This window comes from Micropterus salmoides, unplaced genomic scaffold (genome assembly GCF_014851395.1).
Source record: "Micropterus salmoides isolate LMB-PRFRI ecotype aquatic unplaced genomic scaffold, ASM1485139v1 Ms_hic_scaffold_16, whole genome shotgun sequence".
Taxonomy (NCBI): domain Eukaryota; kingdom Metazoa; phylum Chordata; class Actinopteri; order Centrarchiformes; family Centrarchidae; genus Micropterus; species Micropterus salmoides.
Genome location: NW_024040707.1, coordinates 4,388,311 through 4,532,489, shown reverse-complemented (window position 1 = coordinate 4,532,489; position 144,179 = coordinate 4,388,311). Strand labels below are relative to the sequence as shown.

The window sequence follows — 144,179 nt, the reverse complement described above, 5'->3', positions numbered from 1 at the left end:
AATGGCTCATTTCATGATGTACTCTACTTGTATAACAAGGTTCTTGCACCGTTTTTTTAAATCAAATTCAGTACTTTTTAAGACTGTTTAGACCTCAACTAATTTAAGACCAAGAAAAAAAACGTCAAAACAATTTGTTTGATAGAAAGAGACAATTCCTGTAACAGTTTACTTACTTTGCATATTCCCGAATCAGGGAACATAGCGGCACACACGCTACAATATGTCATCCTTTGATATAAATGAGTTGTGCCTGCTCTGCTCACTGTGTCTCTGGCGGTGACACTAAACTGCTCAAAGCCAACTGCCGAGAGTCAGAACTTACAGGTCTGCTACGTGCTAACAATGCGTCCATTAGCATAGCTCCACAAGTACCCACTACGTACCGCAGGGGCATTTTAGAACTTGTGGTATTCAACGGTTTTCACTACTATGGTTCCTAACATGAACATAACCACCTCTGAAACCCATCTTCCTTCAACCACTTTTCATTAAACTTGCATCTCCCCAACTGACAACAACAAAATATGAAAAGCAAGCCAGACGTCAACCCCTGCAGCTAATGTAAACGTACCATAAAACTTATATTAATGGCGGGGTTTTGCATTGTCTAATACTAAGTTTATCAAACAAATACACGCTGATTAGCCTAGATGTTTTACGGTAGGCCACTGTGTGTGACAATTTTCCCACCAGCGTTAAACACACCATTGGCAAATTTAATACCTAGCAAATCGAAAGCCAATCGTCTGCTTTTAACAGCCAAAGTGGTAATCATATTTCAGCCAATCGTATGGTTCCACTGATGTAAGGGTCTGTTTTACTTCTACAGCGCACGCGTGGAAGAGGTGACACATGCGTAGTAGAGGTATACTTATTACTTGTTTTTATTTGGGGGCAAAGTTGCAAACTTTTTAGCGATTTTTATCAGATTTTACTGCTGATTCTAGTCATGTAGTTTTTATGTCCTGGTGACCAGTAAAAGTGCAGTTCTGGCTCTCTCCACATTCATTCAGATAGGAGACTGGTCTTGTTAGTCCAAAATAGCTGCCCGGAGGTGTTGGCATGACTTGCCTATAAGGACTTTGGTGCACGGGCTTCTAAAATAAACATATCATGTTGAGAAAAGTGTTTTTCCAGGTCAGTTATTTCAGGGTTTCCATTTAGTGACATAGTTTTCTTCACATTTTGTGTAAGCAACGGCCTTTTTTTCTCAAATAAATATCTTATTTGAGAATTAAAGTCTTGAGAGGTAAAAGCAGAGGCACAGAAATGTTAAATCACTGAACTGAACAGCTGAACTAGCAAATAAATACTGTTGTCACAATAGAGCTTTAGCAATATCAGCAATGCGAGTGATGCATGGATGGATGCATGTGTGGAAATGCGAGCCAACGCATGGATGTCAGTCGTTGGAAGAGAGAACACATGTGCCAGCTTTTATAACTTGGAAGGTCCGCATGAAATAGTCAGCTGAAGACTCTCCCATGTCTACCCATGTCCCATGTCATGTAACTGCCTGCTGAGGTTGGCCAGGACAGCCTCCAAGACAGTGGGAGGGGCGTCATAATGGTCTGCTTGTAATTCCTATTTTTTTAATATTGTATACCTTTATGTTAGTGTGTCTCATTGATGGAAACAAGTATAGGACTTAATTAATCTCTCACTGACAGTGTCTGACGCGTTGTATTTTATAAATATATTACAATAAACTAAAAAAATCCATAAAATCAAAACAATAAAAATAATCTAGTAAATTGCAGTCCTTTAAAAAAACCAAGTGGGCTTTTGAATGCATTGCCAACAAGCTTAAAACAAGTGACATTTTGGAGATGCATGATTCCTACGAGACAGTGATGACATGTTTCTATCTTGTTATAGTAGTAAAGTGTAAGTGAAGTGAAGTGGAAAGGTAGAGAGACTCACCTGCAACATAAAGTCATGTGTTCAACTCCCAACACAGCCTAAATACTGATGCTTGCACTTACTGTGTACAAGTTGATGAAGCCGGTCGACCCAGTGCTCGGTGTGATTTGCATCTTTTCGGGATGGGCTCTGTTAAGAGAGGGAGGGGATGAGGGGGTCACACTGAGCGGTAATACATGAGAGATAGAAAATGCAGAAGAGATTAATGCAATTTAATTAAAGTGCCACACTTCAACGAACAGGCAGAAGATGAGGTGGTGTTAATTGTTCAATGAAATAGCACTCGACTGCTCAACTAGAACGGTGATGGAAATATGTGTTGTATAAAATCAATTACTGTACATTACAAACATATTAAAATATTAACCATGCATATTAATACACTTCTCAGAGTAGCACAACACACATCAAAAGCAGGACAAACTACTGCCTCTTAAATGACCATAAGGTTTAAACAATAAATAAAAAATAAAAAAAAGACAAAAGTGAAATTTTTGTGTAAAGATCAGTGTTACTGAAATGTAAACAGATGTTTTTCAGGCAAGAAACATGGAATAATGTTGGAAGAAAGTTTTGGAAAGTGTTACACTATTACAAGAGACACACAATCGTATTGAATCCCCAGCAAGCGTTTAAATACAGTGATATTCTCTGAAAACACAATGTAGAAATATGATGAAGCTCCAAAGATGCTTACTTTACAATTTCATTTAAACAATGTAGCGCTGCAACTAACTATTATTTTTATTATCCTCAACTAATCTATTGATATTTTAGTCTATAAAATGAGGCCAAGGTGACGTCAAGGTGCTTTTTTTGTCCAACCAATAGTATAAAATTTAAAAGACGTTCCTCACAATTAAGAAGTTGCAACCAGAGAATTTGTTTGATAATTTTACTTGGAAAATGACTGAAACGATTAATTGATTATCAATGCAGTCATTTTTATACCAATTAATTAATCGACTAATCATTTCAGCAAGAAAAAAAACATCAGACATCACATCTAGTGATGCGTCAGTCGCTTTTGAAGTGCCATGCCTTTGGTGTGAGAGACCTGGTTTGATTCCCACTGTGACACATCTACCAATGTGTCCCTGAGCAAGAATCTTAACCCCTAGTTGCTCCAGAGGCGTGTGACCTCTTACACACACTCACCGGCCTCTTTATTAGGGACACCTTGCTAGTACCAGGCTCGACCCGCTTTAGCCTTCAGAACTGCCTTAATTCTTTGTGGCATACTTTCAAACAAGGAGTTGGAAAAATTCCTCTAACACTTTGGTCCATCTAGACATGATAGCATCACGCAGTTGCTGCAGATTTGCCTGAAAATCCCAGCAGATCAGCAGTTTCTTAAATTCTCAGACTAGCCCGTCAACAACCACGCCATGTACAAAGTCACTTAAATCCCCTTTCTTCCCCATTCTGATGCTCAGTTTGAACTTCAGCAATTTGTCTTGACCATGTCTATGTGCCTAAATGCACTGAGTTGCTGCCATGTGATTGGCTGATCAGCTATTTGTCTTAACAAGCAACTGAACAGGTGCACCTAATAAAGTGAGTGTATATAGAAATTGTAAGTCACTTTGGATAAAAGCTTCAGCTAAATGTAATGGATTTCATTTTCATTAGCAGTAGGATAGTTATTCTTGACATGTCAAACTTTTTTATTATCTTGATTAAGATAAGACTCAGTGTTCTGTTTCAAAGAACGCTGAGTGATTAAACGCACTGCTTCGAGTGGGAATGATAAAGTCCCCTCTTGTGATACCTCTGGTTAAACTGAGAGCCTGCTCTCTGCACAACAAATGTCTTCAGCGGAGGTGGAGCAATGCCGAGTAATATCTTATAAACTAGACAAAGGTTACTATATTTGATCAAGTTTTCCCAGAATCATAGTCTGTCTATGTGTATTTTTGTAATTTGACAGCTGTGAAAACTATTGGGCTTCTGATCTTAAACGTTGATAGTGCGAGTTTCCAGTGGCTGTACTGTAGATGTTTTAGCCTGTGCTGAGCTTGTCAAACAATGTGTAAAATACGAGAGAAGTTTCGAGTCTAACAAATCTAAAGTTACTTAAATTAACTCTTTTGCATATACTTTTTAAATGAGATCAATCCAGACACCCAGATTGTACTGAGACACAACTTGAAAATTTTGCCCATTATTTTCCGTCATTGTTACTCATGTGACTTTAATGACCACGGCTAAAGACTGTGCAAGCCATGCTTCTGCCTTCGCTTCACTGTTTTCTCTTTCATTTCAGTCTCTTTCCTCTACATGAAAACATAATCAGCTATGTTGCTTTCGTCAGAGAACAGACAAACCACAGCCATCTGGTTATGTTCAGATAAGCCCTGTAGATGTGGAGTTGTGTCTTTGTGTGGTTCACAGCCTAGACCACACACATTTAGTTTGCAGGTACAGCCTACACATCTTTAGAACATTTAACAGCTCTCAAATAAAAACCTCCAATCCCCAGCAAGGCCTCGGAGGAATTAAGAGGAGAAATGTTTATTATTCACACCATGCTTTGGGTTTTCTCACATGAATTATGGTGTACAGTAAACAAGCAATATGTACACAAAGGAGCAGCTTCTGAATACTGAGCTGTATCTCCTTTCCATTCGTCAAATGAATCCATGATTAAACCATCTCTTCCCTTTCATGTGCATCTTTTCTTCATGAAGTGTAGTAAAGTGGAAGAATCAATAAGGGCTGGCAGCTTTTAGCTGAATTCACCTTGTTGCTGTGTGTCACAGAGGACAGACTCACTGAGATTCACTGAGTGCATATATAAATATGCCACGAATACAGCGGGAAAAGTACATACATATACAAGAAGTATTTCAATAGTTAGGCAGCAATCTTACTTTGCACAGAGAAGCAAACCCCTGCATGGACAATTTAGCCTTTAACCAGTTAAAGTGAGCTGTTATTGCTTCAGTTTATTGATCTCAGAAATGCTATGATAGACTCTTAGAGGTATGAGTGCTCGAACTTTATAAAATATTATAAATCCGATTTTAATATCCTGTTACGCTAAAGAAGCAGCTTGTCCTCTACAGGTTGCGAGAGTAATTGCTGCCTAAAACTTCATTGTAGGGAGCCATTTTTTTTGTCATCCAAATTGGCATTCACGTCCCGTGAGATGGAAGGTTTGAAACAGTAAAAATCCCGATGGTTTCTTCAAGCAGCCCTGTCTCATGTTTGTGTAAGCCTGATTAAATGATCAGAAGTCTCCCCCATTCTTTTAGAGATAGACAGTAAATTTTCTGGTAGCCTAAGGGTTTAGGATGCTAATCATATAATCGCAAAGGTTGGAGTCCAGCTGGGGATCTTTGTTGCATGACCCCTCATTTCCATTACATTGCACTTTCATTCACCTTCCCTTGCTGGAGCAACTGTGTAAAAGCAGTGTTTGTAGCCACCGTGATGTCACCCATTGGTTTGTGGACTACCTTTCTCTAGCCTTAAGTTTGGCATGTTGGCCGTCGCTATCTTGGTTTTCTTGGAACCAGAAGTGACAGCATTGGGACGAGAGGTTGGATCTGGGGAGGGATACATACTGCTATACCTGACAGGTCGCAATCACAAGGTAGCCACATCAGTGGAGTCACTCCCTGCTGGATATCAGAAAGAATGCAGGTTGAAGGCACTTCCACATTGGTTTCACTTGTCAGACGTGGATGTTCCCACTATCCATTTCAAATGAACACAATGAGTTCAGGACTGACATGTTGTATTTTATGAATATATTAAAAGGATAAAATCTATTTAAAAATACCTAATTACAAAACCTGATGTTTTGAAACCTATTCTGTTTCAGTATTTGTTATGCTTTCAACTTGTCTTGTCATCATTTTTGCAGCACACAACAGTTCAATGCAATCTTGATTTCCTTCTGAAACAACTGGACTTTAAAATGCATTAAAACAAGCCTAAAAGAAGTCAGTTTGAAGATGCATAATAGACAGCGATGACCTGTAGGTTCCTACGTTGGTCGGGGAAACTGGGAAAAACAAAGAAACCCTTAAGCAAAGCAGTTAACAACAGCATGCTGGACTGCAAGCCGCTGCTTCTACAATAGTCATAACAGGCATTACTCTATATGCAAAGCATGATTACAGCTGTACTGCAGAACACATATACACACATTTCTCCTTAGCTAATAACATGGACAGCTTCAGTAAGCACACACACACACACTAACATACAGCATACATTAATATAGTTCTTTTGTCAGTTACAAACACACAGTAATACGCCAGTAATGAGCTGCAGTATGTATTCATCCACAAAAGCAGTAAGGTTGACCTGCCCGCTGTCAACACAAAAGCAGTACGATGCATCTATATTTACATGCATGTAACTAAAACATCCACATACACCTTGATTTATTCTGCTCCTGAATCACCTGTTGGAGCAAGTTTTCTTAAAAACTCATTCTGCTGTGATTCTGTCATATTTACGCTTCCAAATATCTTCACAAGCACAGACAAGATCTGCGTGAATATACATTACACACACACACCCTCCCACACACACACATTAATGAGCCTTCGTATGTAAAGCATGTTTATTCACCCTGGGGATGCTGCTTTGCGTTTATGAATGCAGACCGCCGTTGCGTGACCTACAACGATTTCCTGCCTGCTATCAACATACACACAACCCACAGAAGGCCTAAAAACACACATGCTGTACATACCTACAGTACGCGCTGTTGTTAAGGCTAAAGATTTCACAACTAGTCAAAGCTTTACAGCAGACTCCATTAGGGCAAATTACCTCAACGAGACTAAATAAATTTAGTCAGAAAACCAGACTTTAAAAGAAAGTTACCCATATTGATGCAGACTACTTCTTTTAACAATTTAGGTGAACACTGCACACCCAACATACTGGTTGTAGTTGTCCGTTGCACGAAATTACATGCATGGGTAACTGTGATAAATATGATAGACCTCAAAAACTGTATCTATAATAATATACTATATAATATAATTAGAAACTGATATCTGGTCTTTGCAAATTACTTTATTGAAAAGCCGGTGCACAATATTCACTATTTAGCCTATGTTATATTTTTTCTCTTCTTTAGTGAGTTGTGTGTTATTTTTCAGAAGGTCTTTGTTCCAGTGTCCCTGCCACAATATTTCTCATTAATCAACAGCACACCCTAGTGGCACGAGGCATGATGTGGCTCAACGTAAAAACCTGTTGAGCCTCCTCTGATCTCAGCTTTGTGTCTTATGGTGTCCTTCATTTTATTTCACTGCGATTTTGTCTGATTTAGTTCAAATCATGTGTAAAGTGTTCCTTTGGTTCTTGCTCTTTTAAGCACTGAGCATCCTAAAAAGATTTTTTTTTAAAGGATCAGTGCTTGAATGAATGATTTGCCTCTTTTATGATGACATCATTGTCTAATCCCTCTCTCTTTAGCTCCTGCAGATGTGTGTGTGTGTGTGTGTGTGTGTGTTTACATTCAAATGAAAATGAAGAGGTCATTTTCAGATTATTCATTCTCAGTTTGTATTTTATTAAAAAACAGTATGTGGTGCTGACTGAATGAGTGTTTATGTTAGCGGGTTGTCTGTGAATACATTAGCACCATAGCTGACAGTGTGACACACACACGGTGGAATGCATGCAGTCATTCAGACGCACACACACTGAGTCACAGCGGTGTATCTTCGGGGCTACAGATTGTGCGAACTCACAATTACCTGGGTCTTTGTCTTTTCTTTTTTTTTTTTACAAATGAGAAACAGACTTAGGGAGTGGACGAAATGAAGAAGAGGGAGACAAAGGGGGGGGGGGGGGGGACAAGCGTCGTGGGTGGGTTAGAAATAGGTTTGATTATTAATGAGGTATTAATCCCTCTCTCTCCCTCACACACACACACACACACACACACACACAGAGCAGTATTCTCCACAGGTGCAGGGAAAGCTGCCGGTTCCATGGTCAAAAAACAACAGCCTGAGGCTGTTAACAGGTGTGTGTGTGTGTGTGTGTGTGTGTGTGTGTGTGTGTACCTTTGTGCACCCCATCTTCCCCACCAGGAGCTGCAGCTGTGTGCCGAGTGGCGGTGAGAGCGTATATGTGTGTGTTAATGTGTGTGTGTTGGGAAGGCATGGGGCATTGGGCACTGGAGGGGGGATGGGGCTGCCTTGGGATAACGTTATCCCTGCTGTGTGTGTGTGTGTGTGTGTGTGTGTGTGTGTGTGTGTGTGTGTGTATCCTTGGGACGGGCCCACTGTGGCTGGATCACCACACAACGCCACGAGTATGGTTGCCAAGGTAACCCCATCAGCCCAAGCAACCGTGGCAACTGGTAGCTAAGTAACAGAAGCCCAGGAACAAAATGGAGGGGGGGGGGTTAGTTACCTCTGAAGGGGTGAAATTGTGTGTGTGTTTGGGGGAAGGGAGGCGTGTTATTAAACTTGGGAATTGTCCTCGAAATTACAGCATAACTGGTAACAATACCATTTTTAATTTTTAATTTTTTGGGTTTTTTTGTCCAAAGCGATGTACAAATGGGGTACAAGCCAAGCCACAGCAGGTTCGAGGGGAAGCCCTCGACAGCAAGTGCCTCAACATCCTTGTTCCACCTGACACTACGCTGCATGAAGTAACACAGAAGCGTATCGAAAATAGAGAGAGATAGGCAGGGCTGGGCGATGTGGCCCAAAATGTTATCCCAATAAAAAATTTCATATCAGTGGATATTGATAATTATCCCGATAAATATCAAGTCATTATTTCTTTCAAGTTTAAAGGCTGATTTCTGCTCCTGCGTCAAAGTCAAAGAAACCAGACAGATTCTTTATAGTCAGAATGTGATAAACACATGCAAAACAGTGGATCACTTAACAAATCTGAGGTAGAACATTTATTAACAATTATGATAAAATCTTTTTTCAACAAATATGCATGAGTAAAATTAAGTAAAATCTTTTTTCAGTCGTTTTTCCTGAAAAGAAAAAGTAAGTGCTAATTTTTTTGTGATTCAAATGAATTAAATCAAACATTTATTGAACATTTGTTAAATTGTTATTGAGGAAAATTACATCGCGATAATTATCATTATTGTTTTATTACTACTACAGTGTGGTCCCATTATGAAGGGCCCTTCTAAAAATTCTTATTTCTGGGGACACATTATTCAGTTTTATGAATGTTGTCCGAAATACCACCTAATTACAAAACCTATTGTTTTGAAAAGGTTGAAACCTATTCTGTTCATAATTTTAAAAAGATTATTTGTTATTCTTTATACTTCTTGCCGTTATTGTTGCATCATTCTTCATTGATGTCCACTAAGTAATAGGCAAACAACACAAGGTTTACAGTTCAATGCAATCTTTTCTTTTTTACAATCAACTATGACTGCAGTAAATTTGTTCCCACATATGCAAAAAATGTGCCGAAACCGCTTACATTTACCCAATTCTAACTCCTCACCTTTAAATTTAAAGAAACACTTATAGATTGTTGTGTGAAATGCAAATTCTAGACTCTTACATGAAACATGAAATACGCTTATTTGACAAGCAGATTTTTTTTTTTCATAAAATTAAACTGTAGGATGTTAAAAAATCTTCATTAACAGGGCAAGGACAATTGAAAGTGCATGTTCTGATGTGCAAGGAAAGTAGTAAGTAATTAAAAAAAATAAATAACTAAGGGTAATCTTAAGTAGGTGATTATTTGACTACATAAAATATCTCAATACACTGACTTACTATCACTTACTTAAGACCAGATGAGTAAGAGGCAGCAGCATTAAGTTTTAAACAACTGAACGCACTTAGCAACGGCCAGGAAAGAACAACACCAACACTACAGCAGTGCAGCAAAACAGATGAGCTGAAAAACTATTAGTGAAAAGCTGTCCTCTATACTAGGAGGCTGATAAGGAAATGAGGAACAGTTATACAGACAGATATATCCTGTGTTCTCCAGAGAAGGGAAACTCACTGAAGGCAACTTTACTTCCAGAATACAAAAAGAGAATAGCATTCAATCTGCCTGAATTTGCAATTCCACTAACCTATCTTAATTTGATTTTAGGAAAATGGGGTTCTCCTGTTTCTGCTGCATACAGCATCCATCTTGGACTGCTTTTGTACAACGCCATTTAGTTCTCTCTCTTTGTGCATCTATATCCACAAATAATTTAGGTAGGAGCCCCTTTTCTCCAGGGCTGAGGCAGCGCTGGAGTGTGTCGGGCCCAGATAACAACTTCTCTGTCTGGTCTGGCCAACAGCTGGGTGGCCCCTTGGTCCTTTAGAGAGGCGGTTTTCTCACAGTTTTAGGCAGGAAGACATTAATTACCATCGGCAGAAAGAGAGAGAAACCACTTTCTCAGTAAATCCACATGAGGAAGAACCAAATGAGTCGAGAGAAGGCTACGCTTATCAACAAAACACACACATACCACACACTTCCCACAGCCTCCATGAACTTGACATTGCTACTTCCTTCCTCTGTACAGGCAGATGCTGTTCCTCTCCTTTACAGCAGAGGGGGGTCTAAATCACACACCTCCAACTACTAAGGAAAATTCGGATGCTGGTATTCTGTCGGCATAGGTATTAATCTGTGATTTTCAAGTACTGATCATGTACTACTGACCCACCCGCAATTAACCTGGAATTAACATATTGCATGTTAATAAAATCACTAATGTCACTCCATCCCTCCCCTCATGGACCACATGCTTCCTAGAGTGCTGCATGTTTTACATTAAATTTAACATTTAACATTATCAAAATCGAAGTACAAAACATCATCTACATACCAGACAGTTGCAGGTCAGGACATCCATAAATATTTTGCAGGGGTTAACATCATTTTGGCCATTTGTGTAGTATATTTGCTCAGGGGTTGCAGTCATTGGAGTCCATTCGTTTTTACCTAAGGGCTGGTCTTTATATAAGTCAAATGCCACATGACATCACCTAAAAAAAAAACAATGTCTATATGGTTTATAATATTCAATCAGACCTTGCATTGCCCAGGTCTGACATGTTTAACTTGCAGGAATGTCCTTATAAACAAGGTACATGGTAGATTTATTTGTCACATTACACACAACAAATTGTGTGAAAGTGACATTGAGTTTGTAACTCACTTCTGCTTCGTAGCAGACAATATACAGTAATACAAAAGCAATTATTAAAATGGTAAACAGAAATAAACTATATTCAACACACCTGCAAGCATCAAAATCAAGTTTTAATTGCTAAAGTTGATATTATTCTTTCACAAAAGCGCCACACAATGACACATATGTCTGCAAAATAGTACATTTTAGCCAGCAGTTAGTTGTGTTATGCTAACATTAGCTATGTTTTAAAAATAATGCTAGCTTAGCTAATATTTGCTATCAGTGTTCCTCTAAATCTTCATTTAACTTATAAGCTTGTAGAATCGCCCAAGCCAAAACTGTTCAACTAACTGGCTACCATGTGAATATTTGTATGAACTATTCTATATGTATAAATTATAACTTTCCTATAATCTGTTTACTGAACTTCGCTGAGGTAACGTCAGCTAACATTACCTGCGGCCCAGCAAGCAATAGCCGTCATTTCACCGTCTGGGTTTACTTTAGACCTGATTTAGTCCGGCTATGAGTAACCCACTTCTAGGCGCAATAACTTTACATGTGGTTACGTGACGTTTTTGCCAAAATAACTTGCAAGGTGTATGATATTCCATCATGTAAGCAAGGTCTACAGTGATTACAAGTTTTTTTGTTTCATTTCATTCACATGTTTTACGAGCAGCCTGTGGATAGACACAATTTAGCTCGTAGACAGACCGGCTATTTGTAGCCCACTGTTAGTCAAAATGGTCAAAAATTATTATGGCAGCACGTGAGATGGTTGATATCCCATTATTTTTGCAACATCAATAATATCTACAAGATATTAAGAGTCATTAAATTGACATGGTCTATCTGTAGCCTCGATTTAGCTCTTATTTGGACAGGCTACGTGTAGTCTGCTTTTAGCCTACCCGGTGAAATAGAGGCAATCAGTGGTATAATATCAACGGCTTGGCTGCAGCCATGTTTCAGACCAAACAGGTTACATGTAGTTTTCACCAATGCAGCTGTGGAGGTGCGTGATATAATTTCATCAAATGCAGGTAAACGTTTGAAAAATGCCATTAATATTTTCAACCGCTACATGGCAGCTGTAGCCCTACTGAGACATGACTGTTGGCAACGCGAGACTTGATAGTTAGTAGACATCAGACATCAGAGTTGCCAGATCTCGCGATAAACATACGAGGGACACGTTACGACGACTTCGGCCTTTCAGCGAGCAACGGGCGACAGTTTACTGCAAACACTGGAAGCGTAAAAGGCATATACTTTGGTCTTGTAAGTATCTGTGTCTTTGTTTGACATACTTTCATTATTTATCTACATTAATTGTTAACGTGTAGGAACCGTGACATTTCAGCGGGAAGTGTAGAGTAAGGCACGTTGTGGTTAGCTTAACATGCTGCATGCAAGTGTAACTTAACGTTACTCCATGATACCCACGGGTTTCCACGTGCCCTTAAAAACTCTTACATTATATAAAACGTGTCCTGTTCAAGTATCTATATATTTTCCATAGAGATAAATGGGTCAGTAATAAATAAGGGCTTTTAAATTAAAAAGAAATTTTTTTTATAAATGACTTAAAACAGTGAATATACTCACTTATAATGTTTACTTGTATTCATATTCTTACATATTCAACAGTTATTGATTCCCATTTGGATGTAGCAACCCATTTATTTTCTCATTATTTATGTTTTTATCACTACATGTTTTTAAAATTGTTTGTATTTTCATATAAACTGTTTTGTATTTATAATAATATTTTATCAATAATTCCTTTATATTTTCATCATGTTGTATTATCTTAAGTTGTCTATATTGTAATCCTTTTTCTTAATAAAATCTTTATTTAATTTGTTTGTACAGATTACCATTTATGAGAACCTGTTATGTTTGAGTAAAAAAAATCCTTTAGCCACTATTCTGTTGTCGTAGATATGTAGTCATTCAAAAGCTGTGTATTTGGTCTATTCTTGGGCTATGGTTAGACGTCTACCAAACTTTCACTGACATCCAAATTCAGCCCTGTTTTAGCCTAGACGTCTTATTTTAACAATTTTTCACTAGATGCATATGTTGCAGTATTCAATGTATGTGCCAATTACGAGATGATGAGCTTCAATGTATCATACAGTACCATACAAATCATTTCCCATCTCTGGGAGTTTGTTTTAAAACCATGATTTCAGGCAACAAAAGGAATAAATAGCCTAAATCCATTGGCATCAAGACATGAAATAAAAACCACCACACTGAGGTGTAGCCAAGATTTACAAATAATGCCCTGAGGTGACATTACATTTGTTCTTTTAGCTGAAGCTTTTATCCAAAGAGACTTACAATTCCTATACATGTCAGAGGTTGCTCGTGTCTTGCTCAGGGACACAATGGTGGATGTGTTGCAGTGGGATTCAAACCCTCTCTCACACCAAAGGCATGTGTCTTATCTGCTGTACCATATAATTTCCCACATTATTCATAGTTTATCTAATATTTAACTTGTAGCTTTATTGGCATAATAAGTGACATCATTCATCTGCAAATGTGTGTAAAGGCTCTCAGTCATCCAGGTCATAGTTGTAGGTTATAGGTCATCTGCAAATGTGTTGATGAATCATTCCTCAACCAGAAAGCCTAAATGAATGGAAAGATGAGGGCTCTTTCCAACCAAGAGTCAGCTGTAAAGTCTACTCCACCTCCAGAGGACCGGCCACTGTCAGCATCCGCAGAAGATGTGAGGAGAGTCCTGCTGAGAGTGAATATGAGTAAATCAGCTGGGCCTGATAACATCCTTGGTTTAGTTGATGTTATAACTGACATCTTCAGCATCTCACGGCCTAAGGAGAGGGTTCCCACCAGCTTCAGACAGCCACCATCATCTGCCTACATAAACATTCTGCGGTGTCTCGTCTGAACGACAACCGCCCTGTGGCTCTCTCCCCGATTCTGATGAAGTGCTTTGAGAAACTGGTTCAACAGCAAATAAAGAAGAACAACCAGCCAGCCTGGACCCTCGCCAGTTTGCTGTGGATTTCATCTCAGCATTCAACACAATCTCCCCCATGAAACTGATCGGCAAACTCAAAATCCAGGCTTGACAAACAGACCCCAAACATTTCGTATTTGTGGACAGCTCCTTCCTGTTCACCAACGACTGCGTCCCCCGGCCAGGTTTCAAACAACAATGAGACTTCACATCAGGAGGAAATCTTACAACCCTGTTGTAATATGACAAATAAATGTACCATGTGCCTCCTTGTATTCTCTACAAATCAACCGGTCTATTGTCATTCTATTTAAAACTAAACAGATTATTGGTGACATTACAGTAAAAACTGCCTGGTTTATCTCCACTCACAGAGCTTACACTGTTAGTGATGCATGTCCAGATCCCAAGTCTGAGATTAGAGTCTTGCTCCTCTGGTTTCAAGCTGTGGGAAAAAGACATTCAGGGGCAAAGATAATAAAACCATGTATATCCAACCTGATTTAGGTCGACCGGTGGATTAGAAGTAATGTGTGAACAAAAAGGGAGATACGGAACATGTAAACCAATACAAGGACACACTGTGTATACTCACAGAAATATGAAACTATTAACAATACTAGTGTTGAAGAGAATAAAAGTCAAGTGTGAAGTGAGAAGTTACGCAAAACAACCAAGCAAACATTGATTTGGGGATTAGCAGACATCTGGGTTCTTATTGGGTTAAAGGAGAGAAGGTTTCTGCAAAGTTTTCTCAGGAACCTGTGTTTTAAAAGACACTAAATGACGCAGGTCCTACTAAACCCAGATTCTAATAAACAATTGTTATAGCCTACATTTTTCAACTATATTCAGCCCAACGTTAACCTAGATGCCTAGATGTGTTTTGATATGCAAACTCCAAAATGAATGCTTACTGTCAAGGTACAGAGAAAGTACGCTTAATTAAAACTTTAACTCGACTTCTCTCCCTCGACTTTAATAATGTCAGGGGAGTCAGAGATTGTGAGTGATAAACACTTTTCTTGCAACAACCTCTTCTGTCATGCTTCCACTGGCTCAGTTCATGAAAAACAACAAAATATGTTACCATAATTATGCAGATGACTTTTTACATAAGCTTATCACCAGAGGACTAGGTAGGTAGGTAAATTTATTTTGTCACAATACAACAGGTTATAGAGTGAAATTGAGTTTGAAACTCATTTCTTCTATGTAGCAGATATATACTAATAAATTATAAATAAATTATAAAAATGGTAAACAGAATAAAATATATTCAATGGAGCAGTGCTGAGGATGAATTTGAGTTTATATATAAGAACAAACAAAAAAAATCCCCCTCTCAGCCCTTGCGGGGTGGTATGTGTCATCCTCAAGCCCGGGTCGTCTACCAGAGGCCTGGGAGTTTGAGGGTTCTGTCAGTATCTTAGCTGTTCCTAAGACTGCACTCTTCTGGACAGAGACCTCTGATGTTTTACCTGGAATCTCTCCCCCACAGCCCCCAGTGCTCCGATCACCACTGGCACCACTGTTGCTCTTACTTTCCACATCTTTTCTAGCTGCTCTTTCAGCCCTTGGTATTTCTGAAGCTTCTCGTGTTCCTTCTTCTTGATGTTGCTGTCTCTTGGGATCGCCACATCTATCACTGCAGCCTTCTTCTGCTGTTTGTCGATCAACACGATGTCTGGTTGGTTCGCCATCACCAGTTTGTCAGTCTGGATCTTGAAGTCCCGCAGGATCTTAGCTCAGTCATTCTCAACTACCTTAGTAGGTGTCTTCCATTTTGACCTTGGGACTTCCAGCTCATACTCATGGCAGATGTTCCTGTACACTATGACAGCTACCTGGTTATGGCGTTCCATGTACGCACTTCCTGCCTGCATCTTACACCCTGCTGTTATGTGCTTTACTGTCTCAGGGGCCTCCCTGCACAGTCGGCACCTGGGGTCCAGCATGGTGTGGTAGACCCAAGTCTCTATTGATCTTGTACTGAGTTTACTTCACTTCTCTCTGCAGATCGCTGCTACAATGGCTGAAAATGAATGCCGTGCAGCGGCTGGTCTCACCATGAAGGTTCTTCATCTGCCTTGTCCTCACCCTCGGGTTTCTGCTGCCTGAGGTATTCACTAAGCCCTTCATCTTTGGGGGCCATCTTCCTGATGCACTCCTGGATCTTCGTCGTTTCATCCTGGACAGTGGTCTTACACTCACTAGCCCTCGGCCGCCTTTGCTACACTTGGTGTACAGTCTCAGGGTGCTGGATTTGGGATGAAACCCTCCATGCATTGTGAGGAGTTTTCTTGTCTTGATGTCAGTGTCTATCTCCTCCTTTGGCCAGTTTATTATACCAGGATGTGCCTGAATGAAAAACAAAATGGAGGAATTGTTTTTGGCACCATGGAAGTATGATTAAAAATCAGCACTTTCAACACACAATTGCATTGATTTTTAAAATACTGCTGTTGGTTTATCCTTGCGACCCTGTACGCAGGATAGGCGGTTGACGATGGATGGATGGATGGATGCTGTTCCATATATCTGGAAATAACTCCCAGAAAACTGCAGGTCTGCTGCAACTCTGAGTCCTCATGACTGAAGAATTTCCTTTTTGCCTTTTATTAAATCACATTTGATGCCTTTTGATTAATATCTTACACGGAACTGTAACTTTTACAGCCTTGTTTCATCTTGTTTTTATTTTCTATTTAACTGATTTTAAATGCATTTAAAACTGCTTTTTGTACGTCACTTTTATGTTTATGTTAAGCACATTGCATTGCCTTGTTGTTACCTTGCCTTCTCAGGTGTTGACAGTGACTGATGGGATGTGGAGAGCCAGGTGGTGGCAGCTGACTTCATGACTGGATGTCCAGCCTCAACGGTGAGGAAAAAAGGAAAAGGTCTGATATTCCACGCTGTTCCAAAAAGTTGCAAGTGCATAGATTAAAAGACAATTAGGGCATTTTAAACAGTTTTTAAGGGATGTTTCTATGACTCATAATACTACTAATACTTTACTACTTTAGGTTGTAAAACACGCCCAGGCACAGTCCTCTATCTTCCATGGGGGAAAATGTATTCCCTTGACCCCTAACCTCTGATGAACTTCACTGACAACACAAGACACATCAATCTACCATCTCTGGGTTTTGTCTTTCTGCACCTTGACTGAACACATACACAAACACACCTAGATAGAAGCACATCATTTTTAGGCAAAATCTTAAGAAAGGCCACTGGCCACAGCCTCTCACTTTCTCTCAGGTGAAAAATAATACATTATAGTAAATGTGCTGATCGTGGGAACACCTTTAGGAACACATGCGCATATAATGTACATTGAGAGCTTTTAGGAATGTACATCCTGTGTGTTGTCAGCTTGGGGGCACGATGAGAAGTAAACATGTGAAGAACACCCTTGTATCGTTTGACAGCTGTGAGCTATTGGGAGTTAGTTCCCATAAACTTCCTCTTCTCTCTGTAGGCCCAACGGTAAAACACACACACACACACGCTTATCAGGCAATCTCTTCAATCCCTTCTTTTTCCAAACAGACTCTTACCCCCCAAAAGCATGTTGGCTATTCCAGGAAAACAGACACTATGCACACACACACACAATGGGGTTGAAGACAGGATACACTTCTCATTTTTGTACATACTTTATTGTCACATGTTGCAAAATTCATCCTCTGCATTTAATCCATCCCTCAAGGGAGCAGTGGGGGGACCAACTCAGATCTTTACCAGTGTCTGGTCAATAACACTGACAGGAGAACCTAACCTAACCTAACAGAAAGGCCGGGGCTGCCGGAGTTTGAACCCGCAACCCTTCTTGCTATGAGGTGGCACAGTGCTATCCACTGGAACACTGTGCCACCAGAGGTCATATTATGCTTTTTGGCTTTTTCCCTCTCCTTTATTGAGTTTATACCTTTTTTGTGCATGTAATAGGTTTGCAGAGTGAAAAAGCCCAAAAAGTCCAGCCCAAAGGGAGTTCCAGTCTCCCACAGAAAACTCTGCTCTGAACTACCTGAAAACAGCTCGTTTGTAGTCCAGCCGTTCTAAATGCGCCTCATACTCTGACACGCCCCCAAAAAACACCGGTGGAAAAACAGTGAGCTGCAGCACACAGCTCTCCAATCCCTTCCAAACACTAGCTACCCTCCAGGCAGTCAGTGGACAGAAAGTTGTTCCTGTGATGTAGAGACAGAGCTCTGTAAAAACTTTATGGATGAAAGATAATTTTGTTGCTAAGCTGGTATGGAGAACATGTACAGGGCCCTGTTCCAGAAAGCAGGCTTAACAAACTCCGAGTTTATCCCTGAGCTCTGGGTTGATTGAGCCTGAGTTGGGAAACTCTGAATTTTAGATTTCAGAACAGCTGATCAGAATTAGTTCAATCAACTCTTGAGTATGTTGAGCCTGATGGAAGCGCGTGCCTGGGGATGAAAAAAAAAAGCCATCATGAATGGAGATCCGATACTACGATTCACCATGGCAACGGATAAATAAAGGCAGAGCCTCCATTTTAATCAGGTGGAGCTAGAAATATGAACACGTGACAACACGGACCATTATAGGCTATTCATGTTAAAACACAGGAGTGGAGGAAGGATCAATATGTTAACAATAGTACTTTTTAAACAGCTTTGCTCATTCATCATTTACCAGAATAATTTCCTTAATGAATGATAAAGTGCTGGACTTCCTACAGCCCATTACATTCGATTTTACATAGGAAGGCTATATTTATTAAGCTGTATATATAATTCCCTGATTATGAAAATAGCATATAGATCAAATATAACACATAGTTTACTCATGAACCTGTCATTGTAAAGTCACAGTCACACCCAGTAGGTTAGCCTTTTTTTTTTTTTTGCAGTGGAAAATGTATCTATGGGTTCAAACTATTTTATTTATATATATAGTATTTTATTACTGCTGTCAAAACACATTCAGAATAGGCTATGTGCAGCTAATAATGAAAAGCTCACTTTAAACTACATTTAGGCCTATTTGTTTTAGCTGCACCACAGTCATCCTCACTCAGAAATAGTCACATTATCTCCAACATGATAACTACGAACGTTCCAGTCAGTGTGACTACAATATAAAGGATTACTGTTCATTGATCAGTTTTGTAGGTTACAGATTAGTTTAAACAGTGATGAGGCCTACTGCAGTAAAGTAGCCCACAGTAAGTGTTTGTAGTGCAACTGTCCACAGTCACAAAAGACGGACATAGATTTTATTTTGTGCTGAGGATAAATCAACGATGTGCGGGGATCTGTCCTTACATCGATGACAGATTCATCATAAGAGTGGTCATGTTCAAGATTGTGTTTGGATGAAAAACTAATAGTCTTAATTTATGTAATAGATTTTAAAGATGTAAATGCGTTCAGATTTGTGCTTTGATATTGACAGCATGAATGAGGAAATGAAACGGTGTGTCAGACAGCCGCCTCAGGCTCCGCAGGATCTGCTGAATCTGAATATGGGCCTAATATGACCTCTTAAAATTATTACCTGTGCCTTTAATTTAATTTTAGATTACTTTGACTACATCTCACATATAAGTGGATACAGATTTCCACAGATTGACACTTGGCAGAAAAACAGAAAACTATTTGCTGTGCATCACTGTGAACTAGTTTACAGAGCAACTGCTGACAGAAGAGACAAGAGTTGGACAGATTAAGGGTATCAAAGCTAACTGGATGTCAGGATAATTTACCATTATACCACACCAAAGCAGTATCACACAGAACGATTGGCAGCCATGTGCGAATCATAATATTAATGACATTTAACACCCACCACGGATCACAAACTGGCACAAAATACAGAGTACAGCTGATAGGATTCTTATTCATTTTTTGGTATTTGGTGAATACAAATCCATCCAAGAGGTCCAAACAAATGTCAAGCTGCTGGTGTTGCTAGAGAAGGGAAAAGTCAGGAGAAGTTATTACGATTCACCATATTGGGGGGGCCATGACTGACTTGCATTGCCATCCTTAGAGCCATGCCACCAGCTTGGCTTAAAAAAACAAACATAAGCAGATAAACAATAGTCCATTTCTATATTTGTAGTATAGTATAGATGTCAGCAGCTAAATTTATGAAACTGAAATTCAGTTTTTATTAAAAGACTTTTGATTTCCACAACCAGATTTTCCCATCCATTCAAACTCAGACTCTATGTCCTCACTAACTTCAGAGACAGTATGATTGTATTGTGCACTAAAATACTATAAATTCCCTTTTGTGTTACAGCAGTGGAGGTTGCTGCTCCAGCTACTACTCCTGAATGCTCTAAATATTATTTATTTCAATGGCACTTCTGTAATATTAGCCTAAAAAGTGTGTAGATGAGAGCATGCAGAAACATGCCGAGTCACATGATGACAGGAAGGAGAGGCAGCACGAACGGTAAGAGAGAAAGAGGAGGGGGGTGGCAAACTAGAGGATAAGGGTGAAAGAATGTGGAGGTAACGATGACAGAGAACAGAGGAGAATACCTGAGAGTTTAGTTTCTTTTGTGTGCCTAAAGTTTCATGATTACTAGAAACATGTCAACATGAGAAAGACATTTTTCAGAAGAAGGCAAGAAGACAGTACAGGTTTGTATAGCTGAAGAGCCAACGTTTATCTGGCTGAGTAGTATTTTACTGCACAGCCTTTCCACAAAAACAAAATCCCCCTTTTCAGTTATGTTCTGCTCCAATCCTCAGTCTTACTTGTGCAAAGATAAAGAGTGGCTGAGCATGGATTAAAACCAAAAATGGGAAGGTGAGGTGAACAGGTATTATTCAAGATTGAAAACAAGCAGACATGCTTTTAGAGTGATCCCAAAACCCTCTAGGCTACCCGGTTATTGGCAGAAAGATGAGACATACTTGCTCATAGCTGTTTATGTGCGCTTGGAACTGCAAGAGACAAGACATTAGATGATGATTAGATGATTAGTGTGTCAGAGATACACCGGCCAGACCAGGGGGATCTTAGATCTGGTGGTGTTTACCATAACTTTGCAATTGTGGGGGGCTTGGAGACATGTTTCAGGAAGAAAACAGTGCTGTGTTCGTTTATGGCCGGATGAGGAAATGAGGAAGCCATATGTTCAAGCTACCACGGACAAAAAAACATGGACACCTCCAGTAGGTGAAGGGTTTGCATGTTTCTTTCCTTATGAGATTTATACTTAGACTTCCTCAGCGGGGTGCAGCCCAAAAACACATCAACACAACACAAGAGAACAAATACATCAGTAAACAGAGGTAACAATAATCTATAAAATATAAAATAAATAAATCTTCCTAGTATTTAAGTCATTTTGCATTTTTAAAGCATGCAGTTTTTCCTGTGTGGGCAGCCAGATTGATTCGGCATCAGGCCCAGAGCTTAAGAGACTTTGCGAGAGCTTTAGAGAGTACTCCACACCTCCTGACAAGAAAATCCAAATTAAACAGATGATTTTTGTTTCCACCTGGGTAGTAGGGAACCTGAGTTCTGACACATTCTTGCAAATAAAGGTGCAGCATTACAGGTGGGTGAAGTTTAGATCATGGGAAGACGTGAGAGGAGTGAGGAAACACCGACAGATGTATATTAATTATCACTAACTTATTACAAACATTCAAGGATTTTTTTCTGTTAGCTGTTGATGATACTGTTGCAGAACGCTGTTGTAGTGTGTTCAGACTGGGTCGGGACTGCTTCCATGAACTGACATGGGAATCCAATGAGTGGGAGTTTCCTTCTGATGCACCTCTCTGGTTTACTGATAAACCATTTACTAGGTACAAGGTAAATTCAATCGTCATATTACAACAGGGTTGTAAAATGAAATGCAGGGAAGAAGCTACTTTGATGTCTGGTGGTGCGACACCAGACACTTCTGTATCTCTTTCCAGATGGCAGCAGGATAAACAGGTTGTGGCTGGATGGCTTCTGTCTTTAGCATCCTTTGGGCTCTGCGCAGGCAACTTCAGCACACCTATATCACTGATGCATCGTTTGTTGGGTACCAATGATCTTATAAGCAGTTTTAATCACCTGCTGCAGAGCCCTCCTCTCCTGGACCGTGCACATCACATGCCAGTTGATGGTGCACTCCTACGCCGCCATCATTGAGTCAATCTTCACTTCCTCCATCACCATCTGGTACGCTGCTGCCACTGGCTGACAAAGGCAGGCTACAGCGTATCATTCGCTCTGCAGAGAAGGTGATTGGCTGCAATATCCATCCCTTCAGGACCTGTACGCCTGCAGGAATCTGATTCATGCAGGAAAGATTGCATCTTATCCTTCCCACCCCGGTCACAAACTGTTTCAGACACTCCCCTCAGGCAGTAGGCTGCAGTCCATCAGGACCCAAACCTCTCACCACAAGAACAGCTACTTCCCATCAGCAGCTGGCCTTATTAACAAAGACCGATATTTTGCATTTCACTGCACAAATGGCCATATTGCACATATTCACATCTATTTATGTCAACTGTATGTTTGTCTACATGTAGCACCTTATTACCATAGCAAATTCATGTGTAAAATACTGCATGGCAATAAAGCTCTTTCTGATTCGGAGGATGCTTTCTATTGCTCCTCTGCAAAAGAATTTGGCATAGGAAATACAGCCGTTCCTGAGCTTCCTTCACCAGCATGGCGAGTGAGATGACCATATCAAGTTCTCTGTGAAGCTGATTCCCAGAAAACTGTTCACCTGTTCCACCTCGGCTCTTCTGATGTAGATAGGAGTGTGTCTTTACCTCCTTCTCAGACAAGTTTAAATTATTTCATTTAGCAGACGCTGCTTTTGAAACAAAGCGAATGAGGTGCAGTAAAAGCCACGGTAGATCGGGGGAGAAGCCTCCGAGAATAGGATATCTGCTGAGCATATTCCTGAGAGTCGGTCAGTCAGACTACTTTTGGAAGCGCTTTACTGTCATAGAGGTGTAGAAAATATCCCCAAGGGGCCAATATCTCTCAATTAAGTGCTGAGCTAATTACAGTGTGTGGTAAAGTAAGAGGAATGACGAGGACCAGAAGACACAGGTACAACTGAGACGATCAGTCTTCTAAAATCTGTTTTTTTATGTATCAGTGTGTGATATTTATCGCAATCAAGGCGAAATTTCATCGCTCATTTTATCCACCTTTCATCTATTAGTGCTGATAATTAAGATTTTGTTTAATTAATTAAAAAAAATTTATGTATAACCTTATCTGGAAAAGGTAAACATGCTCTTTCATACGTATCTGACTGTGTACGGTATTTATCTTTCTGTCTGTGTGTGAATGTCTGTACGAATGTGAATATTCTTTCAATTCAAAATCAATTCATTTACAACAGGACTGAACTTGATAAAACAGGTCTGGGTGAGGTTCACTCTCTTCCCCACAGGGCTCACTAATCTTAATGACAGACAAGGAAAAAGTAACACTGAAACGTCCGACTTCATTCACACCTCGCTCCTCAAATAACACTTCCCCTGCTTTACGACAGAAAAAGAAACCTACTGGCAGGAGTGTTGCTGTATTCCAACATAAATCAAAGTGACTGTTTTGTTTTTAAATCATGTTTATTGGTAGATTTGAGTATAAATGTCTGGCAGTAAATAAAATTAGCTTTCATGTTTAGCTTTACTCACTGCGAGGTCGCCACACACAGACACACAGAATTGCATAATACATACCACATACTGCCCTGCAGCTATAGCCTGACATGACACACACACACACACACACACACACACACACACACACACACACACACACACACACACACTCTCAGCTGAAACACTCCATGCTGGCCTTGGCTCTCTCCATCTCATGTAGGAAGTTGTAAAACTGCGGGAGCGTCAACTCTGGAAGAGACGAGGAAGGAAAACAGGAAACAGGAAACAGTTAGTAGATAAACAGACTGAGACTATCAAATGTCAGATAATTGTGAAAAATGTTAATCAGTGTTTCCCAAAGCCCAACGTTAAGTCCTCAAATATCTAATTTTGTCCATAACTCAAAAATATTCAGTTAAAGGTTCAGTGTGTAAGATTTAGTGGCATCTAGTGGTGAGGGTTGTGAACTGCAACCATCTGTCCAGTCTACCACTGCCCCCTAACGTTTCAAAGAGCGTAGGACAGCCACCGTGGCTGACACGGCACAAAAGGTGTCTCTTCTGAGACAGCAGAGAGTGGCCAGTCTTTAGGTATATCTATTAAGAAATTAGATTTATTTAATTATTCAGTAAAACCATGTGTTATTACGACTTGGCCACTGACAGATAACATAGAAAATGTAATCCAAGAGTGTGAAACACTGTCACTGTTTCTACACCACAGTCCATTATAAACCACACATTAGATAAAGTTTATACAAACACTGACGAGTGAAACCCATTAATTCTCTCTGTGATTATGGACCCTCTCCAAAACTGCCCGCCATCAATAACATCTGGCCCGCTGCCAGATTACAGTGCTTTGATAGCGGCAAAAAATATAAATAAATAAATACTTTGATAGTGGTGCTTTGATAGTCATGGCAGCAACAGTTACTCACATAATCACTTCCTCTTTAGTGGTTTTGCCTAGAAAAGAAAAGCGCGAGAAGCTTGTTTACTGTAATGTAGTATTTGGAGTTGAACTGAGCTTTTTCTTTGAAAAATTCTGAACGACATTAAGAGTCTGTAGCTGCTTGACACACCTCTGAAAGAGCTGTCAAGAAACGTGATTCCCCTAAATATCCTCTGCCTGGAGATACTAAGGAAATGAAAAAGCGTCTGTAGGTTGATGGATGTGGATCAAACACCGAAACAAAAACAGTGCAGCACATGCCGTGATGTGAGAAACAGTCGCTGCAGAATCCATTTGTTGAAGAGAGAAAAAAAAAAAGATACCCTGAGGTAGGATTGAACACTCAACCCTTGGGTTGCAAGTCCTGCACCTTACCAACAAAGATAAGCAAACAACATGTCAATAAAGGTCAATATTATGGTTTATATTCTCATCCACGATCTAATGGCTGAAAATATCTCTCCGATGCAAAACTTATTTGCAGACCCCTACATACATATTCAACATAGTGATGAGTGTCTACACTGCCTGAATTCTACCAGAAGCAGAACAAGAAGAACGCTGTGAAACGCGCTCTGTAGCGCTGTTTGTCCATTTTCAGCTACTGTAGAAACATGACGATGGGGGACCTGCGTTTATGTATGCATTCTAAGGTAATAAAAACATGATGGTTTATTATGTAAGGTCTTTACACACCACTGAAAACAAAGTTATGTATCTTATATTGCATTTTTGTCAATAGATCCTCAGAAATATTACACACTGAACCTTAAAGTGTCAGAGGAGAAAATAAACCAGAAAATATTCACATTTAAGAAGCTGAAATCAGAGAATTTTGACTTTTGACCTTATAAAAATGACTCAAAACCGATAAACCAATTATCAAAAAAGTTGCCAATTAATTTAACAGTTGACAATAAGGATGCACTGAAATGAAAATTATTGGCCGGAGCCGAAACTGAATATAATGGAAAAAACTGCCAAATACCAAATACTGAACAAGTACATTCAATTTTTTCCATTTATTTTGCACTCTTTTACCATTGCATAAATTAAATAGTCAAAATGTGCTTTTTACTCAGTGTTTCCCACAGGATTTGGAGACACTATGGGGGGGGGGGGGTCCGATAAAGTAAATTACATATGTCCATTTACTATTAATGTACACATGTAATATGTTTTATCCTTTCTGTGAATATAATCAAATTAATCTTATTTCCATACTGTATAGACAACTTATTTTGAAAACCGGACGTAGTCACACGTGTATCCTCGCACCGACCCAGTTTGATAAATAATGTTGTATGTGGTTCTCATATGATGTAACATGAAGACTTCACAGCCTCTCTTCAGGTAGGACTCTCCTACTGCAACACTTGTCTTTGTAAAGAGAGAAACTGACAGGATAAAGTCACTAACCTGCCCGTCAGCTCGCTCTGGGCCGTTTCAGTGGATTTACCATAAAAGCTTGAACATAACATAACTTTAACATAATTGTTCAGTAATATTTATTCAGTCTTTTGATGTATTTGGCCGAACTCGAAAGTTTTTTTTAGCTATTTTCGGCCGATTAATTTCGGTGGCCAAACATCTCGTGCCAGTCTATTAAAATTTTAATTATTAAATGAATTATTAAACACCAGTTGTATTTAGCCATTCATATATTTTGGTTTTTATCTGCTCAGGTTTGGATATATTGTTGAGTTTCCTGTTTATAAACAACCTAGGATGCATGTGCAACAGCAGGGGAAAAAAACTCTGCCACGTGATATCTTATATTTGGACATTTTTAGTGCAACTTGTTGGCTGTAACAAATTTTTACAGCATGCCTCATGTTGAGAGACATCAGATTTAGTAAAACCCCTGTGGCGCATGTTCAAGTGAGAAACAGCATCTACCCACAGTAAAAACGCTAATGGGGATTACACAAAGTTAGCTCTTGCAGGTGGTGAGAAATGAACTGCGGGTGGGTCCCAGACTATCACTATCAATGGGTAGCACAGTTAAGTGCCCACAAGCGTTAGCAGCAGTAACATTAGCATTAAGGCAAGAAAGTAGCATATATGATATCTTTGCTGTTAAAAGCACAGATGTCTGGTTTTCATGTGTGAAATATACCACTATATATACAAAGTATGCCAGGTGTCTGTTTGTGGAAACTCACTCAGAGAAAACTGCAGGATATAATATTTAGTATTATTTTTCTGCTGCAGGGGATCATGAAAAAAAGAGACTCTGTATGTGATGCATTTTCTATCCAAGGCCCTCAGTCTGCAGCTGTCACAAAGTCGCACGTTAAAAAAAACTCCAACCGTGCATCAAACAGCAACATCAGCAAAGCATTGATTACAGAGTCTAGTTTACCACAAATTACTTTTGGGACATGTGCAGTTTTAGCACAAAAAACAACTCCTCGTGTTCATCTCCTCTAGAGCTCTCAGTCATTCTGTTTGTTTTTTCTTCCCAGCATGTGCGGTACAGCATCCAGGGCTCAGCAATAAAAAAAAAAATTCAACTGGCCCCACCGGGTAAGTGGGTTTGAAACTTAGCTGCCCCAAGACAATTTTTTACTTTCCCTCCCTCCAAAAGTTGGAATTTACCAGCAAATTTTATAGCAAAATAATTTAGAATTTAAAAAACATACTAACAGACTCAAACATAATGTACTCTCTCTCCTGCTGACAGCCATTTAATAAAAAAATGTACACAGAGCAGCAGATACAAGTCGCCCCTATCCTGATTGACAGGTTGCCAAGGTAGCCACTTCTCGATCATAAGGTAACCCCGCCCTAAATCCTCCCCCTACTTTATCGTCCATTTCCTCTAAATAGGACGATAATTTACTAAATGAACATGATGCTGTGTTGAAGAAGACTTGAAACTAGCGACTGAGACCATAAACTCATTAGTTAAGTGTTCACTGAGGTAATAAATCAGGTGAGAAGCCTCATTTTCTCATTATTTCTGATGCAATCGGACTTCTTTTTGCAACCAGCGGACTCGCCCCCTGCTGGCCGTTAGAGAGAATGCAGGTTTAAGTTCCGTCTGCACGGTTGCCGCTCGATTGAAATGAAAGAAATAACATTTGACAACCACTCGTCACGTCAACTCTGGATTGGACAATGGTGCAACAACTGCAGGATTTTGTTGTTGTGTTTTTTTAAAGAGGTGGTATTATGCGTTTTGCTTTTTTCCCCTCTCCTTTATTGAGTTATTTACCTTTTTTGCGCATGTAATAGGTTTGCAAAGTGAAAAAGCTCTCCTCTCCCTTCCAAACACTAGCTACCCTCCAGGCAGTCAGTGGACATAAAGTTGTTACTGTGATGTAGAGACAGAGCTCAGTTAAAACTCACCACTCTTGTTGAAACTCTTGTTCCAGTCTATGTTGCCAAGCTGGTGGGCAACATGTACAGCTGAACCAAAGCCGTGTTTCTGAACTGCGCATGTGCAACTCCCAACAAAGATCATTTAGAGACAAGATGTATCCCTCCATAGCTAAAAAGAAGCTTTCAACACAGGGTGAAAAGAGGAGCTGCAGCAATGTGCAGTATGACAAAAAAATATGGTGTTTTTTGAAGATTAAACCATGTAAACCTGTTCTGGTACAACTTCTAAATAAAAATGAGCCACCTCTTTAATGTTTAATGTTTTTGCACTGGCACAATCGGGTCAGTGAGTTGCTAGTTCAAATGTCCTGTGTCCCGAAATTACTTTTTACTGGCCCCGGGCCATCGGGCCGCATGACGCTGCTTGGAAACCCGTCTATTTGTCTGCTGAATGTCAAAGTAAATTATAGTTTCCATCCCAGTGGGTCAAGCTAGAATCCACTGCTTCTGCAATCTGGTCATTCCTGCTGATTATAAATATATATCTGCTTATGTTAAGCCACACACAAGAAGATTTCAGTGCCACAAATCTGTTTCTAAGAACCTAATTTATGTGACATCTCCGGCCCCCAGTGTAGAACTCCTAAGAGTGAACACCTCAGTTTCAACTAGGGCTGGGCAATAAAACAATAATTTAATTTTCCTCAATAACAATACAACAAATTTTAAATATATCATCAATAAATGTTTTAATTAATTCATTTGAATCAAGGACTAATTAGCACCTAATTTTTCTATTAAGATATTAATTTTGTTGAGGAAAAGGGACTGAAAAAAGATTTACTCATCACATTTGTTTTGAATGTTCTACCTAAGATTTGTGAAGTGATCCAAGTGTTTGTCTGGTTTCTTCAATTTTCACTCAGGAGCAAAAATCAGCCTTTAAACTTGAAAGAAATAAAGACTTGACATTTATCGTGATAATTATCAATATCGAATGTTTTTATCGTGATAACATTTTTGGCCATATCGCCCAGCCCTAGTTTCAACACAGAATAAATGAAGCATTTGTAGTCAACACATCTACAGTACTTCTTCATTTTTGCTGCTTCACTCGTCTGGATGTGACAGCCTGAGATCCAGTTAGGCAGGAGCTTCTTGCCAAATAAAATAAATCATGTGAACACAATTCAACTGTTTGTGTCAGTACAAGCAAAAAATCACTCACCCATGTAGACGTTTTCAGTGGAATTCCCCTTTCTGACCACCAGTTTCAACTGTAAGAGGACAAAGTGTTCAACAAAACAAGTTGAAAGAAGTGTGTAACTGTATATATGTGTGTGTGTGTGTGTGTGTGGTCAGTCGAAAACAGGGTTAATGGAGTTTTCCCACCTGCAGAAAGATGTTTCCCACTTTCTGTACTTCGCTTGTGCCGACAGTCACTGCGGGGGTCAGAAAACACACCATGATGTTTAGATTCATACAAAGAAAGATAGCTATCCTCAACCGAAAGGAGAAAATAGTATAAATTACTGTTAGTAAATATTATAACATTAAATTCAAAGTATGCATTACATCACAGGCTACAGACTACTAATATAGCTTACCGTTCATTATATCATTGTGCAAGTTACTGTGTTATTCTCTGATTTGTTAATGCTAACAACAGGCGCTGATGGTACAGCGGATAAGACACATGTCTTTGAGAGACCCGGGTTCGAATCCACTGTGAGACATCAATGTGTCCCTGAGCAAGACACTTAACCTTGTAAGTCGCTTTGGATAAAAAGCGTCAGCTAAATGAAGAAATTAAATGACTAGCTTACTAACTTGTCATAATCCTAAACATTCATGCAGAACAAGTTCAACATTTCAAAAGTTTGCGGATTGGGGCTTCACTTTGTGTTGTAAAGCTTAGTGGGTGTGTTTAGGGGTGTGACATTTAAGACAAGATATTTTAACAGTAACATTTTGAATAAATATTTGATGCTGAAATATATAAGTGGGGGGGGGGGGTCCTCCCCCAGAAGACTTTGAGCATTCAACACTTAATTTCTGCCCTAATTTAAAGGTGAAAATGTCTCTATATGAAGAGAAATAAAATGAAGGTGACAATTCAAAATATAAAAATATAACGGAATAAAATTTAGTAAGCAGCAGCTTGTTGTTTTAGGTTTAAGTTACTTTTCTGGACAATGCGCATTTTTTTCTTCTATATTTCACAGTCCATTGTTTCATTTGTTATTTAACATTTCTCGTTGCGGTTTTTCAGAACGTTTTTAACAAAAGCTTTAAAAAAGTGATGGAGACATTGTGATTCTGACCTGTCCCCAGCGTCCTCAGTGTAAATCACACCTATCTGTCAATACTTTAAAATGTCCCGCTCCATCCAGGCTGCGATTTGTTCGGTTCACCAAAACTGACATTGACGAGCTACTTTCTGCACACGGCTGCTTGAAAGGCACCCGAGCTTCTCCCTCGTCTCTCTCCGCCGAAAGAGATTAGCAGGTAGGCGAGAACAGGAACTGGTGAGCGTAACGCAGCGCACAGTGAACCTGATATGGAGAGGGCAGAGGAGAGTACCGCCAGCTTGGGAGAAGTCCCGGTACGCGAGAAAAAGTCCTGGTACGCCAAAGAGTAAAATGTTGAGGTGCCGGTACTGCGTACTGCCCCTCTTCAAGCACTATATAATATACACAACGCATTCTGCCAGGGACTTCTTTTGTCCTTTCCCATTTCTCTCCCTTAACTTCCTGTCATCTCTGTATTGTTGGTTGTCAAATAAATGACACCAACTTACACACACACACACACACACACACACACACAAAACTTTTCAAATGACTGTGTGTAAAGTGAGTCATAGTGACAAACCCACAGGGATTTATCATTAACTCTGCTCTTGCCAAACTTCTTAGCTCGTCATTTATGTTTTAAGACACATTTACAGTGCAGTTCAACCTCATCACACACAAACCTCACTGTTCACTACTTGTTCCATTCACCAAATAGACACAAACACAACTCCAATGGGATGATAGTGTTGGTCTGTGTCTCCTCGATGTGTTAATAGGCAGCTACTTGCTAAAACATTCACCATTACAACTTTATGGGACCAGTGTCGCATCTCCATCAGCCTGTTTTTAAGTTCATCTGCCCCCTGATTTGACTAATGCAGCTTTAAAACCCACCGCTTTTTACCTGGGTGATGTAGGCCTACAGACTATAGATTAGTTTTTAGTTATGCTATTGTGACAGATAGGAAACATTACATTGTCCTTATTTGAGAGGTTGCATTACCTGAGAGATATTTTTCTGAACACATCTGACTGTTCAAGTAAAACACACCATGAATGTATCTTCCTGTTTGATTGTCACCTCTGCATTACTAATGGCTGTTTCTCAAAAATGCATTGTGTGTAAATGACTCTTTTTATGCACTAAAGCCCTACGAGGCAAATTTGTCATTTGTGATAATGGGCAATTTAAATAAAATGGACTTGACTCGACTTTATGGTCCATTTGAATACCAACCTGTGAGACAAGCAGTGGCCCGTATCGGCTCTCAGACTAGTCAAGTCTCCACAGATGCCCGACTGGATACAGCCAACTCATTGGCAGCATGCAGAGACACAGTCTCTTTGCCTGGCTGAAGGTGTTTTGCATGTCAATAACAGTACAGTCAACTAAACAACAGTGAAGTGCAGACACTCCCTGTCCACCCCACTCACAAACTGAAGCACAGCGTCAGCTCAACAATAGCATAACATATTGCTAATCGTTAAGTGAATTAGCATTTCTAATACACTCGAGCCTTAAATAGTCATTAGGCTGCGTGATTCAAGAAAGAGGCCTGATAGAGACCCATCAGCTGTACACTGTGTTTAAATGAGACTAAAACCAAGCTATGCTAATGACTATGCTAGACTGGAGCCTCTGTGTTCATGAGTATGTACTGGAGAGTTTGAGAGGAGAGACAACTAGTGTGTTCAGAAATAGACTTAAAGTGAACCTATAATTTTGTCAAGAGCTAAATGTCTGGTTTTGTTCGTCTTACCTCCAAACTTCCACTCCATGTCCACCAACTGGTTGACCATCAGAGTCTGTCCGACAGCGTGCCTGGACAGCGCTGCGTAGTGCTCCCCCCACTGCGAAATACGGTTATAAATGTCAGAAAGACTCACAAACGGCTTCTGGTATTATCGGAAGGTGATTTTAAAGCACAGAAACAACTGCTGGATTAGAGACAAATTCATCAATGAGGAGGTGCTGAAATGGCCCTAGACATCCTCAAACGTAAAAGTAAAAAGTAATATTTAAGTATTTTCTGGTGTGCATCTAAAATTTGAAATAAATATATAATATCAAGAATTTATAGAAAGTTACCTGCTGTGAAAAGTGAGCTGCCTTGTCTTCGTTTAGTCCTGTGGAATCAACAGATAAAGCAGGTTTGGTTTCACGTGTTGTGAAAGTGAGTAGACTAAACAGCTGTACTTGACCCCTGTTTTCAAATTGACCCTGTTAATGATCGACTCGGCGGTGAAGGATTTGATTGAGTACCTAACGTCACCAGGTCTTCTTTGATCTGCGCCGCTGTCAGGTTTTTCTTCAGGGCTCCTGAGGAGAAAACAGCCGAATCACTGTAACTGAGACAGAAACTTTATAGCGAAACTTTCATGAGTATCAAGTTGATTATTGTGGGAAAATGCAAAACTAGTGCATTCCTGTATACCTTGAGAGGAGATAGTATAGAAAGCAGGGTTGCACGGCTAATAAAGAAAAGGAATAATTTCACCCTTATTAACTATTAAAACCCAGTTATATTAGTTATATTATTCAATGGCAAGACTACTGCTAACACCTGAGTTTGAGAACAGAAAACCTTAGAGACAAAGAGTGAGATAGATCCCATTGTTTGCACAAACCTACAACTATCTCAAAATGATTCAAGGAAGGTTAAATCAACTGGAAGACCAGTATCTTCATATCCAGTATCTTCAACCAAGTCCAGTTGATTTAACCTTCTTTGGATAACTATGATCTGAATCACTGAGAATCTTAGCATTAAGAGAATAGTTCAGCATTTTGGGGGAATCCGCTTTTTTGCTTTCTTGCCAAGAGTTAGATGAGAAGATCGATAACACTCTCATGTTTGTATGCTAAATATACAATTACAGCCAGCGTGTAGTTAGCTTAACTTAGAATAAAAACTCTAAGCAGGAAACCACTAGATGGGTCCTGACTACAGGTAAAAAAAACTGGCCTCACAGCAAGAGTTGTAAAAGTTGTACTACACCCACAACTTGCAGTATTATGGTTTTACCGGGGATTCTGTGTCACAACATAAGAGAATCAGCTACATATTTAGTGTACTGACAGAACTGACTAACTGGGACAAAAAAAAATTCAAATTGGTCCCTTTTTGAGTGAGCGACAGAGCTGCATCTTAATCGTTGCGCCCCGTCAAAGTAGGTCTACTAAAGTGCTTGTTTTTGCAACCGACAGGCTCAGATTGTTATTATAAATGTCTGTAGACATCTTGTCAAAGCCACCAGATGCCCCTGATAAAAAAAAAGCAATTTTATCTCTAGAATACAGGAGTTGCTGATCTACCACTGCTTCGGTGGGTAACTTCGTTTGCGTCTTTGTGCGACTTAAAAATCACACAATAGCACAAACTAACCAACAGAGACAGCGGTAGACCAGAAAGGAAAAATTACTATTTTTGTCAATGGAGTCTGGTGGCTTTGATGAGAGCGATATGGCGAGTGTTTCTGCTTAAATAAAAAGGATCTCACTCTTAAACAAAAGGTCTGTCTCTGTAGGAATCCTTTCCATAATGTAAGGGGCAAAAACAAGAACTGTAGTGGATGTACTTCGACGGGGCGCAGTTGCCCACAAGGATTACGTTACAGCCCTGTTTCACAATGTTTGTCCAAATTAGTCACAGAGATATAAAAACACGGGGAAATTATATTATTATTATTATAATTATATACCTTATTTATCCTTTAAGCCAAAAAAAGCAATAAGCAAATCTACCAAAATGTTGATGTATACTTTTTGTTCGAGGACAGGGCAGAAATCTCTTAAAAATACTTTTGCTTTCTCCACCTACAATACTGAATCTGAGAGATTCATGTGAGCTCTCTGGGGGTTTACAAACTGTATTCTGGATAATGTGGGAAATCACCAACTGAAGCAGAAGTGGATGAAGCAGCAGAGGAACAGAGGGGACATCCACAACAAAATTCCCACCACATTTCCTCAATCTAATAATACAATAAATTATGTTTTATTATTATTATTGTTTGTCTTGGTCTCAAGGAACAAACTGTTCAGTTAATGGATGTGTGTGTTTCCCACCTTGTGGCACCAGGAGGACGCTCTTCATCAGGTTCCTCAGAGGACCGGCACTCATCCCATGTTCCCCTGCAAACTCACTGAGCCGCTGCATGAACTTCTCCGTCTAAACACACACAAATGCATGCATTAATTTGCACACACACACAATAGGACAGGCAGTGTTTTACCTCGGTTCAGTTATCAAGGCTAATCAAGTCTCGAGTCCAAAGTCTCATTAACATTAAAATTGTGTATGCGTGTGCGTGCGCGTGCTCACCTCTTTAGGCTCCAGCAAAAACTGGAACAGAATCTCAATCAGACGAGGAAACTGCTGCACAAAATTAAATAAAAAGTCTTGGTTAATGTTTGAAGAAACGTTCAGCTGTGTTCGGTTCGTTGGAGGAAAACACACATTGATCAGATTTTTATATCTAGTTTTATCAACAACTCACACAATCCTTTGTCCATTACAGCGAATTGATTTTCTGCATAAATGTTTTTACTGAAGTATTTTCATTGTATTGTTTTCTTGAGAGTTTTTTTTTTGGGACCTATAGAATAATAAAATTACAACTCCCCTCTGGGCACAGAGACTAGACTTATTCCTCCTGAATGACAATTGCACAATGCACATCCTTCTACACTCATTAGCACTGATATATCTTTAAGTCCTTTGTTTTGTTTTACATCCACCTTTGCATAGTATATATCTGTAAATTGTATTTCTTTGTGTTTTGTTTTTAGAGCAACTTTAGTGCATTTGTCTAGCATTGATGGGGAAAACCAATAAAATGTGTTTATACTCACACAGCTGGCATCAGATTCAGGCTTCAGGACATTTTTAACATTTCTGTCTATTATTTTGGTAATATTCAAAGAATAAGTGTCAGTTTCTGGACTGGGACTGCAATTTACATCTACTCTCATTGTCATTTTAGATGTTAATCTTAATCATATTGTCAATTCACCGTGTAGCGTTCACAGCTTCAGACGTATATTGATATACCGGCCAGTATTATATTATTACAGATTATTTTGTATTGGTGTGCACGTTGGCTGATAAGTAACAAAAAAACTGCAGTACAGGAATGTCAAAGTAGTTTTTTGATGTAATTTAGAAACAGAGAGCACTGACCATTTGATTTTTAGGCTGTTAAATGTCCTACTCAGCATGCACACAATTCAGTAAACTAAGTAGAAGATCTGAGTGATACTTTTCAAGATGTACCAACATATTGTTTTAAGATTTTTTTTATCTCCCAAATATTATTTTCAGCATCAGTCTCAATCAAATCAAGTCTAGTATGGGTTAGGCCAGTGGTTCTTAAACTTTTTCACAATAACAAGGACCCCTAAACTGACACAGATTAGACCACGGAGCCCCATTTGATTTGAAGAGTTTTGCTTTCAGATGTGTTATTACAGTGAAATAAATTATTTCCCTCTATGCTGAGAATCCCTGGAAGCCTCTAAGACCCCTGGGGGTCCCCTAACCCCACTTTTTGAGAACCACTGGTAATGGTTTTGGTAAATTTTGATAGACAGTTTAACAGCTGACTGGACATAAAACATACCACAATTAAAGTTTACAGTAAATTAACCTCACTCTATTTAAACATTCAAATACAGCCCAGATCTGCTTCTGTGGCTCCACATGATTTAATTGTAATTAGAGTAACTGGGATTTACAATACACGCTGTAATGTTATGTTTTATAGATAGTCTGCTGTCACATGATTCTCACGAGCTGTCACTGTCAGCTGGTGCGTTTACTGACAGTAAACTAAATTAATCCCGCAAATGCATAACCACGCATCCTTCTACTCAACTTTAAAGCTGAAGAAACTATGACTAACTGTTTCACCCAGCAGAAGTAAAGCTCAGGAACTAGCTGTGCTACATTAGCTGCTCTTTTCGTTCAGCCTTCTCACTAATAATCCCGGTGTCGGCGGGAAAAACCTGCTGTTTTTACCTGCTCGTTGAGTTTGTTCAGGTTCTGGAAGTCTGTGCTGACAGAGTCCGGTAAAACATCTTTAGTGAAATGGAGCTGCATCTTGTTTTTATCAACACAGTGTCTGTGAAAAACCTTCAGAGCTGCCGCTCTGCTCTGTTGTGGAGTCCACTTCCGGGTTCTTCTATGCGCATGCGACCCACGTGGCCGTCTCTGTATTTGTGACAGAAATTTAGACATTACATCATTAAATACGGTTTAGATGGCAAACAATCAATTAAAACTATCAGTATAAGAATTTTACATATTGTTTATTTCAATCAACGTTCATGTGACACAAATTTATTGGTTGTTTTGCACCTAAAAAAATCATTTACAGAATAAAAGTATGTGAAAAACCTTAAGATACAAACAATAATATGGATATTATATAGTTATAAAATAACATTGATATTATAATAAGACGTGGAAAGCAAGAAAGCACATTCATGTACTAAGAAATTTATTTTGCAGAACATTAGTTAACATCAGTATGATTTCCACCGAGTGCTGCTTACATTGTACCGGTATTAACTGCAAGCCAATATTATGTCTGTAATAACACAACACTCTGATGCTCTACACACTTTTGCACTTTAAATACATTTATATGATAATGCTTCTGTACTTTCGCTTCAGTAAAATTGTTAATGCAAAATTTTTACTCATAATAGAGAATTGTACATTGTGGTACTTTTACTTAAGTACAGGATCTGAGTACTAACTACATACAAACACACAACTTACTAAAGTTGTTCTGAATCCCTGAAAGGTGCCATTCTGCATAGAAGTAGTATGCTTTTACTTTTCAGTACATTCTGCTGATAGTACTCCTGTGCTTTTGCTTAAGTGAACATGTTAACTGTAATATTACACAGTAACACAGTAGTATTAATTAGTACTAGTAATAGTACGCCTATAGTATGTTACTTACTAGAAGTATTACAAAATGAAGTAAAAGTACACTTTACGTGGCTCTCTTCAGAATATTAGATGCTATTATTGGTAAATGTGATGGAAAGTACATTTACTCAAGTCTTGTGCTCAAGTACAATTTTGAGGTACATGTAGTTTAGTCAAGTATTATTAATAACATTATTGATCCTTTATAAGTAAATTCACATGCTACCCAGTATATATAAAGTAGTTAAATTAGCTCCACCTTGATTAATGCTTTATTAATTTTAATCCAATTATATAAAATATGTATTATTCTGACTGTATAATGAGTATGTTTATTTTTCGTACAATACATATATTTTGATGCTAATGCTTTTGTACTTTTACTTCACTTAATTGAGGACTGAGAGAATTGAGGAGAAGTAAAAAAACAGGTACTTCTTCCACCAGCTGGTCATAGTGGAGCTAATACACTGCTATATGTACTTTTGGGTAGGTGTTGTCTCAGTTACTGTAGCTACAGTTTTAAGGAAGTTGTACTTGAGTGTTTTAATCTTCTGTTTCTATATACAGTCAAATATTGTACTTGTTTACAACATTTATTTGATTGCTGTAGGTATTTTGCAGACTTTATGAATAAATGTGTGACCAGTGTAAAGTTTAAAAACAAATTCTGTTTACACTTGGAAGTTGGTTTGCTTACATTAGCTGGTATTGTGTAGGCATACTTAGGTAAAGGTTTTACTTAAGGTGTAGACCTACTTCTTTCACCACTGTTTTAATCTGTAACAATGCATCATCAGATGATTAGGCCTATATGAATTGATTGTAAAATCTTGATCTGAAAAGTCAGAATAGGTGTCAGATAAAGTGGTAAAAAGTACAATATTTGCCTCTGAAATGTAGTGGAGTGGAAGTATAAAGTACACAGAGCTGTTAAGATGTCGGCTGCGTGCAGTTTCTGTTTGGCAACAGCGCGTTTCGCCTCCCCGGGGCAAAATGGGAAAGTCTCTCTCGTTGTTTCTCCCTCTCTTTGATTTCTAATGAAATGTGGTGAAGCGAGGTCTAATGAGACTACAGAGAGAGAGGCTTGTGGTGATGGGGGGGGGTAAAAAATATGTATATTTCCTGTTCACAGTTAAAATCAGAGGAACAGAAAATGGGAGTTGCCACTCTCACCTGGGAAAGCCCTGATCGCTCTGACCAATCTGCTCCCACCTCTGTCTGCGGGTCGACTATAGATGGGCCGACCCCACTGAGAAAGTTCACTCTGCATACAGTGGGACGCACGCGGAGAGCACGAGAGAGAGAGACAGAGACTTTGCCTCACACACACTAGGAGAGAGAGAGAGAGAGAGAGAGAGAGAGAGAGAGTTGCACGGCAGAGATCTGCAGCAGCATGCTCCAACAGAGTGAACAACTCCTGCGAGAGGACTAGACCGACTCCTGATTCAAGCCTGATTTTTCCAACTCGTCTAAATACACTTTTCACAAGTTTGACTCTACAGACGCCGACACGTCTTCCTTCGTCGTTTTCCTGCCGTGGATGAGTGCAAGACGCGTGGATGGTTATGTAAGTGTTTCACCGGGGAGGGCGGTTGGTTTTTGCAGGATTTACTATACGAAGCGAGTGATTGCAGAGTCACATAGATACACGTTGCGCACATTATATTTTAATGATGCATGTTTGACGCTGTGTGTGGAGCCGGGCTCGTTGTTAATGGTTTGTCTTTTCCTTCTTTTTTTTTCATCGTGCACTTGTAAAATTTGGAGCTCGGCAGTGTTTCTGCCCATGTGCACGACAAAACGGAGCTGCATGTGTGCAAATGTTGAACCTGATGAGAAAAAGTTCATCTGCAACAGTTATCTCAATAATGCACCATAATCAGCATGCAGGCGGACATAGTTGTGAGTTTATAGGGATTTTAATATATTATAGTATTCTTGTAGTAGTGTTCCTTTAGTAGGAAAAAGAATTTAAAGCATCTGCAGTGCACACTTGTGCGTTCATCACGTGCATGTCTCCTACAAAACGCAGAGTTCAAGGCGACCTTTTCAACTTTATAGTACTTGATATGATATTTCTGCAAGGACTCAAGCATTGCTTCTGGTGCGGAGTGGTGATTTTATCATGCTTGTAGCTCTATTCGTGTGGTGTAGTGCTGTTATTACGAGTTCAAACGGCGTGTGCTGCTGAAAAGTGACACAACAGTGATTTTTTTTTTAAAGAAAGATCCCGGTGGTGTTTCTGCAAACTGTGGAGTGATTTTAGACCCGGTTTAGCTGCATAAGTTGTTTGGGATTGCACGGCAGGATTTCTCTCCCCCCCCCCCCCCCCCCTCGTTTTACCTGGTTTCCTGGTTTTGAACGCGCTCCGGTGTTTGGACTTGCACATGTGGAGGTTTACCGGCGGAACGTCCTGCTAGGATTATTGCTCTCTTTCATCTGGTGATTCCTTTGTTTAAGCTGACGTTGTTAGACAGGCTGGTGCAAATATATCAAATAAATCAAATAAAAAGCATTGTCAGTCATTCTGGGGTCGTTGTGAAAGTGCAGAGAGTGAAGGGGAGGAGTCATTTTGGAAGTTGGTGATACAGTTGAGTTAAATCAGGGGGGAATTTACCTGATTTAGGAAAGATTTTACCCGCCAGCATGGCAGATAGAGCTCCCAATGCTCCAAAAGGTCTTAAAATGTTAATAACACATGCATGTTATTGTTTTTAAAGCAACATTTGTGCATTTGTATTGCATACCAATAAAATGAGGTCAGCTGGCCTCAGATTCAGCCTTCAGGACATTTTATAACATTTTTGACTGTTATAATAAGGAAGGAGTATTCAATAATAATAATACATTTAATGCGCTTAACATTTGAAACAAATCTCAAAGTGCTACAGGTAAGATCATGAAAGCAAGGTGAAAACAAGACTTGCAAGGTTAAGTAAAACTCCTAAGTTCTGCTAAAAAGAAATGTTCTGGTTCTTGTTTAAAAGTTGTGCTGCAAACATTTTTCAGTTAATTTATTCAAAGAATAAAGGTCAGTTTCTGGACCGGGGGCTGCAATTTACATCTACTTTCATTGTCATTTGTGATGTTAATCTGAATTATGTTTTCTTGTAGTGTTTTCACTTTGACAGAAGGTAGTGAAAAATACCCACACAATTTCCAAAAGTGAGTCCAAAATGATACCTTCAAATGTCTCAAAGATATTCATATTTGCATGACATAATGTAAAACAGAGAACAGCAGCAAATCATCATACAACCTTGAACCAGCACGTGGTTGGTATTTCTGCTTATTAAATGACTGGAATGATTAATTGATTACCTTAACAGTCATTACAGTTTTAATCTGTGCAGAACAAGGCAGACTCGTAGTGTAACACTTGTTTTTACCTGTACTGGAAGCACTCGTTACTCACTAGATCAGGAAAGAAATAAGACTTTGAGATTCAATAACAGACAAAATGACAATTAATGATTTTACAAACCATGTAACATTGATATTTGCAGTATTTTCCTGGCTGCAGGATGGATTGTATATCCCTTTTTTATTATCCGCAGTGTTCTAGCAGTGTGCTATAATGGTGTTACAGTACGTTCTTGAATATCAGATATTCACTGGATAGTTGTATAGTTTAAATTCTACCTTTCATAATGAAGTGCATAAATCAACTCTTTGACTCAGTGATGCGATTTCGATTGTTGGTTTAAACTAATCAGTGGGATCAGAGCTGTCGCCGTCTGATAATATTGCCAGAATGTAACTGGATTACACTGGAACGGATTCTTATGAGTCACACTTTGGTTGATGTCAGTTATTGATCAAGTACAAAACACTTGAGTCACTCTGTGATCACACCTCACCGTCCCTAAAGTGCTATGAAACAGGTTATATTTGTTTGATTTGATTGCGGTAAGTTTCAGCATTAAGGAATCACTTTTATAGGCGTGTAACATCTTAATAATTTCCAAGACATTTCCTCAACAGAACTTTGTCATTAATTACGGAAAAACTAGAGACTGTTTTCAATTTTTTCCAGTGAAATAATTTAGATTAACTGCCAGCGTACCCTTGAGAGTCATTTAGTTGAAAGTTGGAAAGATGAACATACAAGAATGTGAAATTTGTCTACATTCAAGCATGCAATTCCACTCTTATATCGTAATAATAAATACATAACGAGTGAATATACTTTAGTTTGAATTTAACTTTTTTAGGAACCATACAATAAAACATAACGAACATGAATATTAGTATACACATTGCTAATCACTGTTTCATTTTATCACGATTCTGTGACTCATAAATGCTTCTGTGAGTTTTGCACAGGGGTGTCATGGCTTAAAATGTGTGAGATTAGTGTTAATTTTAGTGTAAGAAGAGATACTTTTTATGATATTGTGACGATATCTGACTGACAAAAGGTTTGAAGATACCTCCCGAAATAACACAAAACACAGTTGTACACAGGCATATTAACGCACTTGGCCATGTAACAGGATGAAATGAATTTATGTAGTAACAGCACAGATGTTTGCAAAAGCCACGTTTCGACCAAAGGAACTATACCCCCGAACTAGGAACCTTTGGAGGAACTCACTGTGTTTCCACCAGAGGGACCAGGGTCTAAATTTAGTTCTACGGTCTTTATTTTACCCCCAAAAAAAGTCCCTGCTCGGGGGTCAGTACTTTCCGAAAGTACTGGTACTTTGCGGGGGTGGGGCTTGCCTTACAGTGAATTTCTGAATAGGCAAGAAGAGGCTACTGGCTTTAAATCGAGCATGTCGGCTCGTTTTTCTACGACGGCTCCTCTTTTGTCCACCGTTGTTTGCAACCAAAATTTATAAATTTCGCTCATGGATAGTGGTTACTAAATGATGCTTGTGCATTGCTTTGTACGGCGTAACGGCCTACAGCCTACGTCAGCTGGTTAATTTGCCAAATCTTCGCAGGTCTTTAGACCACAGTGGAAACGCACACAAGAGTGAGCTGAAGGAACCTCTTAGTTCCTTGAAAGAGATCCTGGGACTTAAAAGTCCCGAGTAATTTTGGTCGAAACGTGGCTAAAAATACTTTGATAACTCGCATTGGTTACTGACTTTTTAGTATTAGCATGGAGCTAACAGGTAAACTGCCTGCATAAACACATTATAGAACATAAGCAGAATAAGTCTGGTGGATGTTAAGTCCACCTCATTGTATTCAATGTTTTTAGCATGAGTGAGGGTTGAAAGAAGACTAATGTTTAAAGCTGACAGAAAAATAATTAGCAACTATTTTGATAATCTTTAAAGACCATTTTAAAACATAAACCAGTGCTTTAAATAGCAATCATTCTCAGTTTTTCAGTTATTAAAATGTGAGAAACTACATTTAATGTGATAATAAATTTTAAATCTTTAGGGTTTAGACTTCTGGTCAGATTAACCAAGTAATTTAATGGCCTTTTTGGGGTTTGGGATGGGCATTTATATCAATTTTATGACCTTTTAATAGACCAAATGACTGATCAAGACAATCCATGATAACAGTAATCGTTAGTTAGAGCTCTACTGATGTCCCAAAGTGATATTTTCTTGACTTTGTTGGTTTGTGCTATAAAAAGACAATACCGTAGTATGGAAAATGTATGTGTGTCATGTTTGGAGCTGGTAGATGGTTCAGTAAAGTTAAGAAAGTCCATTATCAGTTTTATTGTAGGACATTTTAATGTTTGCCCAGAGGCTGTAATTGAGTGTCTGCTACCTTGAAAGGTGACTAACCACATTTAGTTTGCTGTCTTTATATTTATAGCTGGAAGTATTTCAAACGTTAATTTTCTAATTACTCCCCCTGTGTCATTATCATGTCGGCAGCCAAGAAGCTTTCAGGAATGCTTTAGGAGGAGTTGAGATTTTTGAACCACCTGAACTCTGAGCATTCTAGGAGACTACGGTGGGAAGAAAATTTTGTACATTTTAAAGTTAAATGCAGTGCAAACGTAAAAGGCTATTTATGAAGACCTTTGCACTCTTATAAACAATGTTGTGCTGTAGTAAACTATTTGATCATAAACCCATTGTATAGCTACAAATGGCGATGAAACAGCAAAAAAAGTAAACAAGTTTATTTCAAGTTTTTCCAGCAACTCTAAATCAAAGAATAGAAAGTAGAATAAGTAACTTCTCTAACTTTTTATTGTTGTTGCTTTTTTACTTTTATTGGACACATGTAATATGTTTTATACTTTTTGTGAATATAATCCAATTAATCTTATTTCCATCCTGTATAGACGTCTTATTTTAAAAACCGGACGATGTCACATGTGTATATTTGCGCTAAATTCATCCAGTCTGACCCAATTTGATAAATAATGTTGTATGTGGTTCTTGTACGGCGTAACATGAAGACTTCACAGCCTCTCTTCAGGTAGGACTCTCACACTGCAACACTTGTCTTTGTAAAGAGACAAACTGAAACGATAAAGTCTCTAACCTGCCTGTGAGCTCGCTCTGGGCCGTTTACCATAAAGGCTTGAATACGTGTGCACTCCAAATTTAGGTGCGGCTAGCTTAATCGCCTTCTCACAAACGAGTGACAGTGAAGAAAAGTGGTTGTCTCGAGTCGGACGCTGAAATGTGTGAGACCAGAGAGTCGGGCTTGTCGGGCCGCCATGGTCTCGTTGATTAATTTGAAACACTGATATTAAGGCTTGCAGTTATGCATACTTAAGGTCGTGGCTGCTCACAGTGGCAGATGGGTGCCCTCTCAGATGGCTAGCCGCTAGGTGGTTTCAGCAACCAGGCTTCATTCAGAGGTGGTTTCCCCCCTCATCTGCACGTTTCTGCCTTTGCCGCCAGAAGCCGCCCACATTGAGCTTCACAGTGCCTCTTCAGAAACCTAAAAGTGATGTATATACAGTCTACGATCCTAACGCACAAAATCTCGTGTACATCATCACCATATTTTCAGTGTCTTGATATCATCTGCCAGTCATCATCAATGGTTTTGTCTCCTGATTCAATACACAGTAAGGTTAGTTGTCTTCAGCTGCAGGAGTGCACTGGATGAGACAAGTCTGTTCATCAACACCTTGTTCTATTACTAGCAAAATAGTATAAACTCTCTAATCTAGTTCTGTTTTAGTGTTTTAATTCAAAATGGGAGCTTTTCAATTCACAGTTGCACTAAGAATTGTACTTCAGGCTGCTAAATGGATGATATGCTATATGAACCTGCAGGAGTCGGTCTGTACAAAGGCAACAAAGTAGACAATGTATAAAGTATAGGACTCGATCTGAGCTGGAAGGGGCCATAAAGTACATGACAGACAAGGAATGCAGCCCCCAGAGAGAGACCCCGAGGAGCTGACACCACCCGCCCCCACACACACATTCATGTTCCTACTCTTTAGGGAGTGAACAATCCCCTCTTGCAATGCAGTCCCTAATCTCCAGCCACCAGACACAACTTTGATGTGAAGCCCCCCCCCCCCCGCCCCTCCTTGTCCTCCGTGTCCCCTTCTCGTGGGCCCCTCACTCTCTTCCCTCCATCCTTCCTCAGTTCTTCTAATTCATTCTCACTTCCACCTCTCTGCGTTTCTAAAAGCTGTTTCTGCAGGGATACCGTTCTGAACACCATAATGCAAGGAGCCGGTGTGGGGACTTTATTTTAATTACGACTTGGTTCATCACAAGTATCAGGATGATTGTTTCTGGGAAATCTATAGGGAAACTGGATTAAAAAAAAACACAGACGATATGTCTGTTTTTTGGCTAATAATGAATGAAACACCAGACAAATAAAGGTGCTACATGCAAATCATGCCTATTGCAAACATTGGACAGTTGACATGTTTTGAAATGAAAAAGGTTTAATATAAGAAAATGAGTAGAACCTTGTTTGTTTTGCTGTAGGCTCAGTTGGTTGCTCAAAAGTGTGATCACATGACCGTGTAAGTGACAGCCACGTTTGTCCAGATTTAAAAGCCGTTGTGAGTGAAGCCTCTGCACATTTACATTAACAACATTAAGTGCATTCAAACCAAGCACGAGAAAGAGCAAGATATCATCTAACATTGGGATTGTCTATCTGTTAAAGAAAAACACGTTCAATTCTACAGAGCAATTTTTTAAAGATGTAAAATAAACATTTAGTGCTAACAACAGCCCGAAGAGGTGTGTTTATAGCCTGCTTTACCTAAGCTACACGTGTTACCAGGAGAAACTAATCCAGACCTCAATGTTTTAGCGGGTACCTGTTCAGGCTGCTGGTTGTGTGTAGGTGAAAGGTCAAAGGCGTCAACATCCTGTTTGAACTCCATGTGGCTCCATGGCCTGTTGAAGGGAGAGTCCCTCACTGATTATTATGTAGTTATGTCAGAAACGGTTTGTCAGTCAGAGGTCGCCAACCTCCTTCAACCCGCCATTAAACACCATAATGCGATGTGTGTGGGTGGGTGTGTGTGTGTGAACATCTATTACTCACATTGTGGGGACTTACTTTCCTCTTGGGGACAAAACCTTACAAAGGGGATAAAGTTTAGGGTAAGTGCTGGGTTTAGGCATGTAATAGTAAATGTGAATGCTATTCATGGTTTCCGTTGCCGCAAGGGTTTGTGTGGGAGTACAAGTCCGCCGCTGTCTGCATCTACATCTGTACTAAGTCAATGTAACGTCCTTCCTAAATAATGGAAGCACCTTTGTGTGTGTGTGTGTGTGTATGTGTGTGTGTGTGTGTGTGTGTGTGTGCGCCCCTTCTGTGTGCAGGATGCACCTGGTGGTCTCATTTATGTGGGTCTTTTGTGTGCAGTTAAAGCTTGTCGGACAAATACACATACACACAGATAGTATTTTTATACATTTATACACTCTTTTGACCCCGGTGTTCTGGTTATCTTCCACTAGCTTCTGAGTTTTACATCGAAACCCTTAAATGTGTCAGAAAAAGTCTCGTGATTCACTCTCATTGACTGCCGTGTCATGACACCCAAAGCTTTATTTTATGAATCACTTTGAGACAGAACTTAATTATTTTTTTCTGGAGAGGGGGAAACTGTGCTGGTGTCTGGTGAGTTTATCTAATCTTGCATCCACTTAGGCAGGTAACTAAGCATCATGCAGAGCCTCAGCCTCCCAGTGAAGATAGTCAGTGGATTTTGTGTTGCTTAAATGCTGGGGGTCAAGGTTTAGGCATGCAACTGATACCATGTCCAAACGGTCGTCTTCAGATGGCTATTTTTGCCCAATACAGTTTACAGTGATTTAAAACCGAGAAAAGCAACAAGCCTGTTTTCCTTGATAAATGATTTGATGATATCACCAGCTGCCAGTTCGTTTTCAGTCGATTTTGATTAATTGATTTATTGTTTCAGCTGGGGTTGGGTGATGTCTAGGGTAACATGGGGTAAGATGCCCCCTCCGCCACGGTATTTCTAACAGAAAACACGAAATGTCACAATTTTTTCTCAACGTTTCTTCTTCTTCTTTTTTGTCATTTGATCAAAGCCATTTTGACCTAAGTTGATCTGATTTTTTTGTCATTTAAATTAAGATATTCATTTTTTTATTGTGTTCATTTCATATATATATATACACACTACCGTTCAAAAGTTTGGGGTCACCCAAACAATTTTGTGTTTTCCTGAAAAGTCACACTTATTCACCACCATACGTTGTGAAATGAATAGAAAATGGAGTCAAGACATTGACAAGGTTAGAAATAATGATTTGTATTTGAAATAAGATCTTTTTACATCAAACTTTGCTTTCGTCAAAGAATCCTCCATTTGCAGCAATTACAGCATTGCAGACCTTTGGCATTCTAGCTGTTAATTTGTTGAGATAATCTGGAGAAATTGCACCCCACGCTTCCAGAAGCAGCTCCCACAAGTTGGATTGGTTGGATGGGCACTTCTTGCGTACCATACGGTCAAGCTGCTCCAACAACAGCTCAATGGGGTTCAGATCTGGTGACTGCGCTGGCCACTCCATTACCGATAGAATACCAGCTGCCTGCTTCTGCTCTAAATAGTTCTTGCACAATTTGGAGGTGTGTTTAGGGTCATTGTCCTGTTGTAGGATGAAATTGGCTCCAATCAAGCGCTGTCCACTGGGTATGGCATGGCGTTGCAAAATGGAGTGATAGCCTTCCTTATTCAGAATCCCTTTTACCCTGTACAAATCTCCCACCTTACCAGCACCAAAGCAACCCCAGACCATCATATTACCTCCACCATGCTTAACAGATGGCGTCAGGCATTCTTCCAGCATCTTTTCATTTGTTCTGCGTCTCACAAACGTTCTTCTTTGTGATCCAAACACCTCAAACTTGGATTCATATGTCCACAACACTTTTTTCCAGTCTTCCTCTGTCCAATGTCTGTGTTCTTTTGCCCATCTTAATCTTTTTCTTTTATTGGCCAGTCTCAGATATGGCTTTTTCTTTGCCACTCTGCCCTGAAGCCCAGAATCCCGCAGCCGCCTCTTCACTGTAGATGTTGACACTGGTGTTTTGCGGGTACTATTTAATGAAGATGCCAGTTGGGGACCTGTGAGGCGTCTGTTTCTCAAACTAGAGACTCTAATGTACTTATCTTCTTGCTCAGTTGTGCAACGCGGCCTCCCACTTCTTTTTCTACTCTGGTTAGAGCCTGTTTGTGCCGTCCTCTGAAGGGAGTAGTACACACCGTTGTAGGAAATCTTCAATTTCTTAGCAATGTCTCGCATGGAATAGCCTTCATTTCTAAGAACAAGAATAGACTGTCGAGTTTCAGATGAAAGTTCTGTTTTTCTGGCCATTTTGAGCGTTTAATTGACCCCACAAATGTGATGCTCCAGAAACTCAATCTGCTCAAAGGAAGGTCAGTTTTGTAGCTTCTGTAACGACCTAAACTGTTTTCAGATGTGTGAACATGATTGCACAAGGGTTTTCTAATCATCAATTAGCCTTCTGAGCCAATGAGCAAACACATTGTACCATTAGAACACTGGAGTGATAGTTGCTGGAAATGGGCCTCTATACACCTATGTAGATATTGCACCAAAAACCAGACATTTGCAGCTAGAATAGTCATTTACCACATTAGCAATGTATAGAGTGTATTTCTTCAAAGTTAAGACTAGTTTAAAGTTATCTTCATTGAAAAGTACAGTGCTTTTCCTTCAAAAATAAGGACATTTCAATGTGACCCCAAACTTTTGAACGGTAGTGTGTATATATATATATATATATATATATATATATATATAGTATAGTTACAGTGCATTACATACATGTATAGTTACATTAAGGGGAGCCTTAAGATAATTGTTTGGAGAGAAAGATTTTTATAGTTTTAGGTAGGTAAAATTCTGAGGTTATAAGTTCACATTTCTAGCTCGCTAGAAAGCGCATTTTTTACCTCAGACTTTCTGTTAATGAAGTTCCAGCAACCTGACTATTTAAAAGTCTGAGAAATAAATTATAGGAAAGCTAATAACATAAGGCAAGGCAAGTTTATTCCTGCAACATAGGTCTATAATCCTCTTGCTTTTAACCAGCTACTTGTAGTTTATTTTATCTTTAATTTGCATATATTAAAGTGATTTCACTCCATAGAGGAGGCATCTTACCCCATGTGGAAAATGACTTTTCCCTAGAAAATACATTTGATTAAATTCTAATTCATTTGTCAACTGTAGGTATTTATTTTACTTTATATTATGTTACCCTAAGCATGGCCATTTCCAAGATACAAAAAAACTATGAAATATTATTTTATGTGTCAGCAAATAGACATAGAGCTTAAGGGGGGCCCCACTCTACCCTACAATGAAATATCGGGATGGACGATGACATCGGGCGGGTCGGCTCATGTGCATGTGTTCACTCGCACAGACTCTTTAAATAACTTGGGAGCCTAGTTTGTAACTATTAAGTTACCTTACAAGTCACGGTGGATATTTAGCAAGTCACGGACCAGGTAAAGCAGCAGTGAACACACAGAGTGCAGATGTTGGTTTCGGCTGTAGGCCACGTCATTAACAATGAGCCAACATGCGGCTCACCTGCTGCCATGTAAACGGATAGCGGGTGAAAAAAAAACCGGATAATAATAATGTTCGTGGTGATTAAAACCTGCTTTCACAGGGCGGCATAACTGTGAAAAGTTTAGATAAGGGGTTTAAAATAAAGAAAACTATCATTAAAGCCAATAAAACAGCACCCAGCCTCAAAAACATAGTGTAATAATTGACTCTCTTACACAGTGTGAGGTATGATTTTATTATTATTATTTGATTTTAGATTAAGTTACAGGCATTTTCTATTTTTAGTCACCAGACTCCTTTGACAAAACCATAATTTAACCTCGCAGAACACGGGAGTTGCTGGTCTGCTCGGTCAGTTAGTTTGTTTGTTTTTGTGGTGTTTTTGTTTGTATGCCCCGTCAAAGTACGCACACTAAAGGGCTTGTTTTTGCCCCTGACAGGCTCAGGTTGTTATTATAAGTGTCTGACAACAGCAGAGATTGTTGCTGGGATCCTGTTTTTAAAGAGTAAGATCCTCTTTGTGTAATCAGAAACAGTCACTGTCGTTAAGCCACCAGACTAGAAAATTCTACCTAGCAGAACGCTGCCTCGGCCAGTTAGTTTGTTTGTCTTATTGTGACCAAAACACCAAAGTCACACAATAACACAAACTAACTGATCGAGGCAGCTGTAGACCAGAGAGGTAAAATTAAATTTTTTGTCAATGGAGTTTGGTGGCTTGGACGAGAGCAATAAAACTTACCCTTTTAAAAAAGCTCTGTCTCATCAGCGATCCTTTCCATACTGTTGTCAGACACTTTCAATCTGAGCCTGTCAGTGGCAAAAAACACTTTAGTTGGTCCCACTTTGACTGGTCCCAATTGCCCCAAAAAGGATTGCCCTGTTTCATTTCTGCCGACTGCACAATACTGTCCCAATTAGTCACATAGACAGTTTGCAAAATACCGAACATGTTAATGTCAGTAAAACCGACAACCTGAAGTCTGAAGGTCTCTCTGTACAAGCTTGTTTGACGAAGCAAATGACCCATCCCCTCCTTGAAATTTAAACTTAACCACGCATACGCACATGTCCTTGCACACACACACTTACATCCACATTAATATATATATCTTCATGGTGTCTTACAAGAATGTACACAGTGCAAAGAAGAGGTACAGCATTAATAATGCACGTACAAACGCGTACACATTCAGTTATACACACACACACGCACGCTGACAGGCCTGTGTATCTGTTTACCTCAGGTTTGTATAGACATGTCAGATTTGCCCAGTCATGGAGAACAGGGGAGAGGCCAGTGTTGTCCTCTCGTGTCCCAGGCCTTTTCTCTTACTTTTACCTCCCTCTACTTCTTCTCCTTTTTCTCTATTTCCAATCAGCAGTCACGAAGTTGTGTTTTTCTTCAACAAAAAACAAACGATTTTTTTTCCCCATCAGAAAGACATTTGGGATAAAAGTTTGTTTGATATTATTGATATTTCGTCTTAACTGCTAAAGAAAAGAAGAAAAAGGTGGCAGTTGAGGATGCTGTGAGTCACTAGTGGATATTACTTTACACACATATTATTAGCATGCATATTAGCAACATTTTGGTAATTATATGTTTAAAACAAAAGGTTCTGTTCTGTTAATGTTCTCGTGCACCAGCATTTCTTTCACTTTCACTCTTCACCTCTTGTCTTTGTTCTTTCTCTCCTTCATGCTCAACTGACCGTCAGTAATGCCTAGCTGATACTGTTCTTACTCTGTGGGTGCCAGACTTCGTGTCTGCTGCTTGTGTGCTTTTCTAGGGCTAGCCAGAAATATTACCAGAATAAAAATGGTCAATATCGTTATGTCTTTCAACTTTAAAGGCTGAGTTTTGTTTATCGTCAGAACAAACATGTTTTACAAATCTAAGATAGAGTTTGGGCTTTTAGGAAGGAACAAGAGCTGCTAAGGAAAGGGGTTAATAGCACAAGACAAAACTCCACAAGAGCTCCATTGCGAAACTGGATGCGGCTTTGGTTTCATCTCGATTTTCTTGTTTTCATAATGGTTGAAAGCCAAAGTCAAACAAAATTGGATGAAACGCCAAGCCCCTACAACATCGCACTGACTGTTTATTTTCCCTTGTTCTAGGGCTGGACAATATAACAAATGTTCAATAAATATTCAATAAATGTTTATTTACTTGAATCATACATGATTTTTTTTTTATTGATTTTTTTTTTATTGAGATATTTATTTTGTTGAGGATAAAAGACTGAAAAAGGCTTTTACTTAATTTTACCCGTGCATATTTGTTGACAAAAATTTTATCATAGTTGCTTTGAATGTTCTTCCTCAAATTTCTGAAGTGGTCCACTGTTTGGCATCAAGCGTTGCCCATAAAGAAGAGTTTAAACCACAAAACTAACAATCAATCTCCGGTACTGCAGCTTCATACTATTGCAACTTTCACTCAGGAGCAAAAATCAGCCTTTAAACTCTAAAGAAATAGCGATTTGATACTTATAGTGATAATATCGAATGATATGAAACATTTTATCGTGATAACATTTTTGGCCATATCGTCCAGCCTTACCTTGTTCCTATTCTGAGAAGCCTGAAGTCTGAATAAAGCTCATTATCATAACCTTTATTGATGAGGCTTTTGGAACAGCATCACTTAGCTGGGAGGTTTTTCTGTTTGTAGCTTTACAGATTTGGATATTGGGCGATTCTGCACCTCATGATTCATGTCCAATGCCATTTTTCTGTGCCTATTCAGGAAGTAGTGCGTTCTTTTTGTAGTGACATGGAATTAAAATTGTGATGTTGAATTGTGAATCTGAGTGAGCACACCGTCGCTATTTGTGTTTGCTTTTTTTGCAACCTTTATCTTCCCTTCAGCCTGACGTATGACGATGTACTGTACTCGATAGATTGGAATATTTAAAACATTGGCACTGAAAGTAAAAACATCGGTATTGAAAGTTAAAACATTTTGTCATTGAATGTAAAGTCAAGGTTTGACGAATTGCCCAAAATCAAGCCAAAGTCCTGCTTTTCGTCCGGAGTACCTGGTGTTCCACTAGCCTCCGGTGCACAATGACTTTCACAAACATGTTCTTTCTTTTTTTCTCTTTAATAACAGCAGAAACATAACTCAGTAATTACATCTCCAGATAGACTGTTTATATTCAGTCCATATTGTTGGCTGAATGTGTAAAATTAAATATGCATTTCAAATAACCAGAGGTGGTTATCCACTAGCAGTCCATCCTGTCAGATCTCTTCTCATTGTCTGGCCTGTTAAAGCATTGATTTTAATCTCCATAATAGCTGAAGAGCAGAATTTATAAGGGCTCTCAAGATTTTGACAGGTGACTTCTGAAAAGAGCAACAGAGATCATGTTTTTAACTGGTGCATTGTGAAACAGAAGCTATTTTCTGACTGTTTGCTGTTGTGTCTCCTCCAGGTTTGAAAAGGAGTCAGGACAGCCACTGGACCAGTCGACTGCGACAGCGATGCCTTCTAACAAATACTCTGCTGCTATCATGGAGGAGAGCAACAACATGACTGCCACTGTGAGTCTGACACACACTCGCACAGGTTTCACAACAGCCAGGAGAGGTCACAGTTCTGGTGTGTGAATGGAAATAAGAGAGTTAAAGCCAAATCGTTTAAAACAAACCACAGCCCTCTCATTAACACCCGCATCCACAGACACACACACACTCCCTGAACTGCTTTCTGAGCCAGCTGTGGTTTAAAAGAGTGTGTGTGTCAATGCCAAGGCAGATGCCTGGACAAGAGTGCCAGCATGTTATATGAGTCTAATTGAGAATGCATGCTGGCTGTGAGAGTGTATGCATGCACACAAACACAAACACACACACACACACACACACACACACACCACAGCTGCATCTGCACAAAGAGGAAATGGAAAATGTGGGATAGATAGAAGGATGGAAGCAGCAAAGGAGAGAAGGAGGAGAGGAAGCAAGGAAGGAGGCGAGAAAGAGGGATGGACGAGATTAGTGCAGCACACTAGCGTCTTTATATTCCCCGGAAATGGGTGCACTTCAAGTATGTAAAGGAGAAAAGACACACATACAGTTACACACATAATTCTTTCATTTCAGACACTCTGCAGAAAGTTTCACAATCTGTACACACACTTTGTTTCACGTGTACCCACACACACTTTCGCTCTTATACACACACCTAATCCTGTTGTCCGTTACTACTACTTCTTCTTTTTCAGTCTCATTTATCACTCTGTCTGAGAGGGATTTCACCATCTGCCTTCTTTTCTTCTCTCATCTGTTCACTCAACATCACCACTTTATCTTGCTGCTCCTTCGGCCTCTCCTTCTCTCCATCTGTCTTAATTTTCTTCTTATCATCACTGTACTGATCTCTCTTCTGTTTGTTTACTTGTCTCCACGTTAACCGGTTTAGTCTTATCGTGTGTGATGTGAAGACTGGAGTCTGGAGGTATTCACTTCAAGTTTAGACAGCTTGGCGGTAGGCAGGTAGTTACTTATCGCTTTTTCAGATCGCACACTTAAGTTTGCACTTAAAGTGACATGATCTGGTGGACACTTCCTGTGTCAGGAGTGCAGATTGTTTTCATAGGCAGTGTTTCTCTACCTGTGGAGCTGGCGGTAGGGGAGTCTTCTGTCAGGAAGGCGACGGCACCAACACACTGGAAAGGTGCAGAATTTAGGAAATAGTGGATTGAAGTGGTTGAAAGTTCAGAGGTCCTTTTAGTAACTGTTCTGGAGCTTCTAATCATATCACTTGAACTCTGAACTTCAGCCCGTAAGCCAGCATTGACGACTGGCTCAGGAAAAATGACTTGGTAAACATCATCCTCTGATAAAGATCGTGTGATATGATCGAAAGCTCCAGACCAGCTACTTAATGGAACGTGTTGAAGATTGTTTTCCCTCAATTCATAAATACATTGTGTCCCATCGCCGCCATTTTAAGTGTAACTGAATTTAAAACAGTACCTAAGAGCAGAAATTAGAAGGTTTAAGAGACTCTGATCTTAACATATCTGGCATTTTACCATCTTCGGATTGGATACTCAGAACTAGCAATTATAGTTCAAGTAACGATTAATTTTAAGTCAGAAAATGTGTATCACCTCTTCCAAAGCCCTCCCTAATATTACATTATTTAATTAACCTTTAGTCTATTTAGTCAAAGATGACTCAGAAGAAAAGCTTGACATTTTAAAGAGAAAATAGACCTGAAACACTGATCTTACGTTTGGCTGAGCCTCTTTCAGATTCTCTGGTTTCATGGTTTGTCCATTCAAAAGCAGTATTTTATAAGATTGTTGGGCTTAACTGAAGTTTGGACTCACAGAAAGGTGTTTAGCCTCTGGGGTGGTTTGGGGTCAGATATGTATCTAGGCCTGAGTTGTGTAGACGAACATCGGGGTCACAGAGGACACATTCTTAGTTTCAGCAGCAAGCCTGAGGGCGGAAAGAGAAAACACAGCCTGAATGTGAAAGACGGTGTCAGCAGACTGTCTGTGGGTAAATAAAAGTAAATAAGACTTTTGGTTTGGGAGGGAGTTCACCTGTGGTCGGCTGCTTCAGCTTTACGTGAACTTTGCAGCCCCTGTGCCTTCCTCAAAGACACTCTGTTGGGCAGTCGTGGCTGAAATACCCCTTGTTAATTAGATTAATTTAAGATTGAGCTGAAGCACACAGAATGTAGATGTCAGGCTCCAAGACTACATGTGAAATAGTTTTGACACAAAACAGTAATGATACAGAAAAATGTAGTCAGATAATTTAATGCAGAGAGGAAGTCCATTTTGATTTCCCAAGTTGTATTAAAGGTACGTCAGACTCAGCCAACACTAGGTCGGCCATTTGCAAATGACTGTTGACTAATTATGGCTTCACACTAAATGCCATTCATGCCTGTGTTTTCAATGAGCTCCAGGAGCGACAGTGTTGCACGATGTCGTGATTTACGGACTCTGACCTCCGCAATCTGCGACTGGCTTTCCCTCAGTGGTTGGAGTTACGGTTACGGTTGGGTGTAGCAGAGACACATGGCTGGCGGTAGGGATAAGGTTCATGATTCAGGGGCCAAATATATTGTGTGTCCTTGAGGTCTAACAAATGGGGTGAATGTATTTCCGTCGTCTTAAACATGTTTTTTCTAGTTTGAAACCTGCTTTGATTACGTCCACGTTTGCTTGCTAGCAGGCTTCTTCTCTACTGCACATTTATCAGACATAAACAAAGGCTCTCGCAGGAATGTGTATTACGTCGTCTAGAAAACAAAATGTTGACCCACTCAAAAAAATAACTGCAGGTTTCCTTTTACGATAAGGAAAAACACACATCGATAGGGAAACAAACTTCTAGACAGCACCGGCATTGATGAGAGTCAGAGGATGTGACTGCACTAATTTCACTGTCAAAAAAAAGATAAGCTGAATCTTTGAGTTGTGCACCTCTGGGGGATACTGGGTTCGAAAATTACTATCACATACTAGGCTTCATTCCACTCTCTCTGCATCACAGGCAAAATGGCCGGAAGCACAAATGTAAAACTAATCATGCCACTTTTTATTTCTCAGTTACTTGTTAACAAAAGATAACTCTCTCAGAGCTTTAAACCCCACCAGGTGATGATTTACTGCACACAGCGTATTGGAACAGACCTGTTCAGATATTAGCCACAGACTTGCGTTTCTAATCATTTAGGCTTTGCTAAGATGTTTTGACAGAGCGCCGCAGGGCAGACTGTTACGCACTGTGGAATGTTTGTGTGATGTAGGCCTGTGAAATCTACAAAGTGCAAGGCTTTACACACTGCTTCACCACACACACGCATAAAAAAATATATATATATATATATAGTGCAGGATAAGTGATCTGGAATAGCAGATGTTCCACACACCTGAATCAGCGGTAGTGGTATAATAAATAGTAATATTGGTAGTTGTTTGGGAGTATTTGTTCCGTAAGAGGGAGCAAAAAGGGAGGCAGAGGGGGGAGAAAAGGCTCATTTGTGCTACTTTAATGCTTCGTTGGGCTCGGTCATTTCTGCCAGCAACAAAGAGAAGAGTGATGGGTATTCAGGGAAGGCAAGTTAAAGGATGATAATGGTGATATTTGGATACACAACAACCTGACTTACATCAAATCCAATTTTCTGTACACCTCTATAAAACTAAACGCAGTCAAACATTACCTGAGAAAGGAGTTGGGGCAACGGATGCGAAGGATTTCTGTGACCAAAAATATCATGAAACAACTTATTTTAGCAGCTTGCTCCGTCTCTCCAGGCATTTGTAGCCACAAAACCTTCTCCTCTGCTGCTTTTCTGTGTGTGCTGTGCTGCTGGAGTTTCCCCCCCCAGGGCGTTTACAAAAGACAACCTGGTCTGGTTTTGTCCTAACAGAGAGAAAAAGAGAGAGCAGCAGCTAGGATTTGAAGAAAATTAGTTGAAAGGAGAAAATGAAAGAAGAGGGGTAACAAGAAAGTTGGGGTGAGGTAGAAAGAAATAAGAAACAAGAGAGTTTTGTTTCTGTCCAGCCGTCCAAAGTGAATTTAGTGAATTTTAAGTGAATTTTCTGTTGTTGTTGCAAGCAGTTTAGTTTGTTTATACCAGCCGGGTTGGAGCAAATAGAATAAAACTTTCTGTAAGACACAGTTACTACAGTTTGCTAATCACATAATCACTTGAATGAGAACTAGCTGAATCAAGAAAAAAACTCTTGTCATTCAGAGAAAGAGAAATGGATCCAGTCTCAGGACTTTTTAAAAATGTGTCCATGGGTGCTTTCACATCTGTAGTTTGGGTCATTTGCTCTGGACCACGGGCAAAAAAAATGATAAATTATAGCATTTTTCAGCCTTTTCAGTCTCTATTTCACAGCACACTGTTTGCTCTGGTCCGAATCAGTCGATGAGTTGGTAAAATGAACCAAGAAGCAGCAACACAAGTCACATGACAACATTCACATCACTCGTTCACATCACAGACAGCATGCCGCTTTTGCAAGTCCTACTAAGGAGGGACAACTGTGCGGGTTGATTGTAGCCGTCAGACTAAATTTCTCACGACTCCAAGTTTGTCTGTGAGTTGCCGCGGGGCTTCAAGGAGGTCTCCACCCTGCTAGTGCGATTCAACCAAAATAAATGAGGCAAGTGTGAAAGCCCCCTAAGTTGTTTTATTCATAAGCTTAGCTCAGCACAACGACTGGAAACAGTTAGCCTGACTCTGTCCAACAGCAACACAATCCACCTACCACCACCTCTAAACCTCACTGGTTAACTCTTATTTGTTTAATCCGTACAAAATCTTTTTTGTGTAAGCGTATATAAATAGTGTATTTCCCAAAATGCACACTGTGTAAATTGATAACGTCAACAGCACAAACAGTTTTTCTACAGTCTGACTGTAGCGTTTGATTTGTCATCATCGTGTGTTTTTTTAGTGGGATATTTAAAGTGCAAGTAATAACAGAGATAGATATTTATAGCGTGCTAAAAGGAAGTGGGCAGCAGCTTTGGAAGTAGAGGGAGATTGTTGGAGGTGGAGATAGATGGAAAATTCCCTGAAGTGTCTCAGTGTCCGCCTTTATGTCTGTTTATGAGTTATGGGTCGAGTAAAGACCTGAAGATGTCGATTAGGCCATAAATTCAACGAACAGAACTGTGCACCAGTTCAGCTGTAAGCACACACCGTAATGATCAGCTCTCAGGTGTGAATGTGTATGACCTCCCTCGCCTGTCAATAAATGTTGGTTAATGAATTTAACTTTAGATTTTTAGATTTTCTTGTATTCCCTTTAACCTAAACGTATTCACATGTAGAAACCAAAGACATAAAGGACAAATATGGATTAACACATTTTGATTAAACTCCAAATCGGACGAAAGGTTGATGTTAATAATAATAATTTTATGTGTGTCTTTGACCTGATGTGGTTGTCATCACCATTTACACGTGTTTTTTATGGTACGTTTTTATGAAAAACATTTCCTGTAAACCACAGTTTATTGTGTTATTTTTGTCGTCAGTTTGTAAGTCGGATATGTCTTCAGAGCTGTTTCAACTGGTTCCACAAATTATGATTTACGTGGCACATAAAGGAGAACTGAGGGTCATAAATCAGTCAAATCTGCTTCTATATCTCCCGCGTGATAATTCCTTATGTAGTTTTGGACTATATATTTTTTTAAGTTGTTCTAAAAATACAGTTTCTTGGTGTTTTTACTTCTCTTCCGTTTAACAAAGAGGGTGCAAGTAAGACAAAGTTTGTGGCAGAGACTTGAGACATAAGCAACGTGTGACCTTAAGAATCCCTGTTAAAAAAATACCCAACATGATGAAACAATCATACAAAGGTTTTACTAGACAAAAGAAACTTCCAGGATAGTTTTTTCAGAATCAGATTTGATTCAGACTTGATTTTTAAACTGAATGAACTGTATCTCCAACTGCGATGACTCTTTGCAGAACGTGGGGGGGCCATGTGTTGAGTTTTGACCTTTACCTACACATGAAGGCAACATCCCACGTTTTGATTGGCTTTTTTGACTGCTTTATTGCCAGAAGCACATTTCTACCAGGAGCCAACAAGAGCCAGAATGAAAGATGGTTCACTCATCACTTTTTTGAGTCTTGGCTTTCTTTCAGCAGCTGCGTAAGACACTATTTCACTGAGAGGCAATTAGTTAGATCTACCTGTCAATGAAGGTGCTGCGCCTTAAATAAGAACTAACGGTCTCTGACAGATAAGCAACAAATTACAAAAAAACAAAATTCATAGAAATAGACCTTGAGATTAGTTAATCTTCGCATCCTTTTAGCAGTTATTTACGACATTATCATTAAAATATTTCTATTACAATTTATGTTTTGTTGCCTTGGGATATAACGTGTTTTAGCAGGATGGAAATGCCACAAATGATGATAGAGGAATAATCCCTCAGGTTTCCGGATATAATCTGTCACACATTGACCTGCAAAAGTATGTTTTTTGCACCCTTGGACTGTCATCAGGAGTATCAGAAGTCTGTTGGTTTTACTGGGCAGCTGCCAGGTGTGAATGTGTGCAACTACTTCCTTGTAAAACAGGAAGTAACTGAAATTAAACCCGAGGTCAGTGTTTCTGCACTTACGTCATGTTATGTTTTAATGTGTTAGTTAGCGTTACAGTGTCCAGGATGTGTGCTTGAGCAGCCAAGGCCGCTACGGTACAGCTGTGCTGCAGGGATTAAGATTGTTAAGTATCAGAGAGGATGTTGGGATTGGGTACTTTATGTCTATTTTAATTTCTGACATTTGATTTGAGGGGTGAATCTCTGACCTTTTTTTAAGTCCAAGGCTTATGAAGAGACACATGTCCAGCTTTTATACATTGATTGATAGACCTGGTTGTTTTCCAACCTAATTCTTGACTATTTGTGGTTTGATAAACAGTAAATTTATCAAATTCAGTGCCCCGTATCGCTATTGGTAGCTGTCATAGCTGTAAAGCAACGTCAAGAGTGAGCTTGTGCTCACGAGCCCTGGTTGCTCCCTAGAATTGCATAACCAGACCTTTCTCCACACTTTGTTTTAGCGCTGTGCCAGCTACTTGCTACCTCTCTACAGGTTTACTGGGAAGTTAGCCAACGAGAAGAAGTAGGGCTTTTAGGGAGGGGGACCTTGAAGAGACAGGAGTTAAAACGGCTTGTTTCAGACAGAGGGTGAACTCAAGGGCGGCATAAAGGGCCAGTATGTAATATAAATAAGTTTTTTGACTTGAAAATCATGCAAAGCTACTCTTGTTGAGCCCCAGATTATAGATTTAAGGGTTGAAATGAGTGTAATAGGTCCCCTTTTAATTATTTTTTCTACAAACTAAATTCTTTGCCATCAGAATAATGTGATTTATAGGGAAATGACAACACATAAATAAAAAAAATGAGCAACATCTGTGCTGAAACCGCAGTTACACCCCGGCCTTCCATGTTATTCAGCAGACTTGGACACTCTGCAGCTCCAGAGGGTACGAGCACATCTAACTTTACACAGTAGCTGTGATGCAGTACAAACATCTGCGATGACGCGTACAACTGCTGTTCGTCTCTCATCTCTGCGCTCCTCTTTCATCACTCATTCCTCTTGTTGACCAAACTTTTCTCCTTGCTCACTCTGCAGTCACTCCTCACCTGTGTTCCCCTCCAACACCCCCCTCACTCAGAGCCTTTTCACACTAAATCTCTCTTCCAGTCCTGGAAAATGACAAGAAACGTGGGTGTTCTTTGAATACGTGGTTGGATGGAGAAGGCTTGTAGCTAGACGAGAGGTTGACAAAATCAGTTGTATTTTTAAAATACAAAACTGAGGGGTTTCCAGTAGCAGCATGTTTGCTATGTTAATGGTGGTGTGTTTAGATGCTTGTGTTGGTCAGCACAACTGATAAGTTGGCCCGGCTGATAATCACAGCTGTTTAAATGCTTGTTTATGCTATTTGTCAAATAAAAGTGAGTATGTATGTAAAAAAAAAACAAGCAAATATTGGCAAATATATCTCCTTTTGTAAACTCTGCTAGTCATGCTGCATCAGTCATTTGGCTGGTCTATTGATCTGGCTGACACCAGATTGCCATGCATTTTGCTTTAGGTATTTATGGCCCTTGGGAGATAATCTCTAATGATTTTTGTGACTCCCTGACATTTCGTCTCATGCAGCCTGCAGGTCTTTCTTCTTGACTGACGATTTTGTCCTCGATAAAAGATTTCCCGTAAATGTTCAGCGTCTCTACAAGATTATTCCTTGTTTTTTTCACGACCCCGGTGACCTTTTTCGTCTCGGTTTCCCTCCCTCTGTGTCAGCAGTTCTCTCTCTCTCTCTCTCTCAAGCATCTTGTGTGCACACTTCATGCACAAGTTCACTGAGTTCATTTATTATAGGGGGAATTTGGCATCGCAGACACGCTCACACACCACATGCATTCCGTCTGTTTTACGACGTTTAACAATCACAAACAGCCTCAGATACGTGTAGCAGTGATTTCCCTTAAAAAGTCAGCAAAATCTCACAATTTTCCATGTGTTGCACAGCTGCTCCGTCTCTCAACTTTATTCTGTCTTTGTCTCTTTTGCATCAAATCACCATTATTTGTAAAATATTAATCAGGTATGAAACTTAAATCCCATTTAAATTTTTTGAAAAGCTTTATTTTGAGCAAACCACATCTTCATGCGCTGCAGTTGCCCACAACTGTTAGCAAGGGGGCTATTTTTGTAGCATAAAAAACATTGCTGCCTAAGATATTATTTAAAGGATATTATAAATGTTGGAAACCCTTTCCTGACTTAGATTTACAATACTTATTAATTTCATCAAATGTATAAACCATGCTTATTCCCTCTTCTCAGCCCCGAGTTTATCCACAGTTTGATTGTCTTGTTTTATTTTTCTGTTCAAAACACAGTCTGCCTCCATGTTTGTTTTGGTCTGAAGTCACGTATAAAGTTTGTGGTCCTGCATCTTGACTGAATCTTCTGGTGTGTGACTTCTTAAGATTAAAATTTTTAAAAACTGTTAAATCTGTGGTATCCCACGTTTTAAAAATCATTTAAGATTTGAAAATCCTCTAGTGTGCACCAGGCATTAGCACACAGTAGCTAACAGCTTGTGATTTGGTTACCAATGCCATATGTGCATGGTTTTCTCTTTCTCTCTTAGGCCGCACTTAAATGTCTATTTCCCAAAGACAACCTCTGGATATGACGCTTAGAGCCCGACCAATATGGGTTTTTGGGGGCCGATGCCGATATTAAAGTGAAAAAGAGCTGATTTATGAGCCGATATTTTGATTTTAAGAATGATTTAGATTGTAGACCCCTTTACTGTATAAACTACACTTAGAACAGGCCAATATTGAAAACTGCTATGTATGTGGGCTATAAAACCTTAATAAAATCAATCACGGTCTCTAAAAGTGAACATGTAAACAATTGCACATCAATAAATATTTGCCACTGGAAGGTGCAACTTTTTCAGCCCTCTGTAAACAGAGAGAGTGAGAGAGAATAAGCATGTGTATTTCACTTTACACACATAATCTGACATCATTTCAATGTAGCACATCCACATCCAGTTCATCCCTTTACCAGCACTCTTCTAACCAAAGCTACGTGAAACCATTTAACCACCATCCGTATAAATCATGTCGTCTATGATACAGTCAGCTGCTTTCAAATTGAATGCATCTAATACTACATGACTCTCTACGAGGAGGACCTGCAACTTTGAGATTTCATTTAACTAAGGTTATGGTGCTTTCAGACCAAACGCGAATTTAATCTTTGTGACGCTTTCCATAAGAACCCGCAAAATTCGCTCGAGTTGGAAATTTTAAACTCGCCGGCACCTCCCCTTTCGCGTGGCTTCGTCATTACGAAGCCACTGATAAACACGGTATTAGTTTTGTGGCTAATTTAGCAGGCAGTGTTAGCTGCTGTAACGTTACGTGATTTTAGGGAATATTCAGAAATGATGAACTAGGGACAAATGTGGACCGCTAGAACTGCCACACTGTTTGAAATAAATCTATAGTTACGTCTGTCAGCAGCTTCCAACACCCAACTACCGTAACATTAACCTGCTGTGAGCTGGTAGGAAGCCGGGAGAGGGCAGTGTGAGAGCGATAACACCAAACTGAACACACCTGCTCCCCATTCACACCTGAGACCTTGTAACACTAACGAGTCACTTGACACCGGGAAAGGAAAATGGCTAGTTGGGCCCAATTTGGACATTTTCACTTAGGGGTGTCCTCACTTTTGTTGCCAGCGGTTTAGACATTAATGACTGTGTGATGTGTTATTTTGAGGGGACAGCAAATTTACACTGTTATACAAGCTGCACACGCTTTACATTGTAGCAAAGTGTCATTTCTTCAGTGTTGTCACATGAAAATATATAATCAAATATTTACAAAAATGTGAGATGTGTACTCACTGATGTGAGATACTGTACATATGTCACAAGCACACACACCCGTGCGCAGGTATTTAGACACACACTCGTTTGTAAATCCTCCAGGTGTTACCTAAAAACATAAGCATCTGTATATCTTTTGTATTTAGTTATCCTCTAATCTGAGCAAGCAGTGTGTGTGTGTGTGTGGGTGTGTGGGTGGAGGGCTTAGGTGTGATCTGTACTTTCAAGTGCGATGTCGCAAGTCCAAACAGAGCTGAGCTGAGCACTTGCTGTTGCTATAAGAACGCACGGCTCTCATTCACCTGCAGTGAGGTGGGAGATAAAGCGATGCAGAGAGAAACAGTAATAAAAGCTTCCCTTCCCCCCCTTCAGGCACCGTGCTGATCTTTCTTTACCTCACTGATCCCTCACTCTAAACAAATGACTCACAGTCACCTGTAGCCTCCCAGATTCATCATCCGCTGTGTTGTTCTTGTCATGTTTGTGTCGAGCAAGGTGCTGTTGGGCATGACGACGTCCGGCATGTGAATTTGTCTAAAAATGTTGGCTCCATTGCAGGGTTAATTTTTGTGGTTTTGTTTGTTTTCTTTGCACCTTTTCTGTTTACAAGAATATATGGCATTATTTAAAAAAAAAACACGCCCCAAGGGAAGGGATGGCTTGGCTCCATGTTGCAAAAGATAGTCACGCCCTGAGGCTTTAGCTTTCTAGTAATTTGTCTTCCTCAAGAAAGGCTTTTTTGTGACGCCTTTTCGTTTGGTCATTTTACTTAGTCATGCTTACTGCTGTTTTCTAAGTAAAACCTGCTTGCAAGACGCAGCTTGATCAAAATGCTTTGAGGGAGAAAACCTTAAAATATCAGTGCTCTTGGGGTGAATATTACTACTATCTAAAATCGGTAATATATACAGTATGTGCATGCTTACTGGTACAATAAGCCAACGCGTGGATTTTGAAGAGGTTTTTGGAAACAGGTGACCCAATTGGAGAACCGTCAAAAGTGTCAAATCATCGATTTCAGTTTGGAGATAAGTAGATTTGGGATGTTCGGCACTCTCGGCCATGATTCAACAGGTCCCATACTTTGCTAATAGTTATTATAATTACAGGAAGATCACGTGGAAATTTAATAACAGGCACCCTACCTGTACAGCCAGAGGCTCTGGTGTTTACTTCATATTCATCACAGACGACTGAGGCTTTGGGGAATGTTGAGAGTTGATGTCAGATCTCTGTCAGTGTGCAGCCAGCACATCAAGCACACTGTAATAATCGGCATGCTCTGGATGGGCTGGCAGGTGAAGGCTGTGTTGACACTAGCAACATGTGTGAGTCGGGTCTGAGTTGGACGAAATCTGACTGATGATCCTTTAAGTCTTTATTCATTTTTCTTTTGCTTCTATAAGGTGTTTGCTAGACTTCTGTGGTCCATAGAAAATAACAATAATAAAAATACAGAAAATTTGAGTGATAAAGTGAGTAAATTTTAAATTCTTGCTTTGATCCTCAAAGTTCCTCAACATAAAAACACGGGAGTTTCCTGTTTAATGCAACAATGCTATATGTTAGAGCTGCATTGATTAACCGATCAGTTACCAACTATTAAATTATCTGCCAGTCTTTTTGATAATCGATTGATCTGTTTGAGTATTTTTTCTAAGATAAAAAAGTTAAAACTGTCCATCCAAGCTGAAGAAGTGCTCCAGTTGTGGGTCACTTAGCATCGTCTTTGCAGAAAATGAACAGGACTTTTACGTCCCACTGAGGAACTTTATATAAACAACAATTTTTTAAAAATCCCACAGTGTAACTGAAACAGAAAGACAGGACAGAGCAAACATTAGTAGAATGATTTTGCCCATAAAAGACCCAAACAATAACTAAAACAATAAAACAATATCTGTCCTTATTGATTTTCTCTATTGTCCTTCTCATTATTTTTCCCCCACTCCTTACATCTTTGCCTTCCTTTTATATCTTTAGTCCCTCCTTCGTCTTCCACGCTGCTCTTTCTCCTCCCCACACCAACCAATTCAGGTCAGGTTAGGCTAAAGTCTGTGAATCACCTACCCTGACGTTATCCAACTGCTATCCTCAGGCGCCCGTGAACGGAGACACACCTCCAGCTGAGGGCCTATCAGAGAACGACAGTGGCGTGGAGCTGACCAATGAGAACAGCCCTCTGACCGCGGCCGAACCGCCCTCCCCCTTCAGCCCCAAGCAGAATGGAGACGCTGCCTCACCTCAAGGTAAGGCACACACATCAGCAAACAAAAAAACAGAATAACATAAATAAACTAACTGGCTGAGACAGCAGCTCCCATGTTCTGCAAGGTAAAATTATGTTTTTTGTCTGGTGGCTTTGACCAGAGTCATATAGCGACTGGTCAAAAAAAACAGGTCTGTCTCTTTAGGGATCCTTTCCATAATGTTGTCAGACACTTATAATAACAATCTGAACCTGTCAGAAGCAGATGCAAGCACTTTTGTGTACTTTGACAGGGTGCAGTTGCCTCCACGGAGGAAGTGGCTTGTGACTGACGCAAAACCAACACCAATTTAAAAAAAAATGTTGTCCCAATTAGTCAATTAGACACAAAAAAATGGGAAAATAGGGTCCAGGTTGGAAAATACTGAACTTAGCGTTCAAGCCAAACACGTTTAAGGCTGATTAAGTTAAAAAAGAAGTGACTGTCCTGCTACATTCTTTCTGCTCTTTATCTCTTGAAAATATTGAGTTTCTCTTCTGCCATCTGTCTAACCTTCTGTTGATCTCCCGCTCTCCGTGTCTTCCCAGATGGTAACCAGTGTTCGGGAAGAAGCAGGAAGCGAGGCAGGAAGAAGTCAGTGGAAGAGGAAAGTACCTGGGACTCCTGCAGCGAGGTATGCACACACACAAAAACACTTTCATAGAAGTGTGTTAATAAAACTTGACATTCGATCCACTGTGTGTGTTTCCAGGACAAGTCTTCCGGAGCGTCTCAGTTGGGTTTGAGACAGACACCTCGACCCAGAACCATCTTCCAGGCCGGTCTGACGCCGCACACACACAGCAAACCTCGCAGACAGAACCGCAAACAGGAGCACAGCGTGTTACTGGTAAAAACACACACAGTCGTGTTTCCATCACTTCAGAGCACATTACATTGACTTACATTAGTTTCATGGAGACTTATCTCAACCATTACCTTAACTTTGAACCACCTGAAATTTAATGATTTACATTATGGGGATGTTTTGTCCCCAAAAGGAAGGCGAGTCCCCACAATGTGACTGTGAACAGATTAATATCACCACAACGGGTGAAATGCAAGGTTCAGTGCTTACAGACACGCACCAGTTTTTATTTACCCCACGCAGAGCTATTGATTCTTCAGAAATGTGTAATGATTAAAAACATTAAACCATGTGATGTTTTCCATTTGGCTGCTCAAATGTTGCTGTGTGCTCTTTAAAATACATTTCAATCTACCTATATATGGATCTCTTTCCTCAGACCTAATTCTGATTTATTAAATGTCAAAACAGTCTAAATCAGGTGCTACTTGTCAGCACGTGCCAGGGTGAACACAAGTATAACTACACGTTCTTTTGACCCTCTAAACTTGCTGTAGTTTTTTGTGCACAATTGAGCAATGCGGTGAAAAAGTATAACAGGCAGTTCAGTCTGTTCATCTTTGTTTATTACTTATCCATTTGCTCGTGTGAAGCAAGCAATGACGTTCAAAACTGTAAAAAATATGGTCGTATCCAGGTTGTAAAAACAAATAAAATGTCCTTTGAACTTTTGAAGATTTAACTTGTTGAATACTTCAGAGATTAAGAAGGATCTGTGTACTCTGATTTCTGAGGTGGCCTTCTTTCTTTCTCTTACTTTTTTGGTTATGTTTCCATCTAGATGTCGTGACAGTCATAATATCACACTCAAACAAGTGTAAATATTCTGAAAAGGCCACAACAACGCATAAACAAGAGTGCAAGTAGCTGTAAAGCTGGTGCATTATACTATTCCCTCACTGTTTGGCACTTAAGATGGGGGGTTTCATACTTTCATGATCTGTGCTTGCTTTATTTACTCAAACTGTGGTGGTTTTGTCTGCCATTATACCTATTTTTCGGGATGCTGTGCTATGTCTACACTGCAGAAAAATCATTACTCTTCACTTCATCAATTCACCAACTTTTCCACCTCATCATAAAAGCTTAAGAACTTGTGATATTTAGCCGATTATTGAACATTTTTCTGCAATTTCCATTCAGTTTTTTGACTGTCTGGGAAACATTTTCTCACTCTCTTTCTATATATATGTATTTTTTATATATTATATATATCCATAAACTGACTTGAATCCCTGCAAACTGCCTCTGAAGATGCCACAACGACAGAAAAATCTAATGGCTGTCTGTAATTTTGACAGATATATATAAGGGCCAATAAATAAGGGCGACCCACCGTGAAATTTAAGTAACTCACATACAACACTGTCAATAACCACATGTAGACCACTTGTAGTAGACCCCCTGTTCAGTTGTTGGCAATGTGCATATTAATTAGCTGTTGTAGTCTTTGATAGATAGATAGATAGATAGATAGATAGATGGATGTAGCTGTATCCCTACATAAGAAGCTATCACAAAATGTGCCGGCATAATTGTGGTGTGGTTGATAAACGAGGTGAAACAAAATTTATTGAAGTGTTGGAGGGTGAAGGACAAGCAAGTAATACGTATAACGTTTATCAGCCAGCTGCAGTAATGTTACGAGGGGGGAGCAAGGGCCAACAAGGAGGTAAATGTCAGTTTGTGTGTTGACAGGAAAAGTGTCTCTGTTCATCTTTTCTCTCCACGCTCTTATAAATGCACCGTCTGTAAATTCTGTGTATTAAATGTTAGCGTTTCTGAAAATTAAATGCTGTTAAATGAGCGGCATCTGCGTCTTTCGACACCACAAAGGCACCCATCAGAGTTTTGTCGAGAGCTTTGCCGGAGGCCACTGCCGTGTAATTCTCTGCATGCAGGAAACCTCCTTTCTCATTATTATTATTGAAGAATGTAAATTAAAATGACTGGAAATAATAGATCATGGTGGAATTTTCTTCAGGGAAAGTCAAACGCAGCCTCTGCATGTTAGACTGTGTTACTGTGGATCTGCGTGTTTTCATAGTAAGTGAAGAGTGCTTCTGAGCGTTGGTATGACAGGCGGATAATGACAGCTGAGTGAAGAGAAATGCAGCATAATTATCGGTGTTGAGTTCTGTAAAGGACTCTCGTCTTGCAGCATTATCATGCAGCTTCCCCTGACCTCAGTTCATTTATAAATAAATAATGTTTTATTGCTGTTAACTCTTGACTAAAATGTGCCATGAATGTCTTTCTCTCACAGTAATATTCCCTTGGATCTAATAAACCTCTCTCTGCTTATCTCTCTCTCTCTATCAGTGTGGCGGTGGTCCTCGGGCGGCTGTGGTTGCGTCCGGCGGGGTCCCCGAGGTCCCCCGTTTGGAGCTAATGGAACAAGACTCCAAGGACTCGGCCCAGAGCACCAGCACCTCTTCCAGCTCTGAAATCCAGCCAGAGTACAATGTAAGACGTCTGAGTGAGAGTGTGTGAATGAGTACATGGAGGATAAAGGCTGGAGGGGAGATAACAGGACTAGAAACTGGATGACTTCATGACTTTTTGTGTCATGGTCTCTCTGATCTTAGGAAGTACATCTTAAGCGTCACTGCGCTATTATTTGGCTTTAATCACAGGTGGCCACAGGAGCAGAACTGAAAGCACAAATGCTCCAGATGTTTCTCAACATGTGTTTAAATCACTCCTAATGAATACTGTATTTTTCAATCACAGTCCCTCAAAAGGATAAGGCGAGGAGTCAAATAAGGCTTGTTTGGCTTTTGTTCTTAGAGGAATTCGAAAAATAACTTTTTATTTTTATCCAGTTATGTCAACCCAGACATGCAGACTTACAGAATATTCTGGTTTCATGTGTAGAAATTTGGTTTTGGCCATGGGAGAAAGAATTATTTTTTATTTATTTTGCTAAGAACTCCTAAACCTAAATAAGCTAAAAGTACATTTCCTGCATTCCTTGGTTCAAAGAAAGTCTATCAGTACAGCTTCCGTCCTTTTCTACATTAGCACCAAACATGGCACTTAACAGATTTAAGCCATAACTTCATCATAGAGTTGTTTGCCAAATTATTTATTGATTATATGACTGTGAATATGCATTTTGCAGCCGCAACCAAATTTAAGTCAGTTCAAGGTGCATTACAGAGAAGTTGAAAACAACACCGTTCAGAGTTAAAACAACACAAAAAAACAGAATGAAAGAGATAAATCTATGTAGAAATAAGATAGTATAAGAATATAAATAAATAAATGAATGAAAGATAATAGTAATACAATGATAAGAATGCATTGGGTTTTAGAAACATTTAGGTAAAAGCGCATCTGAAGTCTAGAAAACTTTACTCCTTGGGCCATTTCTTACACCATCAGTTGGTTGGTTTGACCAAAGCACTCCTGAGTCAAAACGAGATGTTTAGAAGGCAGAGGATTAGGGATGAGCGAAGGGAAAGAAACAGAGAGATAGAGAGCCAGACAGCTGTGTCAGAGCAGGAGAGAGAAGATTTTAGAAAGAGGAAGTGGAGGATTGGCAGTGGTAGAAAGACGAGGAGGGTAACTCCCTTCACAGACCACAGAACCTCCTCCACCTGGCCTTGTGTTAGTGCAGGTGGCCACAAACACTCGCACACACAAAGTCTGGCTGTGTTTGCTCTGTTTCAATAGTTTCATTCAGGTCATGATGACCACAAGTCTGCACAGCAGTGTATGTGTGTATTTGGAGACACACTCTGTGCATACCCATTCAGATCTGCATGCATGCATGTCGTCTGCATGTCTCACGTCTGTGTGTGCACAGTCTGACATGGGTATGTTGATGCGTCTTGTGTGTGTTTTTGTATGTTTTCACTCAAGCCTGGCTCGAACTCAGTGAAGCGCTGCATCCTCTAATGGAGTCAGACTCCATTACAAAGCCTAATGGATTTTCTCTCCTAAGGCGGACTGAAGGATCTCATGGCCTGGGCTCAACTGGGATTTGTTTGCAAGCGTAGAAATCCCACCTGCTCATAAACCAGCACACGTAACTTTCAAAAGAAATGTGGTTTTATCAGGGATGTTTTCTTTAGGGGTTCTGCCCAAGAAAAGACTGAGGTGAAGCAGAAATAAAGGAAACAAATGAGGCAATCAACATATTTTCAGACAGGTGTGGAGTGATACCAAGGTGAGCAGTGACTCGTCCCGATGATGCAGGATTTCTTCCACGTCTTCATCCAAGACATGAACGCTTTTTGGCACTAGAAAATGAATATGTCCAGACTATTGTTTGCATTTTTCTTCTCTTCTTCTCTTTCTTTTATTTTCTGTTTCTGTACTATATAGCTGGAGTAGGGGGTTTTCAGCTTTTGCCTAATACAGATATTCTTACAGATTAATCTATCTCTCTTTCACTCATATTTCCTCCTCTTTTCGTCAAGATAGCAAGACTAGATACTTCTGCCAAAGCGTCCTGTTTTCTCTCCTCTGTTCGCAGCACCTGCAGTATCAGGAAAAAGAAAAATGTCAAATCAGTAACTTGACTCTTGAATTGATCTGCTTTTCTGCCCTCAATCCCACTTATCCTCACCTCAGATATTTAGTTTTTCTCCGTCTTAAAGACCAAATGTCTCTGCATTTGGACATCATGTCCTTTTGCACAATAACATTGTTGTACTTTAGAGACAATAAGACATTTTTTGCAAGACCGTGACCTTATCTTCACTCTCTCTCCCTCTCCTCTGCCATCTGGATTCTCCCTCAACCATTCAGGACAACAAGGGTTTTGGCATCGGCGAGCTGGTGTGGGGGAAGATCAAGGGATTTTCCTGGTGGCCCGGCATCGTGGTGACTTGGCGCGCCACCGGCAAACGGCAGGCCAGCCATGGCATGAGGTGGCTGCAGTGGTTTGGAGACGGCAAGTTCTCTGAGGTGAGGAAGGACGAAGAAACAAGAGAGGCTGAAAGGAGGAACGGAGGAATGGGAAATCAAATAATGGTTGTGGATCTCGCACTTTGTTTGATGCCACGTTTTCTTTTTTCCTCCCCAGGTTTCAGCAGACAAACTGGACTCCATCACTGCCTTCCCCAAGTTCTTCAGCCAGGCTTCCTACACCAAGCTGGCCTCCTACCGCAGGGCCATCTTCCAGGCGCTGGAGGTACGTGTCAAGGTGTATTAGCTGCAACTTTATAAAAATTAACCAATAAAGAAGTTTTCTCCGGGAGGTAATGGAAGGTGAAACTACTTCCTCCTTTGTTTGTACTTCCTTCTCCTTTCTCTTCTTCTCTTTCTTCACCTTCCTTATTATCCTTCTTCTTCCTCCTCCTCCTCTTCCTTCTTCCTCCTCTTCCTACTTCCTCTTTTCCTCCTCTTCTTTCTCCTTCTTTCTTCCCCCTTTCTCTTCATTTCTTTCTTCCCCTTCCTTATTATCCTTCTTCCTCCGACTTCTTATTCCTCCTCCTCCTCCTTCCTTCTTCCTCCTTCTCATTTTCTATCTTCCTCCTCTTCTTTCACCTTCTTTGTCTTCCTCCTTCTCCTTTTTTCCTCCTCCTCTTCCTTCTTCCTCCTCTTCCTACTTCCTCTTTTCCTCCTCTTCTTTCTCCTTCTTCTTTCTTCCCCCTTTCTCTTCGTTTCTTTCTTCCCCTTCCTTATTATCCTTCTTCCTCCTACTTCTTATTCCTCCTCCTCCTCCTTCCTTCTTCCTCCTTCTCATTGTCTTTCTTCCTCCTCTTCTTTCACCTTCTTTGTCTTCCTCCACTTCTTCCTTCTATTTCCTTCTTCCTCCTCTTCCTACTTCCTCTTCTTTCTCCTTCTTCTTCCTTCCCCCTTTTTCTTCTTCTTCTTCTTCTTCTTCAGTGCAGTTGTCTCTTAATTACATTGACTATTTGCAGGAGTCTGCAGCTGCTAAATTTTGACAGTTATTAATAGGAATATTTCAGAAGGTTTCCAGGAGACAAAGCTATAGCAGAAAGAAAACCTTTTAGCTTTAACGCTAATGTCCTAAATCCACCTGATGTTCGCCAGGTTTGAGAATAAGTAGCTAAACATTCTGACGTGGTAAAACTTTGAAACACTGAGAGACGTTTTCTTCAGTTGATGAGTATTTCTGCAGGGCAGATACGCAGCCATGGCTAACATAAGCTAATTTGAACTAGTATGACCGTTATGACTGTTATTATAACTATATTAGTGCTTGTTTGCATTATGATAAGGTAAAGGCCATAACACCAGGATTTAAAGCGGCGGCACAGAGATGCGAGTGTGAAAATCTGCTGTTCTGTGTGTGTTTAGGGAGGTGCCGTTGGCTATTTGTGTGTCAGATCTGCTGTAAAAACATGCTTTATGGTTTCCCTGCCAAGAACACACTGGTTCACTGGAAGTGAATTTATGCATGTTCACAACACCGTGTGTGTGTGTGTCGGTATTTCATGTTTTTATATCCCGGCGGGGACTTGAATGCACCCTAACTGATGGGGACCCGTGTAACGGCTAGAGATGCTTTTACGCTTTTACAATTAGGTTGTGGTTGGTAGTGGGGTAAGGGTTAAGGTTAGGTGTGTGTGTGTGTGTGTGTGTGTGTGTGTGTGTGTGCCAGTAGCCAAGTAATACAAGCACAGATGTGTATGTCTGAAAGGGATTCCTCCACGCTATCTATTTGATTAATTCTATCAATACAATAAAAGAGAAGAGCGAACAAGCGCCAGCCAGGATGAAAAAATGTCGTCAGATCATAAAGCAGACAGACAACAAGAGAGACGTGGTGGGACAGGCAGAAAACACAGCAGAAAATATGTGATTGCACAACAGATTCGAAGAGAGAAGAGTATTCCATTAATTCTGGCGTCACATGTCGGGCAAATAGACAAATGATACCTCTGAAGTCTTTCAGTAAATTAGTGATAAAACTTTTAAGGGTAAACCTATTTAAAAGAGGCAAGAAAGGTGAATTATCTCGGTATAAAAGGTTAAAACTTCACCCTCTGAAAAGATGCAAAGAAATGCCGTTTAACACTGTAAAGACCCATTCAAATAGGTAATAATACCAAACCTGAATGTCTGTACTGATGTATATCAATTTTAAATTTAAGAAAATAAGTCTTATATGTCTTATAAGCATCTGTGTTCAGTGTTAATGTTGTCTGAGTAGACAGTCAGACGAGAACTTAATAAAAAAAAGAAAGATACAGTATTAAATTAACAACATCACCAGGACTTCAGCTTTAACTTTGTCATTAAACACAAGCTAAACTGACAACAATCAACAAAAGGAATGTGAAAAAACATATAAATATTGAAAATGCGTAACATTATCTAAATCAAGTCTTTTAAAAACGGGAAAAATTTAATCAAAGGACAAGTGAACCAGACTAATAACCTATTCTCGTTTTTGATATTTGTAGTTAATCATTAAGAACATACTGAAGTTCTGAGTATGTTAGACTTCGAACCTCTTTTAGATAAGATGTTCCTCACTTAGTGGGGAAAAAACCCAAGAAGTGCTCCACTTCTCACCAAAATCACCACCTTTTTTTTATTTATTTTTTTAGAAATTACTGGCACCTAATGGTGAAGTGTTGTATTAGGTGTTTTAGTTTAGAACATTCATATCTGACCTTTGACATATAATAATACTATATATTATTTAGTGCTGGGCAAGAATTACAATTTTTAATCGCGATTAATCGCGTGATTTTCTTGTAGCGGTCGTCTTATTTGCATGTGTTCACTCCCAGGTAACGTTAAAGCAGCATTGAACACACAGGGTGCAGATGTTGGTTTGGGTTGTTGGAGTTGTTTGATAGGCTGCGTCATTAACAAGCAAGCGGGTGAAAAAATACGGAAAAGAGATGACAGCGTAGTCTGCTGAAGCCTCCCACCGCTGCTTGTTTGGGTGGGTGATTTGCACGCTGATCAAAATAATAATAATTTTTTTTAAAACTGCGTTAACGTGCGATAAAATAATTGATAATAACGCATTAACGTGCTCTGGGAAAAAAGCAAGTAAGAGATATTGATTAAAAATGTTGTAATAACTTGCTTTCTGTCTGAAAATACCCTGAGTAGTTTCAGTCACTTCCTTTCTTTCTTTCTTTCGTCTCTACCTTTGACACCTCTCCCTCTCATCTGTATTTGTTTTTCAGTGGTTTGTGTTTTGTTGAGACAACTGGCTCTGTATGTTTGTCTTCTTAAAGACGTCTAGCTGACAGGTGTGAGACAGGCCTTATGCTGCTGTTATCTCCGTCTCTCTCGCCTCTTGTCATTCATCCACATTGTGTCATCCCTCAGAGTGAGTGTGGTGCCTCGTTCCTCAACTGTCCCTCACATGTCTTTTTAAGATAACAATCTGTCTTCGCCTTTTCACATTCTCCCCGCCACCCTTTTCTTTGTCTTCTCCTGTCTGGCAATCTCTTGTCCTCGTACTGACAGGATTAGAAAACCAGACAGAAGTCTAAACATTCAAAACTGGAAAAACTGAACAATTTATCTTGCGTCACAACTGCTTGTCTCTCTCTCTCTCTCTCTCTCTCTCACAGATGTCCAGTATCCGGGCGGGGAAGACGTTTTCTCCCTGCGAGTCGGACAGTCCCGAAGACCAGATCAAACCCATGCTGGACTGGGCTAACGGCGGTTTCCTGCCCAAAGGAGAGGAGGGACTCAAACCCACGCACACTGCCGGTGAGCAAGACATCAGAACCAGGCTGTCGTATACAGTTCATCACAAGCTGCAAATGTAGTGCCTCCAAATTTGCCATTTTGCTGAGAAATAAGAGTCTGTTTTTGTTCCCCTCCTGCAGAAAGTAACCCCCTGGACCACCAGGTCCTCGATGTTTCCCTGCCAGAGTATTTCCCCAGCGCCAAGCGAGCCAGAGTCAGCCTCTGTAAGAGCAAGGCCGCCCCCGAGGAGTCCTACAGCAGAGGTAGAGAGAAAAGTCAAGCTCACTGTACAATGGATATATATTTAGCTAAAATTTGCTAAATGCCGAAATTTGCTTAGTTTGTTTTGTACAATTTCTGTTATTTTCATTTTTTGTGTGTTATATTTCATGCTACCAATGAAGATAATCAAATAATTACATTATTTTACCTTTAATAACAGAGTTTACATTCTGATTTTGTGGATAAGATTTGATTGCTCTCGATATGAGTTGGTGCCAAGTTTACACTAGCAGAGATAACATCATACCTATAATTTTAAAGTCTTGAAAATGCTGCTGTTAGCAGGGATATGCAGGTTTTAGTTTCCCTGCTTTATGTCTGTTAAAGGTTTTAGTGTCTTATGGGTTTTTTTGCATTAGTTTTGTGTGTGTGCAGCGCACTTGAGCTCATAAAAATGTGTTTCGTGCTTTCTAACATTGTCCTTCCTTTTCTCTCAGAGCAAATGGTGAATGAAGTTCTGAAGAATAAAAGAAGTATAGAAGGTAAATACCCACCTTCACTTTTGTTTCCGCGTGTTTGTGAATTAATTTATCAATTGCCAACAGTGTCAGTTTCATTTTTTTCGACTGATGATTGATCTGTGTGTGTTCTGGCAGAGTTCTGTCTCTCTTGTGGAAAGATGAGAGCAGCAACCTTCCACCCGCTGTTTGAAGGAGGCCTGTGCCAAACATGCAAGGTAGAGCATGCAGTGAAAACGCTTTTCGATGATTGTTTTCCATAATCAGCCGCCTGTCTCGGTGTCAGAGTGATGAAACCTTTCTTAAACTAAGGGAACACCCAGAAATAGTAATAATATAGATTTCCAATGACTGATATCCAATATCTTCTAGCTAAAGTCTAAACCACCACACACACTTGTACAATAGCAGTTGATAATATTCTTGGCTTGAAGCCACTATTTGACGACAGCCACAAAACCCGTTATGTCTAGCTCATAAACCTGTCTGCTCACATCTTCAGCAGTTTGAGCCGTCTGGGAATGAAGAGTGGGAGGAATGATGACGTTTTTTTCATAGAGCATAACACGGAAAAATAAAATAAAATATCAGACTAGTCCACACAAGTTCATACATAATTTTTTAACACTTTATGTTTAGGTTTACATCCTCTCACACTTAGGAAAACAAAAAAAGAACCGCCCAAAATTATCCCCTTCCCAGATTTAACTCTTGAATGGAATTTGTTGCAGGACTTTTGTATTAGACTGCATTATTTTAAGCTAAGTGCGCCTGATAAACTGACAACTGAGTGTGTGTTTGAAGAAGATTATGTGTCGTTGTGTTAGAGGGTTTCACTAAAGCCAGATGTGTGACGACGTGTCAATAAATATTTTTTCAGGACGTGTACCTGGAGATGTCCTACATGTACGATGACGACGGTTACCAGTCCTACTGCACCGTTTGCTGTGGAGGTCGAGAGGTTCTGCTGTGCGGCAACGCCAACTGCTGCAGGTCTGTCACACACACATTCACACAAAGAAACAGTTTGCACAATACAGGAATTCCTTCCTTCTCCACCGATGTGTTCATCTGTCCGTTTACCGCCTCTCCTCTCTTCCTTACTCCTTCCAGGTGTTTCTGCGTGGACTGTCTGGACATCCTGGTCGATCCAGGAGCGTCTAACAACGCTCGGCATTTGGATCCGTGGCGATGCTACATGTGCCAGCCGCTGTTGCAGTACGGCGTCCTGAAACAACGGCATGACTGGAGCCTCAAGCTGCAGGAGTTCTTTGCTAACGACAACGGACAGGAGTTTGTGAGTTTTTTAAAAAGACTTTTGTATAAGATTTAGCAAACGTGTAAAGATCTGGGATGTTCTATATACTTAAATAAAAGATCAGTACATATATACATGTGTATATGTTAATATCTATATTTATATTCTATGTCAGTGATTCCCTGCCTGGTGCTTGCAGGGAATGACTGGACATTTTTACCTCCTCTGGCCTCTAAAAATTATTAAAATAAAGCGATCTAAAACAGGAAACCACTTTTATGCAACTTATGTGACAAGGGGTTGCAAAAAACGTTGAAAACCACTGCCCTTAATCTTTTCTTCTCTTATGTTGTATCTCTAATCCTTTTTCATCTTTAAGCTACACTTCTGAAATATGGAAAATTTAAATTAAAGTGAAAAATAATAGATTTTCAGTAGAGAATTTGTTGTGCTCATAAGCCAAAAGGGGGAGTTGCCAGGACAAGCTGGGTCAGGTCACATCAGCAGCGAACAGGGGGAAAAACAGAAACACAATAACATAATTCAATCCAGTTCAGCGGCCCTGCAAAAAGTACCAATTTTATGAGACTTTAAGAGTTGAATATTTGTAGAACAATGTGTCAAAGAGGGAATGAGAAACTTGATTCAGAGTGTAGACTGCTGTGATATTCCATTTTTTAAGATTTTTATATTGGATTACATAATCATGTAACATGCCAGCAGAGCAATTAAAACATGTTTTTATGTAACGTAATGATCGTAAAAATGAAAACATTTTTAATTTTTGACAGATTTGGTTCATATTCCTTCAGAAAGAATGAAACTGGAGCTTTAAATGCTGTATGACCAACAACCAACTAAAATGACTAAATAACGATGACATTTTGACACTTCAGTGACCAAAAGCAAACACATACTATAATTTAGCTGCTTTTTACCTTTAAACCACCTTTCACCTAGATAAGAGCCTCCCAGATGCCTAAAATATGATTCATTTTGATTTCCCTGCAACATGTTCTGTTTATCTTAAAGGAGAAACCAAAGATTTACCCAGCAGTCCCTGCAGAGCAGAGACGACCAATCAGAGTCCTCTCCCTGTTTGACGGCATTGCCACCGGTGAGTGTGTTTGTGTGTGTGAATTATAAGAGACAGTGAATTAATATATTTGTACTGATGTCTTGATGTTTTTTATTCATCTGAAACGCAGCAGGTCATCATACAGAACTGTGTTGTGTTTGTGTTTCCAGGCTACCTGGTTCTAAGGGACCTGGGTTTTAAGGTGGACCAGTACGTGGCGTCAGAGGTGTGCGAGGACTCCATCTCAGTGGGTGTGGTCAGACATGAAGGAAAGATCCAGTATGTCCATGATGTCAGGGACATAACAAAGAAAAATGTAAGAAAGAAATTATTTGAATATCTAACTGTTTTATAAAATTACAAAAGTTTGCTTGACTGAAATAAGTGAAACTCAAAATGAAAAATAAAAACTTTATTGCTGTCAAGTGTCAGGAACAACAACCTGTTCAAAATGCTTCAGTGGATCTGCAAATATACCTTCCTATTTATTTTGTCTGCTGTGCATTTTATAGGGAACATTTGGCTTTTGTTGAAGGCAAGTATTGAGTAGTTTGAAAAAAAATATTTTAATATGCACTTTTTGGCAGCATGACACGTAAGAACTGATTATCTGTAAGCTTTTTGAGGGGGGGGGGGGTTTAGTTGCCAATTCACATAAATTTAAGAAGGCGTTATCAGCAGGCTTAGTTAGCGTGGTCTCCTCTGTGCGATTTCAGAGAAACTGCACCTCAATCATCTGCAGCAAGTCTTAAGATTTCACAATTGGTCGTGATGAAAGTGTGTAAACCACTGTGCAACTGTGTGTAAGAGGGGAGTAGTGGTTCCAATGAAAATGTAAGGTTAAGCCTGAAATATAAAGACGGGGGTTAGGAAACGAAAGTAGATCACAAGACTGTGTGATGGCATGAGTGAAGCTTTGAGTGTTTAGCCACTTTGGGGGAAATGTATTTGCGATGGTTCTCATATCTCAACAATACTAACATCTGAGTGATTTAATGCCCTTGAAAGCTGCTCAGATATCTGAGCTGCTATAAATCAAGCGTACATTAAGCAGAAAGAGACTTTTGTTTGTTTCTCTATTTCAGCTCCACATCTCAGTTTCACTTTTTGTGTTAGTTAGACAAACAGCTGTGATGGAAACACTTATAGGTTGAGTTATTATAGATTATATATATTACAGAATACAAAGAAATGTTTCACTATAATATATATATATATAATATATAATGATCTGTCCCATAGACTGTATATAAGAAGTGGACGTAGTCATCGTGACGTCACCCGTTGGTTTGTGGACTGCCGTTTTGAAGCCTCAAGTTTGGACGATAGGGCGTTTTTACAACCAGCGGCATCAGACGTGACCATATTTGGATGAGACGGTGGAGCTAACGGCCGTGTGTGGAGCTAGCTAGCTTGCTTAGCTAGGTGCAGCTGTAATTCACCTTAACTGTCATTTTAACTGGGCTGATAACTTTGTCTAGCAAACAACAGGCTTAAAACTAAATGTATTCACCAGAGAAAGTGAACAGCCGCTTCCTAATAAGCTTTTTCACTGGCGCTGGTAAAATTTACACAGTGCCGTGGGTACCAGCCCTGAAGCATACTCGCACCAAACCTCCTTACTGCAGGTGTTGCATTTTGCTGTCTTTCTCTTTTTAGTGAAGCTAAGCCAAACTTTGGAGCATTTGCTGCGGGCTGCTATTGTCCATGACTGGAAACAGAAGTACGCTCTTCTTTAAGTCTTGTTGACGTACTGCGTAAGAAAATGACGTGACGTTAGGTCGGCGTAGCAGCTCCTGGCAGATAAGAGACACTTGTGTGGACTGTAAAATGCTCCCTACATGTCAATCAGGAGCTGAAATATGCAGAAATCGAAAAATGCATGTGTCTTATCAAAAAGAAAATCCACAGTTCTTGGAAATTTGGTAACGGTTGCAACTTGGAAGCGGTCCTCCATACTCAACCCTACAAACATGAGAGTGGTATCAGTCTGCCTCTCAGAAAGAAAGCAAATAAGTGTATCATGACATTATAACACACAGCAAACAGAGGCTGGCCGCTGCAGTGACGTGGTTCACGACAGAGGACAAAGAGCAACTCCAACCTCTGTAAATCCCCTCAGGAAGCCTTTCATTTGTTAGTCATGCTGTGTGTGAGTGTCTGTGTGAGTGTGTGTGGGTTCACGGCGCTGTTATGTAAGAGATTAAGAGCACCTCCACCTCCACCTCCACCTCCTGTTCTTTTTCTCTCTGTTCCTTAATTCCTAGTTCTTTCTTTCTCTTCATCTCTTTCCCTCATTGTCCTCTGTAAAAGGACGGGGAAGGATGTGAATGGGTGAAAGAGAACAAAAGGAGCGAGCAGATGGTGGGTTAAAATAGTAACCTCATGCCTGTTGCTGGTTAAATGAATAAATTACATTTAGAGGTGAGTCAATTAATGGAAAAGTCAATCAACAAAAACAACTGTTTTGTTTATTGAATAATCATTTCAGTCATTTTTTTTAAAAGTTAAAATGCCCCAGAGTCAGTGGTTTGAGCTTCTTAAATATGAATATTTGCTGGTTGTCTTTGTTTTTTATGATGTTTAACTGAATATATAATATTTGTGTTTTGCTCTATTGTTCAGACAAAACAACCAATCAGAAAATGTCAACTTGGGCTTTGCAAAGTTGCAATCGACATTTTGGACACTTTATGGAGTCTATCAGTCTTGAAAATAATCAACATATTAATGAAAACGATTGCTAGTTTCAGCCCTAATGATGTTTTTTACTTTACATCTACACTGAAGTAGAATTTAGGGAATAATTTTCCATCCTCATCATTGAATCAGCCGGATTATTGGATGATTCTTGGTCCTAAAATCTCACTGTTTTCTAAGTAAAGATGTTGAAGATTCATGACAACTAGGAAATCTGTCACTCAGTGAGTTGCACGTTTGTTGTGTTGTTCATGCAGTAGCTGTCACTCCCTCAGTCTAACACTTGGTGGTGCTGTTGTCTCTCTCAGCTTCTGGAGTGGGGTCCCTTTGACCTGGTGATTGGAGGAAGTCCCTGCAACGACCTGTCAATTGTTAATCCAGCGAGGAAAGGCCTGTATGGTAAATATCTGCCAGAGGAAATAATTTCATTAACTGTGTTTTTAACTATTATTGTCATTTTTAATCAGGTGTGAGCAGGGAATGGATGTGGTGCATTAAAGTCTACTGAAACCTATAGTCATTTTGATTTCATTAATATGAATTTAGGTGAATACTTTTAGTTTCCCACAATCATGTGCTGTTTCTGATGCTTTACTTTTCTGTGGATACAATTCAAAGAAAAATACATTGATTTTGAGACTGAACTTAAGCAGGCTGATGATTTTTTTTTGGACTCTGATGGTGTTTTGATGCTCCAGAAGGCACAGGGAGGTTGTTCTTTGAGTTTTACCGTCTGCTGAGCGAGGCCAAGCCCAAAGAAGGAGAGGACCGGCCGTTCTTCTGGATGTTCGAGAACGTGGTGGCCATGGGCGTCAATGACAAAAGGGACATCTCACGCTTCCTGGAGGTGAGTTAGACCTTGTAGGCTGTTCATTTACAGCTGTTAAGCTCACTATAAACAGCTGCAGCTATCAAAAACATTAACAAGGACATCTGTGAATGAAAGATATTGCTTACAAAGGATGTAGTTCAAGACATCAAAGTAAAGGCTAATTTTAAACTTAAGCCCTACAACCATTTAAACGCTTAAACAGCTAATTGTTCGTTGTACACATATATTTCTGCTTAGGCATAGTGATTTCCCCTTTAATCCACTAGTAGTCATTTAGTTTCCTGTGAGAAACAACAATAAAGAATGATTAAAAAACAGTAAAAGCGCCTGAGAATCATTTTAAGCACTGTGTAAATAGGATTACCTCGAGTTTATGAGTAATCACTGTGTGTCTCTGTGTGTTTTTCTGCAGTGTAACCCTGTTATGATTGATGCTATCGAGGTTTCTGCTGCTCACCGTGCCCGATACTTCTGGGGAAACCTGCCAGGCATGAACAGGTAGGGGAAAAAAACGCTCAACTCAGAAAGTCCTAATTCTTTTCTCAAAGAAAAAACATGTAAACACTGAAGATTGGTGGATTTATGAGACTTTTCCATGGTTGTGCACATGTTCAAACAGCAGTGTCTAAGGCTAAAATAGTTGTATTTATAGCCCAGTCTCTCTTCAAGTTATTTGTGCTGTGCGTCACGTAGAAAAAGTTCAAGACAATTCAGCTACGGCAGCTCACTCTGAAAAGGGACACTTGCTACTGAACATTATGCTGCTGATCTGGGTGGTGATGGTGCAGTGGATAAGTGAGAGAGACCCGGGTTCAATTCCCCACTGCGACACATCTACCATTGTGTCCCCGAGCAAGACACCAGGACACTTAACCCTTAGTTGTGCGACCTCTGACATAATTAACAATTGTAAGTTGCTTTGGATAAAAGCATCAGCTAAGTGAGGAAATGAAATTAATGCTCCCTGACAAAAGAAGAAAATCATGCGATTAATCGCACTTAAATTTTTAAATCGTTGCCCAGCACTACTATATACAGTATATAAACATTATCAATCCTCTCTGTTTCAGGCCTCTGTGTGCCTCGGGTATGGACAAGCTGGAGCTGCAGGACTGTCTGGACCACGGCAGAGTTGCAAAGGTTTGATATCTACAGAACACGGAATAAAGTCAATGATGAGGATCTGTTGTTCTGCTGTTTTTTACTGGTCAGTTCTGTTTGACCGTGTATTTGTTGTTTCATAGTTTGGAAAGGTGCGCACCATCACTACCCGCTCCAATTCCATCAAACAAGGGAAGGATCAACACTTCCCTGTCCTGATGAACGGGAAGGAGGACATACTGTGGTGCACTGAGCTGGAGAGGTGAGCAGAAAACACACACGCTGTTAAATGCAAACATTAAAACTTTTAAAATTAAATAAATGAGTCACGGACATGGGATGTGATTTAAATTTTGGCTGTGTATTCCTGACCCTGCAGGATCTTTGGTTTCCCTGTCCACTACACGGACGTGTCCAACATGGGTCGCGGTGCCAGACAGAGGCTCCTGGGCCGATCCTGGAGCGTCCCCGTCATCAGGCATCTGTTCGCACCACTGAAAGACTACTTTGCCTGTGAATAGACATCACCCTATCACCAGCGAACAACAATCCCTGTAGCTGGGAAAAGTGAAAGTAGCTGTTAGATGTCCAGTCCTGTCTGGATCCTGGCGATAATACACTGCAGCCTTAAAGACACATAACACACACTAACAAAGAGATACACGTACAGCATAGGTGAGCACCTTCGGCTGTGGTTTATCACTACCCCACAGTGTCAGAAAGAGAGGGAGGGTCAAAGGTCAGGTGTGCGATTCATGACCCTTCTGCCTTTTTTTTACGTTAACATTAAGCCTGTACAACGGTTTTAATAGGAGTTTTCTTCTTTTTAAATGGCCATCGGAAGGCATTGTTTTTAAGTTGACAACACTTAGTAGTTGTAGAAAATAGAGAACAACATGGCACCGTCGGTACAACTTTTCAAGTGGCTCTGTATCAAACTTTTTTTTTTTTAGGAAGTGTTAAACATTTCAGAGGTCGCTCATCTCACCTCCGTCTAGCTGACGATTAAACAAGCAAGCTGCTCATACAGGCTGTTAACCTAAAGAAAAACACTTGAAAAGCTCACTTGAACCAAAGTCAGAAGATGGACGGTTGAAGTCCTGCTCAGTGTTTGGGTACCTGCTGTTCCACTAACCTCGGCCTGAATGGATTTTCTCCCAAAAAAAAAAGGGGTTGTTCTTCGGCCTGTCTAGAAAAGCTGAAACATGATACTGGAGTTTATGTCTCAATTTTAAGATAATAAACATGTATAATTGTGCTTGGTGATAAAAGATGAGCATCTGTTCATTTTAACCAAGATAAACACTGATTATTTTGTTAGCATTCAACAACAACTACATATCCCATAATGCTAAGCTGCGGTGAAAGCTTTGTGGAAGCTGTAGCTGTTCAATGCTTACAAAAAAAGAATCAGTCTTTAGTTTGCTCATTTAGATTCAAATCTGGAAATAAAACCTTAACATGTTTGAGTTTTTCAAAAGACCACTGAAAGACGTCCTCTGTAAGAAAGTACATCCAGCCGTGGAAGCTAGTGGACCAAAAGCTAACCTGGAAATGAAGCAGGAGTTTGGTTTTATATCTAGATGGGTTCACATTCACAGTTTTTTGTTGTTTGTTGTAAGAAAAACAGTAATTTTACCTTTTGTCTTTTGCTTTGGGATGAGTTCATATGAAAAAAAAAATTGCTTCCTTTTAAAAAAAATAGAAAAGCATCTTTTACTGAAGATTATATAAAAATGTTTTTGTATAGATAGTGTGAAACTTTGAGTTATACTGTTATGTCACAGCGACGTCTCCCTGATAGCTACGTACAAATACTTGAAACAAGCCAATGCAAAAACAGAGATATAGAGAATGGGTTTTTTGGCTTTTGCCAACCTTTCCAGACAGCAAAGATTTAACAAGTGATGGCGTTTATCCTACTGTAGATGTTTAGATTTTATCTTTAAGAAATAAAATTGTTTTAGTTTACTGTAACAGCTGGTGATCCAGGTTAAAAGAAGTTCGTTTGAACCCAGGAAAGAGTGAGTGTCACTGTGTATAAATGTGGGTTTTACAACAAAACAAATGGTGGTAAACACTGGTGAACACGCAATCTCTTTTTGCAAACTAGCACTGACTACTTTTTGTTTAAGGGAGTTTTTTTAGTTTCCAAAACATCTAACATGGAGACTGTGATGAAAAATCATCTCTACGATGCTGGTTGATACGGTGCTTTGTTCCGCATGGTACAAATGCTTTGGGAAACAGTGTGTATAAATACACTAATTCTAAGTATTTGTGAGTATCCTCAAAGTGAGAACACAAAGAGTCTGAATGCACACATTTATTGCCAGAATTGTTTTCCTCACACACCAAGCTTTTGCAATAATGATTATTTTTAATACTCCTTAAGAAAGATAAAGATTGTTTATAGTCCACAGGTCTTTACCATTTCTGAATTATTATCTGACTGGATAGCAGGGGGTTTTTTTTGCCTGCAATTACATGTCAGACTGTATGCTTAAGCATTAGCATGTTCACCAGACAAGTATTTACTGGACAGTTTATTTTGGTACCAATTCTCTTGATGTGACCAACGGACCATGCCAAAAAAATCCTTTTTGAAATACCGTTTCTGTTCTGATAACTGGAAGATTTTTTTAAATGCTGTTGGCTGTCACCAAATCCTTCTAAACGGGCATTACCTCAGACAAAGGGGCAACTCCTCCTATAGGATCTGTGTTCTGTGAATATATACTGTAGCTTTCTGCTCCCATATGCCCAGTATATATAGAGAGAGCTTGCATTTTATCACTGGAACTTTTTTTTACACAATGTTTTGCGTACTGTATTGATAGAAAGGTTTACAAGTGTTTTAACTCTGGTTCTACCAAGAACTAAATTTTTTTACACAAAAATGCACACGCCTTCTTAAAATAACTTTTCTTTGTTTAATGTTTAAATGGCCAGCTCATTTAGAAATGCAAGACTCCTCTATGGTGCTCAAAAGTGCCTCTTTTAGTTTTCCAGGTCGATTTTCAAGTCCTTTAAAAACCAAAAAGTAATTGTTTACATGCTTCATTAATACTGCTGAACTTGTTGAATGTTTTGTTTGAAAACAGTACGCAAAAATTCTAGTGTTTCTCTTTTCTTTTTGTAACTGCTCTTTTAAGACTTTTTATATGGAGAACACATACTATATATTAACACAGTATAAAGCTTGCTTGAAATTTGTAATGTTATAGCACGATATAGAGCATAATAATCAATAGATTTTTGATATGTTTTGTTATTTAGACCATTTGAGTGTGTATTTGTAGGTTTGAGTGTGAATAATAGCTGAGGACCTTTTTTAGTAGTATAACCTTTTTATGCTGTGTCTTTTATCAGAATTGCATTTTAGGAATTTTCTTTTTGCCTTTTTATGAATCTACAGTGCAAAAGCAATTCAAAGGAACAGATTGTGCTATTTTTATACTTTGATGTATTTTTTTTTACATTTGTGTACTTCTTATAGCAACCTATATATATAATTTGTACTCAATAAAACGCAGCTTCGCTGCTGAAAACCACTGCCATGTGTCTGCGTGAAATGCTAATTAAGTTGTCTTTTGTTCGAATATTCCTCTCAGTGGCAAAATGTCTGTAAGGGTCAATGAGGTTCCAAATACATCTTGTTTTCAATAGTGGTTAACCCACTAATTATTTTTAGTGACCTTATTAATTGTTCAGTATGTAAAATCAGAACATAAATGACGGCTTTTCTGAGGAACTGTTGAAACTCCCCAAAAGTATTAAAAAATGCTTAGTAATTTTTGGAATTTTACATGATAAATAACCTTAATGGTTTATCAGTAATCAATATCTGCATTTTGTTTATCAGCTGGTCCATTAATTGTTTCAGTAGTATAATCATGAGATATATAGAAATTTTAAATGATGAAGGCACTTGCAAATGACAAGGTCATACAAAATGTAAACCACACTTTGGCGTTTACTGTATGGTTTAAAATGTAGGTGTGAGCAAAAACACAACTGTATATATAAACACATATATTTATATGTTTATTTTTATTTACAGCAATAAGCAAAGAACAAAAAATTAAAATAAAAACCTTGGAACAGACATCCTGTTATACATTAATTTGAATGAGATGGAAGACGAAAAGCTTTTTTCTTTAAATACCTTTGTGTCTAATCTGGTCGCCTCTCTGATCAAGTGAATTTATTCCACGAAAATGTAGCATGATGTGTAAAAAAGCGCTGCTGTCAAAGATTGCTTAATGAGACAGCCTGCCTCATCTGAGAATATGTGGGGGAAATGTTGAGGATTGAAGAGTTCTGAAAAATGTATTAAGCAGCAATTTTACAGTCAGCCTGGATGAAACAGCAAGACCTTGAAGTGAAGACAAAATCTTATTATCGTTATGTGCTCAGATGTTTGGATTCAAAATTAGGGAATTGTAGTGGCTGCAAGTGCTCTCAAGTCTGGATAAAGTAAGAAATCCTTTTCATCTAATGGTGTTAGAACCAAAAGAATTTGGGCAATGTGATGAAGATGGAAGAAATCTCCTTTAGTGGTAATAATGTGTTTTTCAACAACGGTGAAGAGTCATCCAAATTTTTGGAAAACTGGACCTGCCATCAAAGAAGAGGCAGTGTTTGAATACATTTTTTTGCCCTAAACAAATTCTTGTTTAGATTGAGAAAGTTCTCAGGGAGTCATGTTTAAGTTAAACAAAATATAATCAGGATCTCCTGGCAGGAAAGGAATGTAAAATCTAAGTGCTGTTGGGATAGAAATTAAAGTCTTCAATTCACCCTCAATATGCTCTTTTTGTTTATGCTTGTTCTGTGTTATGTACATTGAGAGCAATGTAATCAGAATCAGAATCATTGCCAGGTATGTTTACACATACGAGGAATTTGACTCTGGATTGTAAAATGCTCACAATGTGCTTATTTATACAATAAGAATGAAACACAGGCTACAGTATAGAGAACACATATATACACACCATGAACAGAAAAAGACAGATTGAGACAATAGTGCCATGAGCAGAGTGCAAAAGATGCAGGAGAAAATTATTATTACCATTATTGTTATTATGTACATGTCGGAGGTGGATGTGATATACAGGTGCACATAAACATACATGCATACATGTACACAGTGTGATGAGTACGAAGAACGCTGGAATAAATAAGTATAATGTGCAGGTGCTATTTACATGCGGTAGGTGGATTTGGTATCCAGTATATACAATATACAGTATGAACAGCTCTGAAATAGAGAATGATGAATATATACTAAGTGGTAGCCAGTAAACAGGTGACAGAGTTACTGGGTTATTGCACAGGAATGGTTGATGACATTGTGAGTCAGTCAGCTGTTCATCAGAGTGATGGCTTGTGCGAAGAAACTGTTTTTGAGTCTGTTGGTTTTGGCGTACAGTGCTCTGTAGCGCCTACCAGAGCGGAGAAGCTGGAACAGGTTGTGTCCGGGGTGAGATGGATCTGCAGTGATGTTTCCTGCCCTTTTCCTGACTCTGGAAATGTATAAATCCTGAATGGACGGCAGGTTGAAACCAATGATTTTTTCTGCACTATCTGTTAGTAGTAGTTAAAGTTGATGTTGGAGTTAAACTCCAGGTTGTTCGGACTGCACCAGTATACCAAATATCACATTCCCCTTATGTGTAGGCCTACACACACCTGGCCATTTAAGCTGATTCTGACAGTGTTGTGTGCTCAGTAATATCCGAATCAGAAACAGAATCTGAATCAGCTTTATTGCCAGGTATGTGTACACATACGGGGAATTTAACTCAGGATTATACATTGCTCACGATGTGCTTACTTGCTATACAATACAATAATAAAATCAGACACAGGCTACAGTAAAGAGAACACATATATACATACTATAAACAAAAACAATATAGACAGATTGAGACAGTAGTGCTGATGGAGTGCAATGGATGCAAGAGTAAATTATTATTATTATTATGTACATGTCGGAGGTGGGTGAGATCCAGGTGCACATACACATAGGTGCATACATGTACACATTGTGATGGAGCATAGTGCAATTGTTGCCGGAATAAATAAGTTTTATGTGCTGGTATTATGTGTTTGATGTAAGTGGATTTTGTATACAGTATATACAATATGACAATATGAACAGCTCTGAATTATAAAACGAGAGAATGATGAATAAATAATAAATGGTAAGCAGTAAACAGGTGGCTGATTAGAGGCAGAGTTACTGGGTTATTGTACAGGAACTGTTCCTGACACTGTGAGTCAGAATATGAAGAACTAAAGAAAACATTGGCTACCTTCAATAGTTTCCGTGTAATTTAAGGCAAAACCAGAATTAAGAGGCTGTAATTAAGGAAGTAGCATTTTAGTACAACCTTGGATTGGAACTAAGTGAATGTTTTGAGCTGACTGCAACTACTCTAGTAAATAAGGAAATGGGTTTCTATAGTTATATACAACTACATCTTATGTGGTTTGATTATGACCTTGTCAAAGACAGGGCATGCAGCTGGAACAGTAAAGCAGTGATAATATGGAGAAGATCTCTGAGAAGTTTGGAGACGCCATTTTTCCAATCAATGAATTCCGCATTTTTTACCATTACTAAAAAAAATATTATCTACCACTGTCCTCATTTATTATAAAAGTATTTTTAATTCCTTTATTACACTTCACAACCAAACATATTTTCTTTCAGCAACATTAACGTTAACATATTGTAAATCGTTTGATAACCTTTAAGTTGTGCTTTTGGTGTAGATCGTTTTTTTTGTTTGTTTTTTTGCGTGTTTTTAAAGAAGACTTAAATAATTAAGATGTTTAAATATTGCGATTAAACACTCAAGACAACAGTTTGAACAGCGCTGGGCATGTCGGCTAGCGGCTAATGCATTGGAGTAGACTAAAAGTTAAAAGCTACAAAAGCTAGTAGCCAGGAAATCTTGCTAACCGGCGTAACCTAACGTTACTTAGCTTAGCATGCTAACACTTTTGTACAATCGTGACATTCACACCGTAACGTTAGTTGTTAGCAAAGTGTACAAGTTGGCTGTTACGTGACGTTATTTTATAATCACTATCAGATTAATGAACGCATGGTGGTAATTTCGTGATATTTCTATTTACTTATATTACGTTGAATTGCCAAACAGTCCTCCCAAGAATAGCGAACTGGCGGGATGGTAACGTTAGCCCAGCCGGGAGCGAGGAAGGGGGGGTGGGTTTAGGGGTTCGGGGCGGAGGATCTGTCGAGTCTGGTACCGGTAGTTGAAACGACAAAGACGGGGTGAGTAGACGATGTTTTCTCAACCGTATTCTGAATATATTTGACAAAGATTTAGTTTATACAACATGAAGTTAGTTAACGCCACTACGTTATATTCGCGCTCTAAATCCGCCGTTTTCTACCGTTAAAGTCCGTTGGCTAGCTCACGTAAGTTAACGTTAATGTAGCGTTGTTTAGCTTGCGTTAACCGATGTAGCCGCATCGGCTTAACGTCTTTTCTATTTATTACAACGTTAACTTAATTCGTTCCCCAAACATAGCAATCTAGCTAAATCGCGATTATTTAATATAAGATAAGCAAGATAGCGTATGTCTGCATTTAATTAGGTTGATTTAAACGTTTAGATGTTAACGTTTGTGGCTATCTTAACATTATGGTTACGTTAACGTTAAGTTACTTGCGGACTGATTTGTACGTTTCGCAGCGAGCAATCTCCAATAACGTTACCTCACCAATTTCACAAAGTTTAACGTTAGTTCATAACTTTTATAAAAGTTATTTTAAAGTGCCTAATCTTTAAAGCGTGATTCGGCCGCTCTATTGTGCACATGGATAGGGAACGTAAAGCTGTCGTTTCATTGTTTACGTGGGTTCGTTATTGTTTGGACTCAACATCGCCCCCATTGCTTGTTGCCATGTTTTCCCTCCAGATCCATCATGGCTTCTCTTCCGGCCAGTGTGGTACAACTTGCACAGCAGCTGATCAAAAGTCGGTTTCAATGATTCACTTTCATTCATACCGGTATATAATCTGACCCCGTGTCAGTTTCTTGGAACTGCTATTTTTCCCGTTGATTCTATTGGTCAGGACTCTACCCGCTCTAATCTGATTGGTGCAAAGATGATAACTTTTTGCCGCATTGGAAACATGGTTGCATTCAAGTCCACACAGTTATTTAAATAAACACCATATGGAAATAAAGTTAATTGATTTAACGTTACTTAATTTGGTTAATAGGGGAAAAAGCAATTCGCGGTAGTGCAGTTGTTTCATACTTACACATAAACAGGTGTTGTGTTTGCAAGCAAGGCAAACTTTCCCTTGTCAAAAACAAATGCGTAGTAATATCCTTCTTGGTAATTTGTAAACACGAGGACACCATTAAATTACCAGGATGTCGCCTAAAGAGAGTGAAATAAATGGGAGCACATCGACAAACCGCGCGTTCATTAGTAGTAGTTACGTAGTTCGTAGCCTTTCATCTACTGAAATTGAGATGAACTGCACGAAATGAATGCAGCATGGATTCGCGGGAGACAGTCAAGGGGAGAAGGCCCAAGTAAGTTAGTTGTCTTTGTGAGAGTGAGCAGGAGGTAGTAAACATCCCGTGCAACAAGTCCAGTAGCTGAGTCTAGACAATTGAGAACACAGTTTTATGTCATTATATCATGGGAAGTTATTTGTCCTGGATTTAGTAATGTTACAAGTCTGCTAAAAGAAAAGTTCGAGTTAAAGGTTTTGAAGTGTAGAGCCAGTTGTTGTGGGGCAGTGATTCATGGCTTGTTCTGATTTCACTGCTGTTTTAAGTGTCTCAGAGCAGTTTGCACAAGGCATGATAGTTTTGTGTAAATGCACAATGTAATTTAAAATGCCTCCCTCATGTTTCACTTGAGCTAAATGCTTGCTGTATTTAATTCCACATCATAAAATATAAGGTAACACAATTCAGTTTTGTGACTTCTTCATCTGATGTGTTTGGTAATGGATCAATGTTTACGTTTGTCTGATATATTACATGGTGTTTGTGCAGGTCCGTCCCTTAAGGAGATGGCACAGAATTTGGCAGTGAACGTAGTTGTGCAATCAGGGGCACCAAATCGATATGAGCTGCTAGCTTGGGTCAATGAATCTTTACAGACGGGTTTCACCAAGGTGGAGCAGATATGCACAGGTAGGTCAACATGCATGTGTGTTTTTAATGTGGGATTCAACAAACTATGGATTTATGCTGTTGCAGCACCTAGACCTGAGAGATTATGGATCTCACCAGTCATGCTATTTGCAAAGGTCAGTTTCGCTTGGAAAATTCTCAGCCTCTGAGAGGAAGGCATGAAGATAAAGAGATTTCTGGAGAAGTTGTGGGAGTAACTAGCCTCACTGTAGCTTATCACTTAAATGAACCAACGAAAAAAAAAACAGAACTCTATATAACTAAAAAACATAAATGTAGAAAATACAAGATAATTCTAAATGATCGTAATATCTTGTTTATTGTGGGCCTTTTGTGCATCTAAATCTATCTACTAACACTTTCCCATGAATGTGATATTGGCAACAAAATAATTAAACCTAAAGATTGTACGATTATAAGTAATTAATTTGAGGCTGAAGTTAATGTTTTGGAATTAAGATCGTAAGATTTTCTGACAGTAATGATCTCTGAATGTAGTGTACTGCTGCCTTAATAAATGAGGCGCTAAATACTCATTAACTTAGTTAATCAGGCCCTTAGTGTTTGAACTTGAATGATGTGTTTTCAAAGCGGCAGCAGCAATCAATTTTTATCAATTACTTCTGTGTGTGTATGTTGTCTGAAATCCAGGTGCAGCCTTTTGCCAGCTGATGGACTGGTTGTTTCCTGGGTCCCTGGACCTTTGCAGGGTCCGGTTCCAAAGCAACAAAACAGTGGACTTTATCCACAACTACAGTTTACTGCAAGCTGCGTTCAGAAAAGTCGGAGTGGTCCATGTGAGTATTGTAACAAAAGCGGTGAACGGCCCCTTAGGCCCCATCCACACTACTCTGTTTTAGTTTACAAACGGAGAATTAAAACGAACATGATCTGTGTAGGTAAATGTTATTTGCACCGTACATAATATTTTAATAAAAGTACGATGTCAAAAACCCGGTCAGTTTGCAAGACCCAATCAGAGAGCCGAGCGTGAGCGGCTGCGTCATCGTTTCTAAAGTTCTCCGGCCCGTCTTCACTAAAACGCCCTTGGGAGTTTTGAAAGGCGAAACGGGGTCGGCAGCGTTTCCAAACTTCTCCGTTTGGACAGGAGGCGCAAACGTAGCAGAAGGTCTCCGTTTTAATTCGAAAACGCAGTAGAGTGGATTTTGCCTTAGTCTGAAAACATTTTAATTTGCTCAGCACAGTTCAGATAGAGGACTAATAAATAATCAAGTTATGTTCACATTGCAGATATATTGGTATCGGTGTATTATGGCCATTAAGTAACAAGAAGACATGGAACAAAAATTATTTATATTATTTAAAAAAAGAATATTGGTTGATATATTTTTATCGGATCATTTAAACTCTCAAATATAGCCTCTAGAATCCAGCTTTGGATGGACTTTAGAGCTGATAACCTTTTCAGAGCCTTTGCATTTTTCATTATTTTATTTGAAACCAGCAGATAGAAACACACCTTAAACTAGAACAATTATTGTTGATTGTAGGATATAAACACATGCATGATCCGTAAACCTTTCCTCTCTCCAGGACATCCCCATTGAGGAGCTGATGAAGAGGAACTCCTTAGTGGCTCTGACCTTCCTGCAGTGGTTTAAGCTGTTCTTTGACCAGAACAATAAAGGCAGGGAGTACCATGCCCTGGAGGCCAGAGGCGGACAGAGTATGGTTCCTGACTCAGGTGGGAGCTGTGTGTGTCGGTGAATAAATCACACAGAAACCTGACATAGCAATGGTTGCCTATTTGTTACAATTACAAAGCACTAAGACCTTTTTATTTAGGTGTTATTCTTACTTGGGGTACATTACTTTTTCACATGTGATAAAGCGGCACCTAAATGTAAAGTTTTGATTTAGTCGCATGGTCAGTATATGACCATTTAAAAGCTCTATTATGTCAATTTTACATGTTGGTCTTATGTTTCACAACAACAATCTTACTAAGTCAGACTGAAGAGCATTTTGAACAGCGTCCTAGCATAAATTGAATGCCATTGCATTAACACGAGGCTACAGCAGCACAAGGTTGAACACGGACAGAGAGATATAAAATACACATCTTATATATATATATAATGAAGTGATACATTTAGTGCAGCTATAATGAGAGTGCTGTGTTGAAAACATCCCTTAATTATTCTTTTTTTTTATTCCCATTACAGATGGTCATTCCTCCCAGACCTCTCATCAGAAACTGGAGATTATTTTGAAGGTGGATGGCCAAGCAGTAGAAGAACCGAGAAACGAAAAACCAAGAGCAAACTTGAACCGGAAGGCAGAAGTGGTAGTTTTTATATCTGACGACGAGGATGATGTGGTGGATGTGACGATGGAGCAGAAACCGGAGAAAATGGAGACACAAGTGAAAGAAGAGTGTCCACAGCCACAGAAGACAATGAAGGTGGAGCAAGCTGAAGCAGCAGTGGACAAGGGAAATCAAGGGAGTGGGTCCTACAGCAGTGATACTTTATTGCACTTCATCAGAAGATACTGGAGTGTCAGTGCTGACTCGAGTACAAACCCTTCAGTCCCTACCATCCTGAGTCCAATCCACCCTAGAGACATCATTCTGGCCTGCTATGACACGCCGTACTGCCTCTACCTGTATACGGGGGTAGAGCTGGGTGAAGGACAGAGCACAAGTGTCATCCTGATTGGCTACTTTGACCAGAGCGCAGGGGTCAATGTGGTGAGGCTGCTGCACACTCTGGAGATGAACTCTGACACTGATGCACAATCTCTGATTCAGACGCTAAAGAAGTGTGGACTTCCTCTGCCCAACCTTGCTGTGTTCTACTGTAACTCTCCAAACGTGGAGGCGAACCAGGCTTTTGTATCCCAGCTCAAGGCTTTCAACACTGGGTTGATATCACTCTGCGGCCTCTCTGGGATTGCAGGAAGAGCCAGCCAGGCTGCACTCTCGGCCTCCTTTCACTCGGTAGTTGACCTGGTTAGAGACATCCACCATCACTACTCCACCTGCTCCTCCGTCAATGACAGCCTGAAAGAGCTATTTGCTGATGCAGAGCCTTACAACCCATCGTGTTCTATCTCTGCACAGTGTTTATTTATCATCAACACTGTGCAGAAGATGGTCAGCAGCTGGAGGGATGTAGTGGACTATTTTAAGTCACTGAGACAAGCAGAGGATACTGACCGGATCAGAACCCAGCTGATGAGTCATAAAGTCAAGCTGCAGTTCCTGTTCCTCTCCCACACTTTGGAGCCCCTCCGAGCTCTCCAAGAATTGCAGCAGGACGGCAAAGCAGAGGTGGCTGTGGAGCTCCAGCTGACCTCCATGCTGGTTCACTCCTACGCAGCCAGTCTCCTCCAGCCCTCTGTCGCTGAGTGCTTTCTCAGGAACCGAGAACTGCATGTGCTAAACAATGAGATGAAGCTCCTCCCACGTCCGAGGTGAACGTAGGTTCTCGTGCCAGAGAGTTCCTGTGGGCCACCGCTGTCGTGGATCTGGGGGATCACGAGAGGAGGGAATTCCTAAAGGACGCGGCGTCTTTCTATAAAGCAGCCCTACAGAGTATAGTAGAAAGTATTCCTAAGCAGCTCGGAGATGTGGCACTGAGGAATATCGGCAAAGTGTTGAAACATCCTGAAAATATCAATGTAAGAACATTTATTTTTTATTATACATGAGTTTATGCAGCCAGCTATAGCTTAATATCTGTTTATGTTTATGTAGAATTAATTAAATTAAACGATATCATAGCGTAGATGCAGTAGGAAAAAAAGCACTGTAAAATTGGACTTCTGGAGCGGAAAGATGTTTACTTCTTTATTTATATAGCGCCAAATTACAACATCAGTTGTGGGATGTTATTTACAGAAACCCAGAGAGTTTAATACTATATCACAAACAGCAGTGAGTGAGCACTGCGAGGATCTACCAACATTAATCTGTTTTCCTCTCTGGTCAGTCTGATAACCGTCAGTGTACAACAACAATCACATTTTTCAGTAATAGTAAAAACACCATTCGCTTTCTGGTGGAAAGAACATGAAAAGATAGATGCCTCTTTCATACCTGTCTGTTAAATAGCAGGGTGTAGCCAGCTGCTGGTTAGCTTAGCTTGGCTCAACTCAGTGACTTCCTGGACTCCGCTGGTCTTCTGGTAACTAATCCCAGCCTAAAAAAACGTAAAACAACCCATCGTCATTTTAAAAATCCAGTTGTTGTACGGATTACTGATGCCACAAATCTGTATATTAAATATTATGTACGGTTCTGTGATATCTGTGTTTTCCCTGCAGGATAATAAATTATCCAGGCTTGTGCTGTTAGAGTTGGGGGATCAGCTGGGTCTGTGTGAAGCTGGGACTCCAGAACAACGTCAGCTGGCATACGACTATGCCAGTGTGGTCAAGACGGCAAAGGAGGAACAGACGAGTGGAACAGGTCACTGCTGGGCGAAGGTAAACTTTTAATACTGGCAAACTCTGTGTAGATAAAGAGCTAGTTCATTAGATGCTGTAGAAATATTGCTATTGAATATCAAATGTAATTACAAGAGTTCCCTGTGTTGTCTGTACAGATGTTGCGCGGCATTAGGCCGTACTCTACTCTGCATAGACTCCTCCTGACTGTCCTGGCCCTGCCGAGCTCCCTATGCAGGACGCAGGTGTTTGCTAAGGTGAGTGTTAAAGACCTTGTCCATTAACAAAGGATCTTATCACACAAAAAGTAGTCCCCCTAAATGGCATAAGACTTTCCTAACCAAGACATTCCTGTTAAAATATTTTTTTTTCAGCTCATTTTAGCTGAAATCTTAAAGTTAGGACTTATTTTTAGGAGTGTCTCCACCATTTAGGAGCTACTTTTAGCATCAGCATCTTTATATGGCCCCAAATACAGACAGTTTGTAGATGACCAGGCTGAATACTGAGGAGGCTTGTACATCTCACAGGCCTACCACTTTTTTATGAGTGACAATGTAACGCGGCATTCAGACCAAATGTGAATTTAATCCATGCAAAGCTCTCCTCGTGGGGGTTTTATCGCTGGACAACTGCTGAGTGTTCACACACAACGCGATAACGCCAGTAAACACACCTCGCCATTACTACAGCTGTATGAACCCAAAGTAAACATTTTGCTGTGATTAAATAGCAATTAACGGATCAAACCGATGCCGAAATAACTACAAAATGATGCAGATTTGTTAAACATATGAATTCATGCTTTGTCAGGTCTGTCAACAGGACAACAACTTCTAAAATGTTTGTTTTCTAAATGGAGTTCGGATCGATCAGGGCTATGCTATGCTAACTTGGTCACAGTAAAGCACAACGATAGCTGGAATAAAGTTACATACACGTTTTCTGAACTCACCAGGTAGTTCAACCTCCTCGCTTTCTTTTCTCCAAGTACTGTCCAGTTTTTTTTTCCAGTACTTGTCAGTTTTTTTAATATAAATATGAAGTAGCCGGAAGTGCACGGAATGGAGCTCCTGAGAAGCTCGAGCTCCTCCCACGAGCAAACGGCGTAGTTATTAGAGCATAATCCAGTCCGACTATGGGTGTTTATTTGTCCAAAAGCTGGAGTACTGCTCCCGGCCCCCTCCCCCACGTTTAGCAGCTCTTCGCCGGCCCACAGATTTTCAATCCCCCGCTCTGCCTGGCCCTCTCAACACAATGCTCTGAAGCCATCGGTGACGTACGGACAATCTCAACGCTGATAGGCTATCATGACTCAGCGTCACGCGACTTTCTCGCTTGAGTTGAAAATATTCAGTCAATCCCATCGCATTGCCTTCGCATTGCCGGCACCGCCCCCTTCGCCCGACAGGAAATTGCGGCTCTAAGCGTCTTTGCGTTGACTTTGTATGTAAACTCACCACCCCGAATGCTCGCTTCGCTTTTGGTCTGAAAGCGCCAACTGTGATATTTTATCTTTTCTAGTCATCGCATCTTTAGGCAAATTAATTTGCTTGCAACCCACGCAGCCAGTACAAGTGATTACGGATAGAAAGTGACAGCCGTAGCAAGTATATGTCCTTTTTCTTTTGCCTTTTGTTTGTGTCAGTGTCTAGATGTGTGTACATGTGTGCGTAAGTTAAATCCTGAGCAGTGGTACAACATACATCAGGAACTGGAAAATTCATCCACTTGAATATGTTGTTTGTATTTTTTCTAGTTTTGTATTTTTGTGAAGATAAAGACTTAAATGTGTGTGTGTATTTGCTCTTGTCTCAAGGCTTTCAACACCCCCAGTATCCTTCATGAAAGGAAAGAAACCTCCATAGCCTCATCTCAACCAGGCAGGTGGACAGGAAGACCCCGCATCTGTAGAAGAAAACCTGTCAAGGCAAGAAATGGTTATAAGAAGAAAGAAGAAGAAGCTGGAGAGAATTCATCAGAAGAAAGTGATCGTTATGTGGCCAAAACCCGTCTAAATATTCCATCACAACACTACAGCAGTAAGGAGGACTCGGCCAAAACCCGTCTAAATATTTCATCGCAACACTACAGCAGTACGGAGGACTCAGACTACACAGACAATTCCTCTGGTAAGACTGTCAGGTGTGCACTTTGCTAGTGTCTACAATTCTATGTTACCAGCTAGGCTTGGGCGATATCTATGACATTTCACGGGGTAAATATGGTAAATGATGGTATTTGTGTAATAAAACAAAGTAAAAGCTGAGCTTCTGGTCATGATATTAATGATAACAATAACAATGCATATAGTGTTTTATCATAGATACTCAAAGCACTTCAGGGAAAGGTGAACTTATCTCGACCACCACCGATATGTAGCACCCACCTGAGTGATGCACGGCAGCCATATGCGCTACACACCACACACCAGCTTTAGGTGGAGAGGGAGGGTGATTAAGAGAAAGCAAGGTTGGGAATTTTTGCCTGGATACCGGAAAACCCCCTACTCTTTGTGCCATTGTAATGTCGTTTCTTTGGTTTTACGTCTCGTTTCATCGGTTTTATGACGGGATGAAAGAAGTCATTCTAGCATGTATGACATTTTCTAGCTTACAATGTTGTGTGTCGGGAATGTAGTTGGCTTACTTAGACAAGTCTCGCTGGGTTTAAATACTTATGACCCATAGAATAATGATGAAATAGAAATGCAATAAGATCCTCCTTCCATGGATTCTTGCTGGAGGACCTGATGATGCGTGCATATATTTGATCAGGTCCTGGAAAAGTGCAGGGGGGTGATTGTGTTGTAGATGATGTCGCCCGCCTACTTTGAGGGCGTACACTACGATACATCTACTCAAAACGGCATCTCCGTATCAGTTTTATAGAGAGAGGAGCGCCTGTATTTTTAACGATATTCAAAGTCGTACAGTCATGAATTTAAACACCCTGGTATATCGTAATATTGTGATACCGCCCGGCCTAAGCCTTATAGCATCTTTATCAAATGAAAATGTCCCTGATTAATTAAATTTATTGTGATGCCAGCAGCAATTTCAAATGATGATAACCAATGTGTGTTTTTATTTTTTTATCAGATGTGGTTGATCTCACAGAAGACTTCAAAGTACGTCGGCACAACAGGATGATAGAAGCAGAAAGTAAGAAATGTGCAGTATTATTAATAATCTAGTAAAACATGCTGTAGGCTAACAGTGATCTCCTTTTAATGCATTCATTCTCGAATGAGCCCTATCGGCATCTTAAGCTGCATTAAAGCAGGTGTTGCAGACGCTGCGTCTTGTAATACTTACCTGCACAATTTAATTTTCTATAAAAATTACACATTTTCTAAATTCATTTGTGAATAGCATTAGCGACATGTTGGCAAGGCCAGGTGTTCACACCACAGTGAGTCACTTCAAGATGAACCGGAGTTCACCACAGCGCAGTAGATTCAGTAGCTTATTGTCACTGTTTTGCAGGTGATAGCCCTCCACAGGCGGAGACTGTGGTTATTGTGAGCGATGATGATGACGTCATGGTTTCAACAAGCACACCATCCAACTCAACAGAACTGCTGGTAAAATCTACTGTAAAGTTAGCGTAGTGTTATAACCAGTAATTTACTACATACATACAGTATATGTATTATACTTTAAACACAATGTTTTATTCTCAGCTGAGCCAGGTAGCAAATGTTCACATCAAATATAGAAACACATTTAATGGTGCTTTCACATCTTAACCTGTTTGGATTGATTCAAACATCCTCTGTTGTATTTACCTGTTTGCCGGTTTAGTTAGTTTATGCAGGTCTGAAAGCTGTTAATCAAAGTCTCGTATGGACCAAACAACTGGACGAAAACCGCCTGATAAAGGGCTTCTTGGTACACTTTTTAATGGACTTCATTTGTGGTGGAAAAGCAAAGCGAACCAACCACAGGTTTTTGTGAGAGTAGATGAATTCAAGACTACTGAATCACCTGCTCGTCATTTTAGAGACTAAACGATAAATGAATTAATGAAGAAAATATTTGACATATTTATCAATAATGAAAATTGTCATTGCAGGATATATATATATATATATATAATGCAAGATCATTTGGGAACTATGCAAACACCTGTCTGTTTGCTATGTTCTTTGTGACACCAACATATAATAAATAGATATAGCCCTGTGAAGTACTGCATATCAGTCACAAGCTGCAGCCCTGATGACATCACCAAAACTGTCCAATGAATGAGTTACCTGTCAGGCCATATTGTTTTATGTGTCCTCCTCTTGGTTTGTACTTAAAGGTCAGTAATAACAAGAACCAGACAAGAACTCAAGGGCAACAGTGTGTCATGAGGTTGTAGTGCTTAGATTACAGGTTAAAACAGAAAGGAACCTTTCAACATGTTAGAAACTGTCTGTGTTTTTGCTTTAACATCTTGTTTGTTTGTGTTGTACAGGATGCGGCGGGGGAGCTGGTCTGGGGTCAGGTGGAGGGCTTCACTCCCTGGCCAGCCGTCATTGTACCGTGCAGGGGAGAGGTTGAACTTCCAGGGAAGAGGATGGTGGAGTGGTACGGACAGCGAATGTCCTCTCAGGTAAGTCAGGTATGAGGGTGAAAATCAGGGATTCTGAGTTTATACAGTGCGTAATGATGTACATATATGCTTCATATTCATAGTGACATTACGTGACTTTGCCACATTTTCAGCACCAGAACTCTCTGTTCGTTCTGTATCAGATGACGACCTATTAAACTGCTTTCCCAGTCCTATTTTGTTGTTCTGTGCCTCCTGTATGGCAGCTTTGCATGATCTTATACTAGCTCTTTATGGAGAGCTTCATTTCAGCCTCTGTCTGAAACAAGCTGTAGATGCTCGTCTCTTTAAGGCACCCCCCTCTCAAAGCCCACTGTCTTCTGATTGGCCAAGACCTGAAGCATGTTACCAGGCTGTTGTTGCTGCTGAGCGGTACAGACAGACTGAGCGTTGCTGTGTGGAGCAAATGACTGTAATACCGGTGTTCTGACAATTTATGGTTCCTTATCGAGACGTGCAACCTTAATGCAAATTACCCTCACCCTAACCAACAGGCATGCAAAGAACTGCCAAGTAGCACATCCCGGTAGGTAGCATAAATTGTCAGAATATCTGCGCTGTGTAGCTCTGTGTGTCGGACGGAGCAGTCGGTAGAAAAAGCTGTTCAAAACAGAGCATTCAGAACAGGAGGAAATCTGAGTTTTTTTTCTCACAGGGATTTCTTTTAAATACTTTAACCTCATTATTTGAAGCTTTGACCATGTTTAACATGAACATCTAACATTGTATTGTAGATAAGTCATAAAATGGAAATGGAAAAGCATAATAGATCTCTTTTAAAATGAAGACCTGAACCACAAATGACCACAATTACCATTGGCGGTTCTTTTAAATTCCTAAAATCTTTCTGATACAATTTCCTGAGCTGAGCTTTATACATATTTCCTTTCAATGCACTGATTTCTTGGCTCTGAATACAGGTCAGTTTGGAGGAACTGAAACCATTCGGTGCCTTCGCCCAGCACTTCAGCGCTAACTCCTTTGCCATCCTCGTCACCTACCGAGAAGCCATCTTCTTGTCCCTGCAGGTCTGTGTGTATTTCCTAATACAAAAGCACAGGAGTTAAAAGTGTGTGTGTTGTGTTAACTGCCCAGCCAACATACAAACAGCAGAAGCTGCTCCATTGACAAATTAAAAGCTGAACTTAGAAAGTGTTGTTATGTGATAGATATTTGTGCTGCTGCTTACATATGTACGTCCGTGTCTATCAGGAGGCGGCTCTGCGTTGTAAGAAGCAGTTTTCTCCACGTCTTGAGGACCGAGATGAGCTGCTGAAACAGATGTTAGACTGGGCCTTTGGAGGCTTTGAACCCACTGGGCCAGGCGGATTCATACAAGGGGCTGCAACAAATGGTACGAACATCTTATTTAAGAACCTGAATAGATTTACTTTCAGACTGAGGTGGGAAACGATGTGTGAAAAAGTTCTGATACTGCCGTCATTCAAATTCAAGTATATTAAGGCTATGTTCAGACTGCAGGCCTTAATGCTCAATTCCGATTTTTTTCTGTTTGACAGTTCACATTATAGTTTAAATGTGGCCCATATCAGACTCCAGTGTGAACTGTCCACGGCCTGAAAGGGACCTGCATGCGTAGAAGAATAACACGATGTCACACGCAGCAGCACGCTGTTGCAGGCTGCAGAAGTAAACAAGGAGTAACATAGCTCCGGTTAGCTCGCGGGAGATTCCCGTTTTTCTTCTCACGGGTCACGTTTCTCCCGAATTATGTGTTCACAACTTTCTGTTCTTTTCATTACGGTTTCTGGCGCTGTACAACGCAACTGCCCCGTAACTCACTCACTCACTCGCATTTAAAATCGGATTGGACCACATATGGAAGTGGCCCTATTCCAAACTGGAAAATGTGACCGATTCCATGTGACTTGGCCTGTTCACACTGTCATAAAAATATCAGATCTGAGTCACATATGGACAAAAAAATCGGATTTGGGTCACATTGGCCTGCATTCTGAACATATCCTTAGTCTTTTTGTCAGAGAAATACTAAACAAATTTGACATTGAAATACATTGATATGCATCTATTTACATGCTTTTGTTGTATATTACATGCACGTTTCTCAGTTGCATTATAGAGAGCTGAAGTCTGGACGTCAGCTACAGGCTAGTCTCTTCCATTGCTGTAATTTAATTTAATTTTAATGCATTTTTTATCTGCATGTTCTGACAAAATGAAGCAAATGATTACACTCTGTATTCTAAAATATCTAAAATAATTAATTTTATTACAGCACTTACTATTGAAACTGATCTTTGCAAAGTTAAACAATGATGAATTTGTTACCGAACAACACAGCAAAATGCAGCATTTGTGTCATCTTAACCAGGTTTCTTCCACATTTATAAATTCACCAACACTCATATAATGTTGTTTTCCAGCTTTTAAGCTGTAACATTTACTTTCTAAAAAACATCTACACTGTCTGGCCTTCTCGCTCTGAACTAGCTGTACCTCCGACTTGCCCATGGAGACATGATTTTATCAAGCTGGTGTTGAACTTGCAATTATCTAAGGCTTATGGGAAATGGTGCTCATTGGAGGCAGCTAAGAAAGACATAAAATAAACAATATTATTTGATTTAAAACCAACACATTTGGACTGAACCACACGATATACTGTTTGGTTGTGTTGAAAGGCATATTTTTTTGTAATTTGGCATTATTATTATAGGTTTCGCTTAGGTTCTCTATAGTTTTCCCAGAGTCCCAGAAGATCAAGCTCACAATTAGTTTCTGAAGACTTCAGTGCGTGAAAAAGCACACTGCTGTTGGTGAGAAAGAGTTCAAACATGAACAGAACTTGAGCTAATAGCTTAGGGGAATGTTATTGTATGAAGAGATTGCAAGCACAGCCAGCCCTCTAGATAAAGATAAAGGTATAAACAGCCACACAGACTAATGTGGATACAAGTAAGACAGAAGAAGATTTGACATTCATGCAGGTTCATACTATTAATACGATTCTACAGATGGAACATATGGTAACTATTCTTTACTGTTGTATAACCTGATGGTCACATGTACGATTGTCTTCTGTCCAGGTGTAACTAAAACAACAAACAACAGACCAAAGGTGATGAAGAAACTTTTCCCGCAAGCCAAATCTTCTCCTCACTCCTTCGGCTCGCCCCACTCGATGAGCAGCAAGAGCAGTATCATCAGCGCTGAGCTGAAAGAGGTGGCTATCTCTTTAAACAGACTGTCGTGCGATTCCGTAGAAAAGTCCTCCCACAGAGGTGGAGGCAGAAAAACTACGTGGGAGGACAGATTTGATATAGCGGGAAAAGGCTCTAAAGGAGTCATAAAGGAGAAGGGATCCAGAGGAGGGTGGACAGCAGAGAGGTGGAAACAAGGGAAGGGGGGATGGGAGGGAGAGAAAGATGACTGGGGAGTAGGCAAGGGCAAGGGAGGGTGGAAAGGGGGAAAGAGTCTGAAGAAGAAGATCGATGGATTTGATGATGACATGTCACCAGACTTTGTGCCGCACAAGAAGAGGACCTACACCAAAGTTTACAATAAGGTCAACCAGGCAACCAGCGTTTATACCCAGCCGGACCAAAAACTCAGAGGTACGAAACAGAATTATTATTAATTTGAATGATATGAAACACTTTTGTAAGAATGCCAAACTGAGCAATCTAACCTTTTCAAATGACTGAGAATCAAATCACAAGATGGTTAACAAGGTCCGCAGATGTACAAAACGGTAGAGCAAGTCGCCCGCTAATCGGAAGCTCGGCGGTTTGATCCTCGGCTCCTCTCGTCTGCATGTCGAAGTGTCCTTAGGCAAGATACTGAACCTCAAATATCTCCTAAAAGTTGTGCACTATGCATTGTAGCCTCTGCCATCAGTGTTTAAATATGTGTGAACTGGGTGAATTGCATTTTCAGTGTTTGGAAGACTAGAAAGGTTGAATACAGGTACAGTCCAATTACCATGTTGATGGATTGGTGTGTTGCTGTGGTTGTGATTTCTCTACCTTATTCAATGCTTAGTTTGTGTGTGAGATCCTGCCTAAGTTCTCACACTAATGATTAACTGAAGTAGTCTGCAATATTACACCAAACTTAATGAACTTAAGGAGACAGTGAATCCTTTCTCTGTAAGTGATTTGCAAGTGATGCCCAGTCAAAAGCAGTTATGTAAACAGGAAGTCGTCAGCATTACGAGCTCTAACATAACTTACAAAAATCACAGTTTTAGAGACCAAACAAAAGATTAAACTTTTTTGCACATACATACAGAGAGAAATGTGTTTCACTTTAAAGGCGTAAAGTTTTATAATTTAATTTGAGATTTTGAGATTTAATACATTTTCAGCTTTTCCTGGTCAGATATGTTAGCCACATCCCGTTCAGTCTAAGTGGGTCCTACAAATATTTAGTAACAACTAATCTGTACGTAAGAATTAGTTTTTTGACATCTTTTAATTTAGTAATGCATGAATATTCAGCACTGTACTTCCAAGTTGGAAGTTGAATCATTTATCATGCAGCGTTCACCTGTTATTCAGTTATTGTTTTCACTCCTTGCAGAAAAGACCATTCGTAAGATCATGGATATGAAACTGGACATTGAAGGTGAGTCTTTTGACATGTTCTATGTCATTTAATTAAAAATTTGTCCCCCTTTTTATGCATAAATATTTCGCTCTCATATTGGCTCAGTTAGTTTATTACTGGCTGTGTTTACATGTGCACAGTAAGAACTGCTAATGCTGATTATTCTCATAATGATTCCTGAAGTTTGAGGATGTCACATTTGTTACAACATATTTGTAGTAAAACATATAAGCATGATATTTTATGTTTTATGCGTTTTATTCGTATAGATGAATTTACTCATTTGTTCCTCACTTGCTTCTTCCCTGTTGTCTGCAGGCTTCTGTTTGTGTTGTGGAACTGACAAAGTTGAAGTGTCCCACCCTCTATTTAAAGGCAGCCTCTGCTTGGAGTGTAAAGTAAGACATTATCAACTTCTCTTTATGTTCCAGCTGTGACCAACGCATGTTTAACGTGTGAATCTCTTACCATTCCTGTAAAACGCCTCTTCAAGGCATATCCAAAGGAAATTTAATGTAGTTCTTGAACCATTTGGAGTAAATGCATGGTTTTGGGCTTCTCTGAAAGATAACACTCTAACCCAAATCAGAATCACTGTAAGTGCTACTGGAATTAATTAATATAAGTTTAAAGACACTAAAACTAATATTTTTCGTTTCCACTTGAAAATGGTTGCTAAGAAATGCATGCAGACAACTATAGCTGGGTCTTATTAGCTGGAAAACACTGTAGGGACGCGGCATAAAGCCTTCCCTAGTCCAAGTTTAAATTTTATACCAATACCATGAAAAACGACTATTTTACTATTTTTTTTAGCGTATTTTTTCTAAAACAGAACTGCCCCTTGGCAGCAGGCAGCCGCTGCTGCTGCATCACTGTGTATTAGGCGGTAGCTTGACGCAGATGTTTGTTTGCTGGTAGATCATCCTACTTCAAGCTGGATATCGTTATTGTCTGAATTTTATTGGCTACACAAAGTGCCAGTCATCGGCACAATTGCTTGCAATTGGCTCTGCCTATCTACGAAATAATAGAAGCTGGCCCTTCCTTACAGCTCGCGTTCTCGTTGGCTATTGTAGGCTGTGAAAGGGACATGTGAGCTCCTATTGGGTTGAATTTGGTGTCACTCAAAAGGTCAGAGTTCTGCAGCTACACTTAATACAAGATATCGTAGTTGTTTACATTCAAATCTGAGTTATTACGGTTTTAATGACATACAAGCCAGGTCTACCGGCAAATATGAAACAATGCGGCAGCAGTCCCTGGGGATTTATTGATGTAATAATGTGTTTTGCACTAAATGATTTTACTGGATTGGATCGTCTAGACCTTTGACGACATAACAAGACCGTTTTTGTTAATAATTTTTTGTGCATAATCGATCGGTGGATTACTATGAGGCTTCATAGGTGAGTCGCGTAAATTTTGATTGTACCGGCTGGTCTGACAGAGGCGCTGACTGTACCCGCTGTGGTGATTGTATCTTGGAATGGTTTGCACGGGTCGAATCACAAGGATTTTAGCTTTTAAACGGTGGAGTATCAAGTTTACACACAAAGTGCACAACAAAATCAAAAACACATATTTTCCTAGTGCTATTTATCCATCTAGATTGTTTGGTTGTGAGTTGCTGAGTTTTGGAGATACCAGCCGTAGAGACGTCTGCCTTCTCTTGAATATACATGAACTGGTTGGCACTCAATTTGTGATGGTCAAAGCTCCCAAAAGCACATTTGAAAAACTCAACAGCAATGTCTCTTTCTAGAAATCATGACTCAAGACAATCCACAGAGAGACACTACACCCGCTAACTGTATTTCCTCTGAGAAGGAAGTGTCCATCTAATCCTGAACGAGAAGTAACTACGTCATGATTTCTGGAAAGAGAAATTGCTTTCGAGTTTTTTTTGGTTTGTTTTTTTAGAGCTTTGACACCCACATTTCTACAGCAGACTAATCTTTATTTTTGTTTTCGTATTTCCATTTCTTCTTCCCCCTGTTCTGTCATTTAGTCTGTTAATTTCCCTGTGATGCTGTTTGTCTCTCTGCAGAATAACTTAACAGAAACTCTGTATCGTTACGATGAAGATGGATATCAGTCCTACTGCACCATCTGCTGCTATGGACTGGAGGTCATACTGTGTGGCAACAATAGCTGCTGCAGGTTGGTCTGCTCCTCTGCATTTCAGTCTAGCTCTCTAAAACAAAGGTAACAAGTAGAGCATATTTTTTGTCCCCTTCGTATAAGTGTCTGTTCTCATCTTCTACATTTGCAGATCTTATTGTGCAGACTGTATGAACATCCTGGTCAGTCCGGGGACGTTTGATTCCTTAAAGCTGCTGGACCCGTGGATCTGCTGCTTGTGTCAGCCTCATCGACCCCACGGCGCTCTGATTCCCAGAAAGGACTGGAGCATTCGTGTTCAGGAATTATTCGCCAACAACAGCGCCATGGAGTTTGTAAGTGCTCAACTGATCTTAACCGTTTTCATAAGCGTGCAAACTCACCTGCTCTGTGAATACCTTCAAATATTTTCAATGTATTCCAATTTTTCAGTATAACTCACATTAAATGTCTGTGTATATTGCTTCTTCATTTTGCAATGACAGGAATAGTTTTGCAAGGTTTAGATTCTTAGTAATCAAAACAGTATTAGGAGGCTTTGTTTAAAATTTTAATTTGCTTTAGGGGTGCAACTTGCACTTATTTTCATTATCAATGAATCTGCTTGCCCAGTTATATATTATACAAATATATTCAATTGAAAATTATGTTAAACTGAGAAAAGTTGCAGGTTTTTATTTGCTTGCAAATGGGAATAGATGTAGATAAATCGTCTGTCGATTGACAAATTAAGTTAGTGGCTAATCGTTTCAGTTGCAATCTGCATCTTTTTTTTTTTCCATTCTGGTACCTGCACTCTTATTTTCTTTCTTAATCTTTTGTGTCCTGAAATGAGGCGGTAAATTAAGTACATTTGTGATGGGGATTCAGATAGGAAAAAAATGTACTACTAAATGAATTAAATTTAGCTTTGCATACAACCCATAAATACTCATTATATTTAAACATTTTCTTATTAAAAAAACTATTATTATTATTAATTATTGTGTTTACGGTAGACTGTATTGATTGATTGACATGCAGGCAAATTGAATTGTTGCAGCAGCAGAAGGAAGTACAAGAACACATTCATAGAATAATGTACGCATTAGGAGCATCTACTGTGGACTAGGGTTGTTCCGATTGGTGATTGGATCACCTATCGACAATTGAAGGGATGATCAGCGATTGGTTTTTCATGCTCCGATATTAAGGCGATTTTAACTAACTCACTATCAGAACTAAGATGATATAAAAACAGTCTCTAGAATCTGCTCCACACTGCCACAATAGCAACGCTGGCCGCCACATACTATTTAATGAATAAAATCATAATTCACTCAGCTCCTCCGCTTGTGTCTGTCTGTCTCTCTTCTCTCGCTCTCTCTCACAAACACATTGAAACTTATGCATTGAAGTTAACTCTGAGAAATTAGTCTATCTATTTTCTTAACACGATGCTGTCAATGTCTGAGATGGATATGTTAATGTTAGAATACATCTAGATTGTCGAGGTTAACATGCTGTACATAGCTGCTTTCGATGGCAACTTCCTGACACGGTAATTATGTGGGAAACACTGTACTGTGCATTAACAGATGTTTCTGGTGGTTTACCTTAAAGCTAATAAGCCTGATTCTTCCATGCTGGCATTTCACTGACTTGCTGCAACGTAACACCGCCCCCCTGGCGATCAGGTCACCAATCGGTGATCTCAAGTAGCCATGATCTGAAAATAGAGATGATCACCCAACCCTGCTGTGGACACACATAAGCATTAAAACAACAAAGTAAAAGGTACAAAAATATATATAAACCTTTTAAACAAAGAATTTAACCACAGACTAAAGACATATTAAACTAAAATACAAGTTTCATTTGATAAATAAAGAATCTCACTGGCTTAGTTACCACATTGTTTTTACTGTTTTGCCTTGTAGGAGCCGCACCGTGTTTACCCGTCCATCCCAGCCAACCTGCGCAGACCAGTTCGAGTTCTGTCCCTGTTTGATGGCATAGCAACAGGTGAGTACACAGACCTGTACCCGGTTTTCCCCAATAACAATCGATGTTAGAAGCTAAGAGGATTTCCACCACCGCTGTTCAAATTCTGTATGTTTTTCCCAAAGCGGTACTTAGGAGCGAGGGCACGCACGTTAAGTGTTGTCAACAACACAAAAAAATGTTTTATACTTGTTCTGTATGACAACAAAGCTTGAGGCAGATGTTACTCGTCGTTATAAAAAGAAAAGAGAACATACAGGTGCTGGTCATATAATTAGAATATCATCAAAAAGTTGATTTATTTCAGTAATTCCATTCAAAAAGTGAAACTTGGATATTATATTCATTCATTACACACAGACTGATATATTTCAGATGTTTATTTCATTTAATTGTGATGATTAAAACTGACAACTAATGAAAATCCCAAATTCAGTATCTCTGAAAATTTGAATATTACTTAAGACCAATACAAATAAAGGATTTTTAGAAATGTTGGCCAACTGAAATGTATGAACATGAAAAGTATGAACCTGAAGTATGAGCATGTACAGCACTCAATACTTAGTTGGGGCTCCTTTTGCCTGAATTACTGCAGCAATGCAGCGTGGCATGGAGTCCATCAGTCTGTGGCACTGCTCAGGTGTTATGAGAGCCCATGTTGCTCTGATAGTGGCCTTCAGCTCTTCTGCATTGTTGGGTCTGGCGTATCGCATCTTCCTCTTTACAATACCCCATAGATTTTCTATGGGGTTAAGGTCAGGCCAGTTTGCTGGCCAATTAAGAACAGGGATACCATGGTCCTTAAACCAGGTACTAGTAGCTTTGCACTGTGTGCAGGTGCCAAGTCCTGTTGGAAAATGAAATCTGCATCTCCATAAAGTTGGTCAGCAGCAGGAAGCATGAAGTGCTCTAAAACTTCCTGGTAGACGGCTGCGTTGACCTTGGACCTCAGAAAACACAGTGGACCAACACCAGCAGATGACATGGCACCCAAACCATCACTGACTGTGGAAACTTTACACTGGACTTCAAGCAACGTGGATTCTGTGCCTCTCCTCTCTTCCTCCAGACTCTGGGACCTTGATTTCCAAAGGAAATGCAAAATTTACTTTCATCAGAGAACATAACTTTGGACCACTCAGCAGCAGTCCAGTCCTTTTTGTCTTTAGCCCAGGCGAGACGCTTCTGACGCTGTGTCTTGTTCAAGAGTGTCTTGACATAAGGAATGCGACATCTGAAACCCATGTCTTGCATACGTCTGTGCGTGGTGGTTCTTGAAGCATTGACTCCAGCTGCAGTCCACTCTTTGTGAATCTCCCCCACATATTTGAATAGGTTTTGTTTCACAATCCTCTCCAGGGTGCGGTTATCCCTATTGCTTGTACACTTTTTTCTACCACATCTTTTCCTTCCCTTCGCCTCTCTATTAATGTGCTTGGACACAGAGCTCTGTGGACAGCCAGCCTCTTTAGCAATGACCTTTTGTGTCTTGTCCTCCTTGTGCAAGGTCGTCTTTTGGACAGTCTTCCCCATGATTGTGTAGCCTACAGAACTAGACTGAGAGGCCATTTAAAGGCCTTTGCAGGTGTTTTGAGTTAATTAGCTGATTAGAGTGTGGCACCAGGTGTCTTCAATATTGAACCTTTTCACAATATTCTAATTTTCTGACATCCTGATTTTGGGGTTTTCATTAGTTGTCAGTTATAATCATCAAAATTAAAAGTAATGAACACTTGAAATATATCAGTCTGTGTAGAATGAATGTATATATTATACAAGTTTCACTTTTTGAATGGAATTACTGAAATAAATCAAATTTTTGATGATATTCTAATTATATGACCAGCACCTGTATGGAACCAGAAAATATACAATCAGGAAACTGGCATTTCAGTCAGAAGATGTTAATTTATTAGTAGCTGGAGCTTTTTAAGGTGCTCTTATGGTTAATCTTTAATCTACTAACATTTCTAAGAGCATCCTAAGTTTTGATGCTTTTGGGAAACACCTCTTAATCTTAATAAAGTTTGTAAGAATGATTTTACAACCACTTTAGCCTTAAGATGCTTTTGGGGAAACAACTCTCTTTTTGGGATTGTAGTTTGCTCTGATGGTTCACTCCTCTGTTCTGACCTCACTATTCTGAGATACTTTTCTGCTCTTATAAATTCTAATTATGATTATACTGTATATTTGTTTAAAACAGAACATTTTCATTCCTGATGTCAGTCAGAAGCTTACAGTATGTATTTTTTTTATTCTTTTTGTTTCAGGGTACCTAGTGCTGAAGGATCTTGGCTTCAAAGTAGAGAAATATGTTGCCTCAGAGGTCTGCGAGGATTCAATTGCTGTGGCGACCGTCAACCACGATGGAAAGATTGTGCATGTTGGTGACGCTCGGTCTATCTCCCAGGAATTCGTATGTTCACACACACACACTGTTTGTTGTTCTTCCTGAACATGTTCACATTCTTACACAGTTGATAACGTTTAAATTATTTTTTCTTGCTACCATATTCTCTGTGACTCTGTTTGATATCTGACTCATTTGAATCCTATGCTTTTATTTAAAGTCTCATATTTTGTTGTTTTGAGTCATTTGAAAGCGTGTGGGTTAAACCTGCTCTATACATGATTGGCTTTCTGGCGGGACAAACGCCATCTTTGCTGTTTACAGGCTTTCCCCATATAGTTGTATGTGATTGAGGTGCAGCCATAATTCATGTGTGATTTACACCGTAAAGGGTCAAAGTTCTTCATCCAAAAACAAGTTTACAGCTTGTTAAATGCACACAGTCAAGTGGATACTGATTGGTAGGTCACCATGGTAGCGACTTCTCAATCACACAGTAGTCCCTCCCCCTAAAGCATACCCTGCTTTATCGTCTATCTTTCTCTAAATGGAACCATCATTTACAAAATTAACATCATGCTGTGTTAAAGAAGACAGGCTCTCTATGAAAAGTGCAAAAAGACAACTTATGAATTGGCGCTCTATTAATAAAATTTAATTGAACACGAAGACATACATACAGCTCAACACAGCTCAACTGAAGTGACAATTAGCCTAAGACTAAATTAAATCAGCTCCTTGTTCCCTTTTGACGATGCAGCTCGAGCAGTGGGGTCCGTTTGATTTGCTGATCGGAGGAAGCCCCTGTAATGACCTCTCCATCGTCAACCCATTCAGAAAAGGCCTCTATGGTACGTTACTGTGTTGTATGCTTTTCAGCTTTAAATTAATAAATTATTTGTGTTTATAATATGCCAACGAGTCACTGATTCTATTAGAAAGGTGCTACTTTCATGTATTTGTAAATTGGGAACTTTTAGGTTTTAAATAATATTTCCAGCCTTAACTGCAATGCTGATAATTTTGTAATCACAGTTGTCATGCGGATGCTTTCTATGTTTGAAACTAGTATAAAAATGTCCTTTCTTCTTTGCTGTAATTCACTTCTCTCTCCGACAGAGGGCACTGGCAGGCTGTTCTTTGATTACTACCGCATCCTTCAACTGCTGAAGCCCAAAGAGGAAGACCCGAGGCCATTCTTCTGGCTGTTTGAGAACGTGGTCTTCATGAACACACATGACAAAGTCAACATCTGCCGCTTCCTCGAGGTACGCCCCATCCGGTTCTGTTTGGTTTCTGTTGGATCCTTTTTATCTTTGTGCTCTCCTCTTCTTACTATACATAACAAAGTATATTAATAGTTATGCTTTATTACTACATCTCACTTCATATTACATTCAATAATAATAATTAAAGATTATTATTATTACATTTAATTTCCCATAGCATATTGTGTAAATATTATGTTTTATTACATTTTATTTCTATTAAAATTCTATAAATTAATTAAGACAAACACAGAGCATCATTACTTATCATCATATTATATTTTCATCTGATGTTTGCTGTTACAATAGATGGTATCATATCACTCTAACATGAACTTTACTTAGCTGCTACAAACACACCACTTTGTCACTTCACTTGAGACAGTACTTTACTATTAGTTTAAGTACAACACTGGTCGTGGGTTCTGTATGTATGTGTACTGCTTGCCTGTCATTTTTAGTTTAATTGCTCTTGTATTGTTTTCTGTTCTTATTTTTTATTTTATGTACAAGTAATCTGTACTTTTCCCTTTGGGGATCAATAAAGGCTTATCTTAGGATGATAAGATAAGCCTGTATCCATCCTTCTCTCCTTTTCGGTTCTTTCGTTCCCTTTATCCTGTTACTTTTTATTCCTTCCCTCTGCCTTCATGTTTTCTTCCCGCCACTTCCTTCTTTCCTTGTTGCACTGCAGTTTTCCTCTAACTAACATCTTCTAAACTCTGAGAACTGACTGTTGCTGCTATCTGATTGTTCAACAGTGCAACCCGGTGCTGGTGGATGCAGTCAAAGTTAGCCCCGCCCACAGAGCTCGTTACTTCTGGGGAAACATCCCAGGGATGAGCAGGTAAGACGTTTAATTAATCATAAATTATAATGGTTAAATTATTAAAAAACTAATGAAATAATTTATATCTACTGTAGTTATATATAGTTGTTCTTTAGCAGTAGTGGTATCAGTAAAAGTAGCATGTTAGTGGTTAGTACACTTTCTTCCTGCTTTTATAGATTTCGACCAGTCATACATCATTTTCATGTCATCGTAACTACCACGTTTCTTTTGGGTGAAAACGAGCGCTGTATAAGTGCAAGCACCAAATTGAAACACTAGTGGCACCACGACTAAAAGCTGCTCTGTCACATTTTGCACATCAAATAAAAAATAAATAAAAAATAGAGTTTTACATTTTCTTTGCTACACCAAAGAGCAAAGGGAGGTAAAAAGTAGCTTCACGCCATCACCAGAGAGGATGAAAATGGGTAACTGTGGAGTTTGGTTTAGCAGTCTGTTCGCTCTAAAGGGAGCAGACGGTATTTTAGCATTAATAATTCACAAAAATTGTGAGCCGACCTACGTTCTAATTATGGACTTTGAAAGTAACGTAGAAAGTGGTGCTAAACCAGACCTGACCTCTCACCTCGTAGTAAAAAGTTGCGTAATAAGGACAAACTGCTATCAAATGAGAGACAGTGGTTCCACTTTGACAAAGCGATGTAAGTATTTTATAGTAACGTCACATTGGATGGACTGAAACGGCAAAATAAAGTGTTTCAACAACATAACCTAGAGATTTAATATGGTATTTTTTGTCATGGTCGTTCACTTTGATGGGGTAGAATAAAAGGACACTCCACTTTTTCTATAATTTTTCTATATAACTACTCCTATCGTTGATCGGCCATGACATAATCGTTGCCTGGCTCCTAAGCTAAAAAGCAAAATGGTTTTCATATTTTGTTTTATTAATTAAAAAAACTCGGAATTTGCATTTACTTCCCAAAAAGGGGCAGGAGCATGACGGGGCAAAATATGTCTTCTGCGTCTCTTTTACTTCTCTCCTTCTTGTGTCTTCATCTTGTAAAACACTTAGTAACTTGTGTTTTTTTTTTCATGTCATATACAAATGAAGGTTTTTTTCTGCTTATCTCCCATCAGGCCCATTATAGCCTCCCAGAACGACAAGCTGAGTCTCCAGGACTGTTTAGAGATCGGTAGAGAAGCCAGGGTCAGTGATCGAACCTGCTGGTTCCGTTTTATGCGGTCATGTGTTCTCTACAATCCCTTTATTTTCATAATTAATGTGTTTAGTTTTGTTTATTAAGGAACATTAATCACGACTGTATGTTGTTTTTGCTCAGGTCACTAAGGTGAGGACGATCACCACCAATCCAAACTCTCTGAAGCAGGGCAAAGGCGTCGCTCAGCTGCCTGTCCTCCAGAACGGCAGAGAGGACAACCTCTGGATCACTGAACTAGAGAAGTAGGCTTCTTGATACTTATGTTCGTGTGTGTGTGTGTGTGTGTCTGTTTGCGTGTGCAGGGAAAGGTCCTGGTGGATCACATCATCTCCTGGTCTGGGTTTGTTTTTCTTGCTGCTGCTCAGATCTCAGCATTGCTTAATTATTGCTGTTTATCTTTTTATTTCCAGTCCAGTTTTAACATTAATGCTGTTACTCTGGTCAATAAATTTTAACGCTTTGTACTGCTTTTACACTGAATCTAGGCAGAGATAAGAGATAACATTAACACAAAAATACAGACTTTTATACCCACACTGGACAGCTTTCATCTACCCCTCATGATACAGTAAGATCCCCCTGACCAGGATGGACCGACTAGAAGTCCTTTACCAATAGAGAGTTCCCAACTTGTTCAGCTGTAGCATGCTAACAATAGCCAGGTTTCCACTGTGGAGAAGCTGCTGGATAGCAACCCAACAAAAACACTTTTTTTTACCATATCAAAACTAGGAATACCAAATACAAAACAGCAAATTGCATGAGGGAGCTGGGGTGTCTCCGTGACCTGCCCTACATCTTTGTCCCCTGAGACAGCTCTGAGCTCCACCTCACCTTTTTTTTTTTTTAAATTAACTAAGGCTGCAACTAATGATTATTTCCATTATCAATTAATGTGGCAATTCTTTTCTGATTAATAGACATTTGGTCTGTAAAACATCAGAAAACAGTGAAAATTGTTTATTACAATGTCCTGGAGCTAAAGCTGATATCCTCAGATGCCTTCATAAAACTGTCATAAAAGAGTAAGAAAACCCTGCAGATATTCACACAATCAGCCTTTTTTATTAAAGTAGTTGCTGATTAATTTGATGGGACTAATCGATTGCTCTACATTTTGTCACTCGTTCTTTACCAGAATCTTTGGTTTCCCCAAACATTACACCGACGTGAGGAACATGAACCGGCAGCAGAGGCAGAAGGTGCTGGGGAAGGCGTGGAGCGTGCCGGTCATCCGTCACCTCTTCGCTCCCCTGAAGGACTATTTTGCCTGTGAGGAGCTGCCTCCCTTGACCACGTCCATCATGTCCACCACCTCCCCCTCCCCGTCTTCCCCTGCCTCTCCAGAACTACAGCAACTAAGATAGGGGAGGTTGGATAGATTTTTGTATAGCACAATATGTAAGGTGTTTTTGCCCCAACACATGGTTTACAAGAACTAGATGGAGCATAAATTGTCTATAAATGTCTCCTACTACTTCAAAAGAAAAAACAGAGCTCACTGACCGGCTCCTGTGGATTACTGCCATGGGGACATTTTGTCCACTATGCAATTGAATCTCTTGCATCGTGTCACACATGCAGTTTGTCACTTTGGCCTTCAAAGCCCTTCTGTCTTTCTTGGATAGAAAATTCTGCATTTTCATCCTGAACCTTGCCGCCTACTGGAGTATAAAGAACACTGCCAATCCTTTTCTTTTTTTCCTCCATGCTGCTTAGTGATTTGTCAGTGGTGCTACTACTCAGTGAACAGCAACACATTTTAGCTTAGATGGCGTAAAGAAACCTCACTGGTAATAGGGTTACACCGCCACCTCTACATTTTAGTTTCTTGTTTTTTTAAGGTGTGAATCATGTTGAACTGAGAGATGTCTCGCTGCTTTACTGTAATATTTGAATAATTTTATCAGGACAAAAGCAGAACTCATTACTTTTTTTATTGGATTAAGATCTGCTGTATTTTTAAAACTGTTATATTCTGCTCACACATGCCATGTTTATACCAAACTAACTAACCGTCTGTCGATAAAGGTATTTGAGAAGACGCAAGTTCGGACACAGACTTTTTATCTTTTTTACATCAGTTTTTAACTTTCATTCTCGTCCTTCTGTTTTATACTTGTATGTTTAGGGTAACTTTGAGAAGTAGGAAGTAATTGAGGACAGCTTTTATTTGTATTTGGGAAGACGATTGAACTGTTATTGTTGCATTGGTGCTATATGTGTGTACAGGTGTGTGCACTGCCACTTTCACACCAACAAAACTGATAACACTAAGGCCCTTAAGAGTGTTATTGCTGCTTTGGTGCTAATAATAAGAAAACCATACTTGTGATTGCAGTTACCTGCAGCCTCATAATCACCTGTATCGTGTTTTGTTTTAGAGAAACGGTGACGTTTGTAAGGCTTTACTCTTCAGGGCACAGACGTATAACACCTACCCTCATTATATATTACCTAAAGCTGATCTTTCAGTCCAAGAATTTTCTTCTTTTTTATTGTTAAAAATGTTACTTTTCTGTGTCAAGGGAAATGAATTTAAATCATTCACTGTCAATTACTGTCCATTTTTGTTAGTTAATGCCTAACTATGTTAACATAAGCTGGAACTGACTTTATTGTTCAATACTTGACAATATTACTTAATCACTACCGTTCTTAAAGTCAATTAAGTCATATGTCTATCTATGCCAAGAAATGTACACAACAAGCTCTGAGTTGCTAAAGTTACGTTCATTCTGCGGATTATTCAAGTGCACTTGTGTGTGTAAAGCTATAATAACCAAGCAGGATATGCAAATGAACAAGTAATTTAGTTGTCATGTTGAACACTATTTTGAAGCTGCATGCACTGCACAGTCTAACAGAATACCCCTTCATGGTAATGAATTTAACATGTCTTTTTTTTTATATATATATATATTTTGCTGACTGATGATTGTATCATGAACACAGGTTTTGAGAACTGTTTTGGGTGAGGGGCTTTAAGTGTGCTGTACAGTGTGTTTGCACATTTACACCTGGGGAATGAATTCAGAAGGTGTGTAAGTGTGGAGGGGAAACTAAAGTGTCTCACCTGTGCTGCCCCGGATCATCTCTGTACTGTACCAGATACTGTTGTTTTTATATTAATTTTTTTAATGAGGCACATGCAGTGTTGTTAAATGTATAAATGTTTGAACATAGAATGGTGCTCTGTGTTAAACTCATTTTTATCTATATTTGTGATTGAATTAAAATAAGGGATTTTTTAATGGGACTTTTAAAAAGATCAATAAAAATAATAGATTCCAGGGATGGCGTCTTTATTATGTGTCCAATAACTGATGTTTGATATCTATAAAGGTTTTTAACGTACAAACAGGGTACATGTAGCTACCATTTATTTTCTCAGTTATCTCAAGGTTTTGGCAACTTTGTGGCAGCAATTCTGTAGAGATAAGATTATCTAGCCTAAAGCTACTTATAACAGTAGCTTTATGCTCATATTTAAACTTGACTACTTTTAGTGGAGCAAAAAAACTAATTAAAGGGTTCAGTTCTTGCAAATATCAGAATTTTATTCCTGGCAGTGTAAAGAAGGTGTAAAAATCAGGATTTCAACCTTCATTAATGGAAATAGATGTTTATAAAATAGAAAGGTTAACTGACTAAATATCATTTATATAAAAGAATATTTAAGATCTTAAATCTTGCCGTGCAAACAATCCTTAAATCACCCTGTCAGTCTCCAGGTTTGCACAAAAAAAAACAGTAATTCGTTAAAAATACTGATGGTGTTTTGTTGTCTGAAACAAAAGCTTGTGGTACTGAAAAAGATATTTTTATGAGTGAAGGTCTATTTGTGACCACAGAAAGCTCCTAAATAATTCCTAAAAACTTGCAGTTTTTAAGTGAAAACATCTTTAATGTTATTGTAAATACAATATTTATTAGAAATCTTACTTGTACTTGTATCTGAATAATAGATACTAGTAAAATGGAAATAGTTACTAGTAACTATTCAAATAACAACTAGTATTTATTGAATATGTAGTATCTAAACAATAGATACTAGTAAAATGGAAATAGTTACTAGTAACTATTCAAATAACAACTAGTATTTATTGAATATGTAGTATCTAAACAATAGATACTAGTAAAATGGAAATAGTTACTAGTAACTATTCAAATAAGAACTATTATCTATTTAATATGTAGTATCTAAACAATAGATACTAGAAAAATGGAAATAGGTACTTGTAACTATTCAAATAAGAACTAGTATCTATTGAATATGTAGTATCTAAACAATAGATACTAGAAAAATGGAAATAGGTACTTGTAACTATTCAATAAGAACTAGTATCTATTGAATATGTAGTATCTAAACAATAGATACTAGAAAAATGGAAATAGGTACTTGTAACTATTCAAATAAGAACTAGTATCTATTGAATATGTAGTATCTAAACAATAGATACTAGAAAAATGGAAATAGGTACTGTAACTATTCAAATAAGAACTAGTATCTATTGAATATGTAGTATCTAAACAATAGATACTAGAAAAATGGAAATAGGTACTTGTAACTATTCAAATAAGAACTAGTATCTATTGAATATGTAGTATCTAAACAATAGATACTAGAAAAATGGAAATAGTTACTAGTAACTATTCAAATAAGAACCAGTATCTATTGAATATGTAGTATCTAAACAATAGATACTAGAAAAATGGAAATAGGTACTAGTAACTATTCAAATAAGAACTAGTATCTAAACAATAGATACTAGTAAAATGGAAATAGTTACTAGTAACTATTCAAATAAGAACCAGTATCTATTGAATATGTAGTATCTAAACAATAGATACTAGAAAAATGGAAATAGGTACTTGTAACTATTCAAATAAGAACTAGTATCTATTGAATATGTAGTATCTAAACAATAGATACTAGAAAAATGGAAATAGGTACTTGTAACTATTCAAATAAGAACTAGTATCTATTGAATATGTAGTATCTAAACAATAGATACTAGAAAAATGGAAATAGGTACTAGTAACTATTCAAATAGATGATGTCTGAACTGTAGAGCCCTATTGATGTCAATGGCAAAATCTGAAATGCGTTACTAGTAACTAAAAGATAGTTACAAGTAACTAATGGAATAGTTATTAATAGTAACTAAAAAGTAAGTAGCCTTCTAGTATTTAATCTATTATTACTAGTAAAATGGAAATGGTTACTTTTAAATAGCGACTACTAAGTTTTAAAGAATAAATGTTAAAAAGATTTGCCGACCAAAATAAAACTGTGTATTAAAAAAAATAAAATAAAAATAAAATAAAAATTTGTACGTCGTGTCATAAAGGGTCTCGCCGTCGTTACGTTTTTAGGCGTTACCCGTTACGTCAGGACGTCACCAAATCGGTTCTTCCGCTGCCGGTAGAGTGAACGTTAGCTGCCAAGAAGAAGAAGAAGAGAAAAAGCAGAAGTGGCAATAACGTCGAAACAATTACTGATAGGCTTTTTTTATGATACAGGGTTACAGCCGAGAAAACTAAACAATCGTGTCCAAGAGCTGTGAAAGTCAATCCACTCAAGGTAGGTTCAACGGCGCTTACAACACGATGTCATTTAACGTCATTTGTCGGCATGGGAAACGGCGGCTCTGTTAGCTAAGATGGAGCTAGCTAACCGGGATGCGACCGTTTGGCTGCCGAGTAACACCAACTAGCGCAGCACGCTTCTGTAGCTAAGACACGGTTTTAGTAGAAATTCGGACAAATCCAGCGCTTTCGATCCAACACTAAAAACAACGCGTGTCGCATTAACAGCTATAAGCTAACTGAAGCTAGCGAGGTGCCGTGGTGATTTTCAGGGCGGGGAAACACGTCTTACTGGCTGGGAGATAACCCCGGCTCACGGTTACAAGCCAGTGACAGAAACGTAGCTAATTAGCTACATCGTCGGTCGCCAATACAAGGAAATTGTCTACCAATTTAATCAATTGTCAAATGGTTGCTTGTGTGTTAACTGCTCCTGTAGTCTGCTGGGTCGCCGCACAGCTAAGCTAAGCTATTGATGGAGCTAATTGCTTGTCCAGTCGGCTAACCGTTAAGTTCCTCACCAGGGCCCTGTTGCCCTTAGCCAACTGGAATGAAATAGTAGCTAAAAATAGTTGGTAGAGCTCAAACTAACGATTATTTCATTATTGATTATTTTCTTAATTAACACTTCAGCCTATGAAATATTAGAAAATTGTGAAAAATACTCTCAGATACCATTTTTAGGTTGCTGTCCTGGCAACAGTCCTCAACCTCAATATAATACATTTACAACAATATCAAACACAGGGGGAATCAGAAAATTAGCACATTTGAGAAGCTGGAAACTGGTAATATTTGGTAATTTCATATGTTTAATATCTGAAACGATGAGTCGATTGATTACTGACAGTCGTTTTAGCTCTATTAAGTTATTAGCCTAATATTGTTAGTTGACCTGCACTTCATTTGTTGAGGAGTTATACTTTGAATCCAATACATTTGAAAGGAAATTGTTAGTTAGATGTTTAATATGTGTAACAGAGTGACAACGACAGGTAAAACCTCAACAGTTTATTTTATGAATCTGCAACATCAGCCCTGAAGTATCCCTTCATGTGATATTTGATTAATTGTTTCAGCAAAAATGTGAAATCTTGCTGGTTTCATCTTAAATGTAAGGAAATGCTGCTATTTTTTTGGTCAATTATGATGGTATCTGAAGAGTTTTTGGGTTTTGGACTGTTGGTTGGATAAAAGAAGCGCTCTGAAGACCTCACTTTGGGCCGTGGAATATTGTGATAAGAATATTTCAAATTTCTTTGACGTTTTATAGACTAATCGATAATCATGAAAATTATCTGCAGATTAGTCTAATGAAAATTATCGTTAGTTGCAGTATTAATATGTTAGTTCTCCTGTACTTCATTGTTGAGTTGTTATTCTTTGAATCCAATATATTTTAAAAGGAAGTTGTTAGTTGGATATTAAATATGTGAAACGGTGACAACGACAGTAAAAACCAACCATTTTATTTTTGTGAATTGGCATCAGTATTGTATATGACTTGTATAGATTGAAAATTCTCACTAACACATGACAGGATGCTTGTGTTATCTCTCGTTTAGATCCATGTACAGTTGTTCACTAAATTTGAAGAGAACTGTTATTCCTGTAAGGCCCTCAGGCTATTGCACTCAGCTGTTGAGAAAATAACTGACCGGGCCTGACCTGGAGATGATCCCAAGCTATGGATAAGGGCTTCTGCTGTACAGACTACAGACCTTATGGAGACACGCAGTCCTATGTCATTATATATCTGTATCTAATGATTAGAGTGTACACATAATTAATAATTTTGTAGTTTCTGACTTCTGTAATTGATAATACTGCTGTCATCCAGCAATATATGACTTTGGCTCGTCGTATTTCAAATTCTTAATGATTTTAAATTGTGCTTATTATAAAGTATTGTTTTGGGTGCCACCACATTTGGGTGTGCCTAGAGTCTTGTCTTCAGTGTAAAGTTATATCTGTTGATTGATTGGGGCCAGCCAGTGCAACTCTTTCCCTGTCAAGAAGCCAGGGGCCGGGCTCTATTGGGTTTCTAACTGCACCCAAATTCAGAATGAGATGTGAACTTGCTCATGTGATTAGATGTCTTGTGTACTATTTTATGGTGTTATCTAATGATTAGTTGATTAATTGATAAGTCAGAAGACAGAATATTATTCGAAAATGATTTTGATAGGGTAGTTGCATAATTTTTTCAAATGTAAATATTTGCTGGCTTGTCTTTTATGATATTAAACTGAATATTTTGGGGTGTAGGACTCTTGGGTCGCATGATAAAGGGAATGTGAAGATGTCAGCTTGGGCTTAAGGAAATTGTGATGGGAACGTTTTGTTAATTGTCTGAAATATTAAAGGCCAAATGATCAATAGAGAAAATACTCAGCAAATTAATCAAAATAATAGTTAGTTGCAGCCCCAGTGTTGCCACAAATAAAGAGTACATTATTTAAAAGCCACTTTAAATAATTTACACAAGTAATTTCCGACGTATTTATAATTTGCTCATAATAATGACAAAACATTACAGATGCAAATTAACTCTCTGCCGTCAGCTATGTACTGGTAGGCTTACATTGTCTGCTCTGACAGATTAAACCAGTCATCATGTAAATTCTTCTCTCCGTTTCACACGTGTCCTCTCCTCCGCAGACCGACAATGGCTGTGAACGTGTACTCGACCTCAGTGACCAGCGACAACTTAAGTCGTCATGACATGTTGGTCTGGATCAATGAATCTCTACAGATGAACCTCACCAAGATAGAAATGTTGTGTACAGGTAAGACATTTCTTTTCTCCATTTATATATTTTATTTCTAAATCTGTCTCTTATCATGGGTGCAACTGTAATGTTTAATTAACAGACAGTTGTAGGACCAGGAGATGTAAGCATGCGTGATTTTTTGCACGACTGTGTGACTTCACTAGTGTCTTGGATCAAGAGTCAGTCGTTGACAACGTGAGAATGGATCACTGAAGCATCTGTTTTTATCACATGAGCCAATAAAACATGCTCGTGAGCGATGTCCTGATTTAGTGCATTAGCATTTATGGTATTTATATTACCATACTTTTAATAAACATCGTGTTTGGCCAGGTGTTGGTAGTACAATTTAACATATTTAATGGTCACCAAGACCTTCAACATTAATTGTGGATCAAACCCCCTGCATGGTCGTTGCTGTCAGATATATTGGCTAACGCTGTTTCAAAGCGTGATGGAAGCCATCCTATGAAGTGCTACTATCCTACACTCCTTTGTTTCACGCCCATCTGCCTGTGCATGCGTGTGTAGTTCCTCTGTCTAGTTTGTTACTGTCCAAACCCTTTTGTGTGTGTAATTTAAAGGCGTGTCAGAACAGCGGATGCCGGCACAGCTGGCTTTAATCTCTGGTGGACAGATTCATTAGTCAACTGGATTTTTAGTTTAAGAGTTTGTGTCAAAATAAGTTTTATCATAGGGCTGCTCAAGGGTACTAAGTACTTTGGACAGCACACCTGAAAAACTGCCTTGGAAAACCCCAGCAGAAACAACTACCGTATGCTGGAGTGACCCAGATGCAAGGAAATGCCAGCAGATCGTGCTTCATCCAGCCGAGGGAACAACCACCGACCGACCGCACTGTGCCCGGTCGCTCCGCGATCTCCTGCCTGGCCTCCTACACTCCAACGCCCCATTCCCTCTCCGATACCTACAATGGGTTGTGTCGCTATTACAACCGGCGCGCTGTGAACAGTTGGTGATCGTTCCCTCTGGCTGGATGAATATTAGGTGTGATCCATGCACTGCTGCAGCTGGGGGCTCTTTGCAGCTGCAGCAGTGCAACTTTCTAAATTCTTCCATCTCACTGAGAAAAAGAAGACGGGTCGAAACGAAATTTGCTTTATTGGCATGAATGTTAATACACCTGTATTTCCAAAACTAAAGGAAAATACAAAAAAAACAATTTAATTCATATAGTTTGAATGAATAAAATTTTTTATTTCTAAGCTATGTATTGGATATAGAATAATATCTGATATTGTTAATATCTCTGTTTTCTTTCATTACGGCTGTGTCTCCTTCTCGCAGTGATAACAGCAGCCATCTCTGCAACGCTTGGTGGCGCCTTCCTTTCAAACATATTAAATACAGATGCTGTTGCATTCGCATGCAATTGCTTTTAGGCTTGTTAGATCAGATTGTGTGTAGTACATAAATGTATTTGCATGTTACCCTCCCATTACTTTGCACAATAAAATTGAAACACCACAAATTGCATATTCATTAAGGCAAAAGTAGTAAATGAACAACAGGTGCTATCTTGCACTTTTGAAAGACGTCATTCTCTGTGCACACAGATCTGTAGATCAGCTTACGTGTTAATTTGCTGGTGATATCAAGTTTGCACACGTTTTTGGTCACGCAAACCTTTAGTAAATCTGGCCCACAGTGTTTAGGTGGTGGTAATATTGTAGAAGGTAGTGAAAGAATAAGAAGCCAAGCTTTTCAAATGCATTACTATTTAAGAAACTCTTTTATTAATCCTACTCTGGAAAATGTAAGTGCTGAATGTTGTGTAAACACAAACAGCCATACAAGAACTTATAAAAGCAAAGAAAGTACAAGACTGTATTCAGTGTCACCTTTTGAGTCCATTTAAATCCCCTCTAGGAAAGGAGTTTTGGCATGGAGTGAATATTACGAAGAGTGTTGGGATGGCTTTTGTGTTTGTAAATACCGTTCATTTACCGTTGAGACAGGCAGCCAACTCTCAGCTACTGTTTAAAAAACAAAACAAAAACAAAACCGTAAAGTGTTTTGTTCGTTTTCTGTCCTGAGCCCTGTTTGTATTAATTTCTGTTCTGCTCTCGCATAGTCATAATTTGTCTTGTTTTTGGCATCCAATGATTCTAAACATGCAGCGCACACTCGATTTTTATTATTTTAGACATGCAGACTTGTAAAGTAATTTATTTTTTCCAGGTGCTGCCTACTGCCAGTTCATGGACATGTTGTTTCCCAACTCTGTGCCTCTGAAGAAAGTAAAATTCGGTGCCAAGTTGGAGCACGAATACATCCATAACTTCAAGCTTCTGCAGGTTTCCTTCAAAAAGATGGGAGTCGACAAAGTAAGTAGCAAAACTCGTCATCTGCACTCGTGTCAGCTTACATGGTGCACCCAATATAAGTGCCGAAGGTCTGGAAATAAATAAGACTTCTGATCTAGATTTCTGATATTAGAGGGCACTTCTAGGTGCTCGTTTACTCCACTAATACAAACCAGCAAACCATTTCATAATGTTTAGCCCTCATATGCTAAATGTCCTGCATGAAGCCGTGAGCAGTGGTGATAATACCCTGTGACGCAGGCACTGTACACGTGGTTTTCTATTTAACAGGAACGGCTCTGTTTAAGTTCACCTACAGTGTGATGTGAGCCTGTCACCTGCACTTCTTATCTCATCTGAATTATTTCATTTTTATAGGGAGTTCTGTTGGATTAAAATAATATATGTAAAAAGCAAGTTTATGCAAGGGTTTCTCGGGGACAAAATTTATTCTAGTGAGACTGTGGTCCCAGATTAACGTATGACAGGATAAATAACTCTCACATGGAAATGGCTGCAGGCAAAACAGCACAGATAAATTGGACTCCCATTGTCAATGAAATCATTTTTACCTTTAGACAGTATGATATGTATGGACATCTCACAGGAAGATGTATGTAGTTCATTTTCTCCCAGGATTGTACATATATCTCAAAGTTTAAAAAAAAAAGAGGCTGCTTCTTTCTATTGCTGCGTCACATTAAAAGCCTCTAAGTTTTAAATGTGGGGCAGCTGCAGGAATCACATTAATAGTGTCTTCACAGCAGCAGACTCCTCTAACAGCCGTCATCAGTAGCGCTGAAAATGAGTGAGCATGTTGCCTGGTTATGCAGGATTAGTGAGCACTTGGTCCAGATTACTGGGCAACCTGCCCACTCTTTCCAGTGGTGGGGGAAAACGCTGCAAATTTATTTACTGGATTACCATCGTTTCTCACATACGCTTCTGTCACTGTAGATAATAATCAGCTATCGAGTGTATGACGGTGTATAAAGGACTGTTAAGAATGTTGAAAACCAAATGTTTCATAAGTTTACAGCAACTGCTACAACAAAACGAAATGTCTTGAGCCTTGATCACCCTCTGTAGCTGTTAGAACAGAGCATTATAAAATATTTTAAGATTAACTTCACCAGTTGTTCCTTACTGCCACTTGAAATGCAAACTGAATCGCCCCCTCCCAACCAGCTGAGCTGCCTCTGCTGATCTGATCATGAGTCATTTTGGGGTTTTTTTTTTAGCACTTTGTCAGCTTGTCTGTCTCTTTGGATACTCTGCAAGGTTTCATCTGTCAAAAAGAAATGAGATAACTATTAATAGGTAGACATTTATAGTTGCTCAACTGTATTTTCAAACCCCTTTTTTTTTGTGCCACAAAGTGCATTAGAATCAAATCATATGTTTTGTTTAAAATAAACACTGTTCTGCTGCCTTGTATGTTTTCCCTGTACACTACCAGTCCCTTCCCTCTTCTTCTATATCAGGTTTTAAAATCTATTTGTTATTGCTTTAACAGCTTCTTGCAGATCTGAACACTTCATAATGTTTTGAGATTGTCAAAAAGCCAACAAAGATTATACAGGGCAGGGCAGATCCAGCCTAGTTATTTTGTTTTCAGACAGAACATGCAACAGCTTGCAGGACTATTGACAAAGCTGCCATAATTTATTCATGGGTCAGCTTCCTTCCTGCCGTCCATTTGTTTTGAAGACATTACTGTAGATCTGTGCACAGTTTGACGTGCCTGGGTTTTCATAGTTCGTTCTTGCAGATACTTGAACGAGCACATCGGTGTATTCATAGCTGTTCAGGGTTTTAATCCCTGGCTTTGTGTCAGCTCTAGACCCCGTCTTCATGCTTTGTGAGTGCATTGTCCCGTGATGTCAGCTTCCTCCATTGTTGAGTAATTGGGTTTACCGCCGAGCCTCGTCCACTGACTTCTTTTGTTGTTTACTGCTGCTCTTATTTGTCACTGCAGTTTTGAATTTCTGGCTTTTTAATGCGGTTTAATTAACATATTTTTTTGCTAGTGTCATATACAGTCCAGGCGTTGTTGGTTCATAATTTAGTTCCACCAGGTCAGTAGCTGCCCTCAGTGTCACAGTGAAGAATCTGCCACAATATGAGGAAAATGTGCGCTGACGAGATGATTTGCGTGTGCATATTAGGTTCCAACAACAGAGCTAAAAGAGAGTAAATATTAGACCTATATTCATCAGGTGACACACATGAATGATAACGTTCTGATGCTGCTGGAAGTTCAACATACCAAGTTAAAGTTAAAGAGTTCGGTAGAAAAATGTGCTTTGCAAGGTATTTAAAAAAACATAATTTTGATATCTGTACCAAAGCACATTAACTGTATTGACGTTGATGCTGAAAATGTAACGATACCAGCATGCTAACGACAGTGAAGCTACCAGCTGACGCCCTCCCAACACTCTGGTCTTAATTCTCTCGGTCTCTTTGCTTCCAGATCATTCCAGTAGACAAACTGGTGAAGGGGAAGTTCCAGGACAACTTTGAGTTTGTCCAGTGGTTTAAGAAGTTCTTTGATGCCAACTACGATGGGAAGGAGTACGACCCAGTGGAGGCGAGGCAGGGCCAGGACGCCATGCCCACACCAAACGTTGCCACGTCAGCTCTCAACAAGCCACCTAAAAAGGCCATCAGTCAAAGTCCGAGCTCTGGTTGGTCTAGTGGGTCAAATATTTGATATTTACTTTGTTTTCCTCTTGTTAATAACCGTCTCATCTTTGTCTCTTCAGCTCCCCAGAGGCCACCCGTTGCCAAGGTAGCGCCCAAGTTGGCTAACGTCAGTGCGAGGAAACCTGTGATGGGAGGAGGCGATGAGGAGAGGGCGGAGCTCATGAATGAGGTCAGCACGCCACCTTAAAACAAAAACAAAAATCACCAGCTGTACTGTACTATTACTATTGGAAAGTGAAATAACTTGTTAGTTTTACAACAAGCAAATAAATTATACTGCTTTTACATAATATTGTGTCTCGAAAGTGAAAACTTAACTGTTGTTTTGGCCACTTTTTTTCCTCCAAAGGTTGAGATCCTGAAATCTACCATTCAGGACATGGAGAAGGAGAGAGACTTTTATTTCGGTAAGCTGCGGAACATTGAACTGATTTGCCAGGAGAAGGAAGGAGAGGGCGACCCCACACTGCAGAGGATCATAGACATCCTCTACGCCACAGACGTGAGTTTCTGTTTTTACAAGACTGCAATTCCCCCTTTCTTAAAAAAAAAAAAAAAAGTTGAAGGTTGATTAAAATTACTCATCAGAATTGTAACCCCTCTACAATAGAAATGGTCCGCCAGGGCCTACATTGGTATTTTTGTTATTACGATGTAATATCTTGGAGTATCATTAATCTAAGCTAAACGATTATGTAAGTCAATAAAAACTCCCGCACACTGTCTAACTGCTGGCAACGTTTCGGTGCTAGAACTTCATCAGGCAAAATGACAAAAAGATTTTGCCTGATGAAGTTCTAGCACCGAAACGTTGCGCCAAGACAAAAAGTGCTCCAATATACATGACGGACGTCTTTCTGCCGCATGATGAATGAATGCTCTAGCTGTTAAGGTTTTATCGAACAGAATCATGCAAACAACGATCTCCCGCGGGCAGTTCAAGGCAATCCTCTGAACGCCACAGCACAGCTTGTACCGCATGTGACATAATGATGTCATAATGAGCGTATCTCATAATCGCAACCTGATGATGCGAAAGAAAGACACCGGACATTTTTTATTTTAGACAGATTTAAATGGGTTCATGCTATGTGTCCCACAGGCATGAGGTCTGTTTTCAAAGGGTTAAAAAGTACCACCGTTAATTATTTGTAAGACTCTGACTTTATTTTAAAGATTCCTCCCTTTCAGCCATAGATAATGGCATCAATTAAAAGCCGTTAATAAGCCAAAATATGGCAGTCCAATACTGAGTGTTAAGGTTTATATCGTCCTTAAAGGATAAATCTGGTGAAATTCTGTATTTTTGTTATTGTCAGTAGGTCACATTTATAAAGACCATACCCAGCACTGATGGTATCTACTAACAACTACTGATATCTCTTCTTCCTCTGAGCCATAGAGCTCCGTGTTTGTCTGAAAACTATTAATGCATGTATTTCTGTAAATGGCATCATAGAGTACGGTCTAGACCTGCTCTTTTATGAAAAGCGCTCAGAGATAACTGTTGTTGTGATTTAGCGCTATATAAATAAAATTTAATTGAATGTATTTGTGGGCTGTTTTTAAAGAAAATAAACTCTTCATTAGGATCCAGTGTGCTGAGAGCCAGCAGGGCAAGAGGGACGAAGTAACATATTGTCGATTTAGCCTTTATTCTTTTAAAGTATTCCCTGTAAACCAATATGTTTGGAGTTCACTGCCAGATTAAAGCCCATTTGCTCTGCTGCTAACAACTGCTGATGCCATTGTAAATTCCTGCAGAGGAATGGTATGCGGCCCGCTCACCGAGGCGCAAAGTCTTCAGCAGTACTTCTCTAGAAAACATGCAAAGCTCCTGTTCACATGTATTCTTCTGATCATTGCAAATACATTTTTGTGACAAAAGTTACAAGTAAATATCAAATCTCTTGTTTAGTGTGTGTTTGTAGTGTTGCTGCTGTGGAAATTAATTTGTTTTAATCAGACAGAAAGAAAGAAATGTAATTACTGATCAGGGTTCCCTCTTTTCAGCATGTTGTCTGTTCCTGTATCTCAAGGTCATTTTGCAATTTCCTTTTTAATATGAACTCACAAAGTATATCAGCTGCAAGAGGCACAAGAAGTTAATACAGCCCATCTGAAAATTGATTTCTTTATTTGAGGATCTGAGAGGAGGAGAAAAAAAGGTTGTACCGAACTGAAACATCTTTTAAGAAAAAAAACAAATGCATTAAAAGCTTTTATTGAAGTTTTCGATCCGAGGTTCGAAGGTGTTTCTGAGAGAGAGAGAGAGAAAGAGAGAGCAGCTGTGATTGAGCGAGCCTGAATGAAGAGAGGGAGCGGCCTTGGCGATGAACACAGTGAATCAGAGAAATAAAAGGAAAACAAACCTACGCCACCACAGCTGGACTCTAATTCTACAAATAATAACTATATTATTAACTAACTGTTGGTGCTGCGGTTCCTTCATCACTCCCAGACTAGTTTACTACACCTTGCTGCTATTTACTGCACTGCTGTTATTTGCTTGGAGACAATACTGCACTATAAATTTAATTTTATTTTATTTTACTTATTTCTGTATTTTTACTTTCTGGTCACTTTCTACTTTCTCAAGCCACCTGTATTTACTTCTCTGCCTGTGTGTGTTCCAACACCAGAATATCTCCCTGGCCATCAATAAAGGCTTATCTTATCTAGAGCTGCAACAATAATTAAACTGACTAGAAAATCAATTGGCATCTTTTTTGATAATTGAATTATCATGTAGGCATGTTTTTAATCAAAAACGCAAGATAATCTTTGGTTCGAGCTTCTTAAATGTCAGGATTTTATGTTTATGGGAAGTTTTTTTTTTTTTTTTTTTGCCTTACATGACAATGAACTGGTCATCTTTAGGATTTTGGACTGTTGGTCGGACAAAACAAGACAATTAAAGACGTCACCTTGGACTGTGGGCAATCATAAAGGACATTTCTCACTATTTTACACTTCATGGCCAAACTGTTCAATGTTCAAGAAAATAATCAGCAGATTAATAGATTGTGAAAGTGATTGTTAGCTGCAGCTTTCACCTTAAAGTAGGTCATTAGTAGGACTGTGCAAAAAAATCAAAACAGATGAGTATTGCAAGATTAATGTCCATGATACTGTGTCAATTTCCTAGCCCATTGTATTAATACATAAAAAAAAAAAAGGCTCTTTAACTGTTAACTTGCTAATGGACATTAGCGTCGCCATAATATAATCTTTACAGACTACACATTTTGCTTCATATGCTTAACATCCTGAACGACATAGTGTGCAGATACTTAGAGGCGTTTGTTTCCTGTGCTCTGGCTTGATCTGCTGCTACAGCACTCCACACTGACCCGCTACAGCAACCCCAGAGGGTCAATACTCCCAGTGGCCTATATAAATACTACTAGCTACCACTAGGTGGAGACATTGCATGCCAAGAAAGGGCAGCACAACGCTGTCTATAAACAGTTATCAATATAATGTGATACAAGTTGTGTTTCAGCTCTGTTTTAAAAATGGTCATCAGAGTATTGCAATGTATCATCGCATACCTTGATGCTTATTGTGAAGTCGTTGCTAAAACCACCTATTACGACGCCAGGTAACCAGTCCGTCATCACTACGTTTCAGACCCCTGTCTGAGTCCAAATAAAGCTCTCGCGCTCATCTCAACATTGTCAATGCACAAATGGTCCGTGGCGCAGCAAGGTTGGGAACTCCTTTTAATGTAACTGCTGTAATGTGTGTGTGTGTGTTGGTGCTGATTAGTAAAGTGTGTCTGGCTTTCAGACAACAAACCAGCAAGGCTCAACCGACATTGACTAATTTGGGGTTTTCTGGCTCCAAAGAGATGACGAGCTTGATGATGGCAAGTGTTGAATCCAAACTGCAGGTTTTTCTACAGCGGTCTCCGGTGCTCGTCATTTACATCTCCCTCCCTCTCTCTGTCTCCCCAGGAGGGTTTCGTGATACCAGATGCTGAGGAGCAGGAGGAGTTTTAATATTCAAGACTGCAAGCAACTTTTCTCTTTAGATGCGCTGGTCTACAAACCCACCTCGAGATCCTTCCTCAAGCCACGACAGCCAGTTTGGTTTTATATCCGACGCCAAACTGGATCTCAACTTGTGGTCCCCTCACCTCACCCTCTCCCCTCATGATCCCCGAATACCAACCTGCCGGACTTCTCTAGCCTTCAGCCGCCGAAACATCTTTAATCCACAAAGCCTCGGTCACCGCCTCTACTTCCTACACACCTGTCACTCTGCCCTCACCCTCACCTGTAACCCCACCCCTCCCCCAAAACCAGATTGTGCAGTACACATCTGGTTTTTGTAATGGACTTCAGTGTGAAAAAACACTGTGATGTTCTCTGTGAGCGTGTGCATGTGCGTGCGTGTGTGTGTGATTGTATGTGTTTAAAAAAATCAATTTGAAACAAATCAAACGTGAAGAACCTCCTCTGAAGACCCGGCTGTCAGTTCACTGATCACTTTGTCCCACACTAACCCCGTCAAACACGGCCGCCATTTTGTGCCTCTCCTGTTGACACTGAATAATTAACTAATTTGCATGAAGATGAATTGAGGCAAAGGAACAAAAGCACACACATAACAGTTAGTTTAGCCTCAATTTGAACCAAATCCAAAGTGTATTTTCGCCACTATTGGCTGCAGCAGGCTTTCAGAAGCACTGCTGACCGTATTTGCCAGTCGGATGTAGCCGATATGTGTCTAAGCAAAGTGAAATGAAGAGAAGGCAACCTGCACACGTTGACGCTGAAGGGCTCAGGGTTTTGTTTGGGACAAGACAACAGTCGGGTCTTCTCTTGGCCTTTTTTTCTCCAATCTGTTACTAATCGTCGCCTTCATCCTGATTTTGTCCTGTTCAGCTGTAGAAGAGCTTTTTGTAAATGTATGCTACTGTTTTATCACATTGCCCCCCCTCCCCCCCAACCACAACCACCACATTGTATTTCCTTTTTTTTGTTTGTCTTGTTTTACATGTTTTGACACGTTTTTTTTGGGACGCCTGTCAGTCATGCTCAACTACTACATTTGTTTTCTTTTTAGGTTGAGTGTTTTTTTTTTCTCCTTTCTCACCCTCACTGATCACTTTGTTGGAAAGCTTTCTGCTCGTGTGAAGAAACTTGTTTTCCCAGCTGCAACAACAGAGAAAGAGGGCTTTCGGAAAGCGGTTGCTGTTCTTGTAGCAGATCAGTTGTCTATTTTATTTCCACCCACGTGCTCCCACTCGACCTTAGTGTCCACATTTCAAGCCTCCTGAACGTCTTAATCCCAGGAAAGTGGCTTTCTCATTGAGTCTGTGTGTTGTTGTTTTTTTTAAAGCTTTCTCAGACGGCAGCCTTTTGATCAACACGCGGATGTTTAGTAAAAAGATGAAAAAAAACAAGTCAATCAGCAGTGATTGTTCTGAGCGACTGTTTTAAGGCACATGCACTGTTTTTATACCAGTGGTCCTTACTCGGCCTCAAGCCAATATAAAAATAGTTCCTGAAAGGCGACGGAAAATTGAACACTGTGAGCTCTGACCGTGGCTGAAAACCACATGTAGCTGACCACAGTCGAGACGACCGTCTGATACCTGAGCTGAGCGGCTCGTCCGGTGGATTCATGAATCTTCTCTGATTTACAGATATTGGATTTTGTTTTTCCCAAAGCTGTTAAATGTGGGATCAATTAATTATAAACTTGCAGCACAGAAGGCTTATTCCTTTTTGGGAATGCAAGACAGGTGTCCCCCCCCCCCCCCACACCCTCCCTTTCCTCTCCATTTTCTCCCCCCTTATTGACCAATTTTAATACTAGTATTGTTAATTGTGGATCTAATTTGAGACCAGTTTTTCCACTGTACTTTGTAAAAAGATATTTGCACCTCATTTGAAACAACACAGTGGTGTTGATTCCACATAAACTCTGTTAACGGCAACATGTTGGAATACATAACTTTATCAATGGCCTTATTCAGAAATACATTTTTTTCATAACATTTTTCATAACTTTATTTTACTTCAATGTAAGTCTGCTGTTTTTTGGGGCAAATGTTTGTACTGTTAGTCATATTTTTATGTGTTCTGAAAATAAACAACATTGGAGGTATTTTGGACGAAAGCTAAGATGTGTCAGGGTGCAGCAGAACGCCTGTCTTCCATCAAACACTCTCACACACAATCTCAATTTATCTCCGGTGAATAATTTGTTTCTCGTGCCGCCTGTTCGATGAAAAGGTGCAGGTTTGTCTCCACAGTGATCTAAATGTAGACTCACAGCTGCAGACTCACAAAGTGTACTCTGTAGAATTAATTTAAAAGATGTTTTGGCTTTGGGCTGATCAGCAGCTGATCCATCAGTGACTCGGACATGCAGATATTTAGTGTTACAGCTACACAAAAAAAACCTCTCAAGCCTTTAACAAACACTGCCGCAAGTATTTAGGTTGAATGTTGCACAAAATCAGACGGTGCCTGGGTATTAGGTGTTTTGTATTTCCTGATAGTTGCCTTCAGTAAAGAAATACATTCAGAATTTATACCTTTTTTTTTTTTTTTTTTTTCACACTTTGAACCAAGGTGTTTCTTGCTTCTTAGTCACAGTCAACCTTGTATTGTGGTGATGTGCAAGTTCAGTAACTTATGTTTTGCTGTTGTGTGCCTGTACTTTTCCAGCGAGCTTGATATTAAATCTAACTGAGGTGACTGTTGTGACCGACTTTCAGCTTGAATTTGAGCGTTTTCGCACTTGTTTTGGGTGAACGCTGCAGGACTCGTAGCTTATTTTACTCATAGTCCCCCAGTTTTGGGGAAATGATCATACATACAGACGAGTCAACCAAGTTGGTCACCTCTTCAGTCTTAATCTGGCTGCAATAAAAGCCTGATCGAGCATGATCTGGAAGACATTTGGCCAAATATTAAAACTTCATTTAGGTTAACTGATCCTACACTGTTTGGTTTCCAACAACCTGAGGTACTGTGTATAATAAGGGCTCCGTTTCCTGATGTAACCCAAAATTAAAGCTGAAAGTCAGAACTTTTAAACTTTTACCTGAAAGTTATTCTTTAATTTCAAATCTAATGTGCTGGAATATTAAGGCAACGTGACAAACTGAGAAGGTTTAGTGTTTCCCAAAATACTGCTTACTGTCAGGATCATCTGTCAGAGAAAAGTGCTTAAACAAAGGCCTTTTAATAAATGGAGCTTCCCAACAGGCCTGCACCTAACGTCATTATCGATTAATCTGCGGATTCTTTTCTAGATTAATTGTTTAATCTATAAAAAGACTTATCACAGTTTCTCTAATCCAAACCTATATTCAAATGTTTAGTTTTTTCTTACAAATGGTCCAAAACCCAAATATATTTTATTTATAATAATATAAAACCGCATCGTCACATTTTAAAAGCTAGAACCTTCAAATGTTTGGCATTTCTGTTATTCATATTATCAAAATGAGTAGACTAACTGATGCCCTGATAGCTGAAACGCAACCAAATAGTTGAAAGTTAAATTGATATTTGTTAAAACATTTCTCATCTCCACACAAAACTGTTAATACCGAGCTGTTAAGGACCAGACTTCTTGTTGCAAAAGGCTCAACTTTTCTTTACAAGAGATCCTGGTGGTAAGACAGTTAATTTTGGAGAAACCCATTCATGTTTGTTAAGTTTGTCAATGCCAAGACGAATCGTAGCATCCTGAGGACAGACCCACACTGCAGGACTTTTGGGGGAACCACAGCGTAGATACTTCCCTACTGTGAGCCTTCTCAATGCAGGAACACCTGAACACTTGAAACTGTAGACAGAACAGCAACGATTCGAGCAGTTCGTGAAGAAGTGCTTTGTGTTATGCAATGTTAAAGGGGGAGCAGATGTCCCCCCTTTACATAGTGGCCTCTGTACTGAACCCAGTGCCAATGGAACCTCCTCCCTAATGATCTGTAACTGTTTTTTCTCGTTATGTCTGGAGAGGTTTTGACAATCGCCTGGTTTTCGCAGCTTCAAGACGTTTTCCTGAAAAGTCATTGAAAGTATTTTTAAGTTTTGTGTCGACTCCTGTCTGGTTTAACGATGGTAGTAAAATGTGCTATTGTGAGATTTTACTGAGAAGGATCGTGTGAGGTGTTTAAAAAAAATTTGCTGCAAGAGTTTTGGGACATTTTCAGCGACACACAAACGCACACCTGAAAGAGTTATGGCCACTCTGGGGATCCATAACTATTATCTCAAAACAATCGTGACAGATTAAAATGGGGGGATAAAAGCAACGACATACGTGTAGATGCTCAGTTTGGCTGCAGGTGTGAGTGTGTTTGCAGAAAATGTCTGAGCAAAGTGCGATGGCTATAAAGGTAACGATGATGCTTCTTGTGACCTCTGACCTCTTCTCCCTCAACGATCAGTGCCGATAAGATGCTGTGGGCCGAGTTTCTTCCCCTCTCTGTCTCCTGTTTCTGCTGGACTTTGATGTGTTTCTTATACTCTGGTAAACTCGATTTTCTTCAATCAAGTTTGGTACAGACAATAAAACAGTATTTCCACTGTCGACACTGGCCTGTGTTTGTTTGTTTTGATTGAATGTCTGAGTTCCTCTTTATGTACACATCAGCAGTGTGAGTGCCATGAACGTTTTGTCCAAACCTGTACATCAGAGAGAAGCACGAGATGTCAAACTCCCAGATACAAGATTAATGTTTCTGCGTTAACAAGACTGTGAGGGATACAGTTTGCAGTATACAGTAGTATGCCACAAATCTGAGGCAGGACATTTAAAACTATTATGATAAAATCTTTTTTCAGGCCTTTATAAAGTAAATATCTTCAGAGAAAAAGTTGCAGGTATTTAGTCACAAACCAAATTATGGGTACGAGGCATTAAAGAAAGCAATAATCTCCACATCAATTTGAAAACCAGCACAGATTTTAATGTTTTAAAAAAAAGATTTTAATTAACCAGTATTGTCAGCATAATTTTTTACATTTTGAGCACCTCTTTTTTTTATGTGTGTAATATTTTGAGATTTGTTTTCTTTTTATTCTATGGAATATGTTGGTGTGTGTGCGTGCATGTTAATGTGCATGTGCCTGTGCCTGTGCGTGTCACCTGCAGGTGGCGCCAAATATCTTTGACAAATCCTCAAAGATTGGTGGGAGGCAGTAAAATTTAAATGTTGATGAACAATTAAAAGATCTTTTTGAGAACTATCTCTTCTAAAGCCGTCACATAAATGTAGTAAAGTTTTTCCCCTCTTTTAATGTAGTCAAGTAAAAGTGCAAAGCCTCACAAAATATTCATTTGGACTGCCAGCACTTGTACATGATTAATCAACTTCAGTGGAAACAGAATGTGTTATGTTCTACTGTACTGTTGTTTTGACAGTAATTGCCTTTTTTGTAATAGATTTGTTTTGCCTAATTGCTTCTGTAATTACTTAAGGATGCAAATACTTTTCCAAAACAAAATTCATCTCTCTAATTTATCTACATTTATTTAAAAAATAATTACATATGTATATAATGTGTGTGTGTGTTATATATATATATATAAATGTTTAATATAAAATGAGACTGTTCATACGAAGCATGAGGCAAATCAAATGAACATGATTACATACAGAGACTAAAGTTAAACAAAGAGATAAAAGCAGTTGTTGTGAATCACACATGATCCTTCAGTTCAGGCCTGCAGTTGACCTTTGACCTTCAGCAGTCCAGAGCTGTAACATCAGAAATTGCCACTCCCTTCCCTTTAATCTGAAACAGACAAAGAAGTTCTCAGATCCTTTACTTAAGTAAAAGTAGCAATACAACTATGTAAAAAATAGAGTATAGTACATCTGGAGTATAGACAAAGAAATTTGATTTGCTGTGCAGTTACTGTATCTGTTAAGTCACGCGCCTGCAGCTTTGTGGTACTTTGTGGAACATGGAGTTGTGTGGAGACACTTATTCTTGATCTACTGTTGCGTTTGATTTTCCCGCATTTGTTTTGGACAAAAGTGTCAAAGTGCCAATTGAACAAATGTAAATGTAAAGAAATGAAAGTAACAGGACTAAGAGTCTACAGCCATGTTCAGGGCTCCGCGAGCCTGAACTTGAGCAGCCTCACAAAATGCCAACATCTGCATTTAAATAAAAACCTGCTGATGTTTAGCAGGTCATGTTTCATGGCAATCTATACAATATTTGTCAAGAATTTTCAGTGTGGACCAAACTACACGGACATCACTAGAGCCAAGCCTCTTGCATAAAAATATCACATTTTTCTGTGGTAAGACCACTACTGTTTCTGAGATACATTTGGGTTTCAGTGTTTGCCAATCTGTGGCCGCAGAAACATTTCCCTGTTTCAGTGCTCTTTCAGTGTGCAGACATTTGAAATGAAATGTGTCTTGGCCGGGATTTAAACCAAAGGAAACACTCGGGTGTTACACGGCAGACCCTGTGAGACAGACACAATGACCCAAGTGCTGTTTGCACTTGGGTCCCGGTGCAGTCATCAGTGGCACGCTGTTCCTGGACCAGGTGATGTTGGGTTTAGGGAAGTCGTTCTGAGCCTCGCAAGATGCAACCTGGATGGGGAGACACATTAAAAAAAATCTTTAATATCTTAAAGTTGGCCACTGAGGCAGTAAATGGGAAACACACTATAGACAGCTGGATCTCAGTGGATAAGATTAAGTGGACCCACCTCACTGGTCACAGATATATCAGCACAGACACCCTTGATCACTGGAGCTTCTGGAGGAGCTGAATTGGGAAACTATTCACTTATAATGAATAACTACGTCATAAAAGAAAGATCTTAAGACCAGAGGTCTCACTTTACTGTAATTGAGTATATATTACATTTTCAGTTTAAAATCAGCAATTTATTACTTGACTTTTGATTGTTTCAGCTCGAATCAGTTGGTATATATTGCATTGTTTGCCTTTACCTTACGTTCCCTTACCTGCCATGACTTTGTCATAAACTAAATTCAGAGTTGAAACAGAAACAGAGTTAAACTTAGTGGAATAATCAGTTCATTTTAGGAGAGAAAATCAATTAGCAGCTGCTCAGCTGTGAAAATGTGCTGCTTGTCTCTCTTTTACATAGTCGTTCCCTGAAAATCTTTGATGGTATATGAAGGACATTTTTTACTATTAATCGAGACATTTAACTTCAGACTAGTTAAGAATGGAAACAATTGCAGCCCTAACTAAATCTTACTCTGCTTGACCCTTAAAACTCACTGAGGGAAACATATTCACAATCTATTGGAAAACTCAAGACTGTTTCTCATAATGACAGGAGCAGAGGATATTTATGGACGCTCACACAATGTCCCAGTCCTCTGTCCTGCATGTAAAAGCCAGCCTCACACATCACATTGCCGTTATTGTCTGGTTTAAAAAACATCACCAAGTCTCAGAACTAACCATGTCCTGCTTTGGGGCTCCTGCAATCTAACTGCTGTATTTCTTTACAGCAGTAAAGCAGTCTAAAAAAACATTTAATTATCGACTCTAGGCAGATATAGCACATGCTAAAATGCACTGAAGCCTACAGCTACATGTTGGAAGGTTAACTGGCGAGTCAGTTACACGGTAATTAAGTACATCTTCAGATATTTTAGGAAGATATCCAGAAATAAGGGCTGAGATGCTGACAAAGTGTGAAATTTGTGGAAAAGGCCACCCTAAAGTGAAGACTAATAAGACTAATAACATAACATGATTAACTACATATACTCACACACATCCAAAAGCAGCACTTATATTGGAGTTAACTAATAACAAAACTTTTGGAAATGTCCGACACATTTAGTTTTACGCTGCATTCAAACTCCTATCAGGGACTATTTCTCCTTCACTAAACTTGTGTGTTTATTAAGTAAATAAAAAAACAAAGACTCACCGTTCAAGTTAAGGAGGCAGATATGAAGAAACTGTTCTGTGTAGGAGAGCCATTTTTTTTATGGCTGCTTGTCACATCCTGTCCTGAAATAATAACTCTGCAGTGTGGATGAAAAGTTACTGTGGGGCTTTATTTGTGTGGGTTAGAAGAATCAGCTCATCCGGGTTTTCTTCCTGCTACAATCTTCGTCTCCCAATTCACACACAGAGATTCCTTCTAGGCAGAAAGTTCTCAAGGTCACGACAATCAGCCTACCTTCTCAGCACTGCCCACTCTACGTTTAATTAGTCATTTAAGAAATAACTAAGTATAACTCATTTAATTTGAAATAAATAATAATAATTGTATTCAGATGACTTTATTAAAAAAATTGAAAATTACAAAGCGTTTGTACCTTGGGAGGCAACAGCAATGTATGTTTGACACAGTGAAAAAGACAATTATCAAACATTTAAAAAAGCATTTGATAACTCTTTTTTTTGCATCTGTTTTCCAAGTATACAGAACATGCAAATACTTCACACCAGGGATCAAAAACATCAATTGACAAAAATTCTCAATTAAACACAAAATTCAGTAAACTACAGAGGAGTGATTATTTCCCTACCATCCACATTTTCATTCCCCTCTTGTAGACCTTTCACTCCTGATGAAGGACAATGCCGAAACACAATAATGTGAACAGTAAATATTTAGAATTTGTAGCAAGAACCAAGTGGGTCCATTAAGTACCAGATAAAGTCTGTTCTCAATGGTGTTACAAAATCAACCCAGTTATTCCATAAATTTATCTGATTCTAGTCAAGTCTCGATAACTATTTGACCACACCCTCAGAGGGTTACGTGGCTGAAACATCTGGAGATGCTTTTAATTTATTTTCTCTTCATTGGGCTCCAGAGACAAAAAAACAACAACAACGGCCTCATAATTCGTCTGTAATCCATGCTCCTCTGGCAAACATTTTATAAGACTATGGTATATCATTATGTTGACTGTTTACTTTGAAGTACTTTTACTTTGCTTTAGTATTGTGATTGATGCTCCTCTCTACTCCACTACATTTGAGAGTGAAATATTGTAATTTGTAAATCAGTTATTTTGCAGATCAATATTTTACAATAAATTAACTCCACCTAAACTATCTAAAACACAAAAAGTGCCAAAGGGCTTCTTACAATACATCAACATTAATCAACTCAGGTTGGAATAATACCGTAAAACTTGCTAAAATCACTGAATTGACCCTGCCTATATTTGGGACAGGCCTTTAATTCCTTTTGCACAAAACTGAAACTACTACGAAACAGTTTATTTATTTCAAACAGAATAATACTTGTTAAAAAAAGATCAAATAATATCAAATACACGTCAGTCATTTGATCTGGCTCCGACAGACAGCTTACGTGCTTTTATTTCAAAATAACATCACGATAACAACAAGGTGCAGGATGAGAGAAGTTAGTAGACAGAGAGCGATGGACTTCACATGACAGGATTCACAACTTGGATTACTTTTTCTGAAAAGCTGTTTTAATTCTTTTGATGGGTGGACCCTTACAGACTAAAGGAAGATAATTAATCAAGGAACGGACACATTTGGGCTTCAAAGGTAAGGGCAGTCAGCACTTTTTTTCCTTTCCTCTCGTGTACCAGGCAGGTTAGACCAGCAAATCTATAAGAATTAGACCTTGGATCTTGTTGTTTCCCTTAAATGAACTGAACTATTGAACTGTGGAGAATCTAACCGATATAACGATGTGTAGCATGTTCATACTGACACATTGATCAAGCATTTAAACATTAATATTTGTATCAAGATCTAAGCAGCTTAGAAGCAGCTAAAGCAGCGACCCTGCGGGGTTTAAGATGTTTTATACATCCAAAGAACTTCTATAAAAACCAGATCAGGCGTTAAATTGAGGCAGGTGTTTATTTGTCAAAATATATTCCCACACCAGGCCAGTAAACGGGATAGGCGGCTATTTGGGACTCAGCTATTAATTGAAGTTTTACGGTAGCCTGACTTAATTTTGTCTAAAAAGCAGTTCATAGTATTGCTACTTTTAAAGGGTTTTTGAATACTTCTTCATTGTCCGCTGTTAAACAAAGCAACCTTCACATGTGTTACAATTTGCTTGAATTCCTAATTATATTATTATTAACTTAGTCACAGTGGTAGAGGATCATTTTTAATCATAACCTACTCACTATAACTAATCAGTAAGGTATTGGGCTTTCCTCCAGAAAATCGATTGCGCAGAGAGGTGACGCTTTCACTAAAACCACCATCTGATCTGAGAAACCGCTGATATACAGATGTTAGAAAACGTTGAGTTATTAAATATCAGACATGTCACTAACTTATGGTAGGGCTCAACAGCGGCTGACTCAATCAATAGCAATCAATAAGAAACGATTAAATATAACAAAATCTGCTGGTTAAAGCTTAAGCAAGAAATTAAAATAATAAAACAGGCTTGCAGCTCAGATAAACTCAGTTTTCAGACAGGACTTTAAAGAAGACACTGACTCCGACAGACTGATTTCCTCAGACAGGTCGTTGCAGATGTTGTCTCTAATACCGTCTTCGTCCGTCTCTCGTAACCTTCACCAGCAGCAACAGCAGCACTGAACATACAGAGCACAGAGATTAATACATCACACCCACATGAGTCAGTCACCACAAGTCCAAACATTATGTAGTGAGCAGAGTGAGCAACACTTGTAGTGGGTGATATATTCCTGAACACACACACACACACTGTGGTTTATTTATTTAACGCAGTGTCCTACAGACCACGTTGACAGCACTTTAGTTGCACAGTCTCAGGTTTTCATTGGGTCCTCCTGAACTACTACCGACCATAGTTGTGATGACTTCTTCTTAGTTTCCTAGCCATAATTTCTTTACATCTCCCGTCCCTGAAACTATGATAAGCATCTTTTCATATTTAAGTAGATTTAAAATATCAGACTTACTCAGCAGCACCAGGATGCCTCCCAGTGTTCCCAGGACAGCCGGCAGCCGGTTGGTGCCTCCTGCCACAGGCCCTTGGCAGGACACCTCTTCCCCAGTGCAGTCACACACTGTGGCCTGGATGGTGCTGTCCTGTTCCAGGCCCATATTATCTGAAACCCTCAGAACCACAGTGTACTCTCCACTGGCCAGCTCGGTGGCTAAACTCAGAATGATGTTATGATCTGCAACAAAGAAGAAAGTTTACATGAAAACCCCTTCACTGTTTGAGTTTGTCTAATTTCAACAATATTTTCATAGAGAGGCTGTTTGAAGAAAAACTAATTGTAATTTGCATCATGTCTTAAAGAGCTCCGTGTACCTTGTTACCCCACTAGACCACTGCGCTCAATTTTAATTGCCACTGTCGCCAAGTGTTTGCTCATGGTGGTAATTGTTGCGTCTCTGTAAATAATATTACAAAGACTAAGGTCTAGACCTGCTCTACATGAAAAGTGCAATGAGATAACTTCTGTTATGAATTAGCTCTTTATAAATAAATCTGAATTTTTCCACAAATTATTTAAAGCACAAAATAACATACTTGACTTGTTCATCCCAACAGTCCAGATGATCTTCGAGAGGCCCTGTAAAGAGACGCTGTATGGAGCACCAAAGCCCGGTCCGTCTTTATCTGTTACTGACAGCAGCTG

The 144,179-nt window shown here is 39.4% G+C and overlaps 5 protein-coding genes across 10 annotated transcripts in view; 3 read left to right on the top strand and 2 right to left on the bottom strand.

Annotated features, from left to right (window-relative positions):
• Window positions 1–23,619: 23,619 nt before the first annotated feature.
• On the bottom strand, window positions 23,620–36,446 carry commd7 (COMM domain containing 7). Of its 3 annotated transcripts, XM_038722004.1 has the most exons (10): window positions 36,273–36,444; window positions 34,578–34,631; window positions 34,322–34,424; window positions 32,516–32,572; window positions 32,342–32,379; window positions 32,013–32,103; window positions 29,348–29,397; window positions 29,184–29,232; window positions 23,817–23,923; window positions 23,620–23,785 (listed from the first exon to the last, which is right to left on the bottom strand). In XM_038722004.1, exons 1-9 carry the CDS (start codon window positions 36,351–36,353, stop codon window positions 23,847–23,849), a joined length of 600 nt encoding a protein of 199 aa, XP_038577932.1. In that variant the 5' UTR covers window positions 36,354–36,444; the 3' UTR covers window positions 23,620–23,785; window positions 23,817–23,846. The 3 variants fall into 3 exon arrangements, with proteins under 3 accessions (XP_038577932.1, XP_038577933.1, XP_038577931.1); XM_038722005.1 differs by having other exon boundaries at window positions 23,620–23,923; window positions 34,578–34,628; window positions 36,273–36,446; XM_038722003.1 differs by having other exon boundaries at window positions 23,620–23,923.
• Window positions 36,447–38,466: 2,020 nt separating this feature from the next.
• dnmt3bb.1 (DNA (cytosine-5-)-methyltransferase 3 beta, duplicate b.1) lies at window positions 38,467–86,183 on the top strand. 2 transcript variants are annotated; one of them, XM_038722001.1, is made up of 22 exons: window positions 38,467–38,763; window positions 52,648–52,756; window positions 65,261–65,411; window positions 65,960–66,045; window positions 66,124–66,261; window positions 68,602–68,745; window positions 71,038–71,196; window positions 71,315–71,422; window positions 74,799–74,940; window positions 75,060–75,182; window positions 75,639–75,683; window positions 75,798–75,877; window positions 76,540–76,652; window positions 76,773–76,956; window positions 77,950–78,034; window positions 78,166–78,311; window positions 81,004–81,094; window positions 81,397–81,542; window positions 81,940–82,025; window positions 82,598–82,667; window positions 82,772–82,890; window positions 83,008–86,183. In XM_038722001.1, exons 1-22 carry the CDS (start codon window positions 38,756–38,758, stop codon window positions 83,147–83,149), a joined length of 2,475 nt encoding a protein of 824 aa, XP_038577929.1. In that variant the 5' UTR covers window positions 38,467–38,755; the 3' UTR covers window positions 83,150–86,183. The 2 variants fall into 2 exon arrangements, with proteins under 2 accessions (XP_038577929.1, XP_038577928.1); XM_038722000.1 differs by having other exon boundaries at window positions 38,468–38,763; window positions 81,394–81,542.
• A 5,143-nt stretch (window positions 86,184–91,326) lies between these two features.
• Window positions 91,327–118,483, top strand: LOC119906100. The gene is given in 27 exon segments (XM_038723623.1): window positions 91,327–91,597; window positions 91,693–91,833; window positions 92,485–92,630; window positions 93,388–93,538; window positions 94,020–95,255; window positions 95,258–95,478; window positions 96,124–96,285; window positions 96,405–96,503; window positions 98,066–98,378; window positions 99,348–99,410; window positions 99,735–99,832; window positions 100,711–100,848; window positions 101,769–101,876; window positions 102,061–102,202; window positions 103,917–104,444; window positions 105,412–105,456; window positions 105,757–105,836; window positions 107,489–107,601; window positions 107,714–107,897; window positions 109,482–109,566; window positions 111,822–111,967; window positions 112,662–112,752; window positions 113,021–113,169; window positions 113,931–114,016; window positions 115,106–115,175; window positions 115,309–115,430; window positions 116,327–118,483. Coding segments are annotated over 26 exon segments (4,929 nt in total). The 5' UTR covers window positions 91,327–91,597; window positions 91,693–91,709; the 3' UTR covers window positions 116,556–118,483.
• Window positions 118,484–120,605: 2,122 nt separating this feature from the next.
• Window positions 120,606–137,155, top strand: LOC119905249 (microtubule-associated protein RP/EB family member 1-like). 3 transcript variants are annotated; one of them, XM_038722064.1, is made up of 8 exons: window positions 120,606–120,775; window positions 123,442–123,569; window positions 125,757–125,902; window positions 128,358–128,571; window positions 128,650–128,759; window positions 128,940–129,092; window positions 132,383–132,461; window positions 132,550–137,155. In XM_038722064.1, the coding sequence occupies exons 2-7, from the start codon at window positions 123,449–123,451 to the stop codon at window positions 132,416–132,418; spliced, it is 780 nt and encodes a 259-aa protein (XP_038577992.1). In that variant the 5' UTR covers window positions 120,606–120,775; window positions 123,442–123,448; the 3' UTR covers window positions 132,419–132,461; window positions 132,550–137,155. The 3 variants fall into 3 exon arrangements, with proteins under 3 accessions (XP_038577992.1, XP_038577993.1, XP_038577991.1); XM_038722065.1 differs by lacking the exon at window positions 132,383–132,461 and having other exon boundaries at window positions 120,607–120,775; window positions 128,358–128,559; XM_038722063.1 differs by lacking the exon at window positions 132,383–132,461 and having other exon boundaries at window positions 120,607–120,775.
• A 3,696-nt stretch (window positions 137,156–140,851) lies between these two features.
• Window positions 140,852–144,179, bottom strand: part of LOC119905872 (cadherin-1-like) — a 13,348-nt gene continuing 10,020 nt past the window's right edge. Inside the window, exons 14-16 of the mRNA XM_038723230.1 lie at window positions 144,071–144,179; window positions 143,490–143,711; window positions 140,852–143,138 (exon numbers count right to left, since the gene is read on the bottom strand). The exon at window positions 144,071–144,179 is cut by the window's right edge and continues 24 nt beyond it. Of these exons, the coding sequence (XP_038579158.1) occupies window positions 143,086–143,138; window positions 143,490–143,711; window positions 144,071–144,179 (384 nt within the window). The 3' untranslated portion in view covers window positions 140,852–143,085. The remainder of the gene's footprint in view (window positions 143,139–143,489; window positions 143,712–144,070) is intronic.

Bases quoted from the DNA above. Each gene is read 5' to 3' on its own strand.
- LOC119905249 (XM_038722063.1), top strand. From the start codon at position 123,449: ATGGCTGTGAACGTGTACTCGACCTCAGTGACCAGCGACAACTTAAGT. The intron at 123,570-125,756 runs GTAAGACATTTC...TATTTTTTCCAG, and splicing joins GATAGAAATGTTGTGTACAG to GTGCTGCCTACTGCCAGTTC. The intron at 128,572-128,649 runs GTTGGTCTAGTG...TTGTCTCTTCAG, and splicing joins CAGTCAAAGTCCGAGCTCTG to CTCCCCAGAGGCCACCCGTT.
- dnmt3bb.1 (XM_038722000.1), top strand. The intron at 71,197-71,314 runs GTGAGGAAGGAC...TTTCCTCCCCAG, and splicing joins GAGACGGCAAGTTCTCTGAG to GTTTCAGCAGACAAACTGGA. The intron at 75,183-75,638 runs GTAGAGAGAAAA...CTTTTCTCTCAG, and splicing joins CGAGGAGTCCTACAGCAGAG to AGCAAATGGTGAATGAAGTT.
- commd7 (XM_038722003.1), bottom strand. From the start codon at position 36,353: ATGCAGCTCCATTTCACTAAAGATGTTTTACCGGACTCTGTCAGCACA. The intron at 32,380-32,515 runs GTACTCAATCAA...TTGATTCCACAG, and splicing joins AGAAGACCTGGTGACGTTAG to GACTAAACGAAGACAAGGCA. The intron at 29,233-29,347 runs GTGGGAAAACTC...GTCCTCTTACAG, and splicing joins TGGGAAACATCTTTCTGCAG to TTGAAACTGGTGGTCAGAAA.